This window comes from Hordeum vulgare, chromosome 7H, assembly GCF_904849725.1.
Source record: "Hordeum vulgare subsp. vulgare chromosome 7H, MorexV3_pseudomolecules_assembly, whole genome shotgun sequence".
Taxonomy (NCBI): domain Eukaryota; kingdom Viridiplantae; phylum Streptophyta; class Magnoliopsida; order Poales; family Poaceae; genus Hordeum; species Hordeum vulgare.
The window spans coordinates 189,092,772-189,236,950 of record NC_058524.1 but is presented as its reverse complement, the minus strand read 5'-3'; the positions used below and the strand labels follow the sequence as shown (position 1 = coordinate 189,236,950).

Below are 144,179 nucleotides of genomic sequence, written 5' to 3'. Positions count from 1 at the left end.
AGTTCCCTAATATTATTTTCCGTTGGACAAAAACTATTTAGTGTTTGATGTAGTAGAATACTCCAAGCTTTACTGAAGTTTCTTTCGGATTCTTATTCGCTCTCTCTTTTGTTTTGATTGCTAGAATGATTGCTAGTATGAGTGCTTATGTGAATGATATGTTTGTTATATAGATTTCATCGGAGAGTGACGAGTAGTCTATCAAGTTATTTCTCGAGAAATTCTTCTTCGTCAACATCACCAGGCAAGTCACTTTGATCATACTATCACCTATGTTTTATGCATCGTAGTTCTACCATCCTATGCCCAATTGCATGCTGCTTAGGTACTTGGAAATTTTAGTAAAGGTTGTAGTATCATGTGGTAGGCGCACAACAACCCCGATACTTGGCCCCGGGATGACAAATTTCATATTGCTATGCTTGAGTAGACGGGATTTCGGTTGAGTCCATAACACGAGTGATGCGAGGTTGATTGAATAATCAAGACCGGTTAAGACAAGATTTTCAAGACCTCGGACACAATGCAACTCTGGGTGAAGGACGGTTGATCGGCTCCCTGGAGAAACCAGTGGATGACCCGGGATGCTGGGGATGGCCATGACATCCTGCGTAAATCTTCACCCAGGCTCAAAGAGACGGACGGATATTTTCAAGCCCCAAGGCTTACCTGCATAGCCACAAGTCATTATGGGCTCTGGCTTGGTTGGACAACGCGGCGACTCTCGACAGGCGGTGCTAGCAGATGTAGAAGAACTGTAGGAATGGATGGGCACCGACAGGGATTCAGAGGGACCCGTTGAAAGACCATGTTTTGATCATCCGGGCTTCAAACACCTTGAAGTGCGAGGACATACTCGGAGGCGATCAAATCTTGTGGGGAACGTGTGCAAAACTCTGCAGAGTACTCAAATCTAATCGATTAGCCGTGTCCATGGTCATGGACAACTTGAGACAAAGGAACTGAAGTTATCTGGATTTCTCAACACCATTAAATATATTTGATGAGGGTAAATATTGACAACTCGGGTACGAGAACTGGTTGGCGGAACCATCTCGTTAACAACCAACAATGTAGTAACATTTTGCTTTTATCCCTCTCTTGATGTAGGAGAAAACTTGCTTTTCGCTAAAAACTTATAGGCCCACCTGCCATATATGTATATAGTATAGATGATTACGTTTCACCCCTCTCTCTTGTGACTTGCCGGCATATTCAATATGCTGACCTACACGGCTGCAACGTCTTATGTTGCAGATATTTTTCTTCGACGAGTAAGAGTACGATTCGGGGTTACGGTCTACACTCAACTTGCCGTTGGTGTTTATTGAGACTCCACTCCTTTGACCGCTTCCGCTGAGATAATTAAGGTATATATCAGTTTTACGCTATTTACATCTGATTGCACTTTGATATATACATTGATGTACTGTGTGTGCCAGCATACTGATCCAGGCATGGCACAGAAACACAGAGGCTTGACTCGTTTTGAGTCGGGTCGCTACAGAAATGGCATCAGAGCACATGTTGATTGTTGGACGTGACCCTAGAAACTGGAAATTTCTTAGGAAAGGATCTCTCAAAATTTCTATTTTTCAAGAACACCTTTTACTTATCATCTCTTCTGATTTCATCAAACGTTCTCTCTCACCTCAAATAGTTAGACAATACCCTTACCCCTTCGACCTCATGAAGAATCAATGGAGTTCTACTTCAAAGTAAAGAGGATTTCACCACGCATTTGAAGAATTGAAGCTACACCAACAGAAGACTCTCAAGACCTGAAGAACTCGAAGACCCTGAAGTGTTCAAATAATTATATGACCATTAGAAGTCCAAACCCCTTTTATATACCCACGTTAGATACGATGATTTGTGAGCCGTCATTGGTGTGTGTTTTCCGACGGCCACAAATAAAACCTATTCTCAAAAAAATATTGTGTGTACTGTGTGTATCTCCCTCCCTCTCTCACCCGTCTCATCCCCAAAACCTCAAACCTACCAGATGGAGTATGAAGCTGGACTTGTAGTCTCCGGACCAATGACCCAGCTGGAGGCTGATATATGGATTCAAAACATGGAGAACCACTTCGGGAGCAACTTGATCTCAAGGAAGTATGAAGTGGAACACGCTATTCAGTACTTTACACAAAGTGCTGCAATCTGGTGGAAAATGCATCATGCCATACAAGGATTTAGTGGAGCAAAAACATAGGACGAATTCAAGAAGACTTTGTAAAGATCCCGTCTTATTCAGAAGTGCTATGATAATCCGAAGGAGAAGACTTGTGCATGCAAGATCTGTCGAGAAATAGGACACACCCAGGAAGAACACAAGGATGGATGCACTCATTGTGAAGAAGATCACCAAGCTGAGGAGTGCCCAAGTAGTCAGGTGACTTGTTTCCTTTGCGAAGGAACCACCCACTACCCAGCTCAATGTCACATTTACCCCAAGGAACAACAAGTTGTCCAGCAGCAGAAAGAAGCAATGAAGGAAACACTCAAGAAGAAGATTCTAGAAGAGCCGATGATGAACGAAAATATTGAAGACCCTGATGGACAAGGTCTGACCAGATTTTTCTCCAATGCATGCTACTCATGTGGAGAAGAAGGACATTATTCACAGGATTCCACGAAGGGAAGCCAAGAGTATCTGGGAAACTTCCCGACGGAAAAAAAAGTGGTGATTGATCCACTTGAAATAGAAGAACTGGCCAAAATAAAGGAGTCCGGAAAGAAGAAAAATTACCCTCGGAAGAGCCAAATCTCTGTAGATATAGACCTGAGTCATGTCACATGTTACAAGTGTATGGAATTTGGCTACCACAAATACATGTGCTCAGGAAGGAAGCTGGAAACCCAAGGAGCAAAAGCAAACACTAAGACGCCTCGAGACTTGTCAGATCTCATTTGCTTTCGTTGCAAGGAAGCAGGACATTTTGCTAGGGATTGTCCACAAAGGAAGAAAGCTAAAAAGGAGTAGTTATGTTTTGACCGCGGCAATTAGTGTAATATGAAGAACTCTTGTTTTTCATGAGATCTTGGAGTGAAATTTTTTGTAACAGAAGTCCCCGAGATTGTAATAACATCATGAATAAATGGAATTTATTGTCTCATGATTGCCTATGTTGAAAATGTATGCGTTGTTTCTCTTCGAACAAAGATCTCTGAACAGTTATGAGGATATGAGAAAATATGGTCTATGCAGGCATGAGTATAATTCATTTAAGTGTGGTAGTAATCGGTAAACCCACAGGATCCACTGAGTAGGAATGTACCATGATTACCAAGGAGACACATACATCCCTCTGAGTACCTATTTACTGACACCTGGAGATGACAACTCTCTACGAGTCATTCCTCAAGGCCCCAGAAACGATCATGACCCTGACCAGTGATCATGATTACCCAGAAATCCTGTAGGACATGATGAAGCACATTCATCTTGAAGGAGATGCAGTCTAAAAGGGCTACCCATTCATGGAAAGTGGAGTAGAACTTTGGTATGTGGAAGTACACCTCCACCATGTGAAAGGAGTTTGTCCAAAGACTATGGGGCAATACTTTTTCATTTCACGTGTACCACGAGCAACCTTCTTTGATGCTGTTCGTGAAGCTGCCATGGAAGCCATACGTCAGATTGGAGAAATACTTGAAGCAAGACTCCGTCATACCCAGGAATACCTGAGTGAAGTGCATGCGGAGATGATGGAGATGAAGCTCATGGCCACCATGAGAAAGCAAAAGATGGAAGATTTCAAGGAGCACATTGGAAAGTTCCAGTGGAACTAAAGTACCTCTAAGAGAGACAGATGAATAAAGTTGGCAGAAATGCTTGACCATACCAAACAATGTGGATGGCAGCATTTGTAATAAATTACTTTAGAGTTGGAATTTTGAAGAAAGTAAGGATGTAATAAAGGATTGATTATGAAATGAATATGATTTATGGATGAACCAATACCTTTTCATGGTAAACACACCAAAGGAAGGTATCCCACAGAGTGGAGTGTGTACCAAACATAAGTCTGAGGACTATTTTTATGATAGTTACCCCAAGAGTATGATGGAATGAAACACTATGGAAATTTAAAGGCGGAGTAATTCCAAGTATGCCTGAAAACCCATAGACCCCGAGACTAACAAGGATCAAGTACTATCTTTTGGAGAGGGAAACTTGTATCAGCAACATTTCCCTAGGAGCATACGAAAACCTGAGAGTTGTGAAGAAACGATAGATGTTTGTTCAGCTTGCAGAATCATTGGATTATCCGAACTTCGTTCGTGGACAAGAAATTTTTTGCAATGCTTGTGAGGATGCCCATGTGTTAGGATACGAGATTCACTAAGCCTTATACAAGGTAATGATTTCAGTGCGACATGGCTTGGCCACCATGATGACTTACTATTATCATTCTCTTGCTATTCGGAATGGTAAATCTGAGAGACTTACCCATAGTGAGAGACGACGTTCTTTGAAGCTTTGTTTAAGCCTTAGAATGGTATGATGAAAGCCCCATGTACATGGCATTTGTTGTCACGCGTAGGAAATTTTACGGTGAGGATGAAGACAAGACCTCTCTCTCTGCAGGATAACCACAAATGGTAGACCACCATGAGAATCATCGATAGGTTATTTAGAATTGACCGTGAGACTGTCACTTAAGAAGACCCAGTAACGGAAAAAGCTTATATCAACAGAAGAACCCTCGATTTTGATGGAAACGTTATGAATATAACGAAAGAGCTTCACCAGAGGAGTTAGTATGAAGACTGTGAGGAGACAAATGCCAAAACCCGAGAGGATTGTTAAAATCTTAAGGGACCAGTATCTCTCATTTTAAGTGTGGTAGCATCCCACCTTGCCGGAGGTTGGATTTGTTAGAAGACCCCAAACCCTAACCTTTCTTTCTAGCCCCTCCGAATCTCGAGGATAGATTCATTTTAAGTGTGGTAGGTTTGTAACATCCCAATTTTTGGAATGTTAATATAATTATTATATTCTTTGTTTGTTTCCTTGAGTGATTGAAACTTGAGTGAAATTTAAAACTTTTCAAAACTTTTGAATGAGAGGGAATAAAATGACTTTCCCCTTCTCCGGTAAATTCAAATTCAATCTTTTAAAAGCAAAGAGAGAAGATGACGTGACTTCTTCAACTATAAAGAATTTGAACGGAGTTTGAATTTGAATCCTTTCAGAATAGTTGCCCTTGCTTTCTATTTTTTCTTCCCCGAGAAAATACCCCGACAAAATTCTTGCATGCAAGAAAGAGCGGAGGAAAATGACCCTCCAAAATGTGAGGCATTTCTGAAATATTTTGAGCCAAGAAGACCCAAGTTTTTATGGAGAAATTAATTGCCAAAAGAAAATAAAGCCTTAGGGATTTTTCTGAAAAAACATTTTTTAAAAGTTTTTATTTTGGTGTTGGAAAAATCATAAACGAGTAGGAAATATTTTTCTGACAATTTTGGTATATAAATATTTTTATTTTGTTTCCTTTTATTGTTTTTCTCTTGTTGTCAAAAAAAACAACAAAAACAAATCGGGGCCACACTCGTGGATTGCTGGGATCCAAATCCCCTGCCCAACCGAGACCTTCCTCCAGCGCACCCCCTTCCTTTATTATTATTATTTTTTCTTTCTTTTCTTTCCTTTTTTTTTCTTTCCTTCTTCCTTCTTCCTTTCCTTTTCTTCCCCACATGATTTCTTCCTTCCCAGCGACCAGCCCTCCCATGGCGTGCGTTCCTGAATCGACGAGATCCTCCTCCCCACGCCCCCCCCCTTCCTTCCCTCGGCCCCCTCTCCCCCTATATAAGCCGAGCCCCCTCCACACCCCGTTTTTCCCCGCCATCGCCTCCCGTCACCGCCCCGCCGCTGCCTTGCTGGAGCCGAAGCTCCGAAGCTTCTGCAGCTCGCTGTCGCGCCTCCCTGCGCCACCCACCACCACCAGAGACACCCCTACCCTCTCCGCGTTCCATTCCACTCCCCAAAACCCAGAGCCCTCCACCCAGCCGCCCCCTGCATCCACCTCGCCGGAGCCGAGCTCCCAGGACCTCCCGCGCCCCTGCTGCTCCTCCCGTCGCCCCCCTGCACCCCTCTCCTTCTCCCCCTCGCCTTCCCCAGGAGCCCCCCTCCTCCACCTACCCCTCGCCACGCCGGAGCCGCCCTCCCCACCTCGCCGGCGTAGTCCCCCTCGCCGGAGTGCCTCCTCCTCGCCATTGCTCCTCCCTGCCATTGTGCACGAGGCAACTCCATCTCCTTTCTTTTTTTCTTTTGTTTTACTTCCCACCATTAGATCTTTAAGCAACGTGCTAGATTAGATCTAGAATACCCCTTCGGTTCTTTTAAAAGAACCAACGGTTGTTTTTATTAGTAAATTTAGCCGAAGAGGTTTTAGATAGTTTTCGGCCGTTCATTAGATTCCCTCGCAGCAAACACCCATCAGCCAATCAGAGGCAGCCACGTGGATTCCCTGTTTGTTTTTTTTCCGTTTGAGTTCAAAAACAGAGACAGTTTCAATTTTCTTTTGATCAGAACTTCTGATCCACAACCCCAATAGAGTTGATTCCTTTTCCAGTAGATCACAAATTTTCTGTAGTTTTTAAAAACATATAATTTGTCTATGTCTGAGATTTTAAAATTTGAATTAGATCAGATTTAGTTTAAACCTTGTTTTGCCTATTCCAGGAGTTTAGAAATAGATTTTAATTTGATTCTTTTTGCTACTGATCACTAGTGATCTTATTTATCAGTGGTAAAACTGTCATATTTGTTTGAGTATTTTAGCTTATGGTTTCTTGTGAAACAATTTCTGTTTCACCTCTTTTAGGATTATGACTAATTCCTTTTCTATAATTGCTTTTAAAATATTTTCTTTATTATTTCAGAAATATTATGTTTTGTTTCTGTTAGTTAAACAGTAGGTTTGCAACAAGTTTTGATTTTATTTTTATTTGTTATCATGAAATCAATTCTAGTTCCTTAGTAACTTGCAATTGTTTTCTCCACTGTTTCAAATCCCGTTTGGAAATACTTTCAAATAGTTTTGTGAAAAATACTTTATTTTATCTTAGTTAAATTTATATCTTAGTTCCCTATTATTATTTTCCGTTGGAAAAAAACTATTTAGTGTTTGATGTAGTAGAAGACTCCAAGCTTTAGTGAAGTTTCTTTCGGATTCTTATTCGCTCTCTCTTTTGTTTTGATTGCTAGAATGATTGCTAGTATGAGTGCTTATGTGAATGATATGTTTGTTATATAGATTTCATCAGAGAGTGACGAGTAGTCTATCAAGTTATTTCTCGAAAAATTCTTCTTCGTCAACATCACCAGGTAAGTCACTTTGATCATACTATCACCTATGTTTTATGCATCGTAGTTCTACCATCCTATGCCCAATTGCATGCTGCTTACGTACTTGGAAATTTTAGTAAAGGTTGTAGTATCATGTGGTAGGCGGACAACAACCCCGATACTTGGCCCCGGGACGACATTTCGGTTGAGTGCATAACACGAGTGATGCGAGGTTGATTAAATAATCAAGACCGGTTACGAGAAGATTCTAAAGACCTCGGACGCAATGCAACTCTGGGTAAAGGACGGTTGATCAGCTCCATGGAGAAACCAGTGGATGACCCAGGATGCTGGGGACGGCCATGACATCCTGCGGAAAGCTTCACCCAGGCTCAAAGAGACGGATGGATATTTTCAAGACCCAAGGCTTACCTGCACAGCCACAAGTCATTATGGGCTCTGGCTTGGTTGGACAACGCGGCGACTCTCGACAGGCGGTGCTAGCAGATGTAGAAGAACGGTAGGAATGGATGGGCACCGACAGGGATTCAGAGGGACCCGTTGAAAGACCATGTTTTGACCATCCGGTCTTCAAACACCTTGAAGTGCGAGGACATACTCGGAGGCGATCAAATCTTGTGGGGAACGTGTGCAAAACTCTGCAGAGTACTCAAACCTAATCGATTAGCCGTGTCCATGGTCATTGACAACTTGAGCCAAAGGAACTGAAGTTATCTGGATTTCTCAACACCATTAAATATATTTGATGAGGGTAATTATTGACAACTGGGGTACGAGAACTGGTTGGTGGAACCATCTCGTTAACAACCTACAATGTAGCAACATTTTTCTTTTAGCCCTCTCTTGATGTAGGAGAAAACTTGCTTTTCGCTAAAAACTTATAGCCCCACCTGCCATATATGCATATAGTATAGATGATTACTTTTCACCCCTCTCTCTTGTGACTTGTCGGCATATTCAATATGCTGACCTACACGGCTGCAACGTCTTATGTTGCAGATATTTTTCTTCGACGAGTAAGAGTACGATTCGGGGTTACGGTCTACACTCAACTTTCCGTTGGTGTTTATTGGGACTCCACTCCTTTGACCGCTTCCGCTGAGATAATTAAGGTATATATCAGTTTTACGCTATTTACATGTGATTGCACTTTGATATACATTGACGTACTGTGTGTGCCAGCATACTCATCCAGGGATGGCACAGAAACACAGAGGCTTGACTCGTTTTGAGTCGGGTCGCTACATGACCGCCATGGCATCGTCCTCGGGAATATCTAAGATAAGAAAGTCTTCTAAGATACTGGTGTTAGCAACCACAATAGGCACATCCTCGCAAATGCCAACAGGCAAAGCAGTTGATTTGTCGGCCATTTCAAGAGAGAATTCAGTAGGTGTCAACTTATCCAATTCAAGTCTACGATAAAGAGAGAGAGAGGCATAACACTAACTCCGGCTCCAAGGTCACATAGGGCAGTTCTTACGTAGTTTCCTTTAATGGAGTAAGGTATAGTGGGTACTCCGGAATCACCAAGTTTCTTAGGAGTTCCACCTTTGAAAGTGTAATTGGAAAGCATGGTGGAGATCTCAAGATCTGGTATCTTCCGTTTATTGGTCACGATATCTTTCATGTACTTGGCATCTGGAGACATTTTGAGCATATCATCTAACCGCATCTGCAGAAAAAATGGGTCTTATCATTTCAATAAAGCTCTCAAAATCCTCATCATCCTTTTTCTTGGATGGCTTAGGAGGAAAGGGCATAGGTCTCTGAACCCATGGCTCCCTTTATTTACCATGCTTCCTAGCAGTGAAGTCATTCTTATCGTATCTCTTAGGTTGTGGGTTATCAGGATTAACCGTAGGTTCAATCTCCACATCCTTATCATTGCTAGGTTGAGCATCATTATTAACATCGCTGTCCACAATGTCACCAGGTTCATGTTCATCACCAAATTGTGTTTCTGCATCAGACGGAGAAATATCATTTGGTTCTTCAGGTGTGACAGTATTTGGTGAACTAACATGCAGGTTTCTGTCATCCTTCTTCTTCTCCTTAGGATGACTGGGTGCATCTGCATTAATTCCTTGAGAATCTTGATCAATTCTCTTAGGATGACCTTCAGGATACAAAGGTTCCTGAGTCATTTTGCCTCCTCTAGTAATGACTCTGACAGAGTTGTCATTTAGTTCATTGAGTAGGTCATTCTGAGATTTAAGTACTTGTTCTACTTGAGTAGTAATCATAGAGGCATGTTTACTCAGAAACTTCAGATCATTGACATTTCTGTCTACACAATCACTAAAATGGCTAAGCATACGAGTACTTTGTTCCAAATGTCTGCTAACATAATCATTGAAACTCTGTTGTTTGGCAACAAAGTTGTCAAATTCATCAAAGCATAGGCTAGCAGGTTTATCAAAAGGAATATCACTCTCATCAAACCTACGTAGAGAATTTACTTCTACTACCTGTATCAGGTTATCGAGACCATGGATCTCTTCGATAGGTGGTAGATTTTTGACATCTTCAGATCTAATGCCTTTCTCTTGCATAGATTTCTTAGCTTCTTGCATATCTTCGGGACTGAGGAATAGAATACCTCTTTTCTTTGGATTTGGCTTAGGACGTGGTTCGGGAATAGTCCAAGCATTATCGTTGATCAAGATGTTATTCAGTAGAGCCTCAGCTTGTTCTACAGTTCGTTCCCTAAAAACACAACCGGCACAACTACCTAGATGGTCTCTAGAAGCATCGGTAAGTCCGTTATAGAAGATATCAAGTATCTCATTCTTATTAAGAGGGCGATCAGGAAAAGCATTTTGTAGCTGGATGAGCCTCCCCCAAGCTTGTGGGAGACTCTCTTCTTTGAGCTGAGCAAAGTTGTATATTTCCTCCAAGGCAGCTTGCTTCTTATGGGCAGGGAAATATTTCTCACAGAAGTAATAGACCATATCATGGGGGCTACTCACACATCCAGAAGCAAGAGAAGTGAACTAGGCTTTAGTGTCATCCTTTAGAGAGAAAGGAAACAGCTTAAGGATATAGTAGTGGCGGATCTTCTCCTCACTAGTGGAAAGGGTGGCTATATCGTGTAGTTTGGTAAGATGGGCTACGACAGGTTTAGACTCATAACCATGGAAAGGTTCATATTCAACTAGAGAGATTATCTCGGGGTCAACAAAGAATTCATAATCCGTATCGGTGATAAAGATAGGTGAAGTGGCAAACTTCGGGTCGTATTTCATCCTAGCTTTCAGAGATTTTTCCTTCCACTTGAGAAGTAATTTCTCAGCGTCATAGGCATCCTTACACGTAAGAAAATCCTCAGCTATCTCTCCCTCCATAACGTAACCCTTAGGTATATCAGGCAATTCATATCTAGGAGAGCTAGATCTAGCAGGAGCAAAAGCAGGTTCTATCTCAATAGTATCGGCAGTTTCAGAAGCATCACGAGCATTGGTAGTAACTCTAGCAATATGAGCATCAAGGAATACCCCTAGTGGCATATCATGCAAAGTAGTATCTCTAGCAGTATCAATCATATCATCATCAGGCAAAGCAGTATCAGGCATAGCATCTCTAGCAGTATCAAGCATAGCATCTCTAGCAGTATCAGGCATAGCATCTCTAGTAGTATCAGGCATAGCATCTCTAGCACTATCAGGCATAGCATCTCTAGAAGTAGCATCATAAGCATCATCAAGCACAGGCGACATATCAAGATTTCTAGCAGGAGGTGATGTCGCAAACTTACTCATAACTGAAGGTGAATCAAGTGCAGAGCTAGATGGCAGTTCCTTACCTCCCCTCGTAGTTGAGGGCAATACTTTGGTTTTTGGATCCTTCAAATTCTTCATAGTGATCAGCAGATATAAATCCCAAGTGACTCAGAGAATATAGCAATACCTCCCCCACAACGGGGCCAGAAAAATGTTGCTTCCGTGACAACAGACCTTCCACTGCAACGGTCACCAGAAGAATGCTGCTAGCACTCCCCGGCAACAGTGCCAGAAAAATGCTGCTTCTGTGAGAACAGACCTTCCCCTGCAACGGTCACTAGAAGAATGCTGCTAGCACTCCCCGGCAACGAAACTAGAAGAATGGTGTTGATGGCCCACCAGCGCGTTTGTTGGTACGCCAGTCAGGAGGTTTTTGACCCAAATTTGTTGGTACGCCAGTCAGGAGGTGAGATAATACTCTCGAGTATTAGCAGCTGAATTTGTCGGATTCAAACACACCTGAAAGATTAGTATCTGCAAGCAAAGTAGTAGCAGCAAAGTAGTATGATAACAACAGTGTCAGAAACGATCTGTTGACGGCAGGCTATTCCTAACTGTCGTATTAATGGCGCCAGAAGTTGCCCGTTGACGGAAATTGTCTTTTCCCGTCAACGACGAGCGAACCAGAATTGTAGCAGCTAGCAACAGTGTAACGAGTAACAGTATTGGCAAGGAACAATAGTGGTGACATCAGTAGCAAGTACCAGCAGTAGCAAGTAGCAGCAACAGTACTAACAGCAGTAGCAACAGTAGTAACAGCAGTACAGCAGAGCAAGACAAGTAACAGCAGCAGTGGGACAAACTCGTAGGCAATGGGTCGGTGATTCGTTCGGATGATATTCATCATGCAACAGTTATAACACGGAGAGATATGTGGCTAGCTCCCGTTCGTCAATGTGATGTAGGCATGCATTCCGTGTGTAGTCATACATGCTTAGGGAAAAGAACTTGCATGACATCTATTGTCCATCCCTCCCGTGGAAGCGGGGTCCAAAAGGATACTACAGGATATTAAGGTTCTCCTTTTAATAAAGAACCGGAACAACGCATTAACACTTGGTGAACACATGAACTCCTCAAACCATGGTCATCACCGGGAGTGGTTCCGGTTATTGTCACTCCGGGGTTGCCGGATCATAACACATAGTAGGTAATTACAACTTGCAAGATCGGATCTAAAACACACATATATTGGTGACAACATAATAATTTCAGATCTGAAATCATGGCACTCGAGCCCTAGTGACAAGCATTAAGCATGGCAAAGTAGTAGCAACATCAATCTCAGAACATAGTGGATACTAGGGATCAATCCCCGTCAAAACTAACTCGATTACCTGATAGATCTCATCCTACTCATCACCGCCCAGCGAGCCTACAAATAGATTACTCACGAACGATGAAGAGCTTCATGGAATTGGAGAGGGAAGAAGGTTGATGATGACGATGGCGACGATTTCCCCTATCCGGAGCCCAAAACGGACTCCAGATCTGTCCTCCAGATGAAGAACAGGATGTGGCGGCACCTCCGTATCGCAAACGCGATGAAATCTTCTCTTCTGATTTTTTCTGGGAAAAAGTGAATTTATAGAGCTGAGACTGGGGGTAGCAGAGCCACGTGGGCCCCACAAGCTTGGTTTCCACGACCAAGGGGAGACCGCGGCAACATGTCTTGTGGCCCACTGGCCCATGCCCTCCGGTGGATCTTTGTGCAGGTATTTTTCATATTTTCCAGAAAAATTCTCCGTAAATTTTCAGGATGTTCCGAGAACATTCATTTCTGCACAAAAACAACACCATGGCAATTCTGCTGAAAACAACGTCAGTCCGGGTTAGTTCCATTTAAATCATGCAAATTAGAGTCCAAAACAAGGGCAAAAGAGTTTGGAAAAGTAGATACGATGGAGACGTATCATGGATCTAGTCCAGCAGGGCTTCGCCTAAGCACCGCTGAAAACTAGACTAGAGGAGAAACGGATCTAGAGAGAGGGCAACACGTGGCTGATTATTGTGTTCCAAGGAGAGGGGTCGGCCGAACCAAAGGAGGAGTCCACCTCCTTGTGGGAAGGTGGACTACTTTGGGAGGACTCCGCCTTTTCTTTCCTTTTAAAAGTTCTTTGCCTTTTATCTCTTCTCCTAGCTGCATGGGACCTCGAGATAGGCTTTGCCCAGCCCACCAAGGGCTGGTTCACCTCTTCCCACATCCCACAAGACTCTTGGGTCGTCACACCCCTCCCGGTGGTCCACCGGCACCCTCGCGGTACTCCCGGTACACTACCGATGAGCTCGAAACTTTTTCGGTGACTAAAATAGGACTTCCTATATATATCAAATTTTACCTCCGGACCATTCCGGACCTCCTCGTGACATCCAAGATCTCATCTGGGACTCCGAACAACTGCCGGTCATGAACACGAATAACTCAACTATACCGAAACGTCATCAAACCTTAAGTGTGCAGACACTGCGGGTTCGAGAACTATGCAGACATGACCGAGACACTCTTCGGTCAATATCAAATAGCGGGACCTGGACATCCATATTGGATCCTACATATTCTACGAAGATCTTATTAGTTGAACCTCTATGTCAAGGATTCACACAATCCCGTATACCATTCCCTTTGTCCTTTATATGTTACTTGCTCGAGATTCGATCGTCGGTATCGACGTACCTATTTCAATGTCGTTACCGGCAAGTCTCTTTACTCGTTCCGTAATACAATATCTCGTGGCTAACTCTTTAGTCACATTGCTCGCAAGGCTTCTCTGTGATGTTGTGTTATCGAGTGGGCCCCGAGATACCTCTCCGTCACATGGAGTGACAAATCCCAGTCTTGATCCATGCTAACTCAATGGACACCTCCGGAGATACCTGTAGAGCACCTTTATAGTCACCCAGTAACATTGCAACGTTTGATACACTCAAGGCATTCCTCCGGTGTCAGTGACTTACATGATCTCATGGTCATAGGATTGTATATTTGACATGCAGAAAACAATAGCAACAAAATGACACGATCATATGCTACGTTTATAGTTTGGGTCTTGTCCATCACATCATTCTCCTAATGATGTGATCCTCTCATCAAGTGACAACACTTGTCTATAGCTAGGAAACCTTAACCATCCTTGATTGACGAGCTAGTCAACTAGAGGCTTACTAGGGATAGTATTTTGTCTATGTATCCACACATGTATTTATGTTTCCATTCAATAAAATTATAGCACGGATAATAAACTATTATCTTGAAATAGGAAATATAATAATAACTATTTTATTATTGCCTCTAGGGCATATGTCCAATAGAGAGAGGTGGGAGGTGAGAGCGAGGCTGTGAGGAGCCCACCTGTAAGTGAGAGGGGAGAGGGGGTGAGAGAAAGAGTTTTTTCTTTTTCTTTTTTCCGAGTGGGTCCCACATGTAAGTGACACACGATGGCAGGGGCAAAATGTCAAATACACTCTCCGTAGATGATCAAAACCCTTTGACCGGACGGTAACGACACAAAAGTGCATTTTTATAAGGTGGACTAACGACACAAGGGCAAATTTGAGCTAACTTCAAAATTAGGGGTAAATCTGAGTAGCTGGTTTGAGTTAGGGACAGAAATGCAAATGTTCCAATTTTTATTACTACCCACACAAGCAAAATTCTTATCATTCATAGTAGTGGGAGCAAACTCAACAAAATAACTATCATGAGATACTTGATTGATATAATCCATGTGAAAATTAAAGTCATGATGAAAATTTTCATGGTTATCCTTATTATTTATAGCATAAATGTCATCACAATAATCATCATAGATAGGAGCCATGATTTCATAAAAATAAATTTGCTCATCAAAACTTGGGGGGGACCAAAGATAACATCTTCATCAAACATAGCACCCCCAAGCTTGTGGATTTGCATATCATTAGCATCATGGATATTCAGAGAATTCGTACCAACAATATTGCTATCATGCTCATCATTCAAGGATTTCACATTAAGCATTTTTCATAAATTCTTCCTCTAGCAATTGAGCACAATTTTCTGAACCATCATTTTCACGAAAGACATTATAGAGACGAAGAAAATGAGGCAACCTATATTCCATTTTTTATATTTTTATTTTATAAAAAACAAACTAGTGAAAAAAAACTAAAAGATTTAATTGCAAGATCTAAAGATATACCTTCAAGCACTCACCTCCCCAACAACGGCGCCAAAAAAGAGCTTGATATCTACTACACAACATTATTCTTGTAGATGTTGTTGGGCCTCCAAGTGCAGATTTTTGTAGGACAACCGCAAATTTCCTCGGGTGGTTAACCTAAGGTTTATCAATCCGTGGGAGGTGTAGGATGAATATGGTCTCTCTTAAAAAACCCTGCAATCAAATACAAAAAATCTCTTGATGTCCCCAACACACACAATAAAGTGGCAAATTGTATAGGTCTACTAGTTCGGCGAAGAGCTGGTTATACAAGTGTTGTATGGATAGTAGATATAGGTCTTCGTAATCAGAAAATGCATAAAAAGGTAGCAAGTAAAAACAGCAAGCAAATTTCTATATAAATGCTTGGTAATAAGGCCTAGGGTTCATACTATGACTAGTGCAGTCTCTCAACAATGCTAACATAGTAGAATCATATGATCATCCCTCAACGTGTAACAAAGAATCACTCCAAAGTTCCTATCTAGCGCACAACAACAAGATGAAATTGGTGTAGGTAGCAGAACCACCTAAAAGTTATTCTTTCTAATCAATCTTTTGAGCTATTCATGTAAGTGTCACAAACAGCCCTAGAGTTTGTACTAGAATAACACACATGATACATATCAATCAACCCTAATGTCACCTAGATACTCCAATGTCGCCTCAAGTATCCATGGCAAATTATGCGACATGCATCAAACAGTTTTGGATCTACCATATTCAATCAAACACAAATAATTTCAAGGAGCACCACAAGATTTCTATCGGAGAACATAGTATGAAAACATGCAATCAACCCCTATGCATGGATCCCCAAGGTCACTGGAATCTGCAAGTTGATGCCATAACGTATATCAAGTGAATTACTTGAATACCCCAATGTCACTACGGGTTTCCACATGCAAGACATACGTCAAGTGTTCTCAAACCAAAATATTCAATCCAACAGAACGAGATCTTAAAGGGAAAGATGTAATCCATCACCACAAGGTAGCAAAGGAATAACATCATATGATCCAACTAGACTAACAAGGCCCGTGATACATCAAGATCGTGCCATCTCAAGAACACTAGAGAGAGAGATTGAACACATAGCTACTACTACATACCCTCATCCCCGAGGGTGAAGTACTCCCTCCGTGTCATCACCTCCGCCGGGATGATGAATATGGCCACCGGAGATGATTTCCCCTCTCTGACGGGGTACTGGAAAGGCTCTAGATGGGTTTTTCATCTATATAGAGAGTTGTAGTGGCGGAGCGGAAGTTTCCTCTTTATTTCTAGGGTTTCTGGTATATATAGCTTTTTTCAACGTTGGAATCATGTCAAACGGAGCCACATGGGCCCCACAAGCCATCAGGGCAAGGCCTAGGGGGCGCCTTGTTGTCTTGTGGCTCCCCTCTGGTGGTTCTACGCTCCAATATTGCTTATTTCCTCCAAAAAATATAAAAAAGTTTCACGTGATTCCGAGTACTTTCATTTTCGGCACAAAAATAACACCATGGTAATTTTTCTGAAAATAGTGCCAGCCCGGGTTAGATCTAAATAAATTATATAAAGTGTGTCAAAACCATATAAAAGTATTGTAAACATAGGAAAACATGGCATGAATACTTCATAAGTTATTTATATGTTGGAGATGTATAACTTACCCAAACTCGGTGGCACCGGTTTGAAAAAATTGGAAATTCCATTTTTTAGCAAATGGACATGAGGCAGTTGGTCACTGTTTTTCGGTTGCACGGAAATTAAACTTGGTTTCACCGAGAAGGAAGTGTTGTCTATGGGTATGTCTAGGGTGAAACTCGATAGAGACGATTTGGAAAAGTTGGTGGCACTGAATTTGAGGTTTGGGGCTTGGACAAAATGTTTTTGTGGAATAATTTCATGAGGGTTTTTGGTTGCTAACTCTAAGCACTTCAGCAACCACATTATCAGAGATACTGATAACCCACAAGTATAGGGGATCGTTTGTAGCCTTCTTCGATAAATAAGAGTGTCAAACCCAACGAGGAGCTAAAGGCAGAACAAATATTCCCATAAGTTCTATCGACCACCGATACAACTCTACGCACGCTTGACATTTGCTTAACCTAAAACAAGTGTGAAACTATTTTGCAAGAGTAAAACTACGAGGACTTTGCGAGAATAAAACTACGAATGAATTGCAAGGTAATAAAGTTGATAGCTTTTGTCAACAAGAAAGTCATTTGTCCCTAGGCAATCGATAACAAGTACCCGTAATCATTCTTGCAATTTTATATGAGGGAGAGGCATGAGCTAACATACTTTATCTGCTTGGATCATATGCACTTATGATTGGAACTCTAGCAAGCATCTGCAACTATTAAAGATCATTAAGGTCGTGAAACCCAACCATGGAATTAAGTAGCAAGTCCTCTTTACTCTCATACGCCATAACCTACTTATCCGCGTTTAGGCTGTTGTCACCCCCGCAACACCGACAATAAGCAAACCATGAACATATTGCAACACCCTACAGCGGGGGCTCCTCACGTTTGCGTGACACAGAGGGCACCGTAGACAGCACCATAAATAAAATATACAATCATACCAACCAAGATCATGATTAACCCATAGGACAAAACGGATCTATTCAAACATCATAGGATAGCCAAATATCATTGGGAAATAATATATGGAGTTGAGCACCATGTTTAAGTAGAGATTACAACAGGGAGAAGGGGTGTTACACCGCTGCATAGAGGGGGAGAAAGTTGGTGTTGACTGTAGCAAGGTTGTTGATGTAGATCGTCGTCACGATCCTAGCCCCGGCAACACTCCGGCGCCACCGGGAGAGAGGGGGAGAGAGCGCCCCTCCTTCTTCTCCTTCCTTGGCCTCCCCCTAGATGAGAGGAGAGTCCCCCTCTATTCCATGGCCTCCATGGCGGCGGAGGGGCGGGAGCCCCTCCGAGATTGGATCTCCCTCTATGTTCTCTTCTGTTTCGTGCTTCCTAGATCTGGCCCTTCACGGTTTCTTAAATTCCCGGAGATCCGTAACTCTGATTGCGCTGAAATGCGTACACAACTTTTTCCATAAATTATGTTTCTTGCGCCAGAAGAAGGGCTCCAGCTGTCGTTCGAGGAGGGCACAAGACACCAGGGCACGACTGGGACCTGGGGCGTGCCCTGGTGGGTTGTGGGCTCTCTGGGGCCCCATTTATGTTGATTCCACCTCCCAAAAATCACAGAAATTCCAAAATAGTTCTCTGTAAAGTTTTATCACGTTTGGACTTCATTTGATATGGATTTTCTTCGATACGAAAAACATGCAAAAAATAGGAACTAGCACTGGGCACTAGATCAATAGTTTAGTCGCATAAATCATATAAAAAGTTGCCAAAAGTATGTGAAAGTTGTATAATATTGGCATGATACAATAAAAAATTATAGATAGGACGGAGACGTATCAGCATCCCCAAGCTTAATTCCTGCTTGTCCTCGAGTAGGTAAATGATAAAAAAAATGATGTGGAATGCTACCTAGCATAAACTTGATCATATATCTAATCATGGCATGATTATTAAGACATAAGTGATTCAAAGCAATAGTCTATAATTTGACATAAAGACATCAATACTCAGGCATCCGAATAAACAATCATGTCTTTCAAAATATCAACACTAAAGAAAGCTCTCCCTAGAAAGTCATACAATCTTGTCATGCTCTGTCTTTGTAACATCCCAAAATTTATAAATTTTGGAATGTTAATATAATTATTAGATTGATGGTTTGTTTGTTTGCTGAGTGACTGAAACTTGTGTGAAAATTGAAACTTTTCGAAACTTTTGAAAGAGAGGGAATAAAATGACTTTCCCCTTCTCCGGTGAATTCAAATTCAATTTTTTAAAAGCAACGAGAGAAGATGACATGACTTCTTCAACTATGAAGAATTTGAACGGAGATATTTGCATTGAATTCTTTTGCATTTCCATTCGTTTTCTTCGTGCAAGAAATGCCGGGAAATTCTTTCGTCTTTTGTTTTGCATTTCCATCGCGCGAGAAAAGCCCGGAGAAAACTCTCTTGCACGCAAGAGAGAGAGCGGAGGAAAATGACACTCCAAAAGTGCGGGCAATTTTTGAAATGTTGGAGCCAAGAAAACCCAAAGTTCTTTTGCAAAAATAATTGCAAAAAGAAATAAAGCAAATTGGGAATTTCTGAAAAAAAACATTTTTAAAAAGATTTTATTTTGGCTTTAAAAAAATGTTATTCGGGTAGAGATTCTTTTTCTGATTTTTTAAATATATAATACCATATATAGATATTTTGATTTATTTCCCTTAATTAGCTTTTATATTTCTGTTTTGGAAAAAAATTAGAAAAAAGGAAAGTTTCTTTTTTTTTTCTTTTGCCGCCGCCCTGGGCGCTAGATAGCTGGGCCGAATCCCGTGTACACCCGGAATCTAAAATCCCTAGAAATAGGGCAACCGACCCCTTCCCTCTCCTCCCCCTCTCTCTGCCCAAGGGCCCCACCCGAGCCTCTCTCTCCCCGTCGGTTTCTCCTACCTCCCTCTCCTCTCCTTCCTTCTCTCCACCAGAGACCGACCGAGCCCCTCCCCACCTCGCGGTTTCCTACCCGAGTTCTTCTCCCTCTCTTACCTTAGCAGCACCCCGCCCCTGCCTTTCCCTCTCCCCGCCCCTCCTCTCTCTGGCCGAAGGGCCCCTGCCCGAGCCTAGCACCCGAGCGGCCATCTCCTTCCTTCTCCTCCCTTTTCCATGCGAGAAACCGAGCCGCCCGAGTACCTCGCGATTTCCTTCCCCGTTTCAACCTTCTCCCCTTCCTTAGCCCGAGCCCCTCCTAGCCTATATATACCCCCCGCCCTAGCCGACCCCGTTCCTACCCGAGCCGCCACCCCACCCCGTCCCCTCGCCGCCCGCTCGCCGGAGCAGCAGCAGCAGCGAGCTGCACCACGTCTACCCCGCCTCCAGGAGCCGCCGCCTGAGCCCCCTCTCCCCGAGCGCCTCCCCCCGAGGAGGAGGAGTACTGCCCCGCCGCCGCCGCGCCATCCCCACCGCCCCGGAGACTCCCTCCCCTCGCCGGCCATCCTCTCGCGCCGGAGTAGCCACGGTCAGCCAAGGTAGCCCTCCCCTCTCTGTTGCTTTCTCTTTTTGTTTTTTTAGCCGTTGGATCTTAACTATAGGGCTGAGAATAGATCCTAACGTAACCCTTCGGTCTAAATCAGAAAACCAACGGTTCTTTTGTTCACTTAAGATTTGGCCAGTAGTTTTGTTAGCCTTAGGACGTTTGCTCCAAACCAAGAAACAAACGTTCTCCGCAGCGTATCACAACCTGCCACGTGTACCCCTTTGTTAGTACTAGTTAGCTGCAGTTTTTCTGTCAAAAATAGCAAAAACAGCAACTTTCAATCTTGTTTTGGCCACAACGTTTTATGCCAAAGCCCAATGACATTGATTCTTTTTCCAGTATCTCACAAATTTCCTGTAGTTTCTAAAAACATATAATTTGTCTATGTTTGAAATTTTTAAATATAAGTTAGATCAGATTTAGTTTCAAACTTGTTCTGCCTATTCCAGGAGTTTAAAAATATATTTTAATTTGATTCCTTTTGGTGCTGATCACTAGTGATCTTAAGTATGAGTGGTAAACATTTCAGATTTGTTTGATCATTTTAACTCATTATTTCATGTGAAACAATTTCTGTTTCACCGCTTTTAGGATTTCGGCTAATTCCTTTTCTACTTTTATTTTAAAATATTTTCTTTATTATTTCAGAAACATTATTATGTTTTGTTTCTGTTAGATAAACAGTAGTTTTGCAACAAGTTTTTATTTTATTTTTATTTGTTTTCATGAAATCAATTCTAGTCCCGTAGTAACTTGCAATTGGTTTCCACGTGTTTCAAATCCCGTTGGGGAATACTTTCAAAAGGTTTTTGTGAAAAACACTTTATTTTATCTTAGTTAAACTTATATCTTAGTTCCTTGTTATTATTTTCTGTTAGACAAAATCATTTAGTGTTTGACGTAGTAGAAGACTCCCTCGTCTTATTTAAAGTTTCTTTCGGTTTCCTATTCGCTCTCTCTTTTGTTTGTTGGAATGATTGCTAGTATGAGTGCTTATGTGAATGATATGTTTGCTACATAGATTTCATCGGAGAGTGATGAGTAGTCTATCAAGTTATTTTCTCGAGGAATTCTTCATCGTCAACATCACAGGCAAGTCACTTTGATCATACTATCACATATGTTTTATGCATCGTAGTTCTACCATCCTATGCCCAATTGCATGCTGAGTAGGTACTTGGAAATTTTAGTATAGATTGTAGTATCATGTGGTAGGCACACAACAACCCAGATACTTGGCCCCGGGACGACAAAGTTCATATTGCTATGCTTGAGTAGACGGGATTTCGGTTGAGTGCATAACACAAGTGATGCGAGGTTGATTAAATAATCAAGACCGGTTAAGACAAGATTTTCAAGACCTCGGACGCAATGCAACTCTGGGTGAAGGACGGTTGATCGGCTCCTTGGAGAACCCAGTGGATGCCTGGGATGCTGGAGAGGCCATGTCATCCTGCGGAAAGCTTCACCCAGGCTCAAAGAGACGGATGGATATTTTCAAGACCCAAGGCTTACCTGCACAGCCACAAGTCATTATGGGCTCTGGCTTGGTTGGACAACGCGGCGACTCTGGACAGGCGGTGCTAGCAGATGTAGACGAACGGTAGGAATGGATGGGCACCGACAGGGATTCAGAGGGACCCGTTGAAAGACCATGTTTTGATCATCCGGTCTTCAAACACCCTGAAGTGCAAGGACATACACGGAGGCGATCAAATCTTGTGGGGAACGTGTGCAAAACTCTGCAGAGTACTCAAACATAATCGATTAGCCGTGTCCACGGTCATGGACAACTTGAGCCAAAGGAACTGAAGTTATCTGGATTTCTCAACACCATTAAATATATTTGATGAGGTTAATTATTGACAACTCGGGTACGAGAACTGGTTGGCGGAACCATCTCGTTAACAACCAACAATGTAGTAACATTTTGCTTTTAGCCCTCTCTTGATGTAGGAGAAAACTTGCTTTTCGCTAAAAACTTATAGCTCCACCTGCCATATATGCATATAGTATAGATGATTAATTTTCACCCCCTCTCTTATGTGACTTGTCGGCATATTCAATATGCTGACCTACACGGCTACAACGTCTTATGTTGCAGATACTTTTCTTCGACGAGTAAGAGTACGATTCAGGGTTACGGTCTACACTCAACTTGCCGTTGGTGTTTATTGGGAATACACTCCCTTGACCGCTTCCGCTGAGATAATTAAGGTATATATCAGTTTTATGCTATTTACATGTGATTGCACTTTGATATATACATTGATGTACTGTGTGTGCCAGCATACTGATCCAGGGATGGCACAGAAACACAGAGGCTTGACTCGTTTTGAGTCGGGTCGCTACAGTCTTCTTAACACAAAGTATAAATCATGTACGGTGTCAGCCAAGCAATTGTTTCATACTTTTTAGCGCGCTTCAGCTTTTTCAACCCTCACACAATACATGAGCGCAAGCTATGGATATATCACTACCGGTGGAATAGGGTATGATGATAGGGTTAAATTTAGAGAAGACAAAAAAGTATGAAAGTCTCACATCGACGCGGCTAACCAATGGGCTATGGAGATGCCCATCAATGATATCAATGTGAGGAGTAGGGATGGCCATGCAACGAATGCACTAAGAGATATAAGTGTATGAAAGCTTCATACAAAAACTAAGTGGGTGTGCATCTAATCCTATAATGAAAAATTCCCACCGGTATATGAAAGTGACAACATAGGAGACTCTCCATATAAAAACATGGTGCCCTCTTTCTTTTTCTTTTTTCTTTTTTTCCTTTTTTTCTTTCTTTTCTTTCTTTCTTTTCTATTTTTTCCTATTTTTTTCTCATTGTCCGGAGTCTCATTCCGACTTGTGGGGGAATCATAGTCTCCATCATGCTTTCCTCCCTGGGACATGCTCTAATAATGAATAATGATGATCATCACACATGTATTTACTTATAACTCAAAAGAAATGAAAAATTAAAAATCGATACCTAGAAAAAAATATGACTCCACATGAATGCCTCTCGCAGTGTACCAGGATCTGCAATGATCTAGCATAACATGTAAAGAAATGATGTGCAATGGTGAGCCACAACTACTATGTTAGCTATATGATCATGCAAAGCAATACGACAATGAATGCTCAAGTCAAACGGAGGCTGTGGAAATTGCATGGCAATATATCTCGGAATGGCTATAGAAAGGCCATAATAGGTAGGTATGGTGGCTGTTTTGAGGAAGATATAATAAGGCTTATGTGTGACAGAGCGTATCATATCACGGGGTTTGGATGCGCCGGCGAGGTTTGCTGTCACATTCCTGACACCTTAAGCAAGTTAGTCTTGTGCTCATGTCTTCTTTGCATTTGCATCTAAGAATTTTCAACAAGATCAAAGAAAGAGGTGAAGGAAAACTCAAAACCCTAGCCACTTCTTCAAATAAAGGAAATCTCAAAACTAGTTAAAATCAATGAACCCAAAATGGCCTCAAGAAAAGTTCAAACTTTCTGATAAATCATGAAAGTAAATGAGCATTGGAGCAAACTATTTTCTTGACACTCTAAGCATTTTAAATAAATGCAAAAAGCTACTGGTTTCAAGTTTTAAAATTGAAAACAGAATCTTTAAACTTTCAAAAAATGTTAAAAACTTTGGAAATGGTTGGAAATATTCCAACAAATATTCAGGTGTGTTTAAAATAGTTTTTACAAACCTTTTTGGAGCTGAAATAAATAGCAAAACAATAGTTAGCAAAACAGAAACAAAATAGAAAAGAAATAAGAGAAAGAAATGACTTACCTCTATTTGTCGCCGGCCCAGCCCACCAGGGGCACGGCTGTCTTCTTCCTCCTGCCAGGAGGAGAAGCAGCTGCGTGCCGACGCGCCGGCGAGCGCGGCCACGTCCCCTGGCCACCTCCTGCTTGCCCGAGCCACGCAGACGGCGGGGATGACTACCCGCTGCACGTCTTTCCCTTCTCCACCCATCTCTGGCTCCCCTCCATCTCTCTCTCTCGCCCTCTCCCACCATGGCCGAGCCTGCTTGTCGCCGCCGATCGTCGTAGCCGTGGCCACGAGCCCCCTCCAGCCCAGCTGTTGTGCCCCAAAGCCCCGCCGTGCTCCTCCTCGTCCCCTGGAAGAAGGAATCAAGCCTGGAGGCCCCCTGTCATCGCCTCGCCGCCATCTTCTCCACCTCCGGCCGCCGGACCTCTTCCATCGATTCGCTCCCTCCGGCGCACCCCCGAGGCCTACAACAACACCATCGGAACCGCCGTGAGCTCGTCATCATTTACCCTCTCACCCCACGCTCTTCCGCGCACCGTAGCCCTGTTCCCCATCAAGGCCGAGAGCTCCTCGCCGCCGGTCATGTCGTCGCCGTCGATGTGGTGTCTCTTCCACGCGCTCGAGCTAGGGATCGAGCTCCTGGAGCCGCCAGGAATGTGATGAGCCCATCAGCTGCCCTCCCCGTGCCCTGGAGCCGTCACCCGCGGAAGGCCGAGCTCCGGCCGCCGCTTCGGCTCGTCGCCGGCGCCTCTCCCGGCGACCCTAGCTTCTCCCGATGCCCCTGCGAGATCGGCTGCTTCGCCAGCGTCCCGTAGCTACAAACCGCGCTCGATTTGGTGCCGTGTAGCGCCATTTAGGTCGTCTCCGGCGAGCCCTCCGCCGTGGGCTTGGTCGCCGGCGACCACCCTCCGGTGGGCGTCGACGTGGCCGACCATTAGGGCGTAGTTATCCTTCCCTCAGTCACTGCCAGAGGGCCCCACACCTGGTCAAACCCCAATTAGGGGCTGGTCAGCGCGGGGTTAGCCCCTGGGTCACTGACCAGTGGACCCCACTGGTCAGGTTTGACCTGGCCCAGGCGCAGTTGACCTGCTGACGTCAGTAGTGATGCAATATTAGTATTTCTGTTTATAAAATAAATCCAGGAAATTGCTAAAACTTGTAAAAATCATAGAAATTAAAATATAACTCGGATGAAAATAATTCATATATGAAAAAGTATCAGAAAAATTCAGGGAATCTGAATATGCTATTTTCATGCATGTTTGAAAAAGTTACAGAACCCAAACATGTAGATTAATGAATAAGTCAATTCTTATAATTACTTTATAAATGGAATTTGGAAAATATTCAAATTTAATTATGAATGACATGATCACACACTGTCCTAATTACAAATCAGTACCTTAACATGACATCCCATGCATGTTAACATCAAGTTGATCTGAGCATCAGGTCGAATCAATTAAATCGGTATCCGAGAATACCTCGTTTGAATTGATATTTGAATGTGATTCAAATAAATTACAAACCTAATACATGTTGATTATATTAGTTATCACCTTGCATTCTCATGCCATGCTCATGCATCATCTTGCTTGCATATGATTGTTATTGATTGTTGCCATTCATTTCGGTAGGCTCCGCACCCTCGGATTCCACCGAATATCCGTCTGACGGATATTGTCCCTCCTCTGAGCAACAAGGCAAGCAACCCTTTTGATCATCCCGATAATTCCCATGATCTTGCTCCTCCACTTATTTATTGCATTAGGATCAAATGCTTCAACTGCTTTTGCCACGTTACTTGAACCCACTTCCTTTGCATGACCTAACCTTGGCATAGTAAATAGCGGAACCTTGCAACCCAGCATACCTGGTAGTTGCTTGAGCTATGATGTGCCTTATCTTGCTATGCATGCTATGCTTAGAGTTGTGTATGGTCTGTCATCTGGGAGATGAACAGAATTGTGAGAATGTGTTCGGTAAGCAAAGGTTGTGTGTTGAACCTGACTTGGTAAAGGTACCGGTGAAAGGCTGTGAAGGAGTACATGGCGGGTTGTTTCATTGGAACCGTCCATAGGAACTGAGTTCCGTGTATGTAATCCAAGACTAGATACTACCACATGCTGGGCCCTGAAATATGACCCCGCTCGGCCTATTAATCGCGTAGTACTCGGTCCAGGAGTTGCAAGTAGTTTCTGGTGTTTATAGTAATGCTGGAGGCCGTGCATGGTGCTGACCTGAGAGGTGGACCGTGATGCGGTAGGCAGTGGCACGGTGTACCAAGTGGCACCCGGATGGTGGGCTTGGGAACCCTGCGCACATCATTTGAGGCCGTGGCGGAAACCTCGGCCGGACTTCCGTACGGGTTACTCTCAGATAGGCGATAAACCTGGACTAGGTACTAGTGTGGTTAACGGTCGTGGCCGACTCCCTCGCTGGGCTTCCGCTTGAAGGTTGCCGAGGTGCATGACGTGCACATGGCGATAAGTGGCGAGAGCGTGTGTGACGAAGTACACCCCTGCAGGGTTATGATCTATTCGAATAGCTGCGTCCGCGGATATGGACTACTTGGAGACATATGTTGTTCATAGATAACTTCAATGGCTACTCATAAAATTGCCAAGATAAGCGTGAGTGTCGTGGACGGCATTTCCGTATGGAGACGGAATGATTCCACGATAGTGTATTGTTGTGGTGTTAGTGGACTCGTGTACGAGAAATCAAGTTGTCAAAATTATTTAAAAATGCAAGTTGTCTAGCCACGAGTCAAATGCTGGCTTTCCGCATGAAACCCCACAATACCTTTTGATACCTTGCATGAGTAGTTAGTTATCCTAAAGTCTTGATGAGTACCTTCGTACTCATGTTTGCTTAATAAATGTTGCAGAGGTTGCTAATGACCCTAATGGAGGGTTCTTCGTAGACATCGGCGACGACGAGTAGCTGGTGTCCCAGCTACGATCTGGCCCTACGTTGGATCTGTAGTATAGTCAGGCCATGTGCCTTCTAGTTGCCCTGTCTGTACTCAGACAGTTTAAACTCTTCCGCTGGCTTGTAACTGAATGACTGCTATTATGGGTCGTGAGACCCTTAATGTGTAATATTATGTGTGTGGCTCTTCCGAGCCTCTTAAATAAAGTTTGAATGTTTATGGTTATGTTGTGATGCCATCGATGTATCTATACATATCGGTATGCCATGCGTACGTGTGTCGTACTTGATATGTATGGGGTTCGATTACATAGTCGTGAACTTTAGTAGCACTCCTTACAAGGAAATGCCCCTTTGTGATCCAATGAGCCTTGGTAGTTCGCTACTGCTCCGGACACATTGGTTGACCGGCATGTGTCCTTCTTAGCTGATGTGTCTGTCCCCTTTGGGGAAATGTCACGCGATGTAATGGAGTCCTTGTAGCTTGCTACGACTCGTCTACATTCGCTGATGACCGACACCTGCTTTGTTGGGTCATGTATGCCTGTCCTTGTGCGGTACTGCCACTTTGGGTTATGACTAGACATGTCGATCCGGGTTCTTTGACATTGGAACGCTAGCGACACTATTGCATACGTGAGTCAAAAGACGTAAACGGTCCCGGCTAAGGTAAGGCTGCAGCCGTGGAGTTAACCGTGCGTGAGACCGCAAAGGGATGCGATGTGTTACATGCTGGATTCCTATGACTTAGGATCGGGGTCCCGACAGCGTTGGTATCAGAGCCTGACTGACTGTAGGATTACTAAGCCAAACTGGTCGAAGTTGAGTCTAGAATTGCTTTAGTTATATATAAGGGAATTGTTTGTGGAAGGGAAGTAAGACTCTTGTTCTCTTCTCAAGTTATTCTATTCTGGTCATCCTCGTCTTTTCTACGGGAATTAAGGAATAGGTTACTCATCTTCTTCTAGGCTCGTGTTTCTGATCGGTAGATTATAGGATTACGGGTCACGAGATATTGGGTTTCTGTCATTCCTAGGAAAAAGGAAGTAAGTTCGATGATCAGAGAGTTGAACTAGATAGTTGAGTGTTATGCTATTCCATTTTTGGGTTGTCTCAAAATTTGTTTTTGAGCATTTACAGCCGTTATGCTGCCCAATTTTGCATTCGGAGCTCTAATGCTTTTGCATTACTCTCTATTTACAGATGTCTGGCCGTCCTTCTCGTCAGGTGGTACGTCTGACCAGGTGCATTGATGTGCCGGGTCATACGGCCATGCTGGTCAGGGTGATGTCGGTGTGCGGTTACCGCTGGTACCCCGAGTACAAAGTGGAGGAACAGTACCGAGGCTTCAACCAGAGCCAGTACATCTGCACTGTTAGGGTATTTCCAGACTACCCTGGAGCTGAGAAGCCAATCCATTGGTCCTATGCGTTGGGGGTCACCGTTGACATGGCAGTAGAGGATGCTGCCTATTCAATGCTGACCATTATGAGAGCGAGACATGCACTGCTGCAGAATTCATAATTCTGCTATGTTCCGGCCTCTCAGCCTGATGAAGAGGGATACCTTAGTGGAGTCTATTCTGATTCTTCTATGGAGGATCCACTACTGCAGTCCACTGTTGAGATGCTAGAGAATAGAGACAGGGATGCTCGTGCTCTCCGCATGGAGCTTTATGCTACCCGTGCCCGTCTGTGGACGGCTTTGACGCAGCTGGCACCGGTAGTCCAGACAGGGTATGGAGATATGGAGATGTTGAACCCTGTTAGGACCCATCTTCCGGCCCACGTTGACTGGCCAGCTATAGGAGGAGTCACACCTCTTCGGGGACCCCTCTTACCACCAGTCAGGGGACCAAGGCCACATCCGTGTCCTTATGGATCCCAGGGATCTCAGGCTAGAGTGTTTCCTGATCCGCAGGTTGAGCTTCCAGGTCATGGAGGTAATCTCTATGAGATGTTCTATGCGGATGCCTAAGCTATGAGCGGAAGGATAGTATGGTAGTAGTCGTACATTCAAAGTCCTGCCTGACTTGTGAAGTATGCCTGTGATGTGAAATGAATTCCAGAGGCCTAGATAAATAATGTGTAGGAAGCTTGTAAGCCTCTGATGAGTAGTTTCATAATTTCAGTAGTTTGCTCTTCGGTTAAGGTTGTACTAAACTATGTAAGGGTGTGTATGAACCATGGTGTATATATAGCAGTTGCTTGTTACCATGCTGTTCGGATATTCATTTCCGCATTCCGTGTGTTCAGTACATTCTTAATCCATAGCTAGTATTGATATGATATCGGTCTAAGCTGTGAGTTTGTTTGTCAGGATGGTGTTCACCAGGTTGAACCGTGCCCCTGCTCATGAGCAAGGCGAGGGTAGTCAAGCGTCGCAGGAAGACCTCCCTCACCCGCCTTCTCTGGTGGAAGTGATGCTTGAGGCAGAAAGAAACAAAAGGGAGACCAACCGACTGCTAGAGCGTATTGAGCAGAATACGGCTCGTCAGCCTAGGAATGCTGCAGTGTCCCTCAACGACTTTGTGAAGCTGAATCCTCCAAAGTTTCATCATTCCGTCGATCCCCTCGACGCTGATGACTGGCTGTGCAGCATCTCACGCAAGATTCGCTCTGCGAATGTGTCTGAGGCCGACAAGGTGACCTTTGCGGCGTATTTCCTGGAAGGACCCGCCAATCTGTGGTGGGAGAATTTTGAAGCTATGCGTCCCGCTGAACCAATAGCCACATGGGCAGACTTCAGTGCAGCTTTTCGTCTGCTCCATATTCCAGAGGGCCCGATGGACAGAAAGAGAGAGGAGTTCTGTGCCTTCACTCAGGGCAAGTTGACTGTGGATGCCTATAGCCGCGAGTTCGGTAATCTCGCCCGCTATGCAACAGAGGAGGTGTCTACTGACGCCAAGAAGCAAGCAAGATTCCGTAAGGGTCTGAGCCCTGAGCTTCGTCGTGATCTGCGCCTCCATGAGTGTGCAAGCTTTCAAGCCCTGGTCAACAAAGCGATCAGTGCCGAGACTGGTCATACTGACTTCGAGGCCACAAGGAAGCACCCCCGTGATTTTGGCTCGTCTTCTGGTTCCGCGTTTCCAAAACGCAGGCCGTGGGTTCCAAACAGTTCTCTACCGCCAAGATACACTCCGAGGCCATCCTACATGGCGCCTCAGACGAATCAGGCCAACCCTCCAGCAAAAGCTTATGGTGGTCCAGCTAGCAATGCTGCACCACGTGCCAACCAAGTGATATGCTATAAGTGTGGAGAACCAGGGCACTATTCCCGTGAGTGTCCTCAGAATGTGGGTGCCAAGCAACCCGGAAAGTCCGTCGGGCAAGCCAAGTCGGGCAAAGCTTACTATGTGAAGCCAACTCCTGCACGTGGCCGTGTGAACTATGTGTCAGCAGAAGAAGCTGCAGAGGATCCCGACGTCATGCTGGGTACGCTTCTTGTTAATCATCACCCAGCGTCCGTTCTCTTTGACACTGGGTCTTCTCATTCCTTCATTTCAGAAAGTTATGCATAGTTGCATAACATGTCTTTTTGTGATATGCCAATCCCATTGGTTGTCCAAACCCCTGGTAGCAAATGGCAAACCTCTAGGATAACCTATGACAATGAAATTCTAGTAGATAGGCTAGTTTTTTCTAGCCTCATTGATAGCATTGAAATCTGCGGATATTAATATCATCTTGGGCATGGACTGGATGTCAGCTCACTATGCCAAGATTGATACTCATTCTAGAAATGTCCAGCTTACCCATCCCTCGGGTGAGATAGTAAATGTCTCTACTCGAGTCGCCAAATGCCAACTCTATTCCTTCAATGCCAACCCTCTTCCGGAACTTGAAGACATTCCCATAGTCCGTGACTTCCCGGATGTTTTTCCAAAGGAACTGCCAGGAATTCCACCTGACAGAGATGTAGAGTTTGTGATAGATCTTGTTCCGGGAACTGTCCCAATAGCCAGAAGACCATATAAGATGGCACCCCTGGAGCTAGCCGAACTTAAGAAGCAATTAGATGAGGCCTTGAACAAAGGTTTCATTCGTCCTAGCTCTTCTCCTTGGGCTTGCCCCGTCCTCTTCGTCAAGAAGAAAGACGGAACGGATCGGATGGTTGTAGATTACTGACCAGTTAATCTGGTCACCATAAAGAACAAGTATTCGCTCCCCAGGATCAACGACCTGTACGATCAGCTCACTGGATCCTCAATCTTCTCCAAAATGGATTTGAGGTTGGGATACCATCAAATCAAGATTAAGAACGGGGACATTCCAAAAACGGCTTTCGTTACTCGTTATGGCCAATACGAGTACACCGTCATGTCCTTCGGTTTAACCAATGCCCCAGCCACCTTCTCTCGTCTGATGAATTCAATCTTCATGGAGTATTTGGATAAATTCGTCTAGGTATACCTCGATGATATTCTCATCTACTCGAAGAACGAACAAGAACATGCCGAGCACCTAAGGCTGGTATTGATGAAACTTCGAGAGCATCGCCTTTATGCCAAGTTTTCAAAATGTGAATTTTGGTTACCAGAAGTGACCTATGTGGGTCACGTAATCTCTGGTAAGGGTATTGCTGTCAATCCTAAGAGAGTTCAAGCTGTCCTTGATTGGACTCAACCTGAATCGGTTAAGCAAGTTAGGAGTTTTCTTGGTCTAGCGAGCTATTGTCGCCGCTTCGTCGAGAATTTCTCCAAGTTTGCAAAGCCTCTAACTGAACTCCTCAAGAAGGATAAAAAGTTCGAGTGGACACCACAGTGTGAGCATAGTTTTCAGGAACTGAAAAGACGCCTGACTTCCGCACCTATGTTGCTACCACCAGATTTTTCGAAGGACTTTGTTATCTATTGCGACGCCTCGCGACAAGGATTAGGTTGCATTCTCATGCAAGATCATCATGTGATCGCATACGCATCTCGACAGTTGCGTCCACATGAGGATAATTATCCCACACATGACCTTGAGCTTGCAGTTGTGGTCCATGCACTAAAAACCTGGCGACATTACCTTCTGGGTAATCGTTGCGAAATATTCACTGATCACCAAAGTCTGAAATATATCTTCACCCAGCCGGATTTGAATCTCAGGCAAAGACGGTGGGTTGAGTTGATCTCGGATTACGACTTAGGGATAACTTACACCCCGAGGAAGGCCAATGTTATGGCCGATGCACTAAGTCGTAAATCTTATTGTAACAATATGATGCTACAACAAGGTCAACCACATCTCCATGAGGACTTTCGGAAGTTGAATCTTCATATTGTTCCTCAAGGATTCCTTTCTACCCTGGTGGCGAAACCTACTCTTAAGGATCAAATTATAGCTGGCCAAAAGCGTGACAAGGGAATATCACGGATCAAGGAGAATATTTTTAGCGGAAACGCTAAAGAATTTTCCATGAACGATCAAGGTGTTGTGTTCTTCCAGAATCGTCTAGTGGTTCCTAAGAACCCACATCTAAGGCAGTTAATCCTTAAGGAGGCTCATGATTCTCCTCTCACCATTCATCCCGGTAATACTAAGATGTATCAGGACCTACGCCAGAGGTTCTGGTGGACTAGGATGAAGAGAGAAATTGCTGAGTTCGTTGCTAACTGCGACATTTGTCGTCGAGTTAAGGCAGAACATCAAAGGCCTGCTGGCACCCTTCAACCTCTAGCTATTCCTGAATGGAAATGGGATAAAGTTAGCATGGATTTCATTACCGGATTTCCCAAGACCAAGAAAGGGAATAATGATATCTTTGTGGTCATTGACCGTCTTTCCAAAGTGGCTCATTTTCTTCCTGTTCGCGAGAGTATAACAGCTAGCCAGCTAGCAGAGTTATATATCTCCCGAATAGTGTCTCTTCATGGTGTTCCCCTGGAGATTAACTCGGACCGTGGGAGTATCTTTACTTCTCGCTTCTGGGAAAGTTTTCAGAATGCCATGGGGACTCACCTATCTTTTAGCACTGCTTTCCATCCCCAATCAAGTGGTCAAGTAGAAAGAGTGAATCAAATCCTAGAAGATATGCTCTGAGCTTGTATTATATCGTTCGGTATGAATTGGGAAAAGTGCCTTCCATTCGCCGAATTCGCTTATAACAATAGTTATCAATCAAGCTTGGGCAAAGCTCCTTTTGAAGTTCTCTATGGACGAAAATGTCGAACACCTCTTAATTGGTCAGAAACCGGAGAGAGGCAACTCTTTGGCCCGGATATGATCCAGGATGCAGAAGAGCAGGTTCACATTATTCGTGAAAAGTTGAAAACAGCCCAGTCTCGTCAAAAGAGCCAATATGATCGTCATCATAAGGCTGTGACCTTTGAAGTTGACGAGAAGGCTTACCTTCGGGTTACACCTTTGAAAGGTACCCATCGATTCGGTATCAAGGGCAAGTTGGCTCCTCGTTACATTGGTCCTTTTCGAATTCATGCCAAACGAGGAGAAGTTGCCTACCAGTTGGAACTTCCTCCGCATCTTTCCAAGGTTCATGATGTCTTCCACGTCTCGCAACTCAGGCATTGCTTTTCGGATCCTATCCGTGAAGTGGACCACGAAACGCTTGATCTCCAAGATAACCTTTCATATCGAGAATACCCCGTGCGTATTCTTGATCAAGCTGAGCTTACCACTTGACGTCGAAACCTCAAGTTTCTTAAAGTTCAATGGTCAAATCATTCTAAAAAGGAGGCAACTTGGGAAAGAGAGGATCGTCTCCGACTTGAGTATCTTGCGTTATTCCCGACGACTTCTAAATCTCGGGACGAGATTCTTTTGAGTGGGGGTGAGTTGTCACATCCCTGACACCTTAAGCAAGTTAGTCTTGTGCTCATGTCTTCTTTGCATTTGCATCTAAGAATTTTCAACAAGATCAAAGAAAGAGGTGAAGGAAAACTCAAAACCCTAGCCACTTCTTCAAATAAAGGAAATCTCAAAACTAGTTAAAATCAATGAACCCAAAATGGCCTCAAGAAAAGTTCAAACTTTCTGATAAATCATGAAAGTAAATGAGCATTGGAGAAAACTATTTTCTTGACACTCTAAGCATTTTAAATAAATGCAAAAATGCAAAAATCATGAAAGTAAATGAGCATTGGAGCTAAGAACAGAGCTTTTCTTGAGAAAGAGTTTGTCTCGAAAGAATTGAGTGGGAGGAAGATAGAATTTGATGAGTTTGTAGAACCTCTACCTCAACAAGATGGTGGCCCAGGGTAGAAATAAATTTCTGTCGAGGCAACACCAGCTGAAGAGGAAGCTAATGATGGTGAAAATGAAGCTTCATATCAAGTTGCTATCAGAGCTCGCAGGTTGACAACAGCATGTACTACTCCTGAGTGGTACGGGAATCATGTCTTGTCAATCATGTTGTTGGACAACAATGAGCCTACGAATTATGGAGAAGCAATGGTGGGCCCAGATTCCATCACATGCTTAGAAGACATGAAATCCGAGATGGGATCTATGTATGAAAACAAAGTATGGACTTTGGAAGTATTACTTAAAGGTCGAACGGCTATTCAGAACAAATGGATCTTCAGAAAGAAGACGGACGCGGACGGTAATTTGACCATTTATAAAGCTCGACTTGTGGCAAAGGGTTTTTCACAAGTTCAAGGAGTTGACTACGAAAAGACATTCTCACCCGTAGCGATGCTTAAGTCCGTCTCAATCATGTTAGCAATAGATGCATTTTTTGATTATGAAATCTGGCAGATGGATGTCAAAACAGCGTTCCTTAACAGGTTTCTTAAGGAAGAGTTGTATATGGTGCAACCCGACGGTTTTGTTGATCCAGAGAATGCTGACAAAGTATGCAAACCTCAGCGATCCATTTATGGAATGGTGCAGGCATCTCAGAGTTGAAATCAACGCTTTGGTGAGGTGATCAAGGCGTTCGGATTTATACAAGTTGTTGGAGAAGCTTGTATTTACAAGAAAGTGAGTGGGAGATCTATAGCATTTCTAATATTATATGTGGATGACATATTCTTGATTGGAAACAATGTAGAGTTTTTGGAAAGCGTAAAGGATTACTTGAATAAAAGTTTTTCAATGAAGGACCTGGGAGAAGCTGCTTACATATTGGGCATAAAGATCTATAGAGATAGGTCAAGGCGCCTGATAGGACTGTCACAAAGCACAAACCTTGCCAAAGTATTGAAGAAGTTCAAAATGGAACAATCCAGGAAGGGGTTCTTGCCTGTGTTACAAGGTATAAAGTTGAGTAAGACTCAATGCCCAGTAACTGCAGAAGATAGAGAAAAGATGAGTGTTGTTCCCTATGCTTCAGCCATAGGGTCTATCATGTATGCAATGTTGTGCAAAGGGCCAGATGTCAGCCTTGTCATAAGTATGGCAGGCAGGTTTCAAAGTGATCCAAGAGTGGACCACTGGGAGCGGTCAAGAATATTCTGAAGTACGTGAAAAGGACTAAGGAAATGTTTCTCGTTTATCGAGGTGACAAAGAGCTCGTCATAAAGGGCTACGTCATCGAGGTAAGCAGGAGTAGGGTTTTACGCTTCGTAGCGGCCTCAACATGGGTAAACTGTTGTGTTCTGTGTTCCCCTCGCCATCGAGTGAGTGCTTCATCGTTTCCATCAAGTAGTGGGTTAGGCGAGGTGAAGCAGGGGATATCTTCGTACACGCCCGAATGTTCAAATCCTTAGGGTTTTGCGGAGCCCGAAATCCGACAAACTGGTCCAACAAATCATGAGTCTTCGTCAAGCAACTGGTTCTATCCTTCCACACCTTTACTTACAACCATGCACTGCGAAGCCTTTGCTTGATTGCTCTAGTGTGAAGACATTCATCGAATACGTTCATCTTATCTGCATTTGTGTTCCTACTACTCTAGTTTATATTCGATACACTTCTGTTTGTATGATGACTATGTTGCACATGTTTGAATGTCTTCATAATACTATGTGCCATCCTAGATCCTTGAATGTTATCCCTATTAGATCGTGATTCGCTTCTGCTCACTTTAAAGACATTTACTGTTTCGAAGCTTTTCGTAAAAATCGCTTATTCACCCCCTCTAGTCGATAACTAGCAATTACAATTGGTAACAAAGCAAGGTATCCCTTGTTCTATGTTTCGGTTTAACCACCTGGAGTTTTATCTATCTCCACTCCAGCAATAATCAAGCTCCCCGCTGCGTGTCCTTTCGTTGATGGCACAGACTGCCCCTACCAGAAGAACAAGATGTGTACGCATCTCGAAGCCATTGACAACAACCTCTAGTATGTTGTCATGGTTGGCATTCCCAAGGTTGGTGAAGGTGTCACCTTTGCTGATGTGGAGAGATTTTCTCAACTAGACTCAACCGCCAAGAACATCATCTCTGGTCATCTCACCAAAGGACAGTATGGTCGTGTGAGTGCTCTGGACACCATGAAGCAAATCGGGGAATGGGTTTCCAAGGTCAATTAATGTGTGAAATCTATACGAGACTCGTGTGTTGATGTACTTCTCAACCCGTTCAACCGAGGCTTGATAATGAGAATGTCTGATACGTCTCCAATGTATCTATAATTTTTGATTGTTCCATGCTGATATATTATCATTCTAGAATACTTTTGCGGTATTTATTTACCATTTTATATTATTTTTGAGCACTAACCTATTACCAAGTGCCCGGTGGTAGTAGTTGTTTTCTACATGTTTTTCACTTTGTAGTTTTTCCCTACCAAACGAGGGCCAATTGTCTTGAAAAAATTTGGTGATTTTTTCTAGACTAAAAGAAGACCAACGAGCATCGGAAAAATTTTGGTGATTTTTTCTAGACCAAACGAGGGGCCCACAAGGCAACAGGGCGTTCCCTGGGGGCTTCTTGATGACTTGTGCCTCCATCGTGGCCCTCCCGACTACGTTCTTTGGCTTATAAATTCTCATCTACCCTAAAAACATTAGGGGGTCCTGAAACACTTTTTACGCTGTTGCGAGTCTCTGTTCCGACGAGAGGCCATCTGGAGCTCCATTTCGTCACCTTGCCAGAGGAGGGATCGATCACGGAGGGCCTCTTGATCAACCTTGCTACCCTCATGATGATGTGTGAGTAGTTCACCATAGACCTACGGGTCCATGGCAGTGCCTAGATGGAAATACCTCTCTCTTTTTATCTTCAATACAATGATCATTGTATATTCGCTTTGATCCGCATGATGTAATTCAATTTTATGCAATGCATTTGTTGGGATCCGATGAATTGTGGGTTTATGTTCAGATTGGTCATGAAAAATATTTGAGTCACCTCTAAATACTTATATGATTCTTATGTGCACGATTATGATAGCTTCGTAATTCTCTCCGATCTATTGAAATAGTTTGGCCAACTAGATCGATATTTGTTCGGTGAGAGAGGTGTGTTGTGATAGGTTCAACCTGGCGAATTTCTATATCTGAGTGACAGAATGGGACAAGATGCATCTTTGTGTTGCTGCTACTAAGGATAAAACGATGGTGTTTATTCATATTGCTTGAGCTTACGTTATTTATATCATGTCATTGTTGTCCATGCATTACTCTGTTTTAAGTAATACTCTAGATACATGCTGGATAGCACGCAATGAGTGGAGTAATAGTAATAGGTGCACGCAGGAGTCGGCCTATTTTTTTAAGGACGTGATGCCTATATACATATGATCATTTACGTGAATATCGCATAACTGTTCGATTTTTTGTCAACTACCCAACAGTAATTTGTTTACCCACCGTATGCTATTTTTCATGAGAGATGTCATTAGGGAAAGCTATGGCCCCTGGGTCTATTCACAACATACTCATAAAACCTTCAATACCTTTCTGCCATTTACTTGTTTTTATTTTATCTTGCTATTGATAATCCCCAAGTGCTAGGAATCATCATAACACTTTCCAAAGATGGAAGTGGTAAGTATGGAGTATTGAACCCACAAGGAGCTAAACGTCAGATCAATATACTCTCAAGTCCGATCTGCCACCAGTACAACTCTACATACACCAAACATTTGCTTCTATATAGTAACGAGAAATAAAACTGCATTGTGGGTATAAATATGATAGCTTTACATGATAATGCAGAACTGAAATATGAAAATAGTTGCTGCACTAAATAGAGTTAGAATATATTACAAATAGCTAGTGTGGAATAATGATGGTACAGAGTGTGGAATCATCCTAGGCAATTGATAACAAGATCGGTAATCATTCTTGCAATTTTATATGAGGGAGAGGCATGAGCTAACATAATTTTCGTGCTTGGATCATATGAACTTATGATTGGTTCTCTAGAAAGCATCAGCAACTACTAGATATCATTAAGGTAAACCCAACCATAACATCAAGTCCCCTTTACTCCCATACACAAACGACTCCCTTACTCGGGTGTAAGCTTCTATCACTCTAGCCACCCACTATAAGCGAATCATGAACATATCGCAAAGTCTACAGCGATAGTTCCCTCACGTGTGCGCTGCATGAAGGGCACCATAAGACAACACCAAAATAAAACATGCACTCAAATCAATCAAGATTATCAATGAACTCAAAGGACAACATAAATATACTCAAACATCATAGGATGAAAACACATCATTGGATAATAATATGTGGCATTAAACACCATGTTCAAATAGGGGATTATAGCGGGGTGTGGGAGAGTGGACCTCCATAGATAGATGATGGAAGGTGACGGAGACGATGATGTTGATGAAGACGATCACTGCAGCGATGGTTCCTCCGACGGCACTCTGGTGCCGCCAGAAGAGAGGGGGAGAGAGTCTTCACCCTTAGGCTTCCTCATCCATGGCCTCTCTCCATGTAGGGAGAGGTTCTCCTTCTGGTATTTGACCGCTATGGCCCCCAGAGGGGCGAGACCCCTCCGAGATTGGATCTCTATCTTTTCTTCTCTCATGTTTTCGCTGTTGTTTTCTGGCCCTTCACCGTTTCCTAAATATATGGAGATCCATAACTCCAGGGCTGAAATTCTGAGGGGATATTTATCAGAAAATTATCCTTCTTGCATCCAAAGGAGAGATCCAACCGACTTAAGGGCTGGCCACAAACTATCAAGGAGCAACCCGATCCCCTGGTCGTGCCCTGTTAGGTTGTGGGGCCCTCAGGCACCGTCTTGCATTGATTCTGACTCCCAAAATTCACATATATTCCAAAAAAAATCTCCGTAAATTTTTATTGCATTTAGAGTCCGTTTGTTATGGATTTTCTGCGAAACAAAAACATAGACAAAAAATAGGAACTGGCACTAGGCACTGGGTAAGTAAGTTAGTACCAAAAATAATATAAAATGTTACCAAAATTATATGAAAGTTGTCTAATATTGGCATGAATACTTCATAAATTATCGATACATTGAAGACGTATCAGCCCCACGCTATTGCTCCCCGGCAACGGCGCCAGAAAAGAGCTTGATAATCCCCAAGTGCGAGGAATCATCGTAGCACTTTCCAAAGATGAAAGTGGTAAGTATGGAGTGTCGAACCCACAAGAACCTAAATGTAATATCAATATTCTCTCAAATCCTATCTACCAACGATACGACTCTACATACACCACACGTTTGCTTCAATCTAGTCATGAGAAATAAAATTGTGTTGTGGGTATAAAGAGGATAGCTTTGTATGATAATAAGAACTAAAATATAAAAATAGTTGCTGCACTAAATAGAGTTAGAATATATTATAATATATTACAAATAGCGAGTGTGAAAAAGGATGGTATGAAGTGTGGAATCATCCTTGGCAATTGATAGCAAAACCGGTAATCATTCTTGCAATTTTATATGAGGGAGAGGCATGAGCTGACTTAATTCCGTACTTGGATCATATGTACTTATGATTGGATCTCTAGCAAGCATCCGCAACTACTAGAGATCATTAAGGTGAACCCAACCATAGCATTAAACATCAAGTCCCCTTTACTCCCGTACACAAACAATTCCCTTACTCGGGTGTAAGCTTTTGTCACTCTAGCCATACACTATAAGCGAATCATGAACATATTGAAAACCCTATAGCGAGAATTCCCTCATGTGTCTGCTGCACGAAGGGCACCATAGGATAACACCAAAATAAAACATACACTTAAATCAATCAAGATCATCAATCAACCCAAAGGACAACATAAATATACTCAAACATCATAGGATGGAAACACATCACTGATTAATAATATGTGGCATGAAACACCATGTTCAAGTAGGGGATTAAAAGGGGTGCGGGAGAGTGCACCGCCATAGATAGATCAGGGAAGGTGATGGAGACGGTTATGTTGATGAAGACAATCACCACGGCGATGATTCCTTTGGCGACAATCCGACATCGCCGGAAGAGAGGGGGAGAGAGTCTCCCCTCTTAGGCTTCCTCCTCCGGGGTTTCTCCCCATCTAGGGATAAGTTCTCCTTGTGGTCCTTGGACACCATGGCACCCTAAGGGGCGAGAGCCCCTCCGAGATTGGATCTCTCTCTCTCTCTCTGTTTATCTCCTGTTTTCGCTCCTAATTTTTGGCCCTTCACCGTTTCTTAAATATCCGGAGATGTGTAACTCCGATGGGCTGAATTTTTGAGGGGATTTTTATTGGAAAATTATCTTTCTTGCAGCCAAAGGTTAGCTCCAACCGACTTATGGGATGGCCACAAGCTATCAAGGTGCGACCCCACCCCCGAGTCGCTCCCTTTTAGCGTGTGGGGCCCTCGGGCACCGCCTTGCATTGTTTTCGACTCCCAGAATTCACATATATTCCAAAAAAAGCTCCATAAATTTTTATCGCATTTGGACTCCGTTTGATATGGATTTTCTATGAAACAAAAAACACACAAAAAATAGGAAAACGCACTGGTAAGTAAGTTAGTGCCAAAATTAATATAATATGTTGCCAAAAGTATATGAAAGTTGTAGAATATTGGCATGAATACTTGATAAATTATTGATACGTTGGGGATGTATCACCATCCGCAAGCTTAATTCCTACTCGTCCTCGAGTAGGTAAATGATAAAAGAAATAATTTATGAAGTGTAAATGCTAGCATAGTATGTAAGTGTGACCAATGTTACTTTCAATCACTTTTTCTAGCATCATAAAACAACAACTTTTTTGTCATAGAACTTCTCATGATCTAATAACAAGCTATCCACATGTTAAGGTATAAACCATGAACTTTCTTTAAAGCTAGCAATCTATATTTTCAGTCCTCAAACAACTACAATTCATCTTATTTTCGGGAAGGGTCTATGTAAGAGCTTCGATTTAGCAAATTCCGCATACTCAACTATCATTTAGTCTTCCATGATTGTTGACACTCAAGGCATATTTTTAGAATAGGTAGTTTCAATCAAACGCATAGGAAGAGAGGGGCTTAATGTTTTGTGTACCAACTTATTTATCTCAGGCATAATGTCAACAATAATGAATCATGATCACCTATATCCAACTGGATATATGTACATGGATCTTTCCCCACCACATGATGCTTGCCAAATAAAGAGTTAATAGATTGGAACAGGGATGAACATTATTGACTCCCGCATAAAAGTAAAAATAGAAAAGTAAAAGATAGGCCCTTCGCAGAAGGAAACATTGGATGTCATGTGCTTTTTATTTTTGGATGTGCAATCTCTTAATTAAAAGGAACGTCACTTTATATTACCCCTTGTGATAGCTAACTTTATTATCTAGTTCATACCTTTTATTTCTTTGCCATAACAAAATCATACAAAGTTTATTTTACCATAGAATAAAAGATCATACATGTTTACGAGCAATTTTTATTGCCTTGTGCACCAATGAAAACTTACTTGAAGGATCTTATTCAATCCATAAGTAAGTATGGTGGACTATCATGGCAATAAACTGGATTTAACGGTTACTGATGCACAAGTAGTATCTCTACTTAGTGCGAATATTTGGGCTAGCAAAGGAACTAAAGAAAGCACCACATGTTAGAGAATCCATGACAGTATAACTTCTATGTGAATATAAGCAAACATAACCATTACGTTGTCTTCCTTGTCCAACGCCAACTACTTGATCAAATTTGAGGATAACCAATGGAGGCTCATAATCATAGAAGATGTACAAGATAGTATATTTATACGTGAAGTCTCTCCTCCTTCAATATTATTTCATGAATTGTTCCAATGACCAATGCTATGTTTGTGTAGTCACTACTCCCCATGGGACAAGCATATAAAGCATATATAATTTCATGTTTTATGGCATTCAATTCATTCAACTTTTTCTTTAGTATATAAGTTAAGCACAAGAGTGATCATGAAACTTCTCTCAACAAGATATAAGTGAAGTTCATAGAGCATTCTTCAATGACTATAGAGAGACCAATATCCAAGCTCAAAATATATAAGTGAAGCACGTGAAGCATTCTATAAAGCCATACTCAAAAAATTTAAGTGAAGCACATGAAGAATTCTATAAATCAACAAAGGATCATCTAATACTAGCATGGTGCATAGAATAAAAGGGAATGACAAAAACAAAATATGCTCTAAGAATATCACATGTGAACGAATGAAAACTTAGGATCAACATGGGCTAACTGATAGTTCTTGACAAAGAGAGGTGGGATGTCTAGCATCCCCAAGCTTAGATACTTGAAACTTCTTGCAATATTTACTTGGAGTGCCCTAGGAATCTCTAAGCTTGAGTTTTTGTATCTCGTTCAACCCTCTCATAACCCAGTTTCACCTAAGTCTCAAAAGCTTCATCCACACAAAACTTGAGAAGAACTCGTGAGATAAGTTAGTACACATAAGAACAAATCTACACTTCATGTACTACCAAGACAAGTTGCATAATAATTTTTAAACATTAGGTATTGTATACTGTCATTTCCACAAGTTATATCCACTCATATAAGCCATGAAAACTCTAGGAGAAGTAGGTAACAAAACTATGACATCAATCTGTCCAAACAGAACATTCTGTAGCAATTTATTTAGAAAGTGTACTTCTGTATATCCAAAAGTTCTGAAATTTTAGGACAAGCTAAAAATTTGTATGGAACTACTCTATGTGAATTTCCAAAATTTTCCACATTCGAGTAAAACCTAACTATTCAAATACTACAACAAAAGTTTCTATTTTGGTATAGCACACATCACACATGCAATTCAAGCATTCTAAAGGCAATTCTTGGAAACTTTTGTTGAAAAACAAGATTAAAAATAACATCTAACAGAGAACAAAAAAATAAAATAATGCTCCAAGCAAGGCACATATCATGTGATGAATAAAAGTATAGCTCCAAGTAAGATATACCGATAGTGTTGAACACGAAAGAGGGAATGCCTTCCGGGGCATCCCCAAGCTTAGACGTTTGAGTATTCCTTGAATATTATCTTGGGGTGCCTTGGGCATCCCCAATCTTAAGTTTTTGCTGCTCCTTATTCTCCGCATACCGATATCTCACCCAAAACTTGAAAACTTCAATCACATAAAACTCAACAAAACTTCATGAGATCCGTTAGTATAAGCAACATATCAAATACTTCAGGTACTCTTATAAGTTGATTCTTATTTTATTTTACCATAAGGTAATATATTTTATCTTATCCATGGCTTATACCCCCCCCCCCCGATACAATTCTTAGCATCATCAAAACAAGCAAACTATCCAAGCAAAAAAGAGAATTTGATTACAGCAGCATAGTCTCTAAAGATATATTTAATTGCCATACTTCTCAAACTCAAAAATTATGAAAAAGTAGCATGACCAGAAGAATTTGTATATAAGTACTATGTAAAAACTTAAGCTTAAAAAGATGTCACAATAAATTCAGAGAAATCCTCCACTACACATCAAAGTTTATTTCTTTTTGCACCATATCAATTCTATTCATCATACAAATCATCCCAAAGGCTTTACTTGGCACATTATTGAAATAAAAGATACAAAACATGATTACTAAAGTAGTTTAATCATGTGAACACACAAAAACAGTAACAGCCCGAGACCGACGCTCTAGAAGATTCCCCTTTTATTCTGTTGTCGCCATGTTGTTAGTTTGTTTGTCGCATTCATCATCGCATCATGCGCATCATCTGCATTGCATCAGCACTCCGTTGCTGCCAGTTTCAAAAACGTGCAATCGTTATTAGTTGCCGGTTCTCTCCATTTTTGTCGTTGTCCCTTTTGCGACCGACCACCCATGCACGCGCCCGCGGCGTCATTTAAAATATTGTTTTTAAAGGTGTGCATAAAAGATTCTCGGATTGGGTTTAAACTTTGTGTGCGGTCTAGTTATAATATAGGTAGGCCGCCTTCCAAATTTCGTCCCAATCGGAGTCCGTCTGATACCCAAACGGTCAATCGTAGCGGCACGTCATCGGTTTATCATCGAATGTTTTTCGGTGTTTTAAATCTCTGTCACGGGCCGCACCATTTCCCTCTCATCCCTACATAGCCCAACTACACAGCCCACTAGACCCATCTAGCCACTTCCTTCATTCATGGTTGTCGGATCGACGGACGAGGTCCATCCCACCATAGACCAAACCCTATATAAGAACCACCCCATGGAAAGAGCTCTTTACTCCACTAGGGTTTCCCCTAGCCAAATTTGCAGCCACCCGCCTAGAAAACGCCACATGCTAGCTCCACCTCCTCTCTTCCCCGAAACACAATCTCATGGCAAATCTGGACCATTGGATCCCCATCCAATGGCCCAAAATCGTCCAATCTCCCACCAACCGGACATGTCCTTGGCCAACCCGGACATGTCCGGGCAACCACAGCCACACCTGATCCATGCCCGCAACCACACCGCAGCCGTCCGTCCCAGCTCCGTGCCGGAGCACGTAAAATGTTGATGTTGTTTGCACCCCTTGCCATGCATGTTAGACATATTTGTCTTGCTATTTTCATGTAGGTGGCATAAATAGTTTGCTATGTCGATTTATGTCATATTCTCGCATATTTGTGGTGACATTGATTTTATTTAGAAACCCACATATTATATATGTTTTCGAGGTAAAAAAGTCCATAGAATTTAACTGTGTATTTAGTTTTATCTTTTGAGCAAGTTAGTGTGGATGATATTTTGCCATGTTGCCCTCTTGTTTATTTCGTGTGAATTATTCCGTGCATGATATGAATTAGTTTTGAACATGAGATATGCCCTCAAACATGTATGCTAGCTCCTAGTAATTTTGGTTGCTATAGAAATCCATGTTTAGGTGTTCTTTTCTTGTTGCCAAGATGCTAGAAAATAGTGCTGATTTGAGATGCTAAAATATTTCTAAGTCTGGATCGGTAATATTTTGTTGTTGTCTTGCCATGAGATTTGCTAGTGTTCTACAGCCCCTTTGGGGTTGGTGCAATGGAGTTATTTATAGTGCTTAAGATTCTCTAGCATGCTGTAAATTTTCATGCCGTTATCTAGCATGCTAGTGTTATCTGTATATAGTTTTACTGCTGTCAATATGCCGTCTGTTTGAAAACTGCACTGTCAAAACTATTATATTCACCAAGTCTAAAACTGTGTGCAACTTGCCATTTTGTGAGCTCGGTTACTAGTGATCCATACTTCCATGATACTTTCCTTTGGTAAAGGGTTATTGTGCATCTTGACCACTACTGCCTCATGCCTTGTTTGAGCATTTTAGAATCATGTAGGTGTAAGTTTTTGTGTCTAGAAAAGGCCATGTTGCTGTTTTTGGCACATTGTAGCTATTTCTTGTTTTGCGTGTAATTGTTGAACCGTTGCTCCGTTTGGAACGTGCCATATATGAAACTTGCTTAGAATCTCGTGTAGTTACATTTTATCTTTCTACCTTCATTGTTTGGAATGCTTGTGGCTGTCATTTGCATACATATTGCATTCATGGCATCATACCTTGCGATGATCATATCGTTTGAACCGAAGCTCCATTTGCAATGATCTATGTATGTAAATGGACTAGAACGATGTGAAGAATCACGTGAACCACTTTATTATGGTATTTAACCAGTACTAAAACATGTTAGTTCAGATCTAGACAGATTTCAAAATTAACATATGGGGTCATTTCGGAGATGTTATATGTTGTTTCCGACCTCATTTAAAATGCCTAGGTAGGTATTTTAATTACACTTCACCTCCTTGCCATGTTTAAACTACATTTAATATTATGGTGTACCTAAAAGAGAGTGAACTAAATATTTGAATGTGGAGTTTCGTCAATATACAACTCGTTGCATATTGAGCTTCACTTAATGTGTAGTGTTTGATTGTTGCAAATTGACATGCCATTCCTTGCATAATTAAACCGATCATGCATCATATTTGGTTGTGCATCATACCGTGCATGTGATGTGGTGTTATCGTGTGATGATTCTTGTTCCAGTTGCTTCTTCTCGATAGAGTTCTGATCCGCTTTGGAGTGTGAGGATCCGCTCGACTACATCGGCCCGTCTGCTTCACAGAGTCGTTCTTCTTCGAAGCGGGATCACAAGCAAGATGGCCATTTCCCTAGATACCATTACTATCAATACCATGATATTTGTCTCCTTTCTTTCGCTATGTCTCGCTGCCTACCACCTGTTTAATAAGCCTCCCAACATTGTCATGGAAAACTCTAAGCTTTCCACAACCCAACAAAACACTGTTTGGCTATGTTATCGCTTGCTCAACCTTTTGTTAGCATTGCTAGTTGCAGGTGCACTTGCTTCCATATGCCAACATGGGTCCCTTGTTATATCACCATATAATTTCTATTTAATTTAATGCACATATATAATTGGTAAAAGGTGGAAGGCTTGGCCTTCTAGCCTGGTGTTTTGTTCCACCTTTGTCGCCTTAGTTTTGGCTACCAGTGTTATGTTCCATAAATGAGCGCTCCTAGTATGCTTGGGGTTGTTATGGGGACCCCCTTGACTTTCGTTTTGGGACAAAACTGGCCTGACAAGGCCCAATATTGGCACTATATTTTCCCAACATAATAATTCTGTCAATAATGAAAACATAGGGCATCATGAACCCGAGGAGTAATTCAACATACTACATGGGGCCAGTGTTGTTGGTGCTGGTCCAAACTAGAACCGTTTGCGGGGCCAACCCGGGGCAACTCAGGAGATTTCTATCAGGACACCGTACGTTGTGCTTGTCCGTCGTGTCCTGAGAACGAGATACGCGGCTCCTATCAGGATCATCGACACGCCGGGCGGCCTTACTGGACTTGTTTTACCTTTCTCGAGCGTCTTGTGCATCGGGATTCCGGTGATGCTTTGGGCTATCTGAGAGTTGAGGTTTTCCACTAAGGGATCCGAGGAGATCATGAGATCCGTGGTCGAGGGTGTCTATGCAACGTGTGGTAGTTTGTGATGGACTAGTTTGAGCACCCCTGCAGGGTTTAATCTTTCGGAAAGTCGTGCCCACGGTTATGTGGCAACCTTGGAAACTTTGTTTAATATCCAGTTCTAGATAACTTGAAGTTAACTTAATTAAAACTTGCCAACTAGGTGCGTAACCGTGACTTTCTTTTCTCGTGAATTTTGTATCCGTAAGAGGACACAGTGGGGTTATGTCTGACGTAAGTAGGTGTTTGCTACTTCTCAAACAACAGCGCCAGAAATTGACACGTTGACGAAGACTTGCTTGCGTTGGTTTTTCCCTTGAAGAGGAAAGGGTGATGCAGCACAAGAGCAGTAAGTATTTCCCTCAGTTGAGAACCAAGGTATCAATCCAGTAGGAGAATCTCGTCAAGTCCAGAGTACCTGCACAAACACAAAAGAGCTTGCACCCAACGCTATAAAGGGGTTGTCAATCCCTTCAAGATTGATTGCAAAGTGAGATCTGAAGGAAGAAAGTGCAACGAAGAAAAAGAGTAAGGCTGAAAATATAGTGTGGAGTAGACCCGGGGGCCATAGTGTTCACTAGAGGCTTCTCTCAAAATAGCAAATATTACGGTGGGTGAACAAATTACTGTCGAGCAATTGATAGAACCGCGCAAAGTCATGACGATATCTAAGGCAATGATCATAAATATATGCATCACGTCCGAGACAAGTACACCGATATTTTCTGCATCTACTACTATTACTCCACACATCGACCGCTATCCAACATGCATCTAGTGTACTGAGTTCATGACGAACAGAGTAACGCCTTAAGCAATATGGCATCATGTAGAGGGATAATCTCAAACCAATGATGAAAACCCCATCTTTTTACCCTTGATGGCAACAACACAATACGTGCCTCGCTACCCCTTCTATCACTGGGTGAGGTCACCGCACGGTATGAACCCAAAACCAAGCACTTCTCCCATTGCAAGGATAATAGATCAAGCCGGCCAAACAAAACCCACTACTCGAAGAGAATTACAAGGATATGAAATCATGCATAAGAGAGATCAGAAGAAACTCAAATAAGATTCATAGATAATCTGATCATAAATCCGCAATTCATGGGATCTCGACAAACACACCGCAAAACAAGATTACATCGGATAGATCTCCATGAAGATCATGGAGAACTTTGTATTGAAGATCCAAGAGAGAGAAGAAGCCATCTAGCTACTAGCTATGGACCCATAGGTCTATGGTGAATTACTCACGCATCATCGGAGAGGTCATGGTGTTGATGAAGAAGCCCTCTGTATCTGAATCCCCCTCCGGCAGGGCACCAGAACGTGCCCCAGATGGGATCTTGCGGAGGCAGAAGCTTGCGGCGGTGGAAAAGTATTTTCAATGATCTCCTGATTTTTTCTGGGATTTTAGGGAATATATAGGCGGAAGACCTAGGGCAGGGGAGCCACGGGGAGCTCACAAGCCTGCTAGCCACCCCCCCTAGGCTGGGCCTGGTGGGCTTGTGACCTCCTCCGAGGTCTCCTGCCTTGGTCCTCAAGTCTCCCGCGTGTCTTCTGTTATGGAAAAATCATTCCGCAGATTTTTATTCTGTTTGGACTCCATTTAAAATTCTCCTCTGAAAAGGGCAAAAACACGGAAAAAACAGGAACTGGCACTTGGCACTGAGTTAATAAGTTAGTCCCCAAAAAGATATAAAAGGCATACAAAACGTCCAAAGTTTGACAAGATAATTAGCATGAAACCATCAAAAATTATAGATACGTTGGAGACGTATCAGTGTTCAGGATCATTCATTTGATCATCATTAGACACGTCTGTTATGCGTAGATCATCCCTCTCTTATTCTTGTACTCGTAAGTTAGCCACCTCAAATAAATGCGTACTCGCTTGCTGCAGCCTCACCGCTTAACCATACCTCACCCATTAAGCATTGCTAGTCTTGATACCTTTGTAAATGAGATTGTTGAGTCCCTCTGACTTACAGATTACTACAGCACGAGTTGTAGGTACAGGCAAAGAGTTACTTTGACGTGAGCGTGATGATTGTGCTATTGGAGTTTCTTCTTCTTTATCATGATCGATCTAGGATGTGTTCCAGGCCGGTGATACGTCTCCAACGTATCTATAATTTTTGTTTGTTCCATGCTATTATATTATCTGTTTTGCATGTTTTATATGCATCGATATGTTGTTTTATATTATTTTTGGGACTAACCTATTAATCTAGAGCCTAGTGCCAGTTTCTGTTTTTTCACGTTTTTGAATATTGCAGATAAGGAATATTAAATGGAGTCCAAACGGAATAAAATCTCCGAAAAGATTTTTCTTGGACCAGAAGACACGCAACATACTTGGAGTAGGGGGCAAGGCAATTGTTGGGAGGCCACAAACCTGCAGGGCACGCCTTGGGGGGTGGACACCCCCCTCGCTTGTGGGCCTCCTGTAGTTCTCCTAACCCTAATTCTTAGCCTATAAATTCCCAAATATTCCCGTATCGCCAAAAAGAGGAGCGCAAATACTTTTTCGCCGTCGGGAGCCTTTGTTTCCGAGAGATCTGATTTGGGAGCCTTTTCGGGTAATCTGCCGGAGAGGGAATTGATCACGGACGGCATCTACATCAACTCCATTACCCCTCCGATGAAGCGTGAGTAGTTCACCACGGACCTATGGGTCCATAGCTAGTAGCTAGATGGCTTCTTCTCTCTCTTTGATCTTCAATACCATGTTCTTCATGATCTTCATGGATATCTATCCGATGTAATACTCTTTTGCGGTGTGTTTGTCGAGATCCGATGAATTGTGAGTTTATGTACAAATTATCTATGAATATTAGTTGAGTCTCTTCTGAATTCTTATATGCATGATTTCATATCTTTGCAAGTCTCTTCGAATTAGTTGTTTGGTTTGGCAAACTTGATTGGTAATTCTTGCAATGGGAGAAGTGCTTAGTTTTGGGTTCAATTTTGTGATGTCCTCATCCAGTGATAGTAGGGGTAGCGAGGCACGTATTGTATTGTTGCCATCAAGGGTAAATAGATGGGGTTTTCATCATATTGCTTGAGTTTATCCCTTTACATCACGTCATCTTACTTAATGTGTTACTCTATTCTTCATGAACTTAATACTCTAGATGCTGGCAGGAGTTGGTCGATGTGTGGAGTAATAGTAGTAGACGTAGAATAGTTTCGGTCTACTTGATACGGACATGATGCCTATATGCATAATAATTTCCTTAGATATCTTCATGATTTTTCGCTTTTCTATCAATTGGTCGATAGTAATTTGTTCACCCACCATATTATTTTCCTTTATGAGAGAAGCCTCCAGTGAAACATATGGCCCCGAGTCTACGATCCATATTATATTTTTAGATCTATAAACCAAAAATACCAAAAATACTTTGCTGCAATTTGTTTACTTTAGTTTTACTTTCAGATCTATCAATATTTTGTATCTAGCTCTATCAGATCTCATCCTTGCAAATAACTCTGAAGGGATTGACAACCCCTTCATAGCGTTGGGTGCAAGTGTTTGATATTTGTGCAGGTACTACTATTGGAGCCTTCCTTATTCCTCCTACTGGATTGATACCTTGGTTCTCAACAAACTGAGATAACTACTTATCTACTTTGCTGCATCACCATTTCCTCTTCAAGGGAAAACCAACGCAAGCTCAACAGGTAACAAGAAGGATTTCTGGCACCGTAGCCAGGGAGGATACATAGCAAGATCACGCTTACCAAGTACCCATCACAAATAACGACACCAAGGGGATTGACAACCCTCTTGCCAGTGTTGGGTGCAAGTTGTTTGTTCTTTTGTGTGTAGCCGTTGAAGACGGTTGTGGATTGATATTCATATGGGTTTGATAAACCTTGGTTTCATAACTAAGGGAAATACTTACCCACTTTGTGTTGTGAGAACCCGCTCCTCTTCACGGTAAACCCAACATAGATCACGAGCATTAGTACATGACCAAGTACAATGTCAAGGTCAAGCGCATTAGAGTGACAATGGCGTCGAGTTCAAGAATACTTGACTCAACACCTATGTTGACACTCTTGGTGTAACTCATGAGTTTTGTGCTCCATACACACCTCAGCAAAATGGTGTCATGGAACACAAGAACATGATGCTTATTGAGATGGCATGCACTATACTTGATGAATAGAAGACGCCACAAAGACTCTGGCGTGAATCCATTGACACTGCATGCCACATCATCAACCGGGTATATCTACACAATATTTTCAAGAAAACATCATATGAGTTACTCACTGGTAAGAAACCCAATTTAATGTATTTCAAAGTCTTTGGTGCAAGGTGTTGGATAACAGATCCACATCACACTTCAAATTTTGCACCAAAAGCACATGAGGGTTTCATGCTTGGTTATGGAAGGGATTCACACACCTTCAGGGTCTTTAACACTTATCACAATAAAGTGGTTGAAACTGTAGATGTGCGGTTCAATGAAACTAATGTCTCGCAAAGATTGCACCTCCCTCCTATGTTAGATGAACTTCCACCTGAAGAAGCTATTAAGCTGATGGATATTGGTAAAATCATGCCCAAGGAACCTGAACTTGAAGAAGTCATCATTCCTCCATCTACCCATGGTGTTGGGGATACACCCCATGGGTTAACTCGCCATGGGGATAACCCGCCTAGACTATACCTTGGGCAAGATACCCTGGACGCAAAGGCCCAAGGGGTGACTCGCTAAGGAGTCGGCTCAAGCCCATCATGTGGAGGCCGCCTCATCAAGGGAAACATGGAGATTCTCCGTCTCCCAAGTTAGTAAGAAGTAGAAGAGGACACGGGTTGCAATACAACCTGGACTCTATTGTAATCTCAGGTCCTCCACCTGCATATATAAAGGGGAGCCCCTGAGGTAGGAAAGAACAAGTGACAAATACTTGAGATCTAGGTCAGAGATTTTGCACCCATGTAATTGAGATCATCATCATCAATAGACACGAAAGAAGGACGTGGGCTTTTACATCCATCGGAGGGGCCGAACCTGGGTAAACTCGTGTCTCTCATTTCCCGACTAACCCCCTTAAGTCGCCACATAGTTGCGATGGCTCCTAGACTTAGTCATTTCATGAGGACATCCGCCATGACAAAACCATGACACATGGCGAAGACAATGTTGCTTCTGAAGATAATGTTGCTAACAATGAATACAATGCTCAGCAAATGCAACACAGTATTTGACCTGCCCATCCCCGAGTCGCAAACAAAGTTCAAATCGAGAAGATACTCGACATCAACAATGCACTAGGTCCTCTCACTCTCTCAAGAGATACTCAATTAGCAAACTTTTGTGGGAACTTTTCTTTTGTCTCTATCTCAGAACCCACAAAGGTAGCTGGAGCCTTCTTGGAACTGGAATGGATTCAACTATGCAAGAAGAGCTTCGTCAATTGGAGATCAACAATATGTGGGAACTCGTCAAGTCCCTAGATCCACACAAGCACAACATCATAGGCACCAAGTGGATCTACCACCAAAAACAAGACGAATCTGGCCAAGTCATCTGAAACAAAGCTCGTCTTGTAGCTCAAGGCTAGACACAAGTTGAGGGTATTGACTCCAAGGAAATATTTGCACCTGTTGCTAGGCTTGAATACATACGCATATTACTTCCCTATGCTAACCATCATGACATATGCTTATATAAAATGGATATCAAAAGTGCATTCCTCGATGGTAAAATGAGTACGAAGTATATGTTTCTCAACCACCAAGGTTCGAAGACCCAAAGCACCCTGATAAGGTCAACAAGCTCAACAAGGCATTGTATGGACTCAAGCAAGCACCAAGAGCCTGATATGACACACTCAAAGACTTCCTCGTGAAGAAGGGCTGCAAACACGGCTCACTCGATCCCATAGTATTGACCAAATCTTATGAAGATGAGTTGTTTGTATGTCAAATATATGTGGACGACATTATCTTCGGTTGTACTCACAATTGATATAGTTATTAGTTTAGCTTCATGATGCAAGAGCAATATCAGATGTCTATGATGGGAGAGCTTCAAATTCGACAACAACCCAATGGCATCTTCATATCTCAAGAGAAGTACCTTAAGGACCGCCTCAACAAGTTTGGAATGCAAGACTGCAAATGCAACAAGACGTCCATGCCAACCAACGACAACCTTTGCATTGAAAAAAATGGTAAAGATTTTGATCAGAAGGTATATCTCTCCATGATTGGCTCTTTTTTGTATCTATATGCATCTATGACAGATATTATGCTTAGTGTTTGCATGTGTGCCTGATTTCAAGCGACAGCAAAGGAATCACATCACCTCACTCTGAAGTGAATTCTTCGATATTTGGCTCACACCTCCAAGTTCGGATTATGTATCCAAAGGGCTTCAAGTTTGATCTCATTGGCGACTCCATTCTAATTATGCTGGAGACATAGTTGATTGCAAGTGTACATGAGTCACATGTCCCTTTCTGGGTCGATCTCTTGTATATTGGTCTTCAAAGAAGCAGAACTGTATCTCACTCTCCACTACTGAAACCGAATGCATTGCTCCTGGTGCCTGTTGTACACAACTTCTATGGATGAAGCAAACCCTCAAGGACTACACATCAACAAGAAGAAATTACCACTCTACTGTGTCAATGAGAGTGCCATCAAGATCACCCACAACCCGGTACAACACTAGAAGACAAAGCACATTCATATGCACCATCATTTTCCTCGTGATCATGTGTTCAAGGGAGACATCGTCATCGAGCATGTGAAGACAGAATAGCAATTGGCTGATATCTTCACGAAGCCTTTGGATGAAAAGAGGTTTTTCAAGTTGCGGTGTGAGCTCAAGATCTTGGAATCCTCAAATGTTCAGGGAAGGGACACACATCCTAATGCTTATGCACACTGATGACTTTCATGCACACGTGAAGTAACATATGTCTTGAGTTCATGAAGATATACACACTAAGTGTGAATATATTAATGAAGAATATGACTTCAGAGTGCCACGATAATTGTGCACCCTGTCTGGGTCTAATATTCTTAGATGATGAATAATGCCACCACCCCCTCTTAAGACATTACTTTTATCTTCGCATTGTCATTTATGTCTTCAAGAAACTGTGTCTATGTTCGAGTTGATTGTTTGTCTTTGAACTTGAACACTTGTCATTTGTGTATATCATATAAAATACTTTAGAGTTCAGTCCTCTACAACATCTTGCCTTTGGCTATATCTTCTAACTTTATCTAGCCAAATGTGATCGGACCCGCGAACCTCGTCTATGATTATCTCTCCTAACATTTTTCAACTCTAGTCATATGCATTCTACTTGACACGTGTTGATTGTGTTCACATTATACTTGGTTGTCAAATAAAAATCCAACCAAACATTTAAAATTTCAATCTTATCCTTTTACCACCCTTATCGCATCAATTCCCGTGCTCGTCGCTATAGTTCAGAGGTAGTGGGTTGTTAGACGTGATGCATGCATGCTACGTTTGCCACTAAATCGAAGGGTTAGGGGCATATCCGTCCAAAATTATCGGGGTGATCCCACTTCCACCACCCTTATAAGTACATGACCCCCCCCCCCCAGTTCATTTATTACTCTCACCTCTCTCGCCTTCGCTCTTGAGCTCCAAACACTAGCGACGCCTCTGGAATCCATCATCGTTGGAGGAGAAATGTTTAGATGTCATGACTTCTTCATCGTGGTACTCATACCGGCCGTGATTGTCTTTGCTCCACCACCGTCGTAGTTGTCTGCCACCACCTAAGTTAGGGTGTGGTAGATTGAACTGCTTGGCCTCTCCGCTTCGGCGAGTTCTCCATTGTGTTCTTCACAGTGGTAAATAAAATATGATTTTACCATTTGTTTGACCTAAAAATTACCACATATCTTCGAATGTTGTTTTTTTATCTTTTCAACAACACTAATACATCGATCTCAATTTTGCTTAATGCTTTCACTTATGCTGAAAATATGGTTCAATTCCTCACTTATGCAATTTTTCGAATTTACACAAGTGTGAAACCACCTTATCCTGAGCAAAAGTGAATGTTTGTGGTGAATGAGGTCATTATCTTCAAACCACATTTTTAGCTTCAACACCTTCTGAGAATGCATATGACCTCTTCTATTCCCCTCGCATCTCTAGTTCTTTCACACATACATGTGTGCGGTAGAATCTCTTGGATCTCATAGTCTGAATTCATTTGCAGACTACTTGCAGATACACCTGGACTCACCTGGAGACAGTTCACACTTGCACACATCTGTGAAGCCATTGTATAAGCCGAAGATAATGTGTAGGATGGGAAGTATGTCTAGTGGGGGTGATTAGACTACTTGACAAGATAAAACTTAACATTTTCCCAATTTTCCTTTGTGGGCCAGTTTCAGCAATTATGACTAGTCAAGTACACCCTACACATGCACATCTAAGAGTATAGCAACGGAAAGTAAAACATGCAAGTGTAAAGTAGAGGGTAAGGTAGGGAATCAAACACGAAGGTTGACACCGTGATTTTTGGCATGGTTCCAATAGGTGGTGCTATCATACGTCCATGTTACTGGAGACTTCAACCCACGGAGGTAACGGCTGAGAGAGTCCACAAAGGGCGCCACCCAAAAGGGGTCCACAAAAAAGAGGCCTTGTCTATTCCGCCACGGCTTCCGTCCACACAAGACTAGCCTCACTCATGGTAGATCTTCACGAAGTAGGCGATCTCCTTGCCCTTACAAACTTCTTGGTTCAACTCCACAACACAAAGTAGGAGGCTCCCAAGCGACACCTAATCAATCTAGGCGACACCACCCTCCAAAAGGTAATACATGTGGTAGAACGATGAACTCCTTGCTCTTGTGCTTCAAACTATAGTCTCCTCAACACTCACTCACTCTCTCACATATTTGGCATGGGTAGGACAGATTGATCTTGTGGAAAGCAACTTGGGGAGGTTATAAATAAAGATTCAAATGATTGGATTGGAATCTCTTAATCTCAACACATGCGTAGGTGGCTCTCTCTCAGAAATATGGATCTGGCAAGTGAAATTGTGTTTTGAGTGCTTCCTATGCAAATGAGAGGTGGGTGGAGGGGTATATATAGGCATCCCCCAAAATCCAACCGTGACAACATTATTGCCCAACCTGATGACACTTAAATGAATCTCGATGGTACCAAGTTGCACTAAATGTGGCAACTTTTGAATTATCGGAGAGACTGATATAGGAATCTTGGTGGTACCGATACGATGACCTAGATCAAATTCCAAATCTCGGTGAGACCGATTTCGAACACGGAAATTCCAAAACTTGAAAACTTCTCAACAGAAAGTTGGTCACTGAATCTGAGTGGCACCAATAGGAATGTTGGTTGTACTGAGATGGTAGGGTTTGGCATATGATTTCTCAAGTGTAAAATCGCGAGGGCCGAATGGAAATTTTTGGTGGCACCGATTTTGTTGGTTTGGATTTGGACACAGATATTTTGTGGGAGAATGGTTGAGTATTTTTGGTTGCTATCTCTAAGCACTTGAGCAACCAATTCATCATAATACCTTACCCCCTTTTAATAGTATTGTCTTTCCTATGGACTCGAAGTGATTTCTCACAAAGTATAAAATGTATAGTCTTCTTTCTTGAAGCTTCAGCCAATCATATTCCTTCCTTGCATCAAAGGGCATCTCCACACAATCCTATAGCCAAGTCATCTTTGAACTTTTCTCAAATATACTTGAATAAACTCACTTGTTCGGGGAGCAATTGTGCTTTCAATCTCCCCCTTTTTGGTAATTGATGACAATATATAGATCAAAGCTTCGACAAAAGATATAATCGATTATTAGCATCGACGCTTTGAGAAGTATGCGAAAGGCAAGAGGTACCCCTAAATTTTTGCATTATTTAAGATTTGCATTTGAATGCAAATGCACACTCGATTAGGATCATGAGTTAGTCTTTCATGTCACATACAACTTGGTGGTGCACATAAATGATATGAATGAATAGTAATGCACATAACACCAACAAGCAAGTGAGTGATCATCATGTAGATAGCTCAAAGATAACAACGTGGTAGCGTCAAACAATCAAAGCGTATGATCAAACACATCTCTAGACGGGTAAAGTCATCCAAAAGACCAAAGGTTCTGAAAAACCAAACGAGAGAAAATAAAGCGCAAAAGCTCTCTCTCTCTCTCTCTCGCGAAGCCCTAATTGATCTATACACTTGCCCCCCTTTGGAAACAAGTACCAAAAAGCTCAAAAGGTCTAGAACTAAGAGTCTCTCTGGGCACGATCTCCTCAAGTAGCTGAAGTTGGAGTACACAAGAGAGCATCGATGAAGGATTCTGTAGATGTCGCTGGAGCTGGAGGTGTAGGCACTGGAGGTGCTGGAGCAGGAGCTGAAGCTTGAGTTGATGAAGATGGTCTGGCTTCCGGAACTCGCATAAGAGCTGACCTGGTTTGGGTACTAAACTAAGTGGTTGTGGGAAGGGGTGACTCATCATCATCATCATCATCACTGTAGCGTGGAATCTTCACTAAGTCAACTTCCTGATGAAGTTGCTGAATGGTAGTAGTCAACTCCGTTACCTTCACGTCCAAGTTTTTGTCTCCACGATCCTCTCACGGCCCTTGCGGTTCAGCAAAATCTCAGAAATTTTCTTCTCCAACGCTTGGATGGTGCTGACCAAGAAAGACATGTGCTCTTCTCTGGTTTTGAGCTATGGGGGTTGAGCTGGAGCATTCCTAACAGCCTCTACAGTTGCTACCTCTGCTGCCTCCTTAGAAGTAGCTGAGCTGGGATGGGTATCATCCATCACAACTTCATTGTCCTCATAATCAGGCTGTAGTGGCATGTGGGGACGATCAAGTAGGTATGCATGCTTGCCAATCTTGGCATTGATGAGCATCTGAATGTATGGAGCATATCCACAAGATCTCTTCTGGTCTGCAGCAGTCCTCTTGACAGTCTCAACTATCAAATCCATCACTCAGAACCGGGTATGGGTGTCTAGATGATGCAGCATGTTGATGGAATAACCCATAATCATCTTGTCATCACATGATTTGGGCATTAGGGTGTGTCTCATGATAGTGTCTGTAGTGGGTATTCCTGCTTGCAAAAAGTATACACAGCCAAACTTGTGAGATGGCAAAAACTCATTGGGAACTGGCTTGTACATGTTAGCCATGGAGTTGTGATTCATTTTGAGCTGTGAATAGACATCCAAGTCTTCTTCACGTGCTTTTGGAGCACCAATGATAGTGGCCCATTTATCAACAATAACTTCATACCGGTGACCCTAATTCATCCAAACAATTCTTCCATCGGGATAGAAATGGGTCGTGGAATAGAATTGCATGATCACCTTGTCATTCCAAGCAGTCATCTCTTTACCAACAAAATCTTCAATGTCAACCATCCTGAAATTTTCACTCACATGGGGAAAATAGTCTTCATTGGCTTTGATGTATTCCCAATCGACATATCTCATGTCACTGACTACAGGACTCTTGTCATGCAAAATTGTCCCATAAAAGTCTTATTGTTCCCTTCTGTGAGTCTTATTGTTCCCTTCTGTGAAAACGGGGATCAACAACAATTATTCTCCTTACGACATATGGATCAGAAGATCTCCACTTCATCAAACCTACATCTCTCCTCTTCTTGATGTCCTCGGCTACTGGGTGAGAAGCATCATGGGATGGCATATGAGCTCTCAGCTTCATAAGAACCGGGACATCCTCATCTTCCTCTGCAGCAAAATCTCTAGACACAAAGCCTTTGTTTTTCTCAGCTGCAGGTATGTCCTTTGTAGTCCTCTTGGGAGCTACGGGCTTCTTAGACTTAGGTGTTGAAGGCTTAGGTGCAGATTTCTTGGGCATGGCATCAGCCATGAGATTTTTCTTCTTTGGAGGAGGGACCTGATACGTCCATTTTGCATCATGCTTTCATGTTGATATTTATCGCTTTATGGGTTGTTATATTACCTTGTGGTACCATACTTACGCCTTTTCTCTATTATTTTGCAAGGTTTATTTGAAGAGGGAGAATACCGGCAGCTGGAATTCTGGAGTGGAAAAGGAGCAAGTCTGAGTCCTCTATTCTGCACAACTCCAAATGCCCTGAAAATCAACGTTGAATTTTTTGGAATATATAAAAAATATTTGGCGAAAGAAGTACTAGAGGGGAGCTACCAGGGCCCCACAAGCCTGGTAGCCGCCACCCCCCTGGTGGCGGCTACACGGCTTGTGGGCTCCCTGACGGCCCACTGGCCCCCTCTTTTGCTATATGAAGGGTTTCCTTCCAGAAAAAATCAAGGAGGAGCTTTTTCGTGGTTTCGCCGCCGCCACGAGGCGGAACTTGAGCAGATACAATCTAGAGCTCCGGCAGGACGATCCTGCCGGGGAAACTTCCCTCCCGGAGGGGGAAATCATCGCCATCGTCATCACCAACACTCCTCTCATAGGAGGGAGTCATCTCCATCAACATCTTCATCAGCACCATCTCCTCTCCAATCCCTAGTTCATCTCTTGTAACCAATTTCCATCTTGCGACTCCAATTGGTACTTGTAAGGTTGCTAGTAGTGTTGATTACTCTTTTTAGTTGATGCTAGTTGGATTACTTGGTGGAAGAGTTTATGTTCAGATCATTGATGCTATTCATTACACCTCTGATCATGATTATGATTATGCTTTGTGAGTAGTTACTTTTGTTCCTGAGGACATGGGATAAGTCATGCTAATAATAGTCATGTGAATTTGGTATTCGTTCGGTATTTTGATATGATGTATGTTGTCTTTTCCTCTAGTAGTGTTATGTGAACGTCGACAACATAACACTTCACCATGTTTGGGCCTAGAGGAAGGCATTGGGGAGTAGTAAGTAGATGATGGGTTGCTAGAGTGACAGAAGCTTAAACCCCAGTCTATCCGTTGCTTCGTAAGGGGCTGATTTGGATCCACTAGTTTAATGCTATGGTTAGACTTTGTCTTAATTCTTCTTTCGTAGTTGCGGATGATTGCAAGAAGGGTTAATCATAAGTGGGATGCTTGTCCAAGTAAGGGCAGTACCCAAGCGCCGGTCCACCCACATATCAAACTATCAAAGTAACGAATGTGAATCACATGAACATGATGAAACTAGCATGACAGAAATTCCCGTGTGTCCTCAGGAGCGTTTTTCCTCCTATAAGACTTTGTTCAGGCTTGTCCCTTGATATAAAAGGGATTGGGCCACTTGCTGCACCGTTGCTACTACTTGTTACTTGTTACTTTTCGCTTGCTATGTTTCACCTTGCTACACCATCACTTGTTACCGCTACTTTGAGTGCTTGTAGTTATTACCTTGCTGAAAACTGTTTATCAGAGCTTTCTGCTCCTCATTGGGTTCGACACTCTTACTTATCGAAAGGACTACGATTGATCCCCTATACTTGTGGGTCATCAGGACTCTTTTCTGGCGCCGTTGCCGGGGAGTGAAGCGCCTTTGGTAAGTGGAATTTGGTAAGGAAACATTTATATACTGTGCTGAAATTTATTGTCACTTGTCACTATGGAAACTGTTCCTTTGAGGAATTTGTTCGCGGTATCTTCACGACGAACGGAAGCACGAGGAGTTGTTCCTCAACCTGAGGTACCTACTGAAAATATCTTATATGAAATTCCTTCGGGTATGCTTGAGAAACTGCTGGCTAATCCTTTTACAGGAGATGGATCTTCACATCCAGACTTGCATCTGATCTATGTAGATGAAGTTTGTGGTTTATTTAAGCTTGCAGGTTTGCCCGAGGATGAGGTAAAGAAGAAAGTCTTTCCTTTATCTTTGAAGGATAAGGCGTTGACATGGTATAGATCAATGTTATATTCATGCCCCAATCATGAGCTCTCGAGAGAAATTATCACTCAAAACTTTTATGCTCGGCTTTCTCATGAAGATCGTACCATGCTTGACACTTCTTGTACCGGTTCTTTTATGAAGAAGGATATTAACCACAAGTGGAATTTATTGGAAAGAATCAAATGTAACTCTGAAGATTGGGAGCTGGAAGAAGGTAAGGAGTCAGGTATGAATTTCCAGTTTGATTGCGTTAAATCTTTTGTTGAAACAAACACTTCTAGATATTTTAGCACTAAGTATGGACTTGACTCTGAGATAGTAGCTTCTCTTTGTGAATCTTTTGCTGCTCATGTTGATCTTCCCACAGAGAAGTGATCTAAATATCATCCCCTATAGAAGTCAACATAGCTAAACCTAATCTAGTTGAGGAGAAAGTCATTGCTTTTAGTGATCCTGTTGTTCCTTGTGCCTACGCTGAGAAACCACCTTACCCTCCTAGGAAAAAGGATTATTCTAAAGCTCCAACTGTGATACGTAGGGGTTACATTAGACCACTTGCACCCCCTGAGGAAATTAGAGTTGAACCTAGTGTTTCTATTATCAAAGATCTCTTAGCCGAAGACATAGACGGGCATGTTATCAAATTCTGTGAGGACTCTGCTAGAATTGCTAAACCTCACGCGAAAGACAAATATGGACCGATAGTTGGCCTGCCCATTGTTTCTGTCAAGATAGGAGATCACTGTTATCATGGTTTACGTGATATGGGTGCTAGTGTTATTGCAATACCCCGTTCCCTATATGATGAAATCAAAGATGAGATTGCACATGCTGAGTTAGAACCCATTGATGTCACTATTACGCTAGCTAATAGAGACACTATCTGCCCTCTGGGAATTGTGAGAGACGTAGAAGTCGTGTGTGGTAAGACGAAGTATCCTACTGATTTCCTCGTCCTTTCTACTGCACAAGATAGCATTTGTCCCATCATATTCGGTAGACCCTTTCTCAACACTGTCAATGCTCACATTGATTGCATTAAGCGGACTGTCACTGTTAGTTTCGAGGGTGTGTCTCATGAATTTAACTTCTCCAAGTTTGGCAGACAACCCCATGAAAAAGAGTCGTCTGGTAGGGATGAAATCATTGCTCTTGCCTCTATTGTCGTACCTCCTACGGATCCTTTAGAGCAATATCTGCTTGAGCATGAAAATGATATGCATATGGATGAAATAGATGAGATAGATAAAATTTTCTTAGAGCAATATCCTATTCTCGAGAATAATCTACGTGTTGAACTGCTTGGGGATCCTCCCCCACTGAAGGGTGATCCTGTGTTCGAGCTTAAATAGTTGTCTGATACTCTCAAGTATGACTATCTTGATGAGAAGGAGATATATGTTGTTACTATTAGTGCCCTCCTCTCGAATCACGAAGAGAAGAAGTTACTAAAAACTTTGAGGAAGCACCGTGCGGCTATTGGATATACTCTTGATGATCTTAAGGGTATTAGTCCCACTCTATGTCAGCACAAGATTAAAACTGATCCTGATTCTAAACCAGTTGATGATCATCAAAGGAGATTAAATCCTCGGATGAAAGAGGTCGTGAGAAATGAAATATTAAAGCTTCTAGAAGCAGGAATCATTTATCCTGTTGCTCATAGTAATTGGGTAAGTCCAGTACATTGCGTACCTAAGAAGGGAGGTATCACTGTCGTTCCTAATGATAAGAATGAATTAATCCCACAAAGGATTATTACTGGCTATAGGATGGTGATAGACTTCCGGAAACTGAACAAGGCAACCAGGAAAGACCATTATCCTTTGTCGTTTATCGACCAAATGCTAGAAAGGCTATCCAAACACACACACACTTCTGCTTTCTAGATGGTTATTCAGGTTTGTTGCAAATACCTGTTGCACAATCTGATCAGGAGAAAACCACTTTCACCTGCCCCTTTGGTACCTTTGCTTATAGACGTATGCCTTTTGGCTTATGCAATGCACCTGCCACCTTTCAAAGATGTATGATGGCTATATTCTCTGACTTTTGTGAAAAGATTGTCGAGGTTTTCATGGATGACTTCTCCGTTTACGGGTCTTCCTTCGATGATTGCCTCAGCAACCTTGATCGAGTCTTACAGAGATGCGAAGATACCAACCTCGTCTTGAATTGGGAAAAGTGCCACTTTATGGTTAATGAAGGCATCGTCTTAGGACACAAAATTTCTGAAAGAGGCATTGAAGTTGATAAGGCTAAGGTTGATGCAATTGAGAAAATGTCTTGCCCCACAGGTATCAGGGGTATACGAAGTTTCCTAGGTCATGCTGGTTTCTATAGAAGGTTCATTAAAGACTTCTCTAAGATTTCCAGGCCTCTTACCAACCTCTTGCAGAAGGATGTTCCTTTTGTTTTTGATGAGGATTGTGAGGAAGCTTTCAAAATACTTAAGAAGGCCTTGATAACCGCACCTATTGTTCAACCACCTGACTGGAACTTGCCCTTCGAAATCATGTGCAACGCTAGTGATTATGCTGTTGGTGTTGTTTTAGGACAAAGAGTTGACAAGAAGTTGAATGTTATTCACTACGCTAGTAAAACTCTAGACAGTGCCGAAAGAAACTATGCCACTACGGAAAAGGAGTTTTTAGCAGTCGTGTTTGCATGTGAAAAGTTCAGATCTTATATAGTTGACTCCAAAGTCACTATTCACTCTGGTCATGCTGCTATTAAGTACCTTATGGAGAAGAAGGACACTAAGCCTAGGCTAATCAGATGGGTTCTCCTGCTACAGGAATTTGGTTTGCACGTTGTTGACCGAAAGGGTGCTGATAACCCTGTAGCAGATAACTTGTCCAGGCTAGAGAATGTCCTTGATGACCCACGACCTATTGATGACAGCTTTCCTGATGAGCAATTAAATGTCATCCGCACTTCACATAGTGCACCGTGGTATGCTGATTACGCAAATTATATCATAGCCAAATACATACCACCCAGTTTCACCTACCAGCAAAAGAAATTCTTCTTTGATTTGAGACACTACTTTTGGGATGATCCTCACCTTTATAAGGAAGGAGTAGATGGTGTTATTAGACGTTGTGTGCCTGAACATGAATAGGGACAGATCCTGCGGAAGTGTCATTCCAAAGCCTATGGAGGACACCATGCTGGAGATAGAACTGCTCATAAGGTATTGCAATCAGGTTTCTATTGGTCCACTCTCTTCAAGGATGCTCGTAAGTTTGTCTTGTCTTGTGACGAATGCCAAAGAATAGGGAACATCAGTGAGCGTCAGGCAATGCCTATGAACTATTCACTTGTCATTGAACCGTTTGATGTCTGGGGCTTTGATTATATGGGACCCATCCCAAGTTCCAATGGGTACACTCACATCTTAGTTGATGTGGATTACGTGACTAAGTGGGTAGAAGCTATCCCCACTAGAAATGTTGACCACCACACCTCTATTAAGATGCTTAAAGAAGTCATTTTCCCAAGATTTGGAGTCCCTAGATATCTGATGACTAATGGCGGTTCACACTTCATTCATGGTGTTTTCCGCAAGATGCTTGCTAAGTATGATGTCAACCATAGAGTTGCATCTCCTTATCATCCTCAAGTGGAGTTGAGTAATAGGGAGATCAAATTGATCTTACAAAAGACTATCAATAGATCTCGAAAGAATTGGTCTAGTAAACTTGTCGATGCACTATGGGCTTATAGGACTGCTTATAAGAATCCCATGGGCATGTCGCCGTATAAAATGGTTTACGGTAAGGCATGTCATTTACCTCTTGAGCTAGAACACAAGGCTTATTGGGCAATCAAAGAGCTTAGCTTTGATTTCAAACTTGCCGGTGAGAAGAGGTTGTTTGATATCAGCTCATTGGATGAATGGAGGGCCCAGGCATATGAGAATGCCAAGTTGTTGAAGGAAAAGGTTAAGAGATGGCACGATAAAAGAATACAGAAACGAGAGTTCAATGTAGGTGATTATGTCCTGCTATACAATTCTCGCGTAAGATTCTTCCCAGGCAAGCTTCTCTCTAAATGGGAAGGTCCTTACGTTGTCGAGGAAGTATATCGTTCCGGTGCCATCAAAATCAATAACACGGAAGGAAATTTTCCTAGAGTGGTAAATGGGCAAAGAATCAAGCATTATATCTCCGGTACTCCCATAAATGTTGAAACCAATATAATCAATATCATAACTCCAGAGGATTACATTAGGGATGTTTATCAGCCTCTTTCTGATAAACTCCAGAGGAGTAAGTAATTGGACTCCGAAGCTTTTCCAATAGGAAATTTCCTCCGTTTTGGAATTTTTGGAAAATTAGAAAAATAAAAAGCAGTCCGGAGAGCGCACGAGGCGGCCACAAACTTGGTAGCCGCCACCTATCCCCCTGGCGGCGGCTACAGGGCTTGTGGGCACCTCATGTGCCTCCCGGACTCCGTTTTCTTGCGGAGCACTCCTTCTGGTCCAGAAAAAATCATTATATATACGCCCAAGGGTTTTGATCTCCATATCGCGCAGTTTTCCTCTGTTTTTGTTTCAAGCCTGTTTTTGTTGCACATCTAGATCGTCATGACTTCCCCAACGCTCCCAAGGACAATTTCTTTGAGAAGGTCATCAATCCCTATCTCACGGAAGTGCTGAAACACCCTCAATCTATCAAGATGAGCGAGGAGATGTTGCACATCCGTGATGTTGAGGGGCCTAAGAAGACATGAAGCATGGAGACGAGGATCGAAGCAATGGAGTAACAAGTCTTCAAGTGCCAAGGGATGGTGGAGCCTCGACTCAACGCCAACCACATGATGATCACGGAGTTCACCAGAAATCACAAGACGGATGCCATTGATATTGGGAAGCACCTCTCCAGGCTTTATGACAGGGTTGATTAACTTCAGGGCCTTATCAATGACCTTTATAACCAAAACTGTGAGTATGAGTGTAGATTTAAATCAATACGGTTGGCTGCAGATTTGAGGATTCCGGCGACTCGTTCATCTTGCCATGATGGAGCACCTATGCCTTGGAAGACGGAGGATCAGATTACTCCAACAACTCCACCACCATCACCACCAAAGGAAGACAACTGAGCATTGGTATGGGCAATCCCCTTGGCTTTTGCCAAGCTTGGGGGAGTTTCCCTGGTATCGTATCACCTTTATATCTTTTGCTTTTACCTTTGTTTTAGTTCTTTCCTTTTTAGTTTTTATTTCTTCTCTTAGTGGAATAAGTCTTTAGTGTTTAGTTTGAGTCTTTTGCTTTGTCTCTCCCCCGATGTATTCGAGCTTGCGAGCTATATAATAAAGAGTATCTTAGTCAAGGGCTTTGTTTTGTGCCGTGATCAAAAGCATGAAAAGAACGATAGCATGAAAGATCATGAGATGATCTTATGGAAAGTGATAGCTTCACATATGACAAGTATGATGATTGAAACTTGTTGAGAATAAATCAACATAGACCTCAGTCATTGTTTCAATTAATAAGAAGTAATAAGGAAAGAGAGTTTCACATATAAATATATCATCTTAGACACTTTCTATAATTGTGAGCACTCACCAAACTATTACATGCTTAGAAGTAGATGTTGGACAAGGAAGACAACATAATGAATTGTGTTTGCTTGGTTCCAAACAATGTTATATGATTAGAGATCCCTTAGCATGTGACGATTGCTCCCACCTCATATTAGCCAAAACTCCCGCACCAAGTAGAGATACTACTTGTGCATCCATAAACCTCCAACCCAGTTTTGCGATGAGACTCCACCATACCTACCTATGGATTGAACAAGATCCCTCAAGTAAGTTGTCATCGGTGCAAGCAATAAAAATTACTCTCTAATATGTATGATCTATTAGTGTGTGGAAAATAAGCTTTATAAGAACCTGTGATGAGGAAGACATAAAAGCGACAGACTGCATAATAAAGTTCTTTATGACAGGAGGCAATATAAAGTGACGTTCCTCCGCATTAAGAGGACACGCATCCAAACCTCAAAAGCGCATGACAACCTCTGCTTCCCTCTGCGAAGGGCCTATCTTGTACCTTTACTTTTTGCCCTTGTAAGAGTCATGGTGATCTTCACCAATTCCCCATTTTGCCTTTGTCTTGGCTACCCTCACATGCTTCGGAAAGATCTATATTCATATATCAACTTGGATATGAGTACTTATGCTTTATTATTGTTGACTTTACCCTTGAGGTAAATGGTTGGGAGGCAAAACTATAAGCCCCTATCTTCCTTCGTGTCCAGCTGAAACTTTGATCCCATGAGTACCACGTGAGTTGTAACAATTGTGGAAAACAAAAGAGATGATTGAGTATGTGGGTTTGCTTTACAAGCTCTTATTTGACTCTTTCTGATGTTATGATAAATTGCAATTGCTTCAATGACTATGGACTATTGTTGGCTACTTCTCAGTAAGGTTTTTGCTTCATACTTTGCTTTGTGAAGGAATTGTTACTTTCCCATAAGAATCTTTATGATGTATTGTTGTTCTATGTGTGATCATGATGCCCTCATGTCCGTATTTTGTTTTATCGACACCTTCATCCCTAAACATGTGGACATGTTTATGGAACTTGGTTTTCACTTGAGGACAAGCGAGGTCTAAGCTTGGGGGAGTTGATACGTCCATTTTGCATCATGCATTCATGTTGATATTTATCGCTTTATGGGCTGTTATATTACCTTGTGGTACCATACTTATGCCTTTTCTCTCTTATTTTGCAAGGTTTATTTGAAGAGGGAGAATACCGGCAGCTAGAATTCTGGACTGGAAAAGGATTAAGTCTGAGTCCTCTATTCTGCACAACTCCAAATGCCCTGAAAATCAACGTGGAATTTTTTGGGAATATATAAAAAATACTGGGTGAAAGAAGTACCAGAGGGGAGCTACTAGGGCCCCACAAGCCTGGTAGCCGCCACCCCCTAGTTCATCTCTTGTAACCAATTTCTGTCTCGCGACTCCGATTGGTACTTGTAAGGTTGCTAGTAGTGTTAAATACTCTTTGTAGTTGATGCTAGTTGGATTACTTGGTGGGAGAGTTTATGTTCAGATCCTTGATGCTATTCATTACACCTCTGATCATGATTATGATTATGCTTTGTGAGTAGTTACTTTTGTTCCTGAGGACATGGGATAAGTCATGCTAATAATAGTCATATGAATTTGGTATTCGTTCGGTATTTTGATATGATGTATGTTGTCTTTTCCTCTAGTGGTGTTATTTGAACGTCGACTACATAACACTTCACCATATTTGGGCCTAGAGGAAGGCATTGGGGAGTAGTAAGTAGATGATGGGTTGCTAGAGTGACAGAAGCTTAAACCCCAGTCTATGCGTTGCTTCGTAAGGGGCTGATTTGGATCCACTAGTTTAATGCTATGGTTAGACGTTGTCTTAATTCTTCTTTCGTAGTTACGGATGCCTGCGAGAGGGGTTAATCATAAGTGGGATGCTTGTCCAAGTAAGGGCAGTACCCAAGCGCCGGTCCACCCACATATCAAACTATCAAAGTAACGAACGCAAATCACATGAACATGATGGAACTAGCATGACAGAAATTCCCGTGTGTCCTCGGGAGCGTTTTTCCTCCGATAAGACTTTTTTCAGGCTTGTCCCTTGCTACAAAAGGGATTGGGCCACTTGCTGCACCGTTGCTACTACTTGTTACTTGTTACTTTTCGCTTGCTACGTTTCACCTTGCTACACTATCACTTGTTATCGCTACTTTCAGTGCTTGTAGTTATTACCATGCTGAAAACTATTTATTAGAGCCTTCTGCTCCTCGTTGGGTTCGACACTCTTACTTATCGAAAGTACTACGATTGATCCCCTATACTTGTCGGTCATCAAGACCTCATTTGGCATTTCTTCCTCATCATCAGCAGCTTCTGCTGGATCTTCATATATTGAGGTTTGCCTACCAATGACATGAATAGTTCTCTTCCTGGCTCTCTTCACACATGGCTTCTTAGCAAGCCTAGCCTCTGGAGCTCTAGTGTCAGAAGGTCTAGCATACTCCTTTCTCATAATCCTTCTAACTATGGTCTTCTCCTTGTGCTTTTGGGGTGCGGATTCGTCGGGAACAAAATCAGCATCTTCTTTATCAGAATTTAGCTTCCTCCTGGACCTGGTAGCTTCCTTGGGAATGCCATGGGAGCTGGGAGTACCTGGGTCAGAAGGGGTCCTCTCAAGACTGGTGCCTGAGTCAGTTTCAACATGGGGCTCACTTAAGTTATATTGACTGTCCTGTGAACGTGGCATCTTGCAAGACCAAGGAGACAAGCAAACTGGCAGACAAGCTGGCCCTGTGAAAAGATATATAAGAGCTTCAAAATATAAGTATCAAAAAATTGTAGAAGTTTTGTCAAATTTGAACTCTAGAAAATTTAGTTTTAACTTTCAGCAAAATTGGATTTCGGTTCCATCGAGTTAGAAATTTGTGAGCCACCGAGAAACATGTTCTCTTTAACAGAAACTTGGCACCCTTTTCGGTTCCACCAAAAAGGAGAACTCGGTTCCACCGAGAACATTCTCACTAACCCTAAAACAAAAAATCGGTAAGACAAATTTTTGCAACTCGGTGACACCGAGATTCCATTTTGCGGACTGTTAACCCTAAATTTTTCTTTGTTCGCTAGACTAATGGATTTCTTTGTTGGATAGAACTTATAGCAATCATGGAAAGATGATGGAAAAGTCTAATTGCAGAAAGAATCAAACTTGAGCAAATAAGAAGATTGAATCCATACCCTAACTCGGCATGGATTCTCTACGTCGGCAACGGTGGTGAAGAATCCATCGGCGGCGAGGACTCCTGGCGAAGCCACACGGGAGAAAACAAGTAGGCGTCCGTGGACTAGGGTGCAGCAACAAAGGGGTGCGGCTTTTGGTGTTTGAAGAATTTTTTTCAACCGTCGGGCTCCGCTGGCATATATATCCCTTCGCTGTTAGTGACACCGAGTTTCACAACTTTCAGCTGATAGAGAAACTCTGTGAGGACAAAAATACAAACTCAGTTGCACCAAGATTAAAAAACCTGATCAACCCTAGGCTTCGGTGGGACTGAGATTTTGAGGTTGGTCACACCGAGATGCACTTTGAGAGGCTTTAGAATTTATCCCTTATCGAGAGGATCACTGAGTGCTCCTCACACAGAGTGTCCCTAAAGTGCTTGCTCAAATTTTGTGTGAAGCATGAATATAATTTGAGACGAGAAAGCATAGATAGCTAGAGAAGGGTACTTAGGCATTCTTGTATAAGCAATTGGCCAAATAAAATAGAAAGCCAAATAACAACAATTGGATATCCTTGAATGAGCAAAATATGCATACCAACATGCTCACACAATAAGATACAAAATAAAAATATGGTAAACATGCACATACATTCTAGCATCTATCAAGCACTTTCACGATGATGAAGTCATCTATATATGAGTATATTGACTTAGGAGGCAAGTAAGAATACTTGATCATAGGTCATACTCATCGATTAAGCACAAGTGGGGTTAGCACTTTTACATAATCCATTAATGTGTTCACATCATTTAGAAGATGCTTATACTCAAGTCTTAGAGTAAAGCTCCCCTAGATGTGGCATCCCCCCTAAGAGGTATAAACTAACCTTGGGTTTTGTTGTAGAAGACTTCAAGCAGGTGTAGTAGTGGTGGATGCTCATTATTGATGAAGATCATCTTGAGTTGGGAGCAATCCTTATTGTTTCTTACTCGTCTCACCTACATTGGTTAGTCCCAAAGAAAAAGGAACAAACACAAGAATATATATGGACACGAAATGAAATACATGGGAGATGATGTCCAAAGATGCATTAATTACTTTGTCCCTTGCTCACCTTTGAGTGAATGTGTGACTCATTGAACAAATGCATGTGGTTGAGGTTGATTGTGTATAGTTCTTGCCAAAATGAATACGAGTGAATTTCATTGGCGGAGTCACCCCTCAAGAACTTTGTAGTTCTTCCTCTTGGGGATCCACATCAACTTGATGGGGAACCTTGGAGTTGTGGTAGCAATAGATGAGGTAGTGCTAGAAGTGTCCTTGGGAACCAACTCGACCTTGGCTTGGGGTTCTTCCTCAAATGAGTCAATCTCTTCTTGAAGCTTTCCCTTGACCTTGTGGTCTTGTGGTAGAAGACTATCTTGAGAGCATGTTCCCTTGGGAGGAGTAGCATCATAATTCTCCTCTTGCGGAACAAACTTGGGAATGGGATATGGACCTTCTTCCCAAACATCTCTATTGACTTTGAAGTAGCCAACACCTTGCTTCTTCCGATGTCCTCCTTGCTTGCGCACAATTTCTTTGATTTGCTTACTTCCGGCAAGACTCTTGAAGACACATCTCTCTATAATCCCTTCCAATAAAAAAATTCTTGCTCAAGTGTAACTTGGCTAAGAGAATCATTAGTGGAATCAAGAGAGCTACTAGGAATAACATCATTTGATCTAGATTTAGCACTGTTGTTACTAGATGAAGAAACTTTCTTGCCTTTGTTACTAGTGTTCTTAGGTTTAACTTGTGGAACAAAAGTAGATAAGAGTAATCATTTGGTTAGATACTAGGAACTATTCTTTCGAAGATCGTCATTGATTGCATTTAGGAACTCATGCTCTTCCTCTAAATTTAGCTTCTCAAAGTGTAGCTTCTCATGAGTTCTTGCAAGCTCTATATGATCTTCTAGAGTAGTTTCATCAGCTAACTTAAGAGTGTTTAATTATTTAGTTAGCCATTCAATATCTTTCTTATCATCACCATTCGATTTCTCTTGACTATCATGATCATTTCCAAGTTCATGTTCAATGTTATCACTAGTCTTATCAAAGAGCAAGTCATCTTCCCCTAACAAGTCATCTTCATCACTATCAAAGTCAAAGTACTCAAGGTGTGGTACCTTGGGGCCTTTTGCCCTGAAGCAGTTTCCAATCCCTTCAATTGGTGAATCAAATAAGTCATAGGAGCTGGAGGAAACGAGTGCAATGCCAGCAACACCTTCATCTTGACTGTAGCCATAGTTGGAGGGATAACTTCTCTCGGATTGGTTGTGAGACTCAAAGCCGGAAACCCATTCACCAACATGAGCTTGATGTCTACTTCTAGAACTGCTCTTGGTGTACTTGTCCTTCTTATCCGATTTTTTGCCTCTCCGGGAGTGTCTTCGTTCATAATTATCTTCTCTACTCCTTCTCTCTCTGTGAGGTGACTCATCTATCGAGCTTCGTCTTCTAGGTGGCTCTTCTCTTCATTTGTAGGGAGCCGAGCACTCATTGGAAAAGTTTTCAGGCTTTCCAAAGTTGTAGCAGTTTCGGTCACGACTAGACGAACGCGCTCGTCATATCTTGGGCTTGAGCTTCTCTCTTTGCCTCTACTCTTGTAGAACTTGTTGAATTTTTTGACCATGAGGCTTATCTCTTCATTGGTAACAAGGTTGTCACTTGAAGTAGCGGGGCATCGCTTGAAGCTTTGTAAGCACCTCTTGACTTGTTGTGCAACTCATCTTTGGCCTTGAGTGACATTTCATGAGCAACAATCTTTCCAATGGCTTCAGTTGGCTTGAGATCCTTGTAGTTTGGCATCATTTGGATTAATGTGCACACGGTGTCATATCTTCCATCCAAGGATCTAAGTATCTTCTTGATGATGAATTTGTTGGTCATCTCTTCACTTCCTAAGCCGGCAATCGCATTTGTGATGAGAGCTAGCCTAGAATACATCTCAGTGACTCGTTCACCATCCTTCATTCTTAACTTGTCAGGCTGACTTTGAAGCACATCCAAGTTAGATTCCCTCACATAATCGCTACCTTCGTGCATATCAATCAAAGTATCCCAAATTTCCTTTGCATTCTCAAGGCGACTGATTTTGTTGAATTTTTCAGGACACAAGCAGTTGAATAGAATATCACAGGCTTGAGCATTGAATTGCAAAATCTTCAGTTCTTCCGCTGTCGCATCACGATCCGGTTCTTTTCCTTCTCCGAATAATCACCATGTACACCAACACAAACAACAGCCCAAATGGCAGGATTATGACCAAGAATATGCATTTTCATCTTATGCTTCCAACTAGCGAAATTAGTGCCATCAAAATATGGACCTCTACGGTGATAATTTCCCTCACTAGACGCCATACTATTCTATGTTGTGAAACCAATGCAATTGATACCAAAGCTCTCATATCACTTGTAGGATCAAAACTATGTCTAGAGGGGGTGATTAGACTACTTGACAAGATAAAGAACTTAGCCTTTTCCCAATTTCTAGAGTGGTCCAGTTTTAGCAACTATGTCTAGTCAAGTACACCTTACACATGCACATCTAAGATTATAGCAGCGGAAAGTAAAACATGCAAGTGTAAAGTAGAGGGTAAGGTAGGGAGATCAAACGCAAAGGTTGACATGGCGATTTTTGGCATGGTCCCAATAGGTGGCGCTATCGTACGTCCATGTTAGTGGAGACTTCAAACCACATAGGGTAATGGCTACGGAGTCCAAGGAGGGATCCACCCACAAGGTGTCCACGAAGAACAAGCCTTGTCTATTCTACCACGGCTTCCGTCCACACAGGACTAGCCTCCCTCACGGTAGAACTTCACGAAATAGGCGATCTCCTTTCCCTTACAAACTTTTTGGTTCAACTCCACAACACGAAGTAGGAGAATCCCAAGCGACACCTAACCAATCTAGGAGGCACCACCCTCCAAAAGGTAATAGATGTGGTACAACGTTGAACTCCTTGCTCTTGTGCTTCAAAAGATAGTCTCATCAACACTCAATCACTCTCTCACAGATTTGTCGTGGGTAGGAGAGATTGATCTTGTGGAAAGAAACTTGGGGAGGCTAGAAGTCAAGATTAAAATGATTGGATTGCAATCTCTTGATCTCAACACATGAGTAAGTGTCTCTCTCTCTCAGAACTATGGATCTAACAAGTGTAAGTGTGTTCTGAGTGCTTCCTCTGAGAATGAGAGGTGGGTGGAGGGGTATATATAGGCATCCCCCAAAATCAAACCGTGATAACATTATTGCCCAACTCGGTGACACCAAAATGAATCTCGATGGTACCAAGTTGCACTAAATGTGGCAACTTTTGAATTCTTGGCAAGACCGATTGGTAATCTTGGTGGTACCGATACGATGACCTAGACGAGATTCCAAATCTCGGTGAGACCGATTTCAAACTCGGAAATTACGAAACTTGAAAACTTCTCAACAGAAAGTTGGTCACTGAATCACGGTGGCACCAATAGGAATGTTGGTTGTACCGAGATGGTAGGGTTTGGAATATGTTCTGTCAAGTGTAAAATGGGTAGGGCCGAATGGAAATTGTTGGTGGCACCGATTTTGTTGGTTTGGGTTTGGACAGAGATATTTTGTGGGAGAATGGTTGAGTATTTTTTGTGGCTATCTCTAAGCACTTGAGCTACCAATTCATCATAATACCTCACCCCCTTTTAATAGTATTGGCTTTCATATGGACTTTAAGTGATTTCTCACAAAGTATAAAATGTAGAGTCTTCTTGATTGAAGCATGAGCCAATCCTATTCTTTCCTTGCATCAAGGGGCATCTCCACACAATCCTATAGCCAAGGCATCTTTGAACTTTTTAGAAATATACTTGAATAAAGTCATTAGTACAATGATGCATATGTTGTGATTAATTACCAAAACCACTTTAGGAAGCAATTGTGCTTTCATAATGGCCAGAGATAAAGCACCAAAGAAGGGTGGTAGATAGAGACGTCATAATACTGCTAAAGATCTTTCGCTTGCACTACATGAGAGATACAAGTATGAATGTGAAGAGAATTACACTCAGCGCAAGAAACAGATAAAGTGGATACGAAGATACCGGGCAAAGGAATGGTTTTACTATCACTTTATCACTATTGAATATGCTGAGAAGAATGCAGAACAGGCTCCTTGGACAGATAATGTTTACAAAAATCTGCACCCGAGGACAAAAGGGTATGCAATCAAGATTTGCTTCTACCCATGCATGGTGAGGCCACCCATGCGAGAACATACATATCCTCCTAGCATCTTGGGGTATAATATAGGTACTGAAGCCTCTCAAGAGAACGCCAAATAGCCTTCTGCCCCTATTTCGAAGCCACCAAATAAAACAAAGGCTTCAGAGCCTAAGGAATCAAAGGCTCCAAATATAATCACCACAATAGCTCACGCTTCACGATCAAGGAAAGATGAACTAGCTGATACTGAGGATGAATATCGTACTACAAGGAGGTTGAAGACAAAACTTGCTGCTGCTCGTGGCACGAAGCCATCCATCACCTTGATGGATTGTGCCAACTTGATCGATCTTTCTGATGAAGCCTTGGTGAAGCTTATTCAACAAAATTAGGAAGAGACCAAACATCTTGTAGACTTGCCTCTATTTAATGCACATATCCTCAACTAGTTCATCAATGAATGGTTTGCTAATCCTTCACTCTCCATTGATGCCCTTGAGCTTCCCATTAGGCTCAGTGTCACCTTACAGGGGTTGATGAAGGAAGAATTGTTTGTTTCTCAAATCCCTTGGCATGACATTGGCAGGAAAGACACACCACCCAAAATATATTCATCTCCATTTTAAGAAATGAGCTCTGGCACCTCTAGAAATCCTTGCTTCCACTCTGAATGGACATTCTATTTACTTTTATGCTATTTACTTTCATGTTATTCACTTTTCTTGTTGAGTCAAATTCTTATTCCAACCTCAGTCTCTAGTCAGCAAGCATCAGATGGTGGGGAAAGACCGGCGTATATATCCATTCAAATATATTTTTTCATGGCTTATTGTCATTGTCAATTATCTTTATGATAAGTGTGCTAGGAGGCGAAACATTAAGCCCCTATCTTTCTCTATGTTCGATGGATGCTGCTTGTTCTAAAAATATGCTTTGATTATTAGAAATCATTGACTACATGGAGGTCTTACTTAAACTTTGTTGAAAATAAGATGCATTGAAATAGTTTGGTGACTAAGAACATAGGTTGTTAAGTTTTAAGAGAATGCATTGTTTGAACCATAACATGTGAATTGATTGCTACTTTATCATGATGAGTTTTATGAGAAATAGATGCTGGTAATGATGCTAGAAAAGTGATTAGAATTGTTATTGATCAAACTTATACACTATGTTAGCATTAACACTTCATAAATTACTTCTTTTATCATTTACCTACTTGAGGACGAGCAAGAATTAAGCTTGAGGATGCTCATACGTCTCCAACGTATCGATAATTCATGAAGTATTCATGCCATATTTACCCATGTTTACAATACTTTTGTATGTTTTTGATGCACTTTTATATGATTTAATGGAACTACCCGCACGGGCATTGTTTTCAACAGAATTACCATGGTGTTGTTTTTGTGCAAAAAATAATTTTTCTCGGAATTGAACAAAAATTTTGACATTTTTTTTCTAGAAGTTAAGGGACTTAGGAAGCTTTGAAGGAGAACCAGAAAACCCATAGGGAACCCACAAGGCATCAGGGCCCTCCTAGGGGGTGGTCACGCCTAGATACCTTGTGGGGCCCTTGTGGCACTTATTTGGTTAACTTCAATACTCGATATTCTTATATATTCAAAAAACCTGAAAGTCAACCTAGAACTTTTGCTCCACCGCTGCAAGCCTCTGTTCTGAAAGTGATCTCATCCAGACCCCTATTCTAGCACCTTGCTGGAGGGGGAAATCATCACCGGAGGCCATCTTCATCATCCCGGTGGTCTCCATGATGAGGAGGGAGTAGTTCACCCTCGGGGCCGAGGGTGTGTATCAGTAGCTACGCGTTTGATCTCTCTCTCTCTATCTATCTATCTCTTTCTCTCTCTCTCTTGTGTTCTTGATTTGGCATGATATTGATGTGTCACGTGCTTTGTAAATATAGTTGAATCATATGTTGTTCTTCCCTTGCTATCTTGATGTGATGAATTGAGTCTTTACCTTTGAGGTTTTGTTATGTTGGATTGGATTTGAGAACACTTGATATATGTCTTGCACGTGGATACTCGTGGTGACAATAGGGTATTCTATTGAGTCACTTGATGTATGTTTTGGTAATCAACTTGCGGATTCCCGTGACATTGGGGTGATCTATTCATATGAGTTGCTACACGTTCTTGTCCTACTTTCTCCGATAGAAATCTTGGGGTACTCTTTGAAGTTCTTTGTGTTGGACTGAATACGATGAATCAGAAATTTTTCGATGCATGTCGAATAATCAACTCATTGATACTTGTGGTGACATTGGAGTATCTAGGTGACATTGGAGTATCTAGGTGACATTAGAGTTGGTTGATGTGTATCATAGGTGTTATTCTAGTATGAACTTTAGGGTTGTTTGTGCCACTTATAGGAATATGTCAATATATTGATCGGAAAAGATAACTTTGAGGTGCTTTTCCTACCTACAACAATTTCATGTTATGTTCTTTTCTAGGTAGGAACTTGTAGTGATTCTTTGTCACACATTGAGGGATGGTTATATGATTCAATTATGTGAGCACTATTGAGAGATTGCACTAGCGAAAGTATGAACCATTTGCCTTGTTTACAAGCATTGATACACCGTTTTGCTCACTCTATACTACTTGTTACCTTGCATGTTTTTATATTTTCATATTATAAAAACCTATATGTACTATCCATACTACACTTGTATCACCATCTCTTCACCGAACTAGTGCACCTATACAATAAGACATTGTATTGGGTGTGTTGGGGACACAAAAGATTTATTGTATTTGATTGCAGGTTTTTTGAGAGATACCATCATCATCCTACACCTCCCACATACTGATAAACCTGAGGACATCGACTTGATGGAAATTTGCTGATATCTTACAAAATTCTGCACCTGGAGGCCCAACAATGTCCACAAGAGTCAAGTTGTGTAGTAGACATCAAGATGTAAACATCACAACATGTTCAAGGGAAGAATGTATTAAGAGAAGTGTGCAGATAGATGGGTATACCTCTTTTATTCAAACTTGTTTCTCCCATCCCCTTTCGACACCTCCTTCTCCTTTAGCATATGTGAACCATTAATGTTTAAGATGTATGTTGTAAGAATGTCATCCTTTGTCGCCTCAGGTTCTAGAATTACAACATTTAGTAAAAGTGATAATTATATGTTTACGTAAGACTGCCAAATATACACACACACATATGAGGAATATGTTAAACTTTATTTCTGAATACAACATTCAGTTACTCGTAGAGACCATGATATCTCACTCAATGGGTAGGGTAGGAAAACTACCAGATTATAGCTCGTTAATAGCGAGATAAAATGGTATCAATTGCAACATAGTTATACTGTCCTAGAAGCTAAACAGTATCTTCAGCATGGTTGAACTTAGTTCTAGTATGCATTGTGTGCTCAAAATGATTAATATGAACATAGAAGAAAAAACAGGCTTCAAAACTGATGGTTCTCAAAATGTCAAACATGCTTTTAGAAGGCTTAGACCTATTCAAACTCAGAGGGCCATCCATTGGGACCATATTGCTTGCCAAAATCAGTGATCCAACCCTCATGGTTATTATTTCGCTAGCCGAACTAAGTAATAAAATTATTTGCATCATTGTACATTGGACAAACCTCAAAGAAATTTGGGATTGATTCTGGTACTCCTCCATCTCTGGGTATGACCCATGAAGGGGATTCTTAATTCGATGACTGGTACTTGTAAACTATTTTGGGATTTTCATCGATGAGGAGGGGAGATAAAGCATAGTAGAGATAATTATTTCCCTTAGTGTAAACCAAGGTTATCGAACCAATAGGAGGACCATGCAAACGCCCGTCTTCAGCGCCTACACACTAAAGAGCACACACTTGCATCCAATGCGGGCAAGAGGGTTGTCAATCCCCTTGAACTCGTTACTCACAAGAGATAATAAGTGATAGATAGATAATAAAAATAGAAAATAAAATAACATAACATAAATGGCAGCAGTATTTTTAGGGTTTTAGTAGTATACTTTTTGTAGACCCGGGGCCCATAGTTTTCGCAAGAGGCTTCTCTCTCGAAGATAGCATATGGTGGGTAAGCAAATTACGGTGGGCAATTGATAGAAAAGCGGATAGTCATACAATATTTATTCATGGCAGTGGTCACACATATAGGCATCACGTCTATAAGAAAGTAGAGCGACTCCTGCGTGCATTTACTACTAATACTCCACCCATCGACCGCTATCCAGCATGCATCTAGAGTATTAAGAAAAATAGAGTAACACTTTAAGCAAGATGACATGATGTAGACAAAGTAAATCCAACTAATATGAATAAACCTCACTGTTTTATCCTTAATGACAGCAATACAAATACGTGTCATGTCCCTTTTTGTCACTGGGATTGAGCACCGCATGATTGAACCCATTACAATGCATCACTCCCGCTGAAGATAAATCAATCCAGTTGGCCAAACCAAACCGATAGATCGGAGAGAAATATGAAGCAATCATAATCATGCATATAAGAATTCAGAGATGACTCAAGTAAGTTTCATGAATAATCTAAACATAAACCCACAATTCATCGGATCCCAACAAACACACCGCACAAGAGTGATTACATAAGATAAATCACCACGGGAATCATGGTGAGCTTGGCAATGAAGAACACACACACACACACACACACATATATATATACTATATATATAGTATATATATATATGTGTGTGTGTGTGTGTGTGTGTGTGTGTGTGTAGAGAGAGAGAGATCCATCTTGGTACTAACTATAGACCCATAGGTTATTGGTGAACTACTCACACATCACTATGGGAGCATCAAGAGGTTGATGTAGAGGCACCAAAACAGGGCTCCAGATAGGCACACGGCAAAAGAGAGACTTGAAGCAGTAGAAAAAGTATTTTGGGAGGCTCTATAGGGTTTTCCCAATATATGTTAATTTGTAGCAAAGAGATCAGGGCCATAGGAGCCAAGAGGTGGTCCAAATCCAACAGGGCGCGACCACCCCCTGGGCGCACCATGTTGGCTTGGGGGCACCTCGTGTGCCCTCCGGTCATTTTTTTGAAGCTTCCAGGTCTTATTTTTTGTCCATAAACATCATTAAAAAGTTTTAGGGTATTTGGATTTCGTTTGGTAGAGTATTACTGAAAATACAAAAACTTGCAGAAAATAGCCACTCGCAGTGGGCACTGGGTTAATAGGTTAGTGCTCCAAAATGAAATAAAACATCATATAAATGCTTACTAAGCATCCATGATTAATAATATAATAGAATGGAACAATAAAAAATTATAGATACGTTGGAGACGTATCAATGACTATTGTCAATATCAAGAGAATGCAACAATGTATTTACCTGATATACGGATAAAAGTATTACATTCATGGATGTGCTTCCAATAAACATTAATCAATGAAACATAGGCAAGACATGGAACTTAGAACATCAAGCAAGTCAATAGGACACTACTTAGCTAAGTTAATGGACAAAGGACATAATTAGGTGTTCTGAGAAAATTTGTATAGTCCATGGCAATTCCAGTCACGAATGTAAGAGAAGTTAACATGTGCTTGTCTATACTCTTCATGTTGATCAGCCGAAATATGGCATGCCATTATGCAGCTGCGATCAAGTATACATTGTTTGTTGGCTTCGGACAAACCAAGATCTATTATTGGGACAGGTTGAAATGGCACACCAGCTTGGACACTTGAAAGAAAAGAATGCAGAACACCAGGACCTTTGTGGTGGACCTGGAACAAAAGTAAGGAGTCATTGAAATGTGTGGTTAATAGACAACCATTCACAGTACACAAAAATGCTAAGACACAGAAATCTAGCACCCAAGGCTGTTCCCATTGTAGGGCATGCGTTGTCATGAATTTTCTCAAACTCGGCAAAGTTTCCTTCTGGCCCTCCACATGCAGAATGCCTCAGAGGTAAAAGATTCAAACCAATCATTAGTAGGACCCCCACGAATGAAGTAGGCACTTGCAAGTGTTCGACAACTAGGGGTGGACAAATGGGACACAAAAAGATAGTTTTTGAGAATCACCATTACCCGTGCAAATGGTCGATAATCTTGCTTGAGATCATTCTCACATAGAGGGAGAGTATACAACAGAGTTGCACTATAATCAAGGACCACAAATACAAAGTGGATCATCAACACAAGGACCAACAAATAAGATGAAATAAAAATCATAGGCTTGGAAGAGTTGGGATCGGAGAGGAGAGCATATGGATCGAGGGGAGAAAAAGAGTTGGAACCGGACTTTGATGGTGTCCCGAGCAGGGGGAGAGGGAAGTTCGTGCCACGCGGGAGAAGGTGTATAAGTTAATGGCAGCGACGACGAGTTTATCATTGTTAACTCACAAATGTAGGGGATCGATACAGTTTTTGAGGGTAGAGTATTCAACCCAAATTTATTGGTTCGACTCAGGGGAAACAAAAGAATATTCTCAAGTATTAGCAGCTGAGTTGTCAATTCAACCACACCTGAAAGATTAGTGTCTGCAAGCAAAGTATCAGTAGCAAAGTAGTATGATAGCAACGGTGCTAGAAACAGATCTGTTGACAGCAGACTATTCCTAACTTGTTGTATCAATGGCACCAGTAAAGTGTTGCAGCAAGTAACAGCCAAGTAGCAAGTAACAGCAGTAGTGACAGTAGTAGCAAGTAACAGCAGTAGTGACAGCAATAGCAAGTAGCAAGGAACAACAGTAGCAGCAGCAGTAACAGCAGTAAAGTGACGTAGCAAGGACCAGTAGTAAAAGACTCGTATGCAGTGGATCGGTGATGGATGAGTATGCCGGATGTGATTCATCATGTAACAGCTATAACACGGAGAGATAAGTAACTAGCTCCCGTTCGTCGATCTAATGTAGGCATGTATTCCGTATGTAGTCATACGTGCTTAGGGAAAATAATTGCATGACATCTATTGTCCATCCCTCCCGTGGCAGCGGGGTCCTAATGGAAACTACGGGATATTAAGGTTCTCCTTTTAATAAAGAACCGGACCAACGCATTAACACGTGGTGAATACATGAACTCCTCATACTATGGTCATCTCCAGCAGTGGTTCCGGCTATTGTCACTCCGGGGTTGCCGGGTCATAACACATAGTAGGTGACTACAACTTGCAAGATAGGATCTAAAACACACATATATTGGCGACAACATAATAGGTTCAGATCTGAAATCATGGCACTCAGGCCCTAGTGACAAGCATTAAGCATAGCCAACTAGTAGCAACATCAATCTAGAACATAGTGGATACTAGGGATCAATCTCCGTCAAAACTAACTCGATTACATGATAGATGTCATCCAACTCATCGCCGTCCAGCAAGCCTACGATGAGATTACTCACGAACGGTAAAGAGTATCATGGAATTGTCGATGGAGGAAGGTTGATGATGATGATGGCGACGATTTCCCCTCTCCGAAGCCCCGAACAGACTCCAGATCTGCCCTCGAGATGAAGAACAGGAGGTGGCGGCGCCTCCGTATCGTAAAACGCGATGAATCCTTCTCCCTGATTATTTTTCCGGGCGAGACGGAATATATAGAGATGAGTTTGGGGGCGGTGGAGCCACGTGGGCGCCACAAGCCCTCATGGCCCGGCCAAGGGGGTGGCCGCGGCCCAAGAGCTTGTGGCCCACTCGCACACCTCCTCCGGTGGATCTTTGCGCGGGTATTTTTCATTAATTCCAGAAAAATTCTCCGTAAATATTAAGGTCATTCCGAGAACTTTTATTTCTGCACAAAAACAACACCATGGCAATTCTGCTGAAAACTTTGCTAGTCCGGGTTAGTTCCATTCAAATCATGCAAGTTAGAGTCCAAAACAAGGGCAAAAGAGTTCGAAAAAGTAGATACGACGGAGACGTATCAAATCCCCCAAGCTTAAAGCCTTGCTTGTCCTCAAGCAATCCAGTTGACAAACTGAAAGAGACAAAAGAAAAACTTTGACGAACTTTGTTTGATCTTGTGGTTGCAACTATGTCTAACTCAAAACCAGAATTTCAGCAAGATCACAAGCTAACCACATAAGCAAATGACATCTAGGTCTCACGGTAAACTCATATCAATGGCATAATCAACTAGCGAGCAAATAATAATAAGCCTCAAATGTCAACACTTCAATCAAAACAACATGAAGCAGTACGAACAGGTGGTATCTCACTAGCTCTTTCTGAGACCGCAAAACATAAATGCAGAGCACCTTCAAAGACCAAGGGCTGGCTAAACATTGTAATTCATGGCAATGAAGATCCAGTCACAGTCATACTCAACACAGTTAAAAGCAATGCATAAAAATGACAGAGGTGCTCTCTAATTGGTGCTTTTATAAGAGGAGGATGACTCAACAGGAACATAAATAGACAGGCCCTTCGCAGAGGGAAGCATTGATTTTTAGAGGTGCCAGAGCTCAAGCTTTTAAAATAGATATAATAATTTTGGGTGGCATGCTCTCATTGTCAACGCAATGACTAAGAGTTCTCAACATCTTCCACGCTACACATGCTATAGGCGGTTCCCAAACAAAAAAGTGAAGTTTTGACTCCCCCACCACCAATCAATCACACTCCACGGCTAGCCGAATACTCGGGTACAGTCCATACCAACATCAATCCTGGGGGAGTTTTGTTTGCAATTATCTTTTCGATTTGAGCATGGAACTCGGAATTCCAATTACCGGCCCCTTTCTCGTGAATGATAGTGAATAAACACATATCGAGGATAACACGCTTAGCATGGAAGATACCAATAGCCCGCTGTCACCACATGAGCGGTTCGGGCATGCAAAAAAGATTATTTCTTGAAGATTTAGAGAGTGACACATGCAAATTTACTTGGAACGGCAGGTAGATGCCGCACATAGGTAGGTATGGTGGACTCACATGGAACAACTTTGGGTTTATGGAAGTGGATGCACAAGCAGTATTCCCTCTTAGTACAAGTGAAGGCTAGCAAAAGACTGGGAAGCGACCAACTAGAGAGCGACAACAGTCATCAAAATGCATTGAGATTAAGTAACATTGAGTGCAAGCATGAGTAGGACATAAATCACCATGAACATGAACATCATAGAGTCTATGTTAATTTTGCTTCAACTACATGCGTGAACATGCGCCAAGTCAAGCCACTTGAATCATTCAAAGGAGGATACCATGCTATCATACTACAACACAGTCATCTCAACATTCATGTGGGCATCCAAGACAAACCATTATAAGATCCTAGCTAAGTAAGCATGGCATAAGCAACTTTGATCTCTAAGTTGTCATTGCAAACATGTTTCTCTCACAACAAAGCTGAATCAGGCATGATGAGCTAGTCATATTTACAAAAACAAAATAGATCGATTTCATACCAGCTTTTCCAGGCTCAGTCAGTTCATCATATATCGTCATTATTGCCTTTCACTTGCACGACCGAACAATGTGAACAATAATAAGTGTGCGCGTGCATTGGACTATGCTGGAATCTTCAGGCAAACACAAAGGAGAAGACAAAGTAATATGGCTCTTTGAAAGCTAAATAGGTATGCATGCAAGAGCCACTAAACATTGTAACCAATATCTTCTACCTTGACCCAAAGAAAAAGAAAACTATTTACATGGGAAAGCTCCCAACAAGCAAAAGAAGAAAAAGAAAATATTTTTGGGTTTTCTCAAACTAGACAGACACACGAAAAGAAAACGAGAAAAAGAAAGTAAACTAGCATGGATGATACATTGGCAAAGTGTGAACACCGGCTAACAAAGTGAAAGCATAAGGAAGAATGTAAAGTCGGTGAGAACACGTACTCCCCCAAGATTAGGATTTTGGCCTAAGTTGGTCTACTCCCAAGGATGGTCCTAGCGAAATCCAAAATCATAATGGGGGTTATACGGGAGTGTTGCAGCCACTGCCTGAATAACTGCCTCACGGAGACGAGCAGCCTTTGCCTCCCTCTCATACTCCTCTGCCTCTCCTCTGGTTATGTAATATCTCCGTTTACATGAAAGTCAAAGAAGGCAGGAGCAGGAAGGGTAATATGGAAAACACGCTGCCGGTTAAATATCAAACGGTATAGGAGGGATTCATCATCCCTCTCAAGGAACTGGTAGCGTGTCAAAGTGATGCGATCAAGGAAAGTTGTATGGAGCGGGGGATCTCCTTCGCGGATGGGTAATCCAAGAAAATTTGCTATGCGAGTGTCATAGATCCCATCAAATAAATCCCCTTCATTAGCATTCTTATTCAGCCTCCTTGCTATTATAGCTCCCATGTTGAAGCTTTTATCACCCGTTACTGCGCTCTTAAGGATACTAAGGTCGGATGCGCAGAGGTGACAATGCTCAATCTTGCCATTAATACATCTACCTATGAAGAGGGCAAAGTAATGCAAGGTGGGAAAATGAATACTCCCCATGGTAGCTTGCATAATGTCTCTAGTTTCTCCAACAGTTATACTAGAGAAAAAATCTCTAAGCGAAGATTTAGGAGGATCATTGAGGCTACCCCAAATTGGTATTTTGCAAATTCTATTGAAATCCTCTAAATCCATGGTATACAATTTGTCATAGAGATCGAACAGTACCGAGGTGTCACGACCAACTAAAAATTTGAATCTACGAACAAAAGAGGAAGTGATAGCAACATACTGTTCACATTTATCGGAGATGAATTCTTCAAGTCCAACGTTGTGAACAAGTGCATCAAACTCATCTTTGAAACCTGCCTCAATCATAAATTCATCAGAAGGCCATTCACATGGTTGTACCTGCGCGTCCCTTGGTTGGTAAGGATCAGGCTCCCGAATCGCAAGACGGGGACCTCTCTTGTTTGAGGAACCACCATGATAGTTTCTCCTAAACATCTTCCTTTTTCGAAATTTTCAGTGACCCAAAGGAAAAGTAAACAAGGCTCAACTAAACAAGTAGAAACTACTCCAACAAGTGCCTAGAGGTCATATTACACATCAAAACTACTTGGGACCAGCTAAAATCAGCATGCAAAGCTCAAAAACATGATCACCAAGGCAGCAAAAATACGCAGAGTATAAGGCACTAGAGCAAAAACTAATTGGACCAATGGAGGAGTCACTTACCAAGGAGTAATTTCCCCAAAACAGTTCGGAGAATGGTGATTTGAGCAAAGAGATGGAAAATCCCAGCAAGAGGAGCAAGAACACGGGTTAGAGCTGCGAAACGATTTTTTCTGGAGGTAGGAGAACCAGACGAGAGCAAGAATGAGTGGAGGGGGTGCCTGTGGGCCCCAATAGCCTGGGTGGCGCGGCCAGGGGGTGCCCGCGTCGTCAGGGCTTGTGGCCCATCGGTGTGGCCCCCAGACAAGCTCTTTGTCTCAGAATTTTTCAAAAATTCCAGAAAAAATCATACTTGATTTTCAGGACGTTCGGAGAACTTTTATTTTTGGGGTACTTTTCTACCGGACGCTAAAACAGAAAACAGGGAAAACTAAACTAAATCTATCATTTTTCTACTAAGCAACCGAAGGTGAAAGCTTGGAACAGAGGTTTGTGACTCCTCGATTGATCCATCTCATGGTCATCGAAAGAAATCCGTCTATGAGGTTGATCAAGCCTCTTTGACAAACTTTTTTGAATCGCAAAAGATAACGGAGAATTTTCGAATAGCCACTAGGTCACCTCAATGGGGATGTGTATCTCCCCAACAAGCAACTCATACTTCATCTTGAGACGAGGTATAGGGCATTCAAAGCTCCCAATAAGAATCGATGAAGTTTTTTCGATAGCATTGATGCAATGTACTCGATATTGTTTCTTCGGAAAGTGCATCGTATGCTCATTACCGTTCACATGGAAAGTCACATTGCCTTTGTTGCAATCTATAACAGCCCCTGTAGTGTTTAAAAAGGGTCTTCCAAGGACAACCACCATGGCATCGTCCTCATGAATATCCAAGATAACAAAGTCTGTTAAGATGGTGACGTTAGCAACCACAACAGGCACATCCTCGCAAATGCCGATAGGGAAAGCAGTTGATTTGTCGGCCATTTGCAGAGAGATTTCAGTGGGTGTCAACTTACCAGCTCAAGTCTACGATAAAGAGAGAGAGGCATAACACTAACACTGGCTCCAAGGTCGCATAAAGCAGTTCTAACGTAGTTACCTTTAATGGAACAAGGTATAGTGGGCACACCAGGATCACCTAGTTTCTTAGGAGTTCCACCCTTCAAGGTATAATTAGCCAGCATGGTGGAAATCTCAACCTCAGGTATCCTCCTCTTATTAGTCACAATATCTTTCATGTACTTAGCATACAGAGACATCTTGAGCATATCCGTCAATCGCATTTGCAGAAAGACAGGTCTGATCATTTCAACAAATCGCTTAAAATCCTCATCATCCTTTTTCTTGGATGGTTTGGGAGGAAAGGGCATTGGTTTCTGAACCCATGGTTCCCTTTCTTTACCATGCTTCCTAGCAGTGAAATCATTCTTATCATATCTTCTAGTCTTAGGTTGTGGGTTATCAAGATCAGCAGGTTCAATCTCCACATCCTTTTCATTGCTAGGTTGAGCATCATCATGAACATCACTATTGATATTATCATTAGGCTCATGTTCATCACCAGATTGTGTTTCAGCATCAGAGACAGAGGCATCGTTTGGACTTTCAGGTGTAGCAGCAACAGGGTTGCTAACGTGCAGGTTCCTATCATCTTCTTCTTCTTTCTAGGATGACTAGGTGCATCAGTGCTAACTCCTTGAGAATCTTGTTCAGTTCTCTTCGGATGACCCTTAGGATACAAAGGTTCCTCGGCCATTCTACCACCTCTAGTGACGACTCTAATAGAATTGTCATTCAACTCATCGAGCAAGTCATTCTGAGCTTTAAGTACTTGTTCAACCTGAGTAGTAACCATAGAGGCATGTTTACTCAGAAGCTTAAAATCATTGACATTTTTGTCCACACAAGCACTTAATTGACTAAGCATACGAGCATTCTGTTCCAATTGTCTGCTAACATAATCATTGAAACTCTGTTGTTTGGCAACAAAGTTATCAAATTCATCCAAGCATAGGCTAGCAGGTTTATCAAAAGGAATATCACTCTCATCAAACCTACGCAGAGAATTTACTTCTACTACCTGTATTGGGTTATCGAGACCATGGATCTCTTCGATAGGTGGTAGATTTTTGACATCTTCAGATTTAATGCCTTTCTCTCGTATAGATTTCTTGGCTTCTTGCATATCTTCAGGACTGAGGAATAGAATACCTCTTTTCTTCGGAGTTGGCTTAGGAGGTGGTTCGGGAATAGTCCAAGAATTCTCATTGCACAAGATGTTATTCAATAGAATCTCAGCTTGTTCTACAGTTCGTTCCCTAAAAACACAACCGACACAACTATCTAGGTGGTCTTTGGAAGCATCGGTAAGTCCATTATAGAAGATATCAAGTATTTCATTCTTCTCAAGAGGGTGATCGGGCAAAGCATTCAGTAGCTGGATAAGCCTCCCCCAAGCTTGTGGGAGACTCTCTTCTTCAGCTTGAGCAAAGTTGTATATTTCCTGCAAGGCAGCTTGCTTCTTATGGGCAGGGAAATATTTTTCAGAGAAGTAGTAGACCATATCCTGGGGGCTACGCACACAACCAGGAGCAAGAGAAGTGAACCAAGTCTTAGCATCATCCTTTAGCGAGAAAGGAAACAACTTGAGGATATAGTACTGGCAGATCTTTTCCTCGCTAGTGAATAGGGTGGCTATATCATGCAGTTTGGTAAGATGGGCTACAACCGTTTCACACTCATAACCGTGAAAAGGATCAGATTCAACCAGAGTGATTAACTCAGGGTCGACATAGAATTCATAATCCTTATCGGTCATAAAGATAGGCGAAGTAGCAAACTTCGGGTCGTATTTCATCCTAGCGTTCAGAGATTTTTCTTTCCACTTAACAGGTAGTTTCTCAACATCATAGCTATCCTTACACGCAAGAAAGTCCTCAGCTATCTCTCCTTCCATAACATAGCGCTCAGGCATAACAGGCAATTCAGGCATAGTAGCAGGTTCTACTTCAATAGTATCAGCAGTTTCAGAAGTATCATCACGTCTAGCAGCAACTCTAGCAATTTTTGCATCAAGGAATGCACCTAGTGGCAAAGCAGTACCAAGCATAGCATCATCAGGCATAGTATCAAGCATAGCATCATCATAAGCATCATGAGCAGCAGAAGTAGCATCATCAAGCACAGTAGTATCAAGCACAGGCGACATATCAAGATTTCTAGCAGGAGGCGATGTCGCAAACATACTCAAAACTGAAGGTGAATCAAGTGCAGAGCTAGATGGCAGTTCCTTTCCTGTCCTCGTAGTGGAAGGCAAGATTTAAGTTCTTGGATCTTTCGGATTCCTCATAGTGATCAGCAGACGTCAATCCCAAGTGACTCAGAGAATATAGCTGTGCCTCCCCGGCAACGGCACCGGAAAAAGGTCTTGATAACCCACAAGTGTAGGGGATCGCAACAGTTTTCGAGGGTAGAGTATTCAACCCAAATTTATTGGTTCAACTCGGGGGAAGCGAAAGAATATTTTCAAGTATTAGCAGCTGGGTTGTCAATTCAACCACACCTGAAAGATTAGTGTCTGCAAGCAAAGTATTAGTAGCAAAGTAGTATGATAGCAACGGTGCCAGAAACAGATCTGTTGACGGTAGACTATTCCTAACTTGTTGTATCAATGGTGCCAGTAAAGTGTTGCAGCAAGTAACAACCAAGTAGCAAGTAACAGCAGTAGTGACAGCAGTAGCAAGTAACAGCAGTAGCAAGTAGCAAGGAACATCAGTAGCAACAGAGTAACAGCAGCAGCAGGAACAGCAGTAAAGTGACGTAGCAAGGACTAGTAGTAAAAGACTCGTAGGCAGTGGATCGGTGATGGATGAGTATGTCAGATGTGATTCATCATGTAACAGCTATAACACGGAGAGATAAGTAACTAGCTCCCGTTCGTCGATCTAATGTATGCATGTATTCCGTATGTAGTCATACATGCTTAGGGAACAGAACTTGCATGACATCTATTGTCCATCCCTCCCGTCGCAGCGGGGTCCTAATGGAAACTACGGGATATTAAGGTTCTCCTTTTAATAAAGAACCGTACCAACGCATTAACACGTGGTGAATACATGAACTCCTCATACTATGGTCATCTCCGGGAGTGGTTCCGGCTATTGTCACTCCGGGGTTGCCGGGTCATAACACATAGTAGGTGACTACAACTTGCAAGATAGGATCTAAAACACACATATATTGGCCACAACATAATAGGTTCAGATCTGAAATCATGGCACTCGAGCCCTAGTGACAAGCATTAAGCATAGCCAAGTAGTAGCAACATCAATCTAGAACATAGTGGATTCCAGGGGTCAATCTCCGTCAAAACTAACTCGATTACATGATAGATCTCATCCAACTCATCACCGTCCAGCAAGTCTACAATGAGATTACTCACGAACGGTGAAGTGTATCATGGAATTGTCGATGGAGGAAGGTTGATGATGACGATGGCGACGATTTCCCCTCTCTGGAGGCCCGAACGGACTCCAGATCTGCCCTCCAGATGAAGAACAGGAGGTGGCGGTGCCTCCGTATCGTAAAATGCGATGAATCCTTCTCCCTGATTTTTTTCCGGGTGAGACGGAATATATAGAGCTGAGTTTGGGGGCGGTGGAGCCACGTGGGCCCCACAAGCCCTCATAGCGCGGCCAGGGTGGTGACCGCGGCCCAGGGGATTGTGGCCCACTAGCACACCTCCTCCGGTGGATCTTTGCGTAGGTATTTTTAATTAATTCCAGAAAAATTCTCCGTAAATTTTCAAGTCATTCCGAGAACTTTTATTTCTGCACAAAAACAACACCATGGCAATTCTGCTGAAAACAGCGTTAGTCCGGGTTAGTTCCATTCAAATCATGCAAGTTAGAGTCCAAAACAAGGGCAAAAGAGTTCAGAAAAGTAGATACGATGGAGACGTATCAATCATCACGAGGGAGGGCGCGAGCGTTAGCGGCGAGCATGACGAGCTCGAGCGCCCTCACATCTCAAGGAGGAAGGAGGGTCCGAGTGTCGGTGCATACAAACAAGGCATAGGGCAGAGCAGGGGGTGGGCGTCCATCGACGATGGTGACGAAGGGGTGTGGCGCCCTCTAGCAGTGGTGATGAAGGGGAGGGGTGGCCATCAAAGAGCGTCAGCGTTGAGGAGGGAGGTGATCTCTACTACACAACTTTATTCTTGTAGACATTATTCGGCCTCCAAGTGCAGAGTTCTCTAGGACACCAACAAATTTCCCTCAAGTGGATGACCTAAAGTTTATAAATATGTGCAAGGTGTAGGATGAAGTTGATCTCTCTCAAGCAACCCTGCAATCAAATACAAGAAATCTCTTGTGTCCGCAACACACACAATACAATGTTAAATTACATAGGTGCACTAGTTAGGCGAAGAGATGGTGATACAAGTGTAGTATGGATAGTACATATAGGTTTTTGTAATCTGAAAATATAAAAACATGCAAGGTAACAAGTAGTAAACAACAGAGAAAATGTTATATCAATGCTTGTAAACAAGGCATATGGTTCATATTTTCACTAGCGCAATCTCTCAACAATGCTGACATAATTGAATCGTATAACCATCCCTCAACGTGCGACAAAGAATCACTACAAAGTTCCTAACTAGCAGAAAACATAAGATGAAATTGTTGTTGGTAGCGAAACCACCTCAAAGTTATCCTTCCCGATCAATATATTCAGATATTCTTATAAGTGTCATAAATATCCCTATAGTTCATACTAGAATAGCACATATGATAGTCATTAGCAACCTCTAATGTCACCTATATAGTCCAATGCCACCACAAGTATCCATGAGTCGATTATTCCCATGCATCAAACAATTTCAGATTCATCATATTCAATCCAACACAAAGAACTTCAAATAGTACCCCAAGATTTCTATCGGAGAAAGTAGGACAAGAATGTGTATCAACCCATATGCATAGATTACTCCATTGTCACCACCAGAATCCACAAGTTGATTACCAAAACATATATCAAGAGAATCAACAGAACACCCCATTGTCATCATGGGTATCCAGATGCAAGACATGCATCAAGTGTTCTCAAATCCAATGCAGCAAAACCTCAACGTGAAATTCTCAATGCATCACATCAAGATAGAAAGGGAAGAACACCATATGATCCAACTATATTAGCAAAGCTCGTGATACATCAAAATCGTGACTTCTCAAGAACACGAGAGTGAGAGAGAGATCAAACACATAGCTACTCGTACATATCATCAGCCCCAAGGGTGAACTACTCCCTCCTCATCATGGAGACTACCAAGACGATGAAGATGGCCTGCGGTTATGATTTCCCCCTCCAACAGGGTGTTGGAAGCCCTGAACAGGGCTCCTGATGATATCTATTTAGAACAGAGGCTTGCAGCAACAAAGTGGAAGTTCTAGGTTAACTTTCGGGGGTTTCTCAATATATAGGATTTTTCAATGTTGGAATCAAGCGAGGAGGTGACACATGGGGCCACAAGGTATCTGGGAGTGACCACCCCCTGGGCGTGCCCAAATGTCTTGTGGGGCCCCTGTGGGTCTTCTGGTACTCCCTCGAAGCTCTCTGGGTCCCTTTCATTACATAAAAATGTCAACAAGTTTCGAGTGATTTAGAGAACTTGTATTATTTGCACAAACACAACACCACGGTAATTTTGCTGAAAATAGCGTTAGTCTGGGTTAGTTCCAATTAAATCATATAAAGTGCATCGAAACAATACAAAATATTGTAAACATGGATAAATTTGGAATGATTACTTCATAAATTATCGATACATTGGAGGCGTATCATGAGGACACTGGCGTTGCCGGTGAGCATGCCGAGGTCGAGCGCCCGAGTGTCCGAAGGAGGAGGGAGGGTCTGACATCGCCGGTGAGCATGCCGAGCTCGAGCGCCCCCGCATCGCTAGGAGCAGGCAGTACCCCGATGTCCGCGGATACGAAAAAGGGGCGGGCGAGGTAGAGAAGGGGCAGGGCGTCCGCCGGCGGTGATGAAGAAGGGGAGGGGTGTCTCTTGATAACCCACAACTGTAGGGGATCGCAACAGTTTTCGAGGGTAGAGTATTCAACCCAAATTTATTGGTTCGAATCAGGGGAAGCGAAAGAATATTCTCAAGTATTAGCAGCTGAGTTATCAATTCAACCACACCTGAAAGATTAGTGTCTGCAAGCAAAGTATCAGTAGCAAAGTAGTATGATAGGAATGGTGCCAGAAACAGATATGTTGATGGCAGACTATTCCTAACTTATTGTATCAATGGCGCCAGTAAAGTGTTGCAGCAAGTAACATCCAAGTAGCAAGTAACAGTAGTAGTGACAGCAGTAGCAAGTAACAGCAGTAGTGACAGCAGTAGCAAGTAACAGCAGTAGCAGCAGAGTAACAACAGTAAAGTGACGTAGCAAGGACGAGTAGTAAAAGACTCGTAGGCAGTGGATCGGTGATGGATGAGTATGCCGGATGTGATTCATCATGTAACAGCTATAACACAGAGACATAACTAACTAGCTCCCGTTCGTCAATCTAATGTAGGCATGTATTCCGTATGTAGTCATGCGTGCTTAGGGAAAAGAACTTGCATGACATCTACTGTCCATCCCTCCCGTGGCAGCGGGGTCCTAATGGAAACTACAGGATATTAAGGTTCTCCTTTTAATAAAGAACCGGACCAATGTATTAACACGTGGTGAATACATGAACTCCTCATACTATGGTCATCTCCGGGAGTGGTTCCGGCTATTGTCACTCTGGGGTTACCGGGTCATAACACATAGTAGGTGACTACAACTTGCAAGATAAGATCTAAAACACACATATATTGGCGACAACATAATAGGTTCAGATCTGAAATCATGGCACTCGGGCCCTAGTGACAAGCATTAAGCATAGCCAAGTAGTAGCAACATCAATCTAGAACATAGTGGATACTAGGGATCAATACCCGTCAAAACTAACTCGTTTACATGATAGATCTCATCTAACTCATCACCGTCCAGCAAGCCTATGATGAGATTACTCACGAATGGTGAAGAACATCATGGAATTGGCGATGGAGGAAGGTTGATGATGATGATGGCGACGATTTCCCCTCTCCAGAGCCCAGAACGGACTCCAGATCTGCCCTCCAGAGGAAGAACAGGAGGTGGCGGCGTCTCCGTATCGTAAAACGCGATGAATCCTTCTCCCTGATTTTTTTTCCGGGCGAGACGGAATATATAGAGCTGAGTTTGGGGGCGGTGGAGCCACGTGGGCCCCACAAGCCCTCATAGCGCGGCCAGGGGGGTGGCCGCGGCCCAGGGGCTTGTGGCCCACTGGCACACCTCCTCCGGTGGATCTTTGCGCAGGTATTTTTCATTAATTCCAGAAAAATTCTCCGTAAATTTTCAGGTCATTCCGAGAACTTTTATTTCTGCACAAAAACAACACCATGGCAATTCTGCTGAAAACAGCGTTAGTCCGGGTTAGTTCCATTCAAATCATGCAAGTTAGAGTCCAAAACAAGGGCAAAAGAGTTCGGAAAAGTAGATACGACGGAGAAGTATCAGTGTCCGCTCGCGATGAAGACGAAGGGGAGGGGTGTCTGCTGGCGATGGAGACGAAGGGGAAGGGCGGCCACCAGAGAGAGCCGACGTTGGGTGGTGGGGATCTCGTAGATGAGGGACGAGTGGGGCAGGGGGAGTGGGTGAGATTGTGAGTGAGTGTGGCTCAGTGCAAACCAAAAGCATTTATCTTCTATAAAAAAATATTTTTTAGCAACTCCATTATTTTTTGTAGGGCATGTCCTATTCACTTGAGTGGGTGAGGTTTTTGTTATCATCGTAGCTATCAAATATCTATAAAATCATTTTTACGATTCATTTAAAAAATATATAAAACATCTATACAATTGATAAAAAAATATTGTCTACATTTAAGTTTTGTAATCATGCATGTCATCTTTTGGCTTGTGGATGGTAAATTTTATGGAGTACTTCACAGGAGATATTTTGTTCGAGACTCCTACACATGTATTATTCGCTATGTATCATTATACTTATTTTATGTTGTATCACTATTTAACTCTTATTACTACTTTAATAGGATCATATGACAGATTGTAGAACAAAACTAGCTATCATTTTACTGGACTCGGAATTGAATGATGATAATATAATAAATCAAGACATGGAAGATGATGAAGACAACTTAGATCCCATGGATTGTGTGATTTTGGATGGACTCCCTCAGAATCTTAAAACATCAAATACATCATCAGATGTGGCGATCATCTTGTAGTCATATATCCTTTCACCGTATGCCAACCCAACAAACAATGACTTAATAGATGAAATTTGCTTGTTCATCAGTATGTTTGATGATGATGCTCTACTAGAGTAAACCATATTTCTTTAGTTCATTTTGTATTCTAATAAATACTATGTTGTCATTATAATTGACAGAATTCCGATTTTACACGAGCGAATGGGTGAAAAGCTCTGATCCTTACCCTATTAGCTTAAATTTGAGACAAACAAAAAACATATTAAAAAAGATGAATATATGAATATTGATTGCTTTAATATGGCTATGCGGATATGAGCGTGACACGAAGTCCAGCTTCACACACACATTCGATCTCACTACATGGATCTAAACTTTTGTGTAAGTTACTATAATCACGTATTACCTTTTTCTCATAGCACTAATGTTTTCTTATTTTTATTTTAGTTCATGTTCCACTATGCATGAGACCCAAGTCATCATCATCATGAAAATATGGGCATGGCTTCGTTCAAACTGTTGTTCATAGCTGGACTCGCAACAATGAGTATCATATCTCACAATGTGATATGGTAAGATTTTGATTTTTCATTTATAATAGTGATTTATTTGGTCTTAATTAATATTTCATGTGTTTCTAAACGTATGCATCATTGCAGATTTTATTGCCTTGGGATATTTTTGGGATATTTCTATTGTTTATCTTGGATCAGGATAAAAAAAGTTGTCTCAATTTTTGATTTGATACCAATACCTAATTTGGTGAAGAATATACTTAAAACCATGGTCGATAACATAAACCTCGCGTTCCAAGTTGCAAACCCTGCATTCAAGGACGATATCTCAAAATGGTAATGCATAATTCCTGTTGTTTCAACAAACTCACATTGGTATGAGTCTTTTTAATGCATTATAGTATTAATTAATTCATTCAATGCACATTATGTGTTTATTTCATACATGTGGTGCCTTGTTGGGTTATTTGGTATTTAATTACATGCACCCAGTGTGGGATGGAAAGCTATATTTCCCTATACCCCAGGTGAGTATTTACACCATGTTTATTTGTATACACATTGCACATACAACCTTGTTAAACCAATGTTGTATAATGCATATGTAGGATGGTTTTGAACAGAGGAAGCAACTTTTGGTGCATATTTTAAAGTATGAAGAGAATAAAGCTCAAAACAATATCCATCCATTAAAGGAAGAATCATAGATCGCAACTATAGATGGACCTTCATTACTTCAAAAGATGGACCTTCAAGACATGCTTAGTTATGGTTTTTAAAATATATTTCTGTAACCATTATAATACAAGTATTATGTGAACATGAATTTTATGCGGAGACATGTTTCTGGATCGTGTGTCACACGCGTTCTCATATCGTTGGGCATAAGACACATTTAAATAGCTTGGTAAAAAACTCACTAAAATAAAATTAGATTCGGAATATATGTTTGTACTATAGATTATAATACGCGTGTTGGATCACAAATATGTCATAATTTCGATACAATTTGAGTGACATCATAACATTTTGTACCCATCCAAAAAATCAAAAAATTTGTACTATAATACCACGTGAACTCACTTTATTTGAGACGTGAGTTGCATGTGCATACTTACTCGTGTTCTCAAGGACATTTCAAATATCTCTCAGATAAATGTGACATGCTCATATTGTGAGATGCGAATAAACAAATATGATGATGTCATATGTTGTTTTGTATCTGGATTTCTTGTGCTGGTAGAACTTGTAGTGGTGTGCGGCCATTTAATTTTTGAGAACAAGCAAACTACTTGTACATCATCATTACCAGAAGGGTTGAGGGTTGGATGCGCTTTGTTGGGTTGTTGATATTGTTTGGCTTTTAAAGAAACACCCGGTTTTAAAATAAGATGTATTGGTATTTTGAAATGATGATTTTTTAAAGTTTGATCAAATTCATAGAGAAACATAATGAAATCCATAATATCAAATTGGCATGATTAGATTCATCATGAAATGAAGTTCCTTACTTTTTATTTAATATTATGGATGTCGATATTGTTGCTCTAATCTTGAGCAAAGTTAAAGAAGTTTAACTTTCCAAAAAACTAATACGGGTTATATTCTGGAATAGGTGGGGGAGATGATGGAACGTATTTTATTTTTATTTATAACGTGGTGTTTTTTGTGCGTTTTGTACTGTGATTCCGCGATATCGGCTAACCAAACCTATATTTGTGTGGGTAAATTTCTGCATCGGTGACTGCATGTACTTTATTGGTACTACAATATCACATGACAACGCTTCCTTTTTGAGATGGTGAGAGGGTGTGCGGGATTGCTATGTTTCTATAGGCCAATTGCTGCTGGTTGATTTGAAAAATCATTGGCCCGGTCAAATTGAATAACTCAAATGAATGAAAGAGATTCAAAATTAAGGAACATAGTGAATTAAAAAAATGAACGGAAGAGCTTGAGAAATTGTTTGTCCGGTCGAAATCGAGTGATCTAAACGTAAATTGAATAACTCAAATAATTGGGTAGTCTTAAAAATTCGGAAGCATAGTGTATAGTATAAAAGAATTTAATTAGAGAGCTTTAAGAAATTGTCGACCGATCAAAATTGGATGACTCAATTCCAATTGGAGACCTCAAATGAATGTGGGGTCTTTGAAACTAGGGAGCTTAGTGTTATGGAGGACTAGAAGGGTTGAGCGCACTTTGTTGCGTCGCTGATGTTGTTAGATTTCTTATGAAAATAGTCACTCTATTTTATACTGAGAGGTTGGGAGTGTTTGAAAATACAGTTATACTCGCCTACAACAATGGTGTAAAGTATGCAACTTTTTTGTGAAACAAATGTTGTTGCACAATTAATAGAACAATGGTATCTTTTGTCCATCATAGCTCAAGTCTCAGATTTAATATTGATGCTCGCATTTTACTGAATTTAATTCAGACCTTCGACGATTTTTTTCAATGTTAGAAGATGTTTCACTTGATTACAAAGGTGTCTATAACGATTTCATCAAGCTCAAAATGACTTTTTCAAAAAAAAAAATCAAAATAACTTGGTCTTTCAGAGATACTCATAAAATAAAATGTGTGTGCGTTTATTGGAATAAATGTCTATGTCGAATCCAGCATACCCTCGTTGGGATGGGTAGGCTAAAAAAGGGTATGCATCATTCTTTTTTCATTTATTGAGAGGTGGACAACAATGGTGCCAACGTGTTTGAGTTGTTAGCTCACTTTTTTGACTTTTTTTATTAGGAACTAGTACAAATGCCCGTACGTTGCACCGGGTAAAAAAAGATACAACTTGTTTCATGTATAAAAAGACACAACTTGTTTTATGTATAAAAAAGACACAACTTATTTCATGTATAAAAATATATTATTGAGCAATAAATAAAGTGTGTGATTAGCTTATGCACCGGACAAACGTTCGGGCGTTTAGAGATGAAATAGGGGTCCGGCTGTAGCTTTCTTATCTATTGTTAAAATAACTTGTATGCACTTGGAGTTTGTACGGGTGTTATGAAGGAGAGATGTCACATGTGAATGGGAATCGTTGGGAAAAAAAGGAATGGACCTCGCGAGATAATTTACCGATGCGTGGGTCCCTCATAACGCCGTGTGTATCTCGCACAAGCCGGCTAGCAGGCTACAGGCGGATTAGATTAACTCCCCATCGAGGGACTTGCAAACAGCGGCATACTGCAGTCTTTCTTTTTTCCCAGATCTCACCGCGCACGCGCACCTCCTCATGTCCTCGTCCATTACGAAGCGAGCAACAACAACAGGACCACGCCGATGAGTCGGCTCTTCCCTGCGCTTCTCCCTCCCAATCCAACCATAAATCTCATCTCTATTCTCATCATCTTTCTTCTCTGTCGAACAAGGGGACTCAGACGAACAAAAATGACGCTGCCACCATGGAATTCAAAACTGTCGTCGGCACGCCCTCGTCAAGTCGCCGGATTCAGACCGCCCAGAAGCATGTGTCACATGCCCGCCTCATCCTCGAGCTCCTCCTCTGCCGTCGTCCGATCTGGCCCGCCAAGTCGTCGTCCTACGCTACCAATCCGTCCAGCACTCTCACGCGTCCGACCCCGATTCGGACCGTCGCTTCATGTTGGTTTCTTCATCTGCTCGCGTTGACCGCGAGGAGGCCACCTCGGCCTCGTCAAGGCGCATCCCACAAGTCGCCTCGCCTCGGCCTGCTCTGCCACAGTCGTGTCCTCTGTCTTAGGGAGTATCGAGGGGACCAAGTAGTACGTCGGCCGCCGCCAAGCCCTCGCGACCGGCGCCGCCCTCGCCAAGTCCTCGCTGGAGCGCCAGATGCCGGCATCCTACTGCACCTCCTCGACCCCGCCTCCCGACGTCATCCTGCGCCTCCTCGACCCTGCCTCCTCGCATACGTGCGCCGCCTCCTCGCCCCTGCTGGAAGCCGGCGGCCAGCATCCTCTTGCACCCGCGCGCAGCGCTCGTCGACCCCGCCTCCTTCTCCTCATGTGCCCATGCGCCATCCCTCCTCGACCTTGCCTCCTCGTGCCCGCACACCACCCCTCGGCCTCGCGTCGCTGGCGACAAGGCCCTGCCCCGAGCTCCAGGTTGTATCCGCAAAAAACATATTGCTAAGAGATCCAAAAAGTCTCGCTTTTACAAATTTTGTTAAAAAATTTAGAAAATGGACCTGTTTTCAAAATAATATCCACTAATTCAAAAACACTCCTGTTTTACAAATATAATTCACACATTCAGAAACAAATCAGGGTTTTTTCAAATAATATTTGTGTTTCCAAATTTTATTTCTAATTGAAACGTTATTCATGTTTACATCCAACAAAGAGATTCAGTGCAAACTTTTTCGACATTTCGACAAAGAATGTCCACTGCACCTCTCCATGCTATGCATTTATTGGTAGCTTTGACACTACAACAATATAATCATCACTGTGTGCTGAATTAGACGTTTTGGAGGAGATTTATGTATGCATGTTTGTATGTTCATATATATATGCAAAGATCGAATATGTAAAAAAATTATGATTTTTTTTGTTCATAGAATTTTTATGATTTCTATGTCAAATTTATATGCAAAGAACAAAAATCGTGAGTACTTTTCTAGCCATTGAGATTAAGTAATCACCTCTCTTATATAGATTGAGATTGGGCATTTTTCACAAGAGGGATCGATGTGCTTAGATACAAAATATTCTCTAGCAATATCATATCCTGACATCACCTCGCAAACATCGTTAAGAAGGCAGCCACGGAAGATTGATCTGTCAAAAGCTTCTTGTCCATAGCATGTTATTAGTGCCTACAGCGCAATACATATGTTACAAAGAAATACACCATAACAGAACTATATAGGTGGTGGGAGATTGCAGAACAGCATACCTGAATGACACAAACAATGTATAATAGATGAACAATAGGGATGAAGACTTTTGTGGAGGTCAAAACTTCAATGGGCAGGCAGAAAAGTGCTGACATCAATGAAGAAAATGGATCTTGAGCGAGGACAGGATCAGCACACTGCTTCCAAAATTGAATATCAGGAAATATTTCACCCTCACTTTCCGGGTCAACCATAGGTAGCGAAGTGCCTATTAAAAACAGAAATGTGAGAAAGAGGATACATAAATATGGTATATTCCTGCACGTAAATATGGTATAGTGATTTGAATTTCCAGTAAATAGGAATCAAAAACACAAAATAGGTACATCATACAAGTTACCCATTTGATCTTTTTAATAACTATATAATTTACCGTGATACCTATTGGAATTTATAAGTGAAAGTAGGTGAATTCTAAGAAACAGCACTGGGAAAAATCCATGATGTAGGAAAATTGTACAAAGGGGGCCAAGGTGCCCTACATGCCTTTTCGCTTAGTAGCATCCAAAAGATCTTTATCGCCAGAAATACCAGAGCAAATAGACCCTGCTAACAGTTGGATACCTTCAAATCTCAGAAGAACCTCACGACGGTTCAGAACACGTGCAGAGATTCTAAGCAACTCGATGAATTCAACTCGATGAAACACGAAACAACAGAGACAATATGAATCCACTCGATGAATTCAATTCGCTGCGCAGAGATTCTAAGCAAGACTTCGATTGAGCAGAATAGCTTGACATTCTATCACGAGAAGTGATCTCTGTAGAAACGACAGAGTACCGAAGTGTTTCGGAGAGAAACAAGGATGGGCTTACCCTTTCAGATACTGAAAAGCTTCTTTTGCTGCAAGGATAGTAAAGCATAGTGAGTATTCGAAGGGAAGGATCTAAAGCTGGCTCCGCAGTGTCATTCACATTCCCAGGAAAAGCTTTTAGAAATGTGCTTTGTCCAACAATTTTTCTGGCACTTTCAAGGAGGGCTAGTGCACGAGGGGACTGTAAGTTATGTATACTTGCAGCAGCCTCAGTAGGCGTGGTTTGAGCAATTGGCATCGCCTTCCTAGTTATACCAGAGAAATCGGGCGATGCTGGAAGAATGGAATTTGCAAATCTGCGACACACTGGACACAACAACTCTCCCTGTACAAAGCTAGGTGTAAGTGCATAATAATTAACAAAAGAAAGAAGACAACTGTCTAATGCATTAGTATAAACTACCAGATCAGGATCAACAATATGTCCTCCTTCAAAACCGAGTCTCCTGATATATTTGTCAAGAAACAAAAGAAGTAAAGTTGTTGCACTGAGATCGTAGATTCAATCAAGAGAAGTGTGAGAAGCCATCATAAGACAATCACTAATGCATGCTCCATTGGGTCAATGCATTTTGGATGGTCTGAATTGGTTGGATCAAACTAAAGGGGGAGCTCGGCCCTCACTCGGATTGGTGACGGAGTGGAGAACGCCGAGCACGAGGAGGGAGTCGCCGCCGCGAAGTATGTCGCCCCGCGCGACGAGCGCCCTGAGCGACATCCTGACCTCCACCTCGCGGTGGTCGCGGGTGGCGTCGAGCGCCACCACCACCATCTGCGGCGGCGGGAGGAGCGGCAACAGGGAAATGGGAACCGCGGCAGGGCCGGCGCCCGGGGCTTCCTCCGCCATGGCGAGCCTGGCCGCCGCGGCGGTGGTGACGGCGTGGTCGTCGGCCCCCGGCCGCGGCCGAAGAGCTGCACCTCCACCTCAGGCGCGGCCGCCGGCTCGGATACGGGCCTCCCGTTCTGGGCGGAGGCCGGCAGCTCCTCGTGGATGTCGTCGTAGGCCGGTGACGCTGCCTTGTCGGCTTCTGGGGAAGGCGAAAATGGAATCTGTCAATTTGCGTCTCGCGCCAACCCCGATCTGCACGCACGTCGCCTCGGGACGACGCGGGGCGACGGCCTGCTGTGATGGTCTCGCGACCGTCGACTGCCTCGTGTGCTCCTACCGTGGCCGGATTAGACGGGCCACCGCCGACCTCGTGTGCTCCTCCTGCCCTCTGTCCCCAGCGGCCCAGCCTCGTCTGCTCAATCACCGATGATGTAGGGACCGCCGGTTAGTTCGGATTAAATAGAGGGGGGTTTTCATAAAAAATAAAAAACGGTTCGAGCCGACTTATAGAAGGACTGCGGGTTAATTACCTGAAACGACAGGGACTGTTTTGCAAAAACGCCATCACGGACGAGAGAAGCACTCCTCCGTGCTTTATTATTATTAGGGGAGAATCTAAGTAGTGACGCCGCATTACGTTGTTTCCATGCGACGGGTGCACCACGCAGCTCGCGTGCGTGCACAATCGTGTTGGACTACCACATGTATCATTGTGGGGCTACAATAGTCATGCAAAGTTGTGTACGACAGATGTAGCTGCATTATTTAACGGTGACTAACTAGTTTGTCCATTGTACCTTTTGCTATCGTAGCTCATCGGCTATATTCTTTTTTCTACTCACTTATTGGGCATTGCACTACCACCTCTTAATTTGCATGTGTATCAAAGGTGCATTTTCCATTATACACGATACAAATTGTTGACGTAAGTTGTACTTGTCAGTTTAACTATGTCGAGTTTTTAAATTATCAAATATAATTTGTTGTGATTTGCCAGTTTAATTATGTTGAGTTGTCTTCTTTGCAAGCGATTGGCAAAAATAATTTGTTGTGGTTGCTAGATTTAAATGTGCGAGTCAATTAATTATGTCAAGTTGTTATATTTACATGCAATTACAAGAAATATGACAATGAAGTTACTTTTATCTGACAAATTGGTGTTTACAAATATGACAAGTAAGTGCGACAAGTGTGACAAGTATGATTGGATATTTTTCTCGAAACATGTCGATATGTGATTTAGTTTTAAAGATCTCATCAAAACAAAGTCAACGGTAACAAAAGATCATTAATCGAATTAACTATTTTAGAGATAAAAGTTCTCAAATTTCAAACATTTAGGCTTGTGCCAATGCTAGTTTCTTAGCGCGGTTTCATAGACATTTTGTTGGCATGGCATACTAGTTAATGAAAAAAAAAGTGATGTTGTATCTTAGCTAAGGCTGACCATAGTGGGAAGTATCATATAATAGTATCACGCATATGATACTACTTCCATAATGCATAGTATCATAAAGGAGTACTCCCTCCGTCCGGGTTTAAAAGGCCGTTTGGCCACCCAACGGCGTCCATTCCCTCCTTCGGGGTTTAAAAGGCCGTTTGGCCACCCAGCGGCGTCCGTGTCTTTAAGGCCGCATGCAGGCAAGTCTAGTAATGGTAGCTGGCTACAACCAATGCATGCCGCGCTGTATTGCTTTTACTCGCAGCAAGCTCCTCGGAATAGTAAAAAAAGTGGGGTCTAAGATATTTTATTAGCTACCGAAGCATGCAGCCAATGCATGCAGTCATTTAGCTTTTGCGTTTGAATTGCTGCAGTTGCCTTGGTCCTAGAGATGAAAATCATACTTACGTCATAGTTAAAAAGAATTAACTCCAATTGATCTTGAAGAATGAATATGACTGATGAAAATCATACTTACGTCATAGTTGAAAAGAATTAAAGATCTCCGGAGATGATTGAAAGAGTCAGGTAAGATCCTGAAAAAGAACCTGTGGGTTATGGGCCCACTCAAAGAAATCACCGTCGAAAAGATTACTAGAAAGATTGATATAGCACCGGTGTGAAGAGAACTAGATGAGGTTGAGCACCTCGAAATAATTAAAGATCTGAAACAAGAAACTCCGAGATATCTTCAACACCACGGATAGAAAAAGATGAATGAATAACAGGATATGTTGATAAGAATCTCCAACATAGGAAGAATTACAAGGATGGATAGGATAAGATGACACGGATAACTGAATTAAATTCACCGGGTAAGAGAGAAAAGAACAGACAGCGGAAGCACAATGAAAAGAAAACTCTTGGAAGAAAATTGAATCACTGAAGAAAAGGGCGGGAGGGCGGGGAAAAACAAAGACAACATGGGACAGATGAGAGAACTCTGGAAAGAATTGAGGGAATGATCTGCAAAAATTAGAGAGGATTGAATCCACTTGGAGAGAAACACGCCGGTTGAAAAGAATAGATATAACAACTCCGGTTGACAAGAATTGATATGACAATGGAACGAGCCAAAGAATTAATACTCTCATATAAATACGAGCACACCTCTTAGAAAAGATCTGGAATCACCACTTGACATCGAAGCAACGGAATTACCATATTCCAACAAAACAAAGGGTGCGGCTTATGAAGCAAGCCAGAACAAACTCATGAGAAAGATTTCCGTTCGATATTTTCGTGGACAGGATCGCACGGGCTCGATTTACAGTAGCCATCAAGTGCAAGGCAGTGCACCTGACATACGAAGCGTCCCCGAGTCGTAGCAAGCTACAAGGACTCTTTAAGACACAACGTGTACCGCTGTAAGTCGACCGTGAACAAACGAATCCACTAGATTTCGAACCCCAACCTAACATCATGCATTTGTTGGAAGATTGTCCTATAAGCAACTACTAGAATTCCCACCTATGAATTCCCGAAATATCTGGTCATGCAATCTGGTACACGGATACAAGGAGTAATTATCACACAACTCCTATACTAACCCATCACCTGTATCACATCCGTCAACACACGACAAGAATCTCGGACCTTCATCTACAACAGACCCTCGTGATCACAACGATACAAAGTATGGCAGTACTCCCGAACAATCTGCACCAGTACTGGGGACATCGGGGTTATCTCGCCACTACTAGTATTGAAGCAATTACGAACATGCTTCGTTCTTAGATACTACGAAATCTGAATGATAACGATGTGCTCGAGAATCCCCTGGAGCTCAACTCCCCGGAAGAAGATCAAGTCAGACAGGAGGCACCAAGACAGAACTCCGTCACATCGGCATCATATAGATTCCAAAAATATCCGCGTGATCCTAAATTTTTTTTTTGAGTGAGAAGAGGAGTGGAATAAATTATTACGCCAAGATTCTTCACCAGAGCATAGAAGAGAAGAAAAAAGAATCCTACTCTCCGATATATAACTAAGACTCAAATAGTTTTTCACTAGACTCGACTCGGCCAAGTTCGATCAATCAAGGGGGCTCCTAGGTCGGTACAGGCTCTGATACCAACTTGTCACGTCCAAGATGCGACCCTATCCTCAATTTGGCACGGGGGCCTCGTCAGGGATAGAAGCGCATCTCGTCGTGTCGCAAGAATGGATATCGTTACAAGTACATGTACTGAAAAGGAGAGATATATAAAGAGTTGGCTTACACTCGCCACAAGCTACATCAGAGTCACATCAGTACATTACATAATCATCAAGAGTAAGAGCAGGGTCCGACTACGGACGAAAATAAACGACAAAAGAAGAATGACGTCCATCCTTGCTATCCCAGGCTGCCGGCCTGGAACCCATCCTAGATCGAAGAAGAGAAGAAGAAGAAGCAACTCCAAATGAACAAACAACGCGCTCGCGTCAAGTACTCTGTACCTGTACCTGCAACTGGTGTTGTAGTAATCTGTGAGCCACAGGGGACTCAGCAATATCATTTCCAAAGGTATCAAGACTAGCAAAGCTTAATAGGTGAGGCAAGGTTAAGTGGTGAGGTTGCAGCAGCGGTTAAGCATCTATTAGGTGGCTAACTTACGAGTACAAGAAGTAAGAGGGGGAAGGTCTACGCATAGCGGACGTGAACTACAGATGATCAAATGAATGATCCTGAACACCTACCTACGTCAGACATAACCCCACCGTGTCCTCGATCGGAGAAAGAACTCATGAAAGAGACAGTCACGGTTACGCACACAGTTGGCATTTTTTAATTAAGTTAACTTCAAGTTATCTAGACCCAGTGTTAAACAAAGTTTCCATGTTGCCACATAACCGCGGGCACGGCTTTCCGAAAGATTTAACCCTACAGGGGTGCTCCAACTAGTCCATCACAAATTACCACAAGCCGCATAGAAATCCTCAATCACGAAGCTCGCGATCTCGTCGGATTTCCTAGTGGAAAACCTCAACTCTGAGATTACCCAAAGCATCACCGGAATCCCGATGCACAAGATATCTCGTCAAAGGTAAAACTAATCCAGCAAGGCCGCCCGGCGTGTCGATGATCCCGATAGGAGCCGCGTATCTCGTTCTCAGGACACGACGGATAAGCACAGCGTACGGTGGCCTGATAGAAATCTCCCGAGTTGCCCCGGGTTGGCCCCGCAAACGGCTCTAGTTTTGGACCAGCACCAACAGCACTGGCCCCCCTGTAATATGTAGAATTACTCCTCGGGTAGCGCTAACTCCCTATGCACTTCAATATTATCAAGTTATTATGTTGGGCAAATGTAGAACCAAAGTTGGGCCTTGCCAGACCAGCTTTAATCTAAAACGAATTATCAAGGGGGTCCCCATAACAACCCCGATCGTGTTAGGAGCGCTCAATTATGGAACATAACACCGGTAGCCGGTAACTAAAGGGGCAAAGGTGGAACAAAACACCCGGCTAGAAAGGCCGAGCCTTCCACCTTTTACCAAGTATATAGGTCCATTAAATTAAATAGCATTTAATATGGTGATATAACAAGGAACCCATGCTTTCACATGGAGGCATCTGCACCTGCAACTAGCAACGCTATCAACAGGGTTAAGCAAGCAGTAACATAGCCAATCAGTGGTTTGCTAGGTTGAACAGGTTGAGGGTTTCATGGCATTGATGAGAGGCTGACTTTTAACAGGTGGTAGGCAACGAGACATAAACGATAGAAGCGATAAACTAGCATGGCAATGATAGTAATGGTATCTGGGGAAATGATCATCTTGCCTGAGATCCCGCTTGGAAGAAGAATGCCTCCGTGAAGTAGACGAACCGACGTAGTAGAATAGGTCCTCACAATCCGGCACGATGCGGAACTCTATCGAGACGAAGCAAACCGGAAACACAAATCAACACACGATATACACCACACGATGCAGGACACACATGATGCATGAGCTACTGAAAACGTGCAAGTCACGGCATGACAATTCACACAATCAAACACTACACCTTAAATGAAGTTCAATATGCAACGAGTTGCATATTGACGAAACTCCACGTTAATTATTTAGTTCACTCCCGGTTATTTACACGTGCCGTGTTAATGTTGTTAAACATGCAAGAGCTGAAGCGGGAATTAAACTACCTACCTAGACATTTTAAATGAGGTCAGAAATGACATATAGCACCTCCGAGACGACCTCACCTGTTAATTTACAATTCTTTCCAGATCTGAATTAATGCATTTAATTGGTTGTTAAACAGCAAAACAAATAGGTTCACGTGATTCTACGCGTCAAGGCAAGCAATCTACACGTAAAGAACATCTCCAACGGAGCTACGGATCAAAAGTTACGAGCACCGCAAGATATGATGGCATGAATGCAAAATGTGTGCAACGACGGCTACGAGCACTCCGAAACAAACAACCCGCAAGAGAAAATGAAACTACACGAGATTCTAAGCAAGTTTCATGTAGGACACGGTCAAAACGGAGCTACGGTTTGAAAACTACAAGCAAAACAAGAGAACACTACAATCTGCCAAAAACAGCCACATAGCACTTTCTACACCTCACAACTTCGTCTACACAACTCCGATGAGCTCAAGCAAGGAATGGCATGAAAGAGGGCAAAACGCACTACTACAAACAACTAACAACTACTAGCATGGCAGCAAGAAGCACTAGGAAAAGAAGACACTAGGAAAATAACACCTCCTGAAAGTGCAGTTTTCAGCCTGAAGGCATATTGACAGCAGCAAAACCTATAGCCACAGGACTCCAAATGGCATGAAACTTAACAGCAAGCTAGAGAAACATAAGGGGTACAACTAACTCCATTGGACCAACCTCAAAATAGCTACAGATCTAAAGATGCAAGCAAGACAAGACAGCAACAAAATATATCAGATTCCAGACTTAGAAATATTTCAGCTCCTCTAAAACAGCACTAATCAAGCAACTTGAGAGCAAGAAAACAACACCTAATCATGCATTTCTATTGCAACTAAAAATACTAGAGGCTAAACAAAACATCCAAGATCAACTCCCTAGTTGGCAACTAATTCAAACGAGGCACGAAATAAATCCTACGAATTAAACAAAAGGGCATCACGGCAAAATATCTCGCGAAGTCACTTCCTCAAAAGCTAAAACTAATTGCATAGAAAAATCCATGGGATTTTTCTACCCCGGAAACATATATAATATGTGGGGTTTGCAACACAAAACAAAGCCACACATTAATGCGAGATAATACCTCTAAACGGGAAAATAAACTACCGGCAAAACCCTACACGGAAAAATACGAGTGACCGCTCTAAAATACGTAGAGATATGGTCCCTAAAAGATGGACATTAAATCTATGGCATACGGGCAACCCGGATACGCACGAAAATTAACTACGGAACGGATCCTAGTTAAACAGCACGTAAAACGAGGCATTAGGCACTCTAAACAGCGTCAAATAAATATGCCAGATAAATATTCGGATACTACGCGAAAAGTTACACGAAAAGCATATAAAAACCATCGCGATCCGACACACGGATTAAAAGTTATACGCGTTTTAAAATTTAGCAACTTCCTGAAATTAACTAATTCACAAAACACCAATATCCCTATTGGGCCAAAACCAGTGGCGCGGAAAGGCTACGAGACGCCTAGGGCGTGGGATTGGGAGGCAGAGGAGGAGGTCACCTTGGTGGGCCTCGGGCCCAGGCGGGGACGCTGAGGAGGCGAGGCGGCTGCTGTGGCCTCCTGGGCCTCACGTGGCCAGGATGGTGGAGGCCGAGATGGGCCTCTGCTGCTGAGCCTCGGGGCACCAGCTAGCCCACTCGAGCAGCACTGGCACGGGCGAGCGGACGCCTCGTCGTTCTCCTCCCGAGCGGGAGCTGCTGGCGACGCGGCACGGCGGCGCGAGGTCGGCGGGAGGCCGAGGGCATCCACGGCGAGCGCTCGGACCGGATCCGGGCGCGGGTGGCGGCGCGGCAACGGCGAGCTGCGAGGCGCGGGGCGGAAGGCGGCGAGGCGGCGCGGCAAGGGCGAGCTGCGGGGCGCGGCAGCAGGGGGCGTCGGCGGCGCTCCGAGCAGGAAGAACGGGGCGGCGGTTCGTGCGTGGCGGCGGCGACGGGAGGCGGCGCGACGGGGCCTCCCCCGGGAGGCGCGGCCATGGCTAGTAGCTCGGGGCCTCGGGGCACAGGGGCTCGAGCCACGGCGGCGGCGGCGCGAATTGGGCCGGGACGGGCCACGCGCGGGCCACGCGCGGGCCTAGCGGGCCCGACGGCGCTGGCAGAGGAGAGAGAGTGGGGCGGCGCGGCTAGGGTTTGGTGGGGGTGCGGAAATCGAGGAGGAATTTGAGGAAGGCTGTCTAAAATTAAGGAGGGGGGTATTTATAAAGAAAAAGGGGCTCGGTTAACCGGAATCGCGATCCGGATCCAACCGCGGGGTCGGATTCGGACGATTCCGAACGCGGGGCGTTCTTCGTGGCCGTGTTGTGTAGACATCCGGAGACGAGAGGGAGAACGGGCGGCGCAGCAACGCGATTTAAAACACTGACACACGTCCGACGGTGTACCGAATACGGTGCCGCTACGGGCGACCGTTCGGGAACAAGACGGTCTCCGATCGCGACGAAATTCAACGGGCGGCCTCGCTATAACTAAACACGACCACACGTCAAATCTCAACCCGATCAGAGAAAGTTTTAAACGCACTTTAAAAACAGGATTTCGACGGTGCCGCGGGCGCGTGCGTGTGCGGTCGGACTCGGAACGAACAACGACGAGAACCGGCAACTACTAACGGATGCAAGTTTGAAAACTGGCGGCTACGGAGATGCCGATGCAATGCAGATGATGCGCATGATGCAATGATGAATGCGACAGACAAACGAACCACACAACGAAAACGGAATAGGAGGGGGAATCTTCTGGAACGCCGGCATCGGGCTGTCACACAACAGTAGTAACAGCAGCAGAGCAAAACAAGTAACAGCAGCAGTGGGACAAACTCGTAGGCAGTGGGTCGGTGATTTCTTTGGATGATATTCATCATGCAACAGTTATAACACGGAGAGATATGTGGCTAGCTCCCGTTCGTCAATGTGATGTAGGCATGCATTCTGTGTGTCGTCATAAGTGCTTAGGGAAAAGAACTTGCATGACATCTATTGTCCATCCCTCCCGTGGCAGCGGGGTCCAAAAGGAAACTACGGGAGATTAAGGTTCTCCTTTTAATAAAGAACTAGACCAACGCATTAGCACTTGGTGAACACATGAACTCCTCAAACTATGGTATCACCGGGAGTGGTTCCGGTTATTGTCACTCCGGGGTTGCCGGATCATAACACATAGTAGGTAACTACAACTTGCAAGATTGGATCTAAAACACACATATATTGGTGACAACGTAATAATTTCAGATCTGAAATCATGGCACTCGGGCCCTAGTGACAAGCATTAAGCATGGCAAAGTAGTGGCAACATCAATCTCAGAACATAGTGGATACTAGGGATCAATCCCCGTCAAAACTAACTCGATTACATGATAGATCTCATCCTACTCATCACCACCCAGCGAGCTTACGAATAGATTACTCACAAACGATGAAGAGCTTCATGGAATTGGAGAGGGAAGAAGGTTGATGATGACGATGGCGACGATTTCCCCTCTCCGGAGCCCACAACGGACTCCAGATCTGCCCTCCAGATGAAGAACAGGATGTGGCGGCGCCTCCGCATCGCAAACGCGACGAAATCTTCTCTCTTGATTTTTTCTGGGATGAAAGTGAATTTATAGAGCTAAGTTTGGGGGCGGCAGAGCCACGTGGGCCCCACAAGCTTGCTAGCCGCCACCAGGGGTGGCGGCTATAGGGCTTGTGGCCCAATGGCCCATCCCCTCCGGTGGATCTTTGCGTAGGTATTTTTCATATTTTCCAGAAATATTCTCCGTAAATTTTCAGGACGTTCCGAGAACTTTCATTCTGCACAAAAACAACACCAAGGCAATTCTGCTGAAAACAGCGTCAGTCCAGGTTAGTTCCATTCAAATCATGCAAATTAGAGTCCAAAACTAGGGCAAAAGAGTTTGGAAAAGTAGATACGATGGAGACGTATCGACTCCCCCAAGCTTAAAACCTTGCTTGTCCTCAAGCAACTTAGTTGACAAACTGAAAGAGAAATAAAAACTTTAACAAACTCTGTTTATCTCATTGTTGCAACTATGTCTAACTCATAACCAGAATTTCAGCAAGATCACAAGTTAACCACATAAGCAAGTGACACAAAGGTCTCACGGTAAACTATTATCAATGGCATAATCAGCTAGCGAGCAAATAATAATGAGTTTCAGATACCAACAATTCAATCAAAACAAGCATGAAGCAATATGAATAAGTGGTATCTCGCTAGCTCTTTCTGAGACCGCAAAACATAAATGCAGAGCACTTTCAAAGATCAAGGGCTAACTAAACATTGTAATTCATAGCAACAAAGATCCAGTCATAGTCATACTCAAATATCAATCAAAAGCAAAGCATAAAAATGACAGAGGTGCTCTCTAATTAGTACTTATACAAGAGGAGGATGACTCAACAGGAAAATAAATAGACAGACCCTTCGCGGAGGGAAGCATTGATTTGCAGAGGTGCCAGAGCTCAAGCTTTGAAAACAGAGATAATAATTTTGGGTGGCATGCTTTCCTTGTCAATGCAATGACCAAGAGTTCTCAATATCTTCCACGCTACTCATGCTATAGGCGGTTCCCAAACATAAAAGTACAGTTTTAACTCCACCACCACCAATCAATCACACTCCACAGCGAGCCGAATCCTCGGGTACCGTCCATACTAACATCAATCCGGGGGGAGTCTTGTTTTACAGTTATGTTTTATAATTATGCGTGGAACTGGGCATTCCAATTACCGGCCCCTTTCTCTTGAATGATAGTGAATAAACACATGTCGAGGATAACACGCCTGGCATGGAAGATATCAATAGCCCCCTGTCACCACATGAGCGCTTCGGGCATGCAAAACAGATTATTTCTTGAAGGTTTAGAGAATGGCACATGCAAATTTACTTGGAACGGCAGGTAGATACCGCAAATAGGTAGGTATGGTGGACTCTCATGGAAAGACTTTTGGGTTTATGGAAGTGGATGCACAACCAGTATTCCCGCTTAGTACAAGTGAAGGCTAGCAGAAGACTGGGAAGCGACCAACTAGAGAGCGACAACAGTCATCAAGATGCAATGAGTTTGACTAACATGGAGTGGAAGCATGAACATGATATAAATCACCATGAACACGAACATCATAGAGGCTATGTTGATTTTGTTTCAACTACATGCATGAACATGTGCCAAGTCAAGCCACTTGAATCATTCAAAGGAGAATATCATCCTATCATACTACATCATGGTCATCTCAAAATCTATGTTGGCATTCAAGACAAACCATTATAAGCTCTCAGCTAATTAAGCATGGCATCAGAAACTATGATCTCTAAGTTGTCATTTCAAACATGGTTCTCTCACAACAAAGCTGAATCTGGGACGACAAGCTAGTTATATTTACAAAAACAAAATAGATAGAGTTCATAGCAGCTTTTCCAGTCTCAGTCACTTCATCATATATCATCATTATTGCCTTTCACTTGCACGATCGAACGATGTGAACAATAATAAGAGTGCTCGTGCATTGGACTAAGCTGAATCTGTAGGCAAACACAAAGGAGAAGACAAAGTAATATGGCTCTTTGAAAGCTAAACAGGTATGCATACAAGAGCCACTAAACATTGTAACCAATATCTTCTACCTTGACCCAAAGAAAAAGAAAACTATTTACACGGGAAAACTCCCAACAAGCAAAAGAAGAAAGGAAAATCTTTTTGGGTTTTCTCAAAAGGACACAAAACAAGAAAACAAGTAAACGAAAACAAACTAGCATGGATAATACAGTGGCAAAGTGTAAACACCGGCTAACAAAGTATAAGAATAAGCATGAAGGTAAGGTCGGTGAGAACACGTACTCCCCCAAGCTTAGGCTTTTGGCCTAGCTTGGTCTACTCCCATGGATGGTCCTGGCGAAACCCAAAATCATATTGGGTGTTACACGGGAGTGCTGCAGCCACTGCCTGAATAGCTCCCTCACGAAGACGAGCAGCCGTCGCCTCCCTCTCATACTCCTCTGCCTCTCCTATGGTTATGTAGTATCTTCGTTTTACCTGAAAGTTAAAGAAAGCAGGAGCAGGAAGGGTAATATGGAAAACACACTGCCGGTTAATTATCAAACGGTATAGGAGGGATTCCTCATCCCTCTCAAGGAACTGGTAGCGTGTTAGAGCGACACGATCAAGGTAGGCTGTACGGAGAGGGGGGTCTCCTGAACGGATGGATACTCCAAGAAAATTTGCTAAGCGCGTAGCATAAATTCCACCAAGGAAATCCCCATCAATGGCATTATTATTCAGCCTCCTTGCTATTATAGCTCCCATGTTGAAGCTCCTGTCACCTGTTACTGCGCTCTTAAGGATACTAAGGTTGGATGCGCATAGTTGACAATGTGCACCCTTGCCGTTAAAGCATCTACTTATGAAGAGGGCAAAGTAGTGCAAGGCAAGGAAATGAACGCTTCCTATGGTAGCTTGCGTGATGTCTCTAGTTTCTCAACCAGTTATACTGGAGACAAAATCTCTAACCGAAGATTTAGCAGGATCATTAAGACTACTCCCATCGGGTATCTTGCAAATTCTATTGAAATCCTCCAAATCCATGGTGTAGGATTTATCATACAGATCAAACGGTATGGATGAGTCACGGCCAACTCAAAATTTAAATCTACGCACGAAAGAGGCAGTGAGCATAGCATATTGTTCACATTTATCTAAGAGGAATTCTTCTAACCCAGCATTGCGGACAAGTGTATCAAACTCATCCTTGAAGCCTTCTTCAATCATGAGCTCATTGGAAGGCCGTTCACATGGTTGTACCAGTGCGTCCCTTAGTTGATAAGGTTCTGGCTCCCGAAAAGAAAGACGGGGACCCTTCTTACTTGAGGAACCACCATGAAACTTCCTCTTGAACATAATTTCCTTTTGCTGAAATTTTTGAAGTTCAAGGGAAAAGTGAATAAAGACCAACCACACCTTGTAGCTGTTGGAATTATGCCCTAGAGGCAATAATAAATATAGTTATTATTATAATTCCTATATCAAGATAATCGTTTATTATCCATGCTATAATTGTATTGAATGAACACTTATATACATGTGTGGATACATAGACAAAACACTGTCCCTAGCAAGCCTCTAGTTGGCTAGCCAGTTGATCAAAGATAGTAAGTGTCTTCTGATTATAAACAAGGTGTTGTTGCTTGATAACTGGATCACGTCATTAGGAGAATCACGTGATGGACTAGACCCAAACTCATAGACGTAGCATGTTGATCGTGTCATTTAGTTGCTACTGTTTTCTGCATGTCAAGTATTTGTTCCTATGACCATGAGATCATATAACTCACTGACACCGAAGGAATACTTTGTGTGTATCAAACGCACAACGTAACTGGGTGACTATAAAGATGCTCTACAGGTATCTCCGAAGGTGTTCGTTGAGTTAGTATGGATTGAGACTGGGATTTGTCACTCCGTGTGACGGAGAGGTATCTCAGGGCCCACTCGGTAATACAACATCACACACAAGCCTTGCAAGCAATGTGACTTAGTGTAAGTTGTGGTATCTTGTATTACGGAACGAGTAAACAGACTTGCCGGTAAACGAGATTGAAATAAGTATGCGGATACTGACGATCGAATCTCGGGCAAGTAACATACCGAAGGACAAAGGGAATGACATACGGGATTATATGAATCCTTGACACTGAGGTTCAAATGACAAGATCTTCGTAGAATATGTAGGATCCAATATGGGCATCTAGGTCCCGCTATTGGATATTGACCGAGGAGTCTCTCGGGTCATGTCTACATAGTTCTCGAACCCGCAGGGTCTGCACACTTAAGGTTCGACGTTGTTTTATGCGTATTTGAGTTATATGGTTGGTTACCGAATGTTGTTGGGAGTCCCGGATGAGATCATGGATGTCACGAGGGTTTCCGGAATGGTCCAAAAAAGAAGATTGATATATAAGGTGACCTCATTTGATTACCGGAAGGTTTTTGAAGTTACCGGGAATGTACCGGGAATGACGAATGGGTTCCGGGTGTTCACCGGGGGGGGGGGCAACCCACCCCGGGGAAGCCCATAGGCCTTGGGGGTCGCGCACCAGCCCTTAGTGGGCTGGTGGTACAGCCCAAGAAGGCCCTATCCGCCATAGGAAGAAAATCAAAGAGAAAAGAAAAAAAAGAGGAGGTGGGAAAAGGGGGAAGGACTCCTCCTTCCAAACCTTGTTGGACTCGATTTGGAAGGAGAGGGTTGCCCCCCTTGGCTCGGCCGACCCCCTTGGGAGTCCTTGGACCCCAAGGCAAGGCTCCCCCTCCTCCCCCTATATATACGGAGGTTTTAGGGCTGATTTGACACAACTTTGCCACGGCAGCCCGACCACATATCTCCACGGTTTTACCTCTAGATCGCGTTTCTACGGAGCTCGGGCGGAGCCCTGCTGAGATAAGATCACCACCAACCTCCGGAGCGCCGTCACGCTGCCGGAGAACTCATCTACCTCTCCGTCTCTCTTGCTGGATCAAGAAGGCCGAGATCATCGTCGAGCTGTACGTGTGCTGAACGCGGAGGTGCCGTCCGTTCGGCACTAGATCGTGGGACTGATCGCGGGACGGTTCGTGGGGCGGATCGAGGGACGTGAGGACGTTCCACTACATCAACCGCGTTCACTAACGCTTCTGCTGTGTTGTCTACAAGGGTACTTTGATCGAACATCCCCTCTCGTAGATGGACATCACCATGATAGGTCTTCGTGTGCGTAGGAAATTTTTTGTTTCCGAGGCGACGTTCCCCAACAGTGGCATCATGAGCTAGGTTCATGCGTAGATGTCTTCTCGAGTAGAACACAAAAGTTTTTGTGGGCGGTGATGTGCGTTTTGCTGCCCTCCTTAGTCTTTTCTTGATTCCGCGGTATTGTTGGATTGAAGCGGCTTGGACCGACATTACTTGTACGCTTACGAGAGACTGGTTTCATCGCTACGAGTAACCCCGTTGCTCAAAGATGACTGGCAAGTGTCAGTTTCTCCAACTTTAGTTGAATCGGATTTGACCGAGGAGGTCCTTGGATGAGGTTAAATAGCAATTCACATATCTCCGTTGTGGTGTTTGCGTAAGTAAGATGCGATCCTACTAGATACCCATGGTCACCACGTAGAACATGCAACAACAAAATTAGAGGACGTCTAACTTGTTTTTGCAGGGTATGCTTGTGATGTGATATGGCCAACGATGTGATGTGATATATTAGATGTATGAGATGATCATGTTGTAATAGATAATATCGACTTGCACGTCGATGGTACGGCAACCGGCAGGAGCCATAGGGTTGTCTTTGAACTAACGTTTGTGCTTGCAGATGTGTTTACTATTTTGCTAGGATGTAGCTTTAGTAGTAATAGCATGAGTAGCACGACAACCCCGATGGCGACACGTTGATGGAGATCATGGTGTGGCGCCGGTGACAAGAAGATCGTGCCGGTGCTTTGGTGATGGAGATCAAGGAGCACGTGATGATGGCCATATCATGTCACTTATGAATTGCATGTGATGTTAATCCTTTTATGCACCTTATTTTGCTTAGAACGATGGTAGCATTATGAGGTGATCTCTCACTAAAATTTCAAGACGAAATTGTGTTCTCCCCGACTGTGCACCGTTGCTACAGTTCGTCGTTTCGAGACACCACGTGATGATCGGGTGTGATAGACTCAACGTTCACATACAACGGGTGCAAAACCGTTGCGCACGCGGAACACTCGGGTTAAGCTTGACGAGCCTAGCATGTGCAGACATGACCTCAGAACACATGAGACCGAAAGGTCGATCATGAATCATATATATGATATGATTAGCATAGGGATGCTTACCACTGAAACTATACTCAACTCACGTGATGATCGGACTTGAGCTAGTGTAAGTGGATCATGAACCACTCAAATGACTAGAGAGATGTACTTTTTGAGTGGGAGTTTAGCGAGTAATTTGATTAAGTTAAACTGTAATTATCTTGAACATAGTCTAAGTCCACTTTGAATATATTTGTGTTGTAGATCATGGCTCACGCGACAGTCACCCTGAATTTTAATACGTTCCTAGAGAAAGCTAAGTTGAAAGATGATGGAAGCAACTTTGTAGACTGGGCTCGTAATCTTAAGCTAATCTTACAAGCTGGGAAGAAGGATTATGTCCTTAATGCTGCGCTAGGAGATGAACCACCCGCTACAGCTGACCAGGATGTTAAGAACGCTTGGTTAGCACGTAAGGAGGACTACTCGGTAGTTCAATGTGCAGTCTTGTATGGTTTAGAACCGGGACTTCAACGTCGCTTTGAGCGTCATGGAGCATTTGAGATGTTCCAGGAGTTGAAGTTCATCTTTCAGAAGAACGCCCAGATCGAGAGGTATGAGACCTCCGATAAATTCTATGCTTGCAAGATGGAGGAGAACTCGTTTGTCAGTGAACATGTGCTCAAAATGTCTGGGTACTCAAACTGTCTAGCTGAGCTGGGGATTGAACTCCCGCAAGAGGCTATCACTGACAGAATCCTTCAATCACTGCCGCCAAGCTATAAAGGCTTTGTGTTGAACTACAACATGCAAGGGATGAACAAGTCACCCGGCGAGTTGTTTGCGATGCTGAAAGTCGCAGAGTCTGAACTCCGTAAAGAGCATCAAGTGTTGATGGTGAATAAGACCACTAGTTTCAAGAGAAACGGCAAAGGCAAGAAGGGTAATTCAAAGAAGAGCGGCAAGCCTGTTGCCAATCCGACGAAGAAACCCAAAGCTAGACCTAAGCCTGAAACAGAGTGTTACTATTGCAAGGGTATGGGTCACTTGAAGCGCAATTGCCCCAAGTATCTGGCTGATAAGAAGGCGGCCAAAGAAAAATCAGGTATATTTGATATACATGTTATTGATGTGTACTTCACCGGCTCTCGTAGTAGTGCCTGGGTATTCGATACCGGTTCTATTGCTCATATTTGCAACTCGAAACAGGAACTGCGGAATAAACGAAGGCTGGCGAAAGATGAAGTGACGATGCACGTAGGAAATGGTTCCAAGGTTGATGCAATCGCCGTCGGCACAGTTTCACTTCAGTTACCATCAGGATTAGTTATGAACTTGAATCATTGTTATTTAGTGCCTGCGTTGAGCATGAACATTATATCTGGATCTTGTTTATTGCGAGACGGTTACTCTTTTAAGTCAGAGAATAATGGTTGTTCTATTTCTATGAGTAACATCTTTTATGGTCATGCACCCAATGTGAGAGGATTGTTCATATTGAATCTTGATAGTGATACACACATACATAACATTGAGACCAAAAGAGTTAGAGTTAACAATGATAGCACCATATTTTTGTGGCACTGCCGCTTAGGTCATATTGGTGTAAAGCGCATGAAGAAACTCCATGCCGATGGACTTTTGGAGTCACTTGACTTTGATTCACTTGACACGTGCGAACCATGCCTCATGGGCAAGATGACTAAAACTCCGTTCTCCGGAACAATGGAGCGTGCAAGTGACTTGTTGGAAATCATACATACCGATGTGTGCGGTCCGATGAGCATGGAGGCACGCGGCGAATATAGTTATTTTCTCACCTTCACTGACGATTTGAGTAGATATGGTTATGTCTACTTAATGAAGCACAAGTCTGAAACATTTGAAAAGTTCAAACAATTTCAGAGTGAAGTTGAAAATCATCGTAACAAGAAGATCAAGTTCCTACGGTCTGATCGTGGGGGTGAATATCTAAGTTTCGAGTTTGGTTCTCACTTAAGACAATGTGGAATTGTTTCACAATTGACACCGCCTAGAACACCACAGCGTAATGGTGTGTCTGAACATCGTAATCGTACTTTATTAGAGATGGTGTGATCTATGATGTCTCTTACCGATTTGCCATTATCGTTTTGGGGTTATGCATTAGAAACAACTGCATTCACTTTAAATAGGGCACCATCAAAATCCGTTGAGACGACACCATACGAACTGTGGTATGGCAAAAGGCCAAAGTTGTCGTTTCTTAAAGTTTGGGGATGTGATGCTTATGTCAAAAAGCTTCAGCCTGAAAAGCTGGAACCCAAAGCGGAAAAGTGCATCTTCATAGGTTCCCCAAAAGAGACAGTTGGGTACACCTTCTATCTCAAATCCGAGGGCAAAGTGTTTGTTGCTAAAAATGGAACTTTTCTCGAGAAGGAGTTTCTCTCAAGAGAATTGAGTGGGAGGAAAATAGAACTTGATGAGGTTGTCGAACCGCTCATCCCTATAGATGGTGGCCCAGGGCAAGGGGAAACCTCTGTCGTTGCGATGCCGGCTGAGGAGGAAGTTAGTGATGATGATCATGAAACTCCGGTTCAAGTTTCTGTCGAACCACGCAGGTCGACGAGACCACGTGCTGCTCCAGAGTGGTACGGTAATCCCGTCTTGTCAATCATGTTGTTAGACAACAATGAACTTGCAAATTATGAAGAAGCAATGGTGGGCCCAGATTCCAACAAATGGCTAGAAGCCATGAAGTCTGAGATAGGATCCATGTATGAGAACAAAGTGTGGACTTTGGAAGTACTACCTGAGGGCCGCAAGGCTATTCAGAACAAATGGATCTTTAAGAGGAAGACGGACGCTGACGGCAATGTGACCGTTTATAAAGCTCGACTTGAGGCAAAGGGTTTTTCACAAGTTCAAGGAGTTGACTACGATGAGACATTCTCACCCGTAGTGATGCTTAAGTCCGTCAGAATCATGTTAGCAATAGCTGCAGTTTTCGATTATGAAATCTGGCAGATGGATGTCAAAACGGCGTTCCTTAACGGTTTCCTTAAGGAAGAGTTGTATATGATGCAACCCGAAGGTTTTGCCGATCCTAAGAATGCTAACAAAGTGTGCAAGCTCCAGCGATCCATTTATGGACTGGTGCAAGCATCTCGGAGTTGGAACAAACGCTTTGATGAGGTGATCAAAGCATTTGGGTTTATACAAGTGGTTGGAGAATCTTGTATTTACAAGAAAGTCAGTGGGAGCTCTGTGGCGTTTCTAATATTATATGTGGATGACATATTGCTGATTGGAAACAATGTAGAGTTTTTAGAGAGCATAAAGGATTACTTGAATAAAAGTTTCTCTATGAAGGACCTAGGAGAAGCTCCTTACATTCTAGGCATTAAGATCTACAGGGATAGATCAAAACGCCTGATAGGACTTTCACAAAGCACATACCTTGATAAAGTTTTGAAGAGGTTCAAAATGGATCAGTCCAAGAAAGGGTTCTTGCCAGTTTTACAAGGTACGAGATTGAGTAAGACTCAGTGCCTAGCAACTGATGAGGATAGAGAGCATATGAGCACCGTCCCCTATGCTTCAGCCATAGGTTATATCATGTATGCAATGTTGTGCACTAGACCGGACGTTAGCCTGGCCATAAGTATGGCAGGTAGGTTCCATAGTAATCTAGGAGTGGATCACTGGACGGCGGTCAAGAATATCCTGAAGTACCTGAAAAGGACTAAGGAGATGTTTCTCGTGTATGGAGGTGACGAAGAGCTCGCCCTAAAAGGTTACGTCGATGCAAGCTTTGACACAGATCCGGACGACTCTAAGTCGCAAACCGGATACGTATTTATTCTTAATGGGGGGTGCGGTAAGCTGGTGCAGTTCCAAGCAGAGCGTCGTAGCAGATTCTACATGTGCAGCGGAGTACATGGCTGCCTCGGAGGCGGCTAAGGAGGGTGTCTGGATGAAGCAGTTCATGACGGATCTTGGAGTGGTGCCAAGCGCACTGAATCCAATAACCTTGTTCTCTGACAAGACGGGTGCCATTGCCCTAGCAAAGAAACCACGGTTTCACAAGAAGTCCAGACACATCAAACGATGCTTCAACCTCATCCGCGACTACGTCGAAGCGGAGGACGTAAATATATGCAAAGTGCACACGGATCTGAATGTAGCAGACCCGCTGACTAAACCTCTTCCACGGGCAAAGCATGATCAACACCAGAACTGTATGGGTGTTAGATTTATTACAATGTAATTTGCATGATGATGTGAGGGCTAGATTATTGACTCTAGTGCAAGTGGGAGACTGTTGGAATTATGCCCTTGAGGAAATAATAAATATAGTTATTATTATAATTCATGTATCAAGATAATCATTTATTATTAATTGTATTGAATGAAGACTTATATACATGTGTGGATACATAGACAAAACACTGTCCCTAGCAAGCCTCTAGTTGGCTAGCCAGTTGATCAAAGATAGTCAGTGTCTTCTGATTATAAACAAGGTATTGTTGCTTGATAACTGGATCACGTCATTAGGAGAATCACGTGATGGACTAGACCCAAACTAATAGACGTAGCATGTTGATCGTGTCATTTTGTTGCTACTGTTTTCTACGTGTCAAGTATTTGTTCCTATGACCATGAGATCAAATAACTCACTGACACCGGAGGAATACTTTGTGTGTATCAAACGTCGCAACATAACTGGGTGACTATAAAGATGCTCTACCCGCATCTCCGAAGGTGTTCGTTGAGTTAGTATGGATCGAGACTGGGATTTGTCACTCCGTGTGACGGAGAGGTATCTCGGGGCCCACTTGGTAATACAACATCAGACACAAGCCTTGCAAGCAATATGACTTAGTGTAAGTTGCGGGATCTTGTATTACGGAACGAGTAAAGAGACTTGCCGGTAAACGAGATTGAAATAAGTATGCGGATACTGACGATCGAATCTCGGGCAAGTAACATACCGAAGGACAAAGGGAATGACATACGGGATTATATGAATCCTTGACACTGAGGTTCAAACGATAAGATCTTCGTAGAATATGTAGGATCCAATATGGGCATCCAGGTCCCGCTATTGGATATTGACCAAGGAGTCTCTCGGGTCATGTCTACATAGTTCTCGAACCCGCAGGGTCAGCACACTTAAGGTTCGACGTTGTTTTATGCATATTTGAGTTATATGGTTGGTTACCGAATGTTGTTCGGAGTCCCGGATGAGATCACGGACGTCATGAGGGTTTCCGGAATGGTCCGGAAACGAAGATTGATATCTAGGGTGACCTCATTTGATTACCGGAAGGTTTTCGAAGTTACCGGGAATGTACCGGGAATGACGAATGGGTTCCGGGTGTTCACCGGGGGGGCAACCCACCCCGGGGAAGCCCATAGGCCTTGGGGGTGGCGCACCAGCCCTTAGTGGGCTGGTGGGACAGCCCAAGAAGGCCCTATGCGCCATAGGAAGAAAATCGAAGAGAAAAGAAAAAAAAGAGGAGGTGGGAAAAGGGGGAAGGACTCCTCCTTCCAAACCTAGTTGGACTCGGTTTGGAAGGGGAGGGTTGCCCCCCTTGGCTTGGCCGACCCCCTTGGGAGTCCTTCGACCCCAAGGCAAGGCTCCCCCTCCTCCCCCTATATATACGGAGGTTTTAGGGCTGATTTGACACAACTTTGCCACGGCAACCCGACCACATATCTCCACGGTTTTACCTCTAGATCGCGTTTCTGCGGAGCTCGGGCGGAGCCCTGCTGAGATAAGATCACCACCAACCTCCGGAGCGCCATCACGCTGCCGGAGAACTCATCTACCTCTCCGTCTCTCTTGCTGGATCAAGAAGTCCGAGATCATCGTCGAGCTGTACGTGTGCTGAACGCGGAGGTGCCGTCCGTTCGGCACTAGATCGTGGGACTGATCGCGGGACGGTTCGCGGGGCGGATCGAGGGACGTGAGGACGTTCCACTACATCAACCGCGTTCACTAACGCTTCTGTTGTGCGGTCTACAAGGGTACGTAGATCGAATATCCCCTCTCGTAGATGGACATCACCATGATAGGTCTTCGTGTGCGTAGGAAAAATTTTGTTTCCCATGCGACGTTCCCCAACAGTAGCAACTACTCCAACTAGTGCCTAGAGACCGTATCACGCGCTAAAACTACTTGGGACCAGCTAAAATCAACATTTCTAGCTCAAGAACAGGGTCACCAAGGTAGCAAGAATACGCGAAGGATAAAGCACTAGAGCAAAAACTAATTGGACCAATGGAGGACTCACTTACCAAGGAGTAATTTCCCCAAAACGGTTCGGAGAATGGTGCTTTGAGCAAAGAGATCGAAAATCACAGCCAAATGAGCAAGAACACGGGTTTGACCTGCGAAACAATTTTTTCTAGAGGTAGAAGAAGAGGATGGTAGCTGGAATGAGTGGAGGGGGTCCCTATGGGCCCCACAAGCTTGGTAGCCGCCACAAGGGGGCGGCGGGTACAAGGATTTTGGCCCACTGGTGTGGCCCCCAGGCCAGCTCTCAGTCCCAGTATTTTTTCAATATTCCAGAAAAAAATCATACTAGATTTTCAGGACCATCGGAGAACTTTTATTTTCGGGGTATTTTTCTCCGGGACGTTAAAACAGAAAACAGGAAAAAACTAAACTAAATCTATCATTTTTCTTCTAAGCAACAGAAAGTGAAAGCTTAAAACAGAGGTATGTGACTCTTTGATTCATCCATTTCATGGTCATCGGAAGAAATCCATCAATGGGGTTGATCAAATCCTCATGACAAAACCTTTTCGAATCGCAAGAGGAAACGGAGAATTATCGAATAGCCACTAAGTCACCTCAATGGGGATATGTATCTCCCCAACAAGCAAATCACACTTCATCTTGACATGAGGAATAGGGCATTCAAAGCTCCCAATAAGAATCGATGAAGTTTTTTGGATAGCATTGATGCAATGTACTTGATATCGTTTCTTCGGAAAGTGCACTGTATGCTCGTTACCGTTGACATGGAAAGTGACATTGCCTTTGTTGCAATCTATAACAGCCCCTGCAACGTTTAAAAAGGGTCTTCCGAGGATGAGAGCCATGGTATCGTCCTCGGGAATATGCAGGATAACAAAGTCTGTTAAGATAGTGGTGTTAGCAACCACAACAGGCACATCCTCGCAAATGCCGATAGGGAAAGTAGTTGATATGTCGGCCATTTGCAGAGAAATTTCAGTGGGTGTCAACTTGTCCAGTTCAAGTCTACGACAAAGAGAGAGCGGCATAACACTAACACTGGCTCCAAGGTCACATAAGGCAGTTCTTATGTAGTTTCCTTTAATGGAGCAAGGTATAGTGGGCACTCCGGGATCAGCAAGTTTTTTAGGAGTTCCACCTTTGAAAGTGTAATTGGGAAGCATGGTGGAGATCTCAATATTTGGTATCTTCCGTTTATTAGTCATGATATCTTTCATGTACTTGGCATACGGAGACATTTTGAGCATATCAATTAACCGCATCTGCAGAAAGACGGGTCTTATCATCTCAACGAAGCGCTCAAAATCCTCATCATCCTTTTTCTTGGATGGCTTAGGAGGAAAGGGCATAGGTCTCTGAACCCATGGCTCCCTTTCTTTACCATGCTTCCTAGCAGCAAAGTCATTCTTATCGTATCTCTGAGGTTGTGGGTTATCAGGATTAACCGTAGGTTCAATCTCCACATCCTCATCATTGCTAGGTTGAACCTCATTATGAACATCGCTGTCCATATTGTCACCAGGTTCATGTTCATCACCAGATTGTGTTTCTGCATCAAACGCAGAAATATCATTTGGTTCTTCAGGTGTGACAGTATTTGGTGAACTGACATATAGGCTTCTATCATCCTTCTTCTTCTTAGGATGACTGGGTGCATCAACATTAATTCCTTGAGAATCTTGATCAATTCTCTTAGGATGGCCTTCAGGATACAAAGGTTCCTGAGTCATTTTGCCTCCTCTAGTAATGACTCTGACAGAGTTGTCATTTAATTCACTGAGCAAATCATTCTGAGCTTTAAGTACTTGTTCTACCCGAGTAGTAATCATAGAGGCATGTTTACTCAGAAGCTTCAGATCCTTGACATTTCTGTCTACACAAGCACTTAATTGACTAAGCATACGAGTACTTTGTTCCAAATGTGTGCTAACATAATCATTGAAACTCTGTTGTTTGGCAACAAAGTTATCAAATTCATCAAAGCATAGGCTAGCAGGTTTGTCAAAAGGAATATCACTCTCATAAAACCTACGCAGAGAATTCATTTCTACTACTTGTATCGGGTTATCGAGACCATGGATCTCTTCGATAGGTGGTAGATTTTTGACATCTTCAGATCTATTGCCTTTCTCTTGCATAGATTTCTTGGCTTCTTGCATATCTTCGGGACTGAGGAATAGTATACCTCTTTTCTTCGGAGTTGGCTTAGGAGGTGGTTCGGGAATAGTCCAAGCATTATCGTTGATCAAGATGTTATTCAGTAGAATCTCAGCTTGCTCTATAGTTCGTTCCCTAAAAACACAACCGGCACAACTATCTAGGTGGTCTCTATAAGCATCGGTAAGTCCGTTATAAAATATATCAAGTATCTCGTTCTTCTTAAGAGGGTGATCAGGCAAAGCATTTTGTAGCTGGATGAGCCTCCCCCAAGCTTGTGGGAGACTCTCTTCTTGGATTTGAGCAAAGTTGTATATTTCCTGCAAGGCAGCTTGCTTCTTTTGGGCAGGGAAATATTTCTCACAGAAGTAATAGACCATATCCTGGGGACTACTCACACATCCAGGAGTAAGAGAAGTGAACCAGGCTTTAGCGTCATCCTTTAGAGAGAAAGGAAACAACTTAAAGATATAGTAGTGGCAGATCTTCTCCTCACTAGTGAAAAGGGTGGTTATATCGTGTAGTTTGGTAAGATGGGCTACGACCATCTCAGACTCATAACCGTGGACAGGATCAGATTCAACTAGAGAGATTATCTCAGGGTCGACAGAGAATTCATAATCCTTATCAGTGACAAAGATAGGTGAAGTGGCAAACTTCGGGTCGTATTTCATCCTAGCTTTCAGAGATTTTTCCTTCCACTTGAGAAGTAATTTCTCAGCGTCATAGGCATCCTTACACGCAAGAAAAGCCTCAGCTATCTCTCCCTCCATAACATAACCCTCAGGTATATCAGGCAATTCATATCTAGGAGAGCTAGATCTAGCAGGAGCAAAAGCAGGTTCTAACTCAATAGTATCGGCAGTTTCAGAAGCATCACGAGCATTGTTAGTAACTCTAGCAATATGAGCATCAAGGAATACCCCTAGTGGCATATCAGGCAAAGTAGTATCTCTAGCAGTATCAAGCATAGCATCATCAGGCAAAATAGCATCTCTAGCATCATCAGGCAAAGCAGTATCAAGCATAGCATCATCAGGCATAGCATCTCTAGCAGTATCAGGCATAGTAGCATCTCTAGCAGTATCAGGCATAGCATCTCTAGCAGTATCAGGCATAGCATCATAAGCATCATCAAGCACAGGTGACATATCAAGATTTCTAGCAGGAGGTGGTGTCGCAAACTTACTCATAACCGAAGGTGAATCAAGTGCAGAGCTAGATGGCAGTTCCTTACCTCCCCTCGTAGTTGAGGGCAAAACTTTGGTTTTTGGATCTTTCAGATTATTCATAGTGATCAGTAGATATAAATCCCAAGTGACTCAGAGAATATAGCAATCCCTTCCCCGACAACAGCGCTAGAAAAAGCTGCTACTAGCAGTCCCCGGCAATGGCACTAGAGAAATGTTGTTGACGTGTTCCTGACTTGATGCCTTCGCGGCAACACAGCCAGAACTGCTCCCAGTTGCTCAACAATTAGCAATTGTCTTGCAATGGCCCACCAGCGTGTGGGTTCGCGGCAGTTTTCGAGGGTAGAGTATTCAACCCAAATTTGTTGGTTCGCCAGACAGGAAGTGGAAGAATATTCTCAAGTATTAGCAGCTGAATGCGCCAGATTCAACCACACCTGAAAGATTAGTATCTGCAAGCAAAGTATCAGCAGGAAAGTAGTATGATAACAACGGTGCGAGAAATGATGTGTTGACGGCAGACTATTCCTAATGGTTGTATCAATGGCGCGAGAAGTTGACCGTGGACAGAAAATATTCTTTCCCGTCAACGGCGCGAGAGAAAGTATTGTAGCAGGTAGCAGCAGTGTAACGAGTAACAGGAGTGGCAAGGAACATCAGTAGTGATAGCAGTAGCAAGTGGCAACACTAGCAAGTAACAGCAGTAGCAACAGTAGTAATAGCAGCAGAGCAAAACAAGTAACAGTAGCAATGGGACAAACTCGTAGGCAATGGGTCGGTGATTTGTTTGGACGATATTCATCATGCAACAGTTATAACACGGAGAGATATGTGGCTAGCTCCCGTTTGTCAATGTGATGTAGGCATGCATTCCGTGGGTCGTCATACGTGCTTAGGGAAAAGAACTTGCATGACATCTATTGTCCATCCCTGCCGTGGCAGCGGGGTCCAAAAGGAAACTATGGGATATTAAGGTTCTCTTTTAATAAAGAACCGGACCAACGCATTAGCACTTGGTGAACACGTGAGCTCCTCAAACTATGGTCATCACTGGGAGTAGTTCCGGTTATTGTCACTCCGGGGTTGCCGGATCATAACACATAGTAGGTAACTACAACTTGCAAGATCGGATCTAAAACACACATATATTGGTGACAACATAATAATTTCAGATCTGAAATCATGGCACTCGGGCCCTAGTGACAAGCATTAAGCATGGAAAAGTAGTAGCAACATCAATCTCACAACATAGTGGATACTAGGGATCAATCCCCGTCAAAACTAACTCGATTACATGATAGATCTCATCCTACTCATCACTGCCCAGCGAGCCTACAAATATATTACTCACGAACGATGAAGAGCTTCATGGAATTGGAGAGAGAAGAAGGTTGATGATGACGATGGCGACGATTTCCCCTCTCCGGAGCCCAAAACGGACTCCAGATCTGCCCTCGAGATGAAGAACAGGATGTGGCGGCGCCTCCGTATCGCAAACGCGGCGAAATCTTCTCTCTTGATTTTTTCTGGGACGAAAGTGAATTTGTAGAGCTGATTTTGTGGGCGGCAGAGCCACGTGGGCCCCACAAGCTTGCTAGCCGCCACCAGGGGGTGGCGGCTACAGGGCTTGTGGCCAACTGGCCCATCCCCTCCGGTGGATCTTTGCGCTGGTATTTTTCATATTTTCCAAAAATATTCTCCGTAAATTTTCAGGACGTTCTGAGAACTTTCATTTCTGCACAAAAACAAAACCAAGGCAATTCTGCTGAAAACAGCGTCAGTCCAGGTTAGTTCCATTCAAATCATGCAAATTAGAGACCAAAACAAGGGCAAAAGAGTTTGGAAAAGTAGATACGATGGAGACGTATCAAGAAGCAGCGTGACGGTAGCCGAAGCTCCGAGACAGCGGCTCCGCGACTGCGTCGCAATAGGGCGTCGGAGCCGACCACAAGCTAGGCGACGAGGGGAAGAAGACTCTGGAATGCACACGCGTGCGGTTGGGAGCTCTCTGGCGCTCGTAGACAAGCCGGAGCTTGCTGGAGAGGAGCTTTCGTCGCTGTCCATGCATAGAGCGCCATTTTGGCTTGCTCTGAGCATGGTCACCACGTGCACTACGTGCTCTGATGAGCCACTGCTCCTCCCTTCATGTCATACAGGTAACACACTGCTCAAATGGATAAGAGGCAAGGGTGGAATCCACTGGAGGGCTCTAGGAAGGAAAAAAATGCTCAAATAAAATTCAACAACAACCTGTTTGGAGTGGGGTGGGGGAGATCTAGCTGGGGAAAGGTTCTGGCTTTTGGCTGAGGGTGATCACATACCAAGGTGATCCTCTCTGCAAATTTCCAGCTCATTTGGAGGAATAAAGATAACACTTGCAGTTCAAAGGGTCTTCCTGGACAGAAATACAAAATATGAAGTGGCACTCACGTGCTGGCTTGGATGGAGCTCAAACTTGGAGGAGATGGATAATTTGGGCATGTGAGGATGCTATATAAAATTCATGCCATATTGATAAGCCCAAGTGGCAGTTCCTTCATACAGTTTCTCACTAGACAGAAGCTTAGAAGAATTACTAGGATTAATTGGCTAAATAAAATGAGCTCAAAATTGGTTTAGCAAGGTTTTATAGAGAGGACAATGTCCTCATAAAATTTCAGAATTTATGGAGCAATATAAAATATAGTTGCTTCACAAATCCAAATAATAACCAGAGACAAATAATTGAAGCTATGGTCACATGGTTGAAGGTGTGATGCTCAAATTTGGTAGAAAGGAATAATTTGAGCATATTGAGATGATGGCAAAGATTCAACTGATTTGATCACTCCTAGCCAGCACTTGCTTCAGAAAGCTTCTTCTGGTTCAGAAACTTGGGAAATTTGCCAAGAACTATTTACTAGCTAGATTGAGTTGAATTTTGGCATGAGGCAATGATATGGCTAGGAAAGAGTGCCCACAAATTTTGAGAGCAATCAAGCAAATAAAAAGGGTACTTGCTTCACAACTTGATAGATAGGGCATAATCATAAAAGGAATTTTTGGGAAATATTTTTTAACATGGCAAGGAAATATTTTGTCATATCTGAGGAAGATATGACCCAATAGATTTATGAGAATTATTTGGGAATTTTTGGAGAGATATAAATGGGGGTTTCTACACAACTCAAGGCAAACAAGATTATTCATTTAAAAGAAAAAGGAATATTCCCATGGAAAGGAATCTTGGGATTGGCTCAAGATGGAAATGGCTAGGTCTTGGGGTGGTTTGAAGATTGGCAAGCCACTAAGAAAAAGAAATCAAGGGTAATTTCTTTAGGTTTCAAAACTGTTAAGCCTCAAAAAGCAAAATCAGATCAAAATCAAAGGAAAAAAGAAATGGGCAATATCCACGGTGTTACAAACCTACCCCCCTTAAAGAAATCTCGTTCTCAAGATTTGATTGCTCGAGGTTCAACATAAATATCCTTACTTGAGGAAACCGTTTCCAACTCGGGTTTCCTTCTTACCTTAGAATGATACTTCCGATGAATCTTAGTTGACCAACTGTGTGGCTTCATGGTAGTTTGTTCCACCGGATTCTCATATGTTACTCTAACTTCCATCTGTTTATATATGTTGACTTGACTGTCGGAGGTTCCGGTAGAGAGATCTTGTTCACGGCAAACTATCCTTCGACTGATTCCCATATATGCTGTCACATGCTCCGAGGTTGTTGCCCCACATTTTGTTCATTTCGTTTGTCATCATCTTTAAATGAATAGTAGGTCGTGCAAACTTGTATTATTGCTGCAATCTAACTGTTGAGTCTTCTTCACAGATTCGAATATTCTGATCTGAGTATATCTGGTTGGGCTGAGCGGATTAACTCGATATACGGTCTTTGCAACTTGAATAGACTCCATGGGTGTGTTCCCATGGTGTTTGATATCGTACCGGAGTGTCTTGACTATATGCACCATGTTGATCTTGCAGCCATTATCGTACCTGTATGGGCAATCTTGCTCTTTCATTATAGCTCTCTTTGCTTGGATCCTTAGCTGGAAGAGCTTGGTCTCATGTATTCTTCATTCTTTCGGATGACCATGGATGCTGCCAGGTACCATGTTCCGGCAAGCATATTGCTTAACAAGTTGTAGCTGTAGGGTAACGACTGTCTGAACCCTTGGACAAAACCGGCAAATAAACCAGTAGCCTCCTGAACGGTCTTTACAACTCAGATCTGGGACATTACTGGAGTAACTCAACCCCGACTCAAGATGGCTGAAAAAGCGGCTCAGAGCATGAAACGGTGTCGATAAGAAGAAAGTAGCAGTTCCCTAAGACGGCCGACAAACAGCTCAGAGCATGGGGTCACTACTACGAAGAGAAACTCAACAACTGTCCGAGATGGACGGGAAAGCAGCTCAGAACACGGGCCAGTTGTTGACAAGAGAAATAAAAGTCGGCATCCACCCCGGACGGCCGAAAATAGCTCAGAACACAAGCGTGGTGCCGTTTACCAAGAAAGACGGGCAAGGGTTCATCCGTGTTCCATACAACTTTTCCATAGGTTGTTGGTCATCTCACTGAAGTGTACAACGGGCGTTCTTCTTCTTTATATAGCTCATGCAATAGTTAAATTCTCATCGGGCTGACATCGTTGTAGGATCAACTCATATGGCCTTGGTAACATGTCCATCATATATATATTGGGCCTATGTGGCTGAGTGCTTGACTCTTGAAGCAGGCTTGTGTCTTGACTGACTATTTTTCCTTCTGACCAACTGTTGCGGATTTAATCCTTGAGATGCACGGTGATATGCTGCCAACTGTCGGTGGAATAACTTGTACCAGTGAGGATGTGATACCTTTCCAACAAGGGTTTACTTAGCTTGTTTTGTAAGTCATCCAGGGTATCGTGTCTAGGAAGACTGGGTAGCTTGTGCTTGATGCTTCTATCGGGGTAGCTTCTTGAAGAAGCATGGGGTACCATATCTCGAGTGCTTTCCTTCCTTGAAGGCTTGCTGGGAAATACTTGGTACCTTATGCCGGAAGCTTGCTGTGATGTCTTACTGGAGAAGCATGGGTGTCTTGAACAAAGATCCGCGTGTCATATTGAGTAAGTCACCTAAATCTTGTGCCATAAGCTTTTCGGGTAGTTTGCGGGGAACGACTGGGTTGCTTATACTCGAAGCTTTCTTTTGCCATATGCATGTTAAGTGTATAAATATCTCTTCAACGTTCTTGTTGTTGGTCACTTGTTGTATGCAATATCGTATTCGGCTAACCTTCTTGCTGGACACTAAGTTCATAGCTCATTCTGACTTCCGTTCGTAGTATAGCAGATTTCAAATTTTATTCATAACAGACTCAACCGTGTGTATGAATTATACCTTTGACTCGAAATGTACGCATCTCTTCCTTTTTGTTGATTCCATGATTGCCACTGAAAAACTTGCACGGATGTATACTTGATGCTGATAATTCATTTGGTAGGATATCATCTATATCGGGGCTCGATATTCCTGATATAATGTAGTCTGCTGAGAATTCCATCTTGCTGAACTTAGCTTCCAAATAGTTGTCTCTTCACTGTTTCCTTTGAGTCCAATGTGGGTGAGCAATTTCCATAAGGGGAAAATAAGGTAACACCAAGGGCCCAAAGAAAGAAGCAAACGACAAACACAAAGCGGCAAAATCACATACCGGTAATAGCACACACTCTACAGCTATTCACCACAATGATATGCATTCCTACTTAAGCAAAATCTCGCAAGAACTTCGGTACTATGATCTAACATGATGTGGCGGTGTGCACGAAGGTGAATCAATGTGTGGAAGGGGGTCGGTGTAAACAAAGCTACACCGAACAGGGCTTACACCGGTTCCGTTTGGACGAACACGATGGCAAGGACGAACTTGGTGATCGTGGGTCGGAACACAGGGTCTCGACCACGTCATCATCAAGCGTACGGGGAAAACCGTACTCGTCCAGCGAATGGATGGCAAGAGAGAATAACTATGAAAAGAAGGGCTTGCGGGCATTGCCCTTTTCTGATGAACAAGATGAGTAAGGGTTGCCAACACGGCTAGAGGGATGGGCAAGATCCGGGATAGAAGCATGTCTATCACCGAAACAACAGGGCGGCTAAAGATAATGCATTGGTGTGGTACCGGTGCATCAATCCGACAAGGGATCAACATCACCATGCACCTTGGCATCACTCTCCTGAAGAGAAGATGACACCACACTAAGGAAGAAAAAAGCTGGCTGGAGAGCGCATGTGGTGAATCGGAACCGATGCCACCTACACTCACCAGATCCATCGTTAGTAATAACATATCTAGTCTATATGCATGTCATGCACAATCAAATGCAACAAACAAGTGCAGCAAACCGATTGGATCATGTACTACCGGTTACTAACGCTCGCGCGGTCTAGGGTGTCCTACAGCCAGACCTGCTCTGATACCAACTCTTGTGGCACCCTGCTACTTCTCAAACAACAGTGCCAGAATTGACACGTCGACGGAGATTGGGCTTGCGTTGGTTTTTCCCTTGAAGAGGAAAGGGTGATGCAGCACAGGAGCAGTAAGTATTTCCCTCAGTTTGAGAACCAAGGTATCGATCCATAAGGAGGGTCTCGTCGAGTCCAGAGTACCTGCGCAAACACAAACAAGCTTGCACCCAACGCTTCAAAGGGGTTGTCAATCCCTTCAAGATTGTTTGCAAAGTGAGACCTGAAGGCGGAAAGTGCAACGAAGTAAAATGTGTAAGGCTGAAATATGGTGTGGAGTAGACCCTGGGGGCCATAGTGTTCACTAGAGGCTTCTCTCAAAATAGCAAATATCACGGTGGGTGAACAAATTATTGTCGAGAAATTGATAGAACCGCGCAAAGTCATGACGATATCTAAGGCAATGATCTAGCATATAGGCATCATGTCCGAGAAAAATAGACCAATACTTTCTGCATCTACTACTATTACTCCACACATCGACCGCTATCCAGCATGCATCTAGTGTATTGAGTTCATGACGAACATAGTAACGCTTTAAGGAAGATGACATGATGTAGAGGGATAATCTCAAACCAATGATGAAAACCCCATCTTTTTACCCTTGATGGCAACAACACGATACGTGCCTCGCTACCCCTTCTGTCACTGGATGAGGTCACCGCACGGTATGAACCCAAAACCAAGCACTTCTCCCATTGCAAGAATCATAGATCTAGTTGGCCAAACAAAACCCACAACTCGAAGAGAATTACAAGGATATGAAATCATGCATAAGAGAGATCAGAAGAAACTCAAATAAGATTCATAGATAATATGATCATAAATCCACAATTCATCGGATCTCGACAAACACACCGCAAAAGAAGATTACATCGGATAGATCTCCATGATGATCATGGAGAACTTTGTATTGAAGATCCAAGAGAGAGAAGAAGCCATATGGTTACTAGCTATGGACACGTAGGTCTATGGTGAACTACTCACGCATCATCGGAGAGGTCATGGTGTTGATGAAGAAGCCCACTATGTCCGAATCTCCCCTCCGGCATGGAACCAGGACAAGCCCCAGATGGGATCTTGCGAAGACAGAAACTTGCGGCGTCGGAAAAGTGATTGCGATCGTCTCTTGATTTTTTTGGGAATATTTTGGAATATATAGGCGCAAGTTTTAGGTCAGGGGACCTCCAGGGGGCCCACAAGCCTGGATGGCGCGGCCCCCCTGGCCGCGGGGTGGGGGCTTGTGGGGCCCCTGGTGCTCCTCTGGCTTGGCCCCCCAAGTCCTCCGATCTTCTTCCGTTCCAAAAAAAATCTTTTCGGGGATTTTCTTCCGTTTGGACTCCGTTTCAAAATCTCCTCTGAAAGGGGTCAAAAACATGGAAAAAACAGGAACTGGCACTTGGCACTGAGTTAATAAGTTAGTCCCAGAAAATAAATAAAAAGCATGCAAAACATCCAAAGTTTGACAAGATAATAGCATGAAACCATCAAAAATTATAGATACATTGGAGACGTATCAAGCATCCCCAAGCTTAACTCCTGCTCATCCTCGAGTAGGGAAGTGAAAAAGAATGATTTTTTGAGGTGGAATGCTACCTAGCATAGTTGTCCTTTGCAACTTATTTCACGTGACATGAATGTTTAGATCCATAAGATTCAAAACAATAGCTTGCTATTGGCATGAAAACAATAATACTTCAAGGAAACTAGCAAAGTAATCATGAACTTTCAAAATAACAAGTCCAAAGAAAGTTATCCCAACAAAATCATATAGTCTGGCTAGGCTCCATCATCCTCACACAACTAATGTAAATCATGCAGAACCCCGGAATTGGCCAATTAATTGTTTTCGCACTCTTACTTTCTCAAAAAAATTATAACTATCACGCAATACATGAGCGCGAGCCATGGATATAGCACTATAGGTGGAATAGAGTATGGTGGTGGTTGTGAGACAAAAAGGAGGAGATGGTCACATTGACTCGGCGTATAAATAGGCTATGGAGATGCCCATTAATAGATATCAATGTGCATGAGTAGGGATTGCCATACAAGAGATGCACTAGAGCTATAAGTATGTGAAACCTCAAGAGGAAAACTAGTGGGTGTGCATCCAACTTGCTTGCTCAAGAAGACGTTGGAGACGTATCACACCCCGGCTCAGAGGAAACCGGAACACCCCGTATTCCAGCCCAAGGACCAGTCTTCTGGAATACGGAACCGTTGGCACAGAACAAATCAGCTCTTTATTACTATGGAAACAATTACAAGGATACATGGATTACATCGCCTTGGCGATACTACACCTGCCTACGGTAAATCCTACGCTAGCAGCAGAACAACTACCGATGTGATGAACTCCACTCCGCAGGGACTCTGGCTGGAACGCACATCCTAGCTCGCAACTCGGAATCCTTGGCAAGCAAACAATCAAGGCATGACCTGCAAACTGGCATGATAAGCCAGGTGAGTACTTTGAATGTACTCGCAAGCTCACAACAAACATTAGCATTAAAGCAAGACAACATCATAGCAATCAAGATTAAGAAAAGGGTTGTTATTACTAAAGGAGTAACACAGAACTAACTATATGAGACTACTCTCACCGTACTCGGGTTATACCGACTCATGTGATCTTACCAAGATCCTTTAGCGAGTATCCTCAAGATGGATACCATGACTTATCACCGGCATGATGCCCAACTGTTACGCTCGAACGATGCCCAACTGTTACACTGGCACGATGCCCAACTGTTACACTCGCACGATGCCCAATGGTAACATCGGCACGATACCCAACTGTAACACCGTCATGATGCCCAACTGTAACACCGGCATGATGCCCAACTGTAACATACTCAAACGAGTTCTTCCATCATTACTATCATCAACATGGTTGACCATCTACTGAGGTCTGGTCGGGCTGTCCATTACCATGGACACGGCTGTGCGAATAGGTTTGACACTCTGCAGAGGTTGCACACTTTACCCACACTCTGTAGCACTGACCTCGCAATCCCATTCGGGTGGTTCAGTATTGTTCCAACGAGACTTTCCTGACCCGTGACTCTCTCAACGTACCACCGGCAACCACTCCCTTCCGGAGTCCTGCCCTGGGTGGCCCTGTGTCCTCAAGACACTTGTGTCCTCATGACACCTGCCACCATCGTGGCCAAACAAAATTGTCCCAACCGGGGACGCCGACACAAACAACTCAACTGGCTCACAGGATTATCACCGCCTACCTGATTAGGGTAGCGCGCGTGCATAACCCTCCCTCTTTGGAGGTATCGGTGAGAGGTCACGCGATCAGCTCAAGTCACGGCCGTCCCATATCGGCAAGAGATGGTTGTGCGGATGGGCCCGGGCAGGTGACTCTGATCAACCAACTAGGTATCTTATCCTAAATATTCTGTCACAGCTGACACTCCGATGTCATAGCAATCCAATAAGCTCTAGCTACTACTGGTGATCTATACTCACAAGGTAATCATAGACACTAATCTCAACCTCATGTTATCGACTAGTGTGTAAGACACTAGTCACTAATGATCCCATACTCATATCAGTAATAATTTATTCAAAGTGCATACTCACATACGAGACTATCAACAGATATTATTATTATTAAAGTAGTTAATGAGACTATAATGTTGCAATGCAATGAAGCAAATGAAAGTTGTGGCTTGCCTGGGATGATGACACCACCGGGAAGAAGCGCGAGAAACTCACGGAAGGAGTTGCCGGAAACAGTTCTCTCTCGGAGGAGGGGTTGTTTACGACAAGGGCAACATGGTCATTTCCACTGTAAAATCACATGGTGGAAATGATACCGTCTTGACGGGCTCAACGAGACGAAGACGTGGGCCTTGGAATCACTGGAATCGGAGCTACAGGTAAAAAGTTATAAGGGTTTTGGTGGCAGGGACTAATCTAAAATAAAAGATAATTACGACCGGGTCCCTGGTAGCCGATCTGGTCGCGCACTCAGGGAGAATACGTTTTCCCGCAGGGAAACGCCCTGGGGCACGTCCACTTAAGCCAGCTGGGCCCGGGGTGGGTCAATGGTGTGAGGCTTGCAGGCGGGGCCCAGGGCTGACCTCTCTCTCTCCCGTCTCCATCTTCCTCCTCCCGATAGGAGAAGCGTAGGAGGCCGGCAGGGCGCGACCGACAAGGTGAGCCGCCGCTCCGGCGAGCTATTCTGGCCGGCGAGGCGTCCGAAGGGCTCACCATGGAGCACCGCATCCGGGGAGAGGTTCGGTCGAGCGCGGGGAAAGCAGCACACCGCGAAGGAGATGGTTCTGGCTGAGTGCGGCCGGCGAGGGCTGCGGCGGCTCCGACTGTTTCAGGCCAAATTGAGACCACCGGCGGCCCCATTGGACCATGCCGCACCCGCCCAAACCAGTCATAGGTGTAGAGGAGGCTCGGGGATGGGTTTCGACCATGGAGATCGGGGGCGGCCGGCTCGGCAATTGGGGAAGATCGGAGCTCCTTGAGCTCGATGGAGGGGGCTAGAAGGTTGTTGGGGTGGAGGAGGGCTCGGAGCACGCCTTAAATAGGCCGTGGGAGAAACTGCGCGACGGTAACCGAAGCTCCGAGACGGCGGCTCCGCGACCGCGTCGCAACAGGGCGTCGGGGTCGACCACGTGCTAGGCGACGAGGGGGAGAAGACTCTGGAGGGCACACACATGCGGTGGGGAGCTCTCCGGCGCTCGCGGACAAGCCAGAGCTTGCTGGAGAGGAGCTCCCGTCGTTGTCCATGCACAGAGTGCCATTTTGGCTTGCTCTGAGCATGGTCACCACATGCACTACGTGCTCTGATGAGCCACTACTCCTCCCTTCATGTCAAATAGGTCACACACTGCTCAAATGGATAACAGGCAAGGGTGGAATCCACTTGAGGGCTCTGGGAAGGAAGAAAAATGATCAAATAAAATTCAACAACAACCTGTTTGGAGTGGGGTGGGGGAGATCTAGCTAGGAGAAGCTTCTGGCTTTTGGCTGAGGGTGATCACATACCAAGGTGATCCTCTCTGCAAATTTCCAGCTCATTTGGAGGAATAAAAATAACACTTGCAGTTCAAAGGGTCTTCCTGGACAGAAATACAAAGTATGAAGTGGCACTCACGTGCTGGCTTGGATGGAGCTCAAACTTGCAGGAGATGAATAATTTGGGCATGTGAGGATGTTGTATAAAATTCATGCCATCTTGATAAGCCCAAGTGGCACTTCCTTCATACAGTTTCTCACTAGACAGAAACTTAAAAGAATTACTGGGATTAATTGGCTAAATAAAATGAGCTCAAAATTGGTTTAGCAAGGTTTTATATATAGGAGAATGTCCTGGTAAAATTTCAGAATTTATGGAGCAATATAAAATATAGTTGCTTCACAAATCCAAATAATAACCAGAGACAAATAATTGAAGCTATGGTCACATGGTTTAAGGTGTGATGCTCAAATTTGGTGGCGAGGAATAATTTGAGCATATTGAGATGATGGAAAATATTGAACTCATTTGAACACTCTTAGCTAGCACTTGCCTCACAAAGCTTCTTGTGGTTCAGAAACTTTGGAAATTTGCCAAGAAATATTTACTAGCTAGATTGAGTTGAATTTTGTCATGAGGCAATGATATGGATAGGAAAGGGTGCCCACAAATTTTTAGAGCAATGAAGCAAATAAAAAGGGTACTGGCTTCACAACTTGACAGATAGGGCAGAATCAGAAAAGGAATTTTTGGGAAATATTTTTGAACATGGCAAGGAAATATTTTGTCATATCTGAGGAAGATATGACCCAATAGATTTATGAGAATTATTTGGGAATTTTTGGAGAGATATAAATGGGGGTTTCTACACAACTCAAGGCAAACAGGATTATTCCTTTAAAAGAAAAAGGAATATTCCCATGGAAAAGAATCTTGGGATTGGCTCAAGATGGAAATGGCTAGGTCTTGGGGTGGCTTGAAGATTGGGAAGCCACTAGGAAGAAGAAATCAAGGGTAATCTCTTTAGGTTTCAAAACTGTTAAGCCTCAAAAAGCAAAATCAGATCAAAATCAAAGGACAAAATAAATGGGCAAAATCGAGGGTGTTACAGATGCTTATGTCAAGAAACTTCAACCTGAAACGCTCGAACCCAAGTCGGAAAAGTGCGTCTCCATAGGATACCCTAAGGAAACTATTGGGTATATATACCTTCTATCTCAGATCCAAAGGCAAGATCTTTGTTGCCAAGAATGGATCCTTTCTAGAAAAAGAGTTTCTCTGAAATGAAGTGAGTGGGAGGAAAGTAGAACTTGATTAGGTAATTGTACCCCCTCTCGAACCGGAGAGTATCGCAGCACAGGAAAATGTTTCTGTGGTGCATGCACCGACTAGAAAGGAAGTTAATGATGATGATCATGAAACTTCGGATCAAGTTACTACTGAACTTCGTAGGTCCAAGAGGACACGTTCCGCACGAGAGTGGTACGACAACCCTGTCTTGGAAATCATGTTGTTAGACAAAAGTGAACCTTCGAACTATGAAGAAGTGATGGCAGACCCAGATTCCAACAAATGGCTTGAAGCATGAAATCCGAGATAGGATCCATGTATGAGAATGAAGTATGGACTTGGGTGAACTTGTCTGATGATCCATCAGGCCATAGAAAATAAATGGATCTTTAAGAAGAAGACCGACACGGATAATAATGTGACCGTCTATAAGGCTCGGCTTGTCGCTAAGGGTTATCGACAAGTTCAAGGAGTTGACTACGATGAGACTTTCTCACCCGTAACGATGTTGAAGTCCGTCCGAATCATGTTAGTAGTTGCCGCATTTTATGATTATGAGATCTCGCAAATGGACGTCAAAATGACATTCCTTAACAGCTTTCTTAAGGAAGAATTGTATATGATGCAGTCGGAAGGTTTTGTCGATCCTAAAAATGCTGACAAGGTATGCAAGCTCCAGCGCTCCATCTATGGGTGGTGCAAGCATCTCGGAGTTGGAACATTCGCTTTGATGAGGTGATCAAAGCGTTTGGGTTTGTACAAACTTATGGAGAAGCCTGTATTTACAAGAAAGTGAGTGGGAGCTCTGTAGCATTTCTCATTTTATATGTGGATGACATATTGTTAATGGCAAATGATGTATAACTTTTGGAAAGCATAAAGGCGTACTTGAATAAGTGTTCTTCAATGAAGGGCCTTGGAGAAGCTACTTACATATTTGGGATCAAGATCTATAGAGATAGATCGAGACGCCTCATTGGCCTTTCACAAAGCACATACCTTGACAAGATATTGAAGAAGTTCAACATGGATAAGTCCAAGAAGGGGTTCTTGCATGTATTCTAAGGTGTGAGATTGAGCACAGCTCAATGCCCGACCACGACAGAAGATAGAGAAAAGATGAGTATCGTCCCCTATGCTTCAGCCATAGGCTCTATTATGTATGACATGTTGTGTACCAGGCCTAATGTAAACCTTTCCATAAGTTTGGTAGGGAGGTACCAAAGTGATCCCGGAATGTATCACTAGACAGCGGTCAAGAATATCCTTAAGTACCTGAAAAGGACTAAAGATATGTTTCTCATTTATGGAGGTGCCGAAGAGCTCGTCGTAAAGGGTTACGTCGATGCTAGATTCGACACAGATCCGGATAGCTCCAAGTCACAAACTGGATACGTGTATATTTTGAATGGTGGGGCAGTAAGCTGGTGCAGTTGCAAGCAAAGCGTCATGGCGGCATCTACATGTGAAGCGGAGTACATAGTTGCTTCAGAAGCGGCACAGGAAGGAGTCTGGATGAAGGGGTTCATCGCCGATTTAGAAGTAATTCCCAATGCGTCGTGCCTGAAGACTCTCTTATATGACAACACTTGAGCTATTGCCATTGCCAAGGAGCCCAGGTTTCACAAGAAGACCAAGCACATCAAGCGCCGCTTCAACTCCATTCGTGGATATGATTAGGATGGAGATATAGATACTTGTAAAGTACATACGGATCTGAATGTCGCAGATCTATTAACTAAACCTCTTCCACGAGCGAAACATGATCAGCACCAGAAATCTATGGGTGTTCGATTCATCACAATGTAACTAGATTATTGACTCTAGTGCAAGTGGGAGACTATTGGCAATATGCCCTAGAGGCAATAATAAAATGGTTATTATTATATTACCTTGTTCATGATAATTGTCTATTGTTCATGCTATAATTGTATTAACCAGAAACCATACTACATGTGTGAATACATAGGCCAAAACATGTCCCTAGTGAGCCTCTAGTTAACTAGCTCGTTGATCAATAGATGGTCGTGTTTCCTGACCATGGACATATTGGATGTCGTTGATAACGGGATCACATCATTAGGAGAATGATGTGATGGACAAGACCCAATCCTAAGCATAGCACAAGATCGTGTAGTTCGTTTGCTAGAGCTTTTCTAATGTCAAGTATCATTTCCTTAGACCATGAGATTGTGCAACTCCCGGATACCGTAGGAATGCTTTGGGTGTATCAAACGTCACAACGTAACTAGGTGACTATAAAGGTGCACTACAGCTATCTCCGACAGTATCTGTTGGGTTGGTACGAATCGAGACTCGGATTTGTCACTCCGTATGACGGAGAGGTGTCTGTGGGCCCACTCGGTAATACATCATCATAATGAGATCAGTGTGACTAAGGAGTTAGTCACGGGATCATGTGTTACAGAACGAGTAAAGAGACTTGCCGGTAATGAGATTTAACAAGGTATAGGGATACTGACGATCGAATCTCGCGCAAGTAATATACCGATGGACAAAGGGAATTGTATACGGGATTAAGTGAATCCACGACATCGTGGTCCATCCGATGAGACCATCGTGGAACATGTGGGAGCCAATATGGGTATCCAGATCTCGCTATTTGTTATTGGCCGAAGAGGCGTCTCGACCATGTCTGCATGGTTCCCGAACCCGTAGGGTCTACACACTTAAGGTTCGGTGCCGCTACAGTTGTGATGCGAATTGTATATGTGGTTACGGAAAGTTGTTCAGAGTCCCGGATGAGATCCCAGACATCACAAGGAGCTCGGGAATAGTCCAGAGCTAAAGATTTATATATGGTAAGTCCAGTTTCGGTCACCGGAAAGGTTTCAGGTTTTATCAGTATTGTACCGGGACCACCGAAAGGGTTCTGGAGGTCCACCGGGAGGGTCCATGATGACCCACAAGTATAGGGGATCTATCATAGTACTATCGATAAGTAAGAGTGTCGAACCCAACGAGGAGCAGAAGGATCTGACAAGTGGTTTTCAGCAAGGTAATCTCTGCAAGCACTGAAATTAACGGTAACAAGTAGTTGTGTGATAAGATGATTCGTAGCAAGTAACAAAAGTAACAGCAGTGCAGCAAAGTGGCCCAATCCCTTTTTGTCGGGGGGATAACCCCGGGGTAGGCTCATCAAGCCTATTCCTTCATTTTCGGCACAATGGACATGAACGTAGGCAGATTCCCAAGGCCCAAGTCTTCTAGCCGGCTAGGCATCACCTATCGGCTAGAGGATGAGGCGGCCATCTTTCTAGCCGGCCAAGCAACCCTTCCCGGCTAGAGTCAAGGCGGCCTCCTCTTCTGAGCCGGCCAGGTCCCGCCAGCCGGACTGGGAAGGAGGCGGCTACACTTAAGCCGACTAACCAAGCAGGCTAGCCGGCCGAGGATCACAGGTCACATCAGATCGTAGGTCAGGATAAGACCTCACGATTAAAGGTAGCTACGCGTCCGCAAAGGTACTGGATTGGGGCGCCCGGCAGGTACGAGCGTCGGCGGCCACGCCGCTGACCTACCCCAGCTCTGATCCATTACCTAGCATAGTGTCGGACTGTCACACTCCGACTCCATTACTGCACTCGGCGTGGGGAACAGTGGAGGCGGCCATACTACGTGCCCATGAAGAATCTCGCGGGGCGACGCTTGACGTACAGCGCGTGCTCGGCATCAACCT

At 43.0% G+C, this 144,179-nt stretch overlaps 1 pseudogene; it reads right to left on the bottom strand.

Annotated features, from left to right (window-relative positions):
* Positions 1 to 99,336: 99,336 nt before the first annotated feature.
* Positions 99,337 to 102,732, bottom strand: LOC123408598 (annotated as a pseudogene).
* Positions 102,733 to 144,179: the final 41,447 nt, after the last annotated feature.